At 43.0% G+C, this 115000-nt stretch overlaps 2 protein-coding genes across 8 annotated transcripts; one reads left to right on the top strand and one right to left on the bottom strand.

Annotated features, from left to right (window-relative positions):
- Window positions 1-21335: 21335 nt before the first annotated feature.
- COQ3 (coenzyme Q 3) lies at window positions 21336-73842 on the top strand. 6 transcript variants are annotated; one of them, XR_015269923.1, is made up of 11 exons: window positions 21337-21748; window positions 40364-40453; window positions 40667-40745; window positions 40881-40958; window positions 55042-55090; window positions 55199-55251; window positions 55440-55617; window positions 56262-56322; window positions 56470-56525; window positions 71594-71674; window positions 72854-73842. XR_015269923.1 is itself a non-coding variant. In XM_086824636.1 (10 exons), the coding sequence occupies exons 1-10, from the start codon at window positions 21456-21458 to the stop codon at window positions 56629-56631; spliced, it is 951 nt and encodes a 316-aa protein (XP_086680762.1). In that variant the 5' UTR covers window positions 21336-21455; the 3' UTR covers window positions 56632-56646. The 6 variants fall into 6 exon arrangements, 2 of the variants coding, with proteins under 2 accessions (XP_086680762.1, XP_086680761.1); XR_015269925.1 differs by having other exon boundaries at window positions 21339-21748; window positions 55440-55589; window positions 72854-72912; XM_086824636.1 differs by lacking the exons at window positions 71594-71674; window positions 72854-73842 and adding an exon at window positions 56618-56646 and having other exon boundaries at window positions 21336-21748.
- Window positions 73843-75266: 1424 nt separating this feature from the next.
- Window positions 75267-76818, bottom strand: LOC147620419 (uncharacterized). 2 transcript variants are annotated; one of them, XM_086824634.1, is made up of 6 exons: window positions 76595-76818; window positions 76296-76497; window positions 76152-76214; window positions 76004-76063; window positions 75838-75903; window positions 75267-75706 (listed from the first exon to the last, which is right to left on the bottom strand). In XM_086824634.1, exons 2-6 carry the CDS (start codon window positions 76467-76469, stop codon window positions 75599-75601), a joined length of 471 nt encoding a protein of 156 aa, XP_086680760.1. In that variant the 5' UTR covers window positions 76470-76497; window positions 76595-76818; the 3' UTR covers window positions 75267-75598. The 2 variants fall into 2 exon arrangements, with proteins under 2 accessions (XP_086680760.1, XP_086680759.1); XM_086824633.1 differs by having other exon boundaries at window positions 76296-76491.
- Between the last annotated feature and the right edge of the window lie 38182 nt (window positions 76819-115000).

Genomic DNA, 115000 nt, shown 5'->3' with positions numbered 1-115000 from the left:
CTCTATTGAGGAGTACTAGGAGATGTGCAACTACAAGTTGTGAAAGATATTATCTTTAAATCGATGTTAACTATGGAGTCCACGGGCAAAAATAGACCCATTTCATAGTATTAACCATATTTCTTGCCCATTTCATAGTATTAACCATATTTCTTGCCCATTTCATAGTATTAACTATATTTCTTACCCATTAACAACATATTAACAAAGTATTGTGACAACATAACTCCAAACAATGTAGTAGACAAACAATTGCAACTTGACTATAAGTGTTTGTTAACAAAAGAGAGTAGAACCATTTCCATTGATCACTATGATCGAAACAAGAGTAGATGGTGGGCTAGATGGTATTAGTGGTGCAAATTCCACTCCACATTAACTTTAAGCAATGAGATGATCTTTGGATTTTCCTTGAGGATTGCTTCTTCTTCATCATCTTCCACCCCATCTAGCACATGAAGCCTTCCGCATGCATTGGTTAGATAGAAGGAGTGATCTCCACCTTTAGAGTTGCTTCTAGTTTGATCTTTTCTTCCCTTTTTGGATTGTTGTGGTCTGATCCTTCTTCTAATCATGTTTGCCGGAGTCATGTCTTACCCAACAACATGGGCTATGCCCCTACTACGGTGTCCATCCTTAGTAACACAAAAACAATCATAAAATTGCATCCACCCTTCTCCCCTTACTACGGTGTCCATCCTTAGTAACACAAAAACAATCATAAAATTACACCACCATTCTCCCCTTACTCTCCCTATTAATCTGCCATTCTGATTGCAAAGGTGCAAGCTGCATTTTTGTGATACCTAGCATTTGCCCGATGGCTTATGATAGTACATTAACATACGAGCCTCATCTAATAGAATGTTTGGAATGTCTTGCCCACATATCATCATTGTTACCTCTAACCCTCATGTTTGGGATGGCTTTGCCCACAGATCATCATTGTTACCTCTACGCCTCTTATGTTTGGGATGGCTTGCCCACAAATTATCATTGTTACCTCTATCCCTCTTATGTACACCTACGGTAATACCTCTATTTCTTTTTTTTTTTCACAATCTACTTCATTTTTTGATTTTGATGAATCTTCATCTTCCTTCAACATTTCTAGAGCTACATGCTTCTTTCATAATTGTTATTTGTAATTTGAGACAAGTGAGAGGTTTTGGTCAAGCGTGATATCAAGTTGTGATGTTTTTGAGGTCCTCCCCATAAGTGGTACTCTAGAGAACTATTACTGACTCCTTTACTTTCTTGTCTATTGCTTGCTCTTACATATCCTTTCTGTAGCTTCCACATAAGTTTTTTCTTTTTCTTGCAAACCACTTATGGGCATTTTCTACCCAAAACCCATTTTCATGGAGGTGTTGCCTGTTGCATGATTGGTACATTGGCGCCCTATCTTTCTCGCCCTATCTTTCTGTTGTTCACTTTCTTCCATGATTGTTTCCATGACCATCTTGCCCTGGGATATTTCCTCTTAATTAAATTGTGTTTTTATTTATTTAGGACTTTTTCTACCACAGTTGTGACTAGGAGCTTTCAGGTTTTGTCGCATCTGACCTTGCGCTTCTTACACCATTCTAGTCCTTTAATCCTTGACCTTCTACTAATCCTCCCACTTGATGAGCTTATGCTTTCTCCTCTTAGAGTTTTCTTGATCCTAATTGATAGGTCCCATCGACCTTGTGTAGCCAGTACATCTTGCATTTTTGCTTGCCTTTCTGACAAGTCTGCAATTTGTGTATCATGTTTAATATAGGGTTCATATGTCCATTCATTTGCCTTTTTTGCATTTTCCATAACTTTCTATGCCCAAATTTTCCATTCATCTTACCTTTTATTGTGATTCCTACTCGTGCCTTTGCCATAATTTCATGTGCCCAAATTGTCCATTCATTTGTCCTTGTGATTCTGGCTCATGCCTCTGCCATAACTTCATGTTCCCAAATTGCCTATAGTCATAGGTACCCTCCTTCTAGTGGTCTAGCATTTCCTCTTCCTCGACTATAGGTACCCTCCTAGTGGTCTAGCATTTCCTCTTCCTCCTCCTTGACTATAAGGTCATCGTTGTTGAGGCATTGGGTCTAACTGCAATTTGCTGCATTGGTGCATTATAAATTCTTCAATTACATTTGTAAATTTCCATGGCATGCATGTTGGTTTGGTAAACGAAACAATGTGGAATCATCTTGCACTTCTCCTTTTGAGATGTACATGATTATTACATTTTGTGCACCAACTATCCATTATTTTTACTCTAAGGGTAGACATTTTGCTGCACTTCCATGCCAGTGAACTTGTCACAACCATTCATTGGTGGTTTTCTCTACCTTTCTACCCTTCTTCTTGGACTTGTGTCTTTTCTCTTTCTCTGAGTCAAAATTTGATTCTTGGAATAAGTTAGGCTCTTCTTCTTTCGAGTTTGGACTAAGTTAAACTCTTCTTTTGAGTCTTCTAAGTTAGACTCCTGCTTCCTTTTCTTGAACAGTGCTAGGTTCTTCTCTTTCCTTTTCGTTGCTTCTACCTGCTTTCGTTGCTTCTACCTGCCTATACCTGCCTATATCAAAGCCATGAATTGCCACATCCATTGAAGGTAATAGCCGCCTTGAGTTGTTTTTGCATGCCTCAAACAAACCATTCTCCTAATATAAGTTATATTAACCTATCCTTCGCTAGTTGTTCAAGGTAAGCCTTGAGGGTGCAAAATTTCATGGCATAATCTTTTACAGGTAGGCATTTTTGTTTTAATTTCTATAGCTTATCCAGTAGCTCTACAAAGATGTTTTGTCCATTTAAAACCTAAGAAAGCAAGCATCTTTGTAGATTTCGCCATGCATTAGGGGTGTTGTGGTTGCTACTATTTATATCCCCTTTCATCCCAGAGAGTTCGAAGGTTGTCATGTTTAGCTTTGGATTTAGGGTGAAATTTGACAGGAATTTCTCTCAACAAAGGAGATAAATATACTGAAGTGATCAAAGTGAATGGTATGTGATATGTGGAAGTAAGGCCAGTGGTATGCTAGATTTGGAAAAGAATTGGTTTTGAATTCAATGCTATTTACAATAGCTAGTTGTGCAGCAAGAAAGTGGGCTTGATGATGCAAGATGTAAGATTGCTTGTATGCATCAACTAGCACAAGAATTCTCTATATGCTTGTAAGATTGATTATAATGGTAAATGTGAGAATTGAGTGTTACCCCTCCATTTATTTTGGTCCCAACTGAAGGGAGTTTGAACAGCTCCGAATGATTGCCAACATAAAGGTGTAAAAAATCAATAGCAACATTACTCATTGATTCTATCAATGCTTATATAGTAGCGCCCCATATCTTGTACAATGTAAATTTTCCTTCGTCTTGCTTTCCTCTTGTCACCCTTGTAGGTGTAGTTGCCTCTACCTCCTTTTTTAGGGCCTTTATCATCTTTGTATCCTGTTTTTGCTGTTCCTTAAATTCTTGGACGACGAGTGCCTCTAGCTCTTCAATCTGGACTTTTAGCGTGGCCTCATTGTTTTCTTTTTCTTCCACTTTCTTTGTACCTACCCATGCATGTTCTTTTAGTTCTTCATCGAGGATTAGGTCCATTGATGATCCTTAGCACAATTTCCTTTCCCTTCCCTTGTGACTGCACGGTTGGCTTCTTTTTGTCCCCCTTCAAGAAAATACACCTCCTTTTCCAAACTTCTATTTCTTGCCCCCAACTGTTCATTTTCCATTTGCAACTCTCTTTCCCTACTGCTGGCGTCTCCCTCGCCTGCCGGCCTCCTTGCCCACTTGGCTAGGTGCAGTTGCTTCCAAGGCTGGGTGCAGCTGCTTCCACTGGCACCTCCCCCACCTGCTACTAATGTTGGCCTCCTTGCCCACTTGGCTGGGTGCAGGTGCTTCCAAGGCTTTTGATGGCTGGGTGTAGCTGCTTCCAAGGCTTTTGATGGCTCTAGGCCTACTGAATTATGGGTTGGATTCGGATTTTCAGATCCTTCACATCTAGATTTCCACCATGTGAATGGTGGACAACCATCTTTTTGCAGGAAGGTTTGGGGGCCACATTACAGCTATTATTTTGTCTATATACTCTCCCCACACCTCCTTCAAGTCATCTATTGTGGTCACCTCGTAATTGCATCGTTATCTATTCCTTTCTGGCCATCATCTCCTTCATCTTTTCCATAACCATCTTCATTTCTCCATTGGCCTTCTAGAGTTCCTAGATCTGTCTTTGCATCTCATCCAGCTGGCCCCGCTTCCATCCTCCTCTTGCCTCATCCATAGCTCTTCTTGTAGGGGTTTCTGTTAGCTCCTCACCATCTGGATGGAAACATCCTAGTCATCTTCTTTAAACCATCTGTCATGCAGCGTTGGAGGTAGTTGAGAGCTCCCTACAACTAGTCTGTGTTGATGGAATCTGGAAAATTTGTAGAGCTAGTTGTAGAGAGATCTGATTGTGCTTGTTCAAGCTGCAAATTTGCGGTGGTGGCCAAGTCCTAGCCAAGTCCTCCTTAAGCTTCCAGCTACCCATTGCCTCTATTACCCCAGTGATCCCCTCCTCGGGGCAATCCTCTCCTTTTTGCTGCATGTCTTCTTCTCCTCGAATTCAAGGACTCTTTTCTTCCTTGACGCCACATGGTCTTAACCTTGCCTGGAACTTGCATGTTCCTAGGGTTTTTTTGCTACATCCTCCTTGGGGCCTGTATCCTTCTTGTGGCCTTCATCCTCCTTGTGGCCTGTATCCTTCTTGTGGCCTTCATCCTCCTTGTGGCCTTCCTTCTTGTCTTTTTTGGCTCTTGCTTATGCCTTAAATAGGGGTATTAGATATGTCCTAATTTTTTGTTTCTGTGTTTAGGCGAGTGAGTTTTCCTATCTGCTCCTTCAGGTTGTGATACAAGGCTTCTACCCACACCACCTTCGTTCTAGCCTCAGTAGCCTTCACCATCCCAAAGGCCTTTCTTGACATGTAATATGGTTTGTGGGTGAGATTGATCATTTCTACCACAAAACACATTTGCTTTTGTCGGTCCTTGTTCACTATGCCTATGATTTTGAATTCATTTACCTTGTTGTCTAATGGACTAAAATCCCTGATCAAGTCTTTATCATCCCCGCTGGCTTTGATCTCGGCCTCCCCCTCAGTAGAGGCAATTTGAACACTTCAGTAACGTACAGGGGGTCAAATACCTTCTTCTCACCTGATGGCAACATGATGACATTGGACTTTTGTAGTTACTCCTAGTGCTCCGCAGCTTTGAAGTTATGTTGGAGCTCTTCCCAAGGCAGCTTCGAATTGTTTCAATCCCATCCTGTCTAGCCAATCAGCATGCTTATCTACCTCCTACAGGGTGGATGAGAGGTATTAAAATTCCACCATCCTTTCAGCTTCAAGAAGGTTAGGGTTGAGGGACAGAAGGTAGGGGTGAAAGAAGAGTTTAGCAAAGAAAGGTTTGAGAGCGCAGCGCTTTGCACAATAGTGACATGCGAATTAGGCACGTTTACCTTTCCATCCATGCACCCTTTTTCGAAGCGACAACCTCGATTTTCTCACCACCTCCACGCTACTACTAACTAGCTCCTCCTCCTCTATGCACACTCCAATCATATTTACATATGTAGTGCCTAATTTTGGATTTTGTTCTTTTCTCTTTTCATCCTCTCCAGAATCCTGTCCGACTTCCTACTCCCAATCTCGACTGGACTTGAATTCTGCTTTTTTTTTAACATTCTCCGGATCCAGACACACTTTTCCCTGCTATTCTGGCATCCGTCCACCATCATCAGACTTCAACCTATACCCATTCACTAGTTTCCTTAGCCTTTCACCATGCAAGCTTGCCAGCTTGAAGGTTCCTATTCCCATTTATCTGATAATTCTGAATGGGCCCATCCATCTCATTTTGAGTTTTCTTGGGTGGGGTCCCATTCTTAACGAGAAAAGTAGGACTGCATCTCCTTCTTCAAAGATCTTAAACTTTATGTTTCTGTCTACTTGCAGCTTTCTCCTCATCTCTACAATTTCGGCTATCCATGCACTATGCAATCTCCTTTCATTCAACTTAAGGATTTGCTCAATCTTGTGCACTAGTGATTCTTTCGGAGAGAGCCTTTATGCCATTGCTATCCTGAGGCTCTGTGTGAGGAACACTACTGCTTCTAGTCCACACACCATGTAAAAGGCATAAGTTGTGTTGCATTCTTGTAAGCTATTTGGAATGCCCATAATGCTGAGTGTAGATTTGTGTTGCAGTCGGTCTTGTTTTCGTTCATTGTCTTGACCAGAATTCCCTTCAGGATTTTATTGGTGGATTGTGCTTGACCATTTGCCTGTGGGTGTAGTAAATATTTGACTTCTTATGTATGATCATATGTTACTCTATAGCTTCTTGATCACTTCATTGAGGAAGTGGCTCCCTTGGTTGCTAAGTATCTCTATTGGGCACCCGAATCTTGTCATGATAGTTTCATACAGAAACTTTGCTAATGGCGATGCCTTATAGTCTCTCAGAGCCTTGGCTTCTACCCATTTTATGTAGTACTCCATAGCCACTAGAATGTATTTACTTCTTGTTTGTTGAGCTGCTGGCTTGAATGGGTTGACAAAGCCCAAACCCCACTTCTGGAATGGCTCTAGTAGTAATATTGGGTTATGAGGCATTTTGACTACATCATTCAGTTGCTCGAGCCTCTGGCACATATCGCATTGCTTTGCAAACTTGTGTGTATCTTTTAATGCAGTCGGCCACCATAATCCTACCTGGAACACTTTCCACCCCGTGACTTCTCCAGAAAAGTGTCATCCACTTATTCCTTAATGCACTTCAACTAGCACAGCCTGTTCTTCATGCTCGGGGACACATCTTCTCAGTATTTGATCAATGGCCATCTTGTAGAGCTGACGTGGTACCACCATGAACGACTTGCTCTAGAGAGTCAGCTTTTTCCTCTAATCTCTGAACATATACTCCGAAAAGGACAAGTGGGACAGGAACTGTAGCATCGCATCATACCAGTTGGGTTTTTCTCCATCTATAAATAAAGAGTTGCGCATCCGAGGAGTCACCTTCCACCCCCTCTGGATCTTCTCCTGACTCTAGTCTTGATAGGAAATTTGCCTACTGCATGATAGTGAACTCAAACTCTTGTAATAGAAGCATCCATCTGGCTAATTTTCCTACCAGGTCTGGTTTGTTCACCAAGTATAAGAGTGCTTGTGATTCACATGAAATTAAAACACATTTTCTAACAAATAGTGCTTAAACTTTTTAATCGAGTAGATCATCCCCAATGACTCCTTTTTTGTGTAGATCATCCCCAATGACTCCTTTTTTGTGTTGGAGTAGTTCTAGCTTGGACAACCTTCTATGCATGCATAGTAAATTGGTATGAACTAACCCTCTTGTTGCGATTCTTGCATCAAAGCACTACCAATGGGAAAATCAGACATCAACAAAAATACGTGGAATACCAAAGTTTGGCTATTGGAGAATGGGTACTGATGATAGTATCCGCTTGAGATTTTGGAATGCCTCCTAATAGGATCCTAACTTAACATATTCTGCATCTTTCACCAAAAGGCTGTATAGGGGTATTGCCACATTCGCCAGGAACCTCATGAATTTTCTATGCCATTTGATTAGTCCTAGGAATCTAGAAAGTTTTTTGGCATTCTTGGGCGACTACAACTTTACATAAATCTCAACCTTAGCTGGATCTACTACTAGCCCTTCTATAGATACTATGTGCCCTAACAGGGATCCACTTAGCAAAGGTGCACTTGGCTGGCACAGTCTAGATTTTTTGCACTTCTCCAGGCACATAGTATCTATGAAGACACTGAAATCATCCATGAAGACCCTCATGAAGGTGGTTAAATATTCGTAGAATATTTCCTGAACCATCCTTTGGAATGTGGCTGGAGCATTCTTCAGCCCAAAAGTCATTACATTGAAGGCAAAAGCCCCCCATTCTATCACACGAAGACTATTTTTTCTTTATTCTTCGGAGCCATCCATACCTGGTTGTACCCACTGAACCCATTAATGAAGGAGTATGTCTCATGCCCCAGTTGCCCGCATCCAAGGAATCTATGAATGGTAGTTGAAATGGATCCGATATGGTGGAAACATTCAATTTGCGATAATCTATGCAGACCCTTAGCTTTTCATTATTCTTCGAGACAATCACTCTATCAGTGAAAGCCATTCCGCTCTATCCATTGAATAGATGAACCCTACTCTTAGCAGCTTATCAATATCCTCCTTTACATGTTTGGTGTAGTTGGGGTTCATTCTATACCTACTCTGCCTGATAGAAATGCATCCTCTTTTAGGTTGATCTTGTGTTGGTCGAAGCTAGGATCAATTCCTTTCATGTCAAAGTAGTTCCATCATGCAAACACATTTTTGTAGGATTTTAGCAGTTCCAGGAGTCTTCCTCTAAAATCCTGATTCAAATTAGCACTAACTCTAACTATTTTGGGCTCTTTCTCGTCCCCCAGGTTTACTTCTTCGAGCTCGTCTTCTTGGACTCTCATGTTTCGCTTCCTTAGTTGGGCTTCCTCCTACTTGAGAGCCATCATGGCCTTTTCCTACTCGGCCTGCAGTTTTGTTGCACTGTCCTGAGTGTCTTCCTCATCTTCCTTTACACTTTCTTCATTTCGTAGTACTTCAGGATGATCGACTAGGACTTATGGATTGTATCTCTCTACAATCCTCTCAATATCCACCTCAAATAGTGACAATAGATTTGAATTTTCTTCCAGAATCTATTCTTCTTGTTGCCATATATATATAGGCAGTGATGTGTGTGAACACACTTAGGACCGCCGGGGCACTTTTTCCCTCTTTAGGAGGTTTTTTCCCCCGGCTTGTATATACGCCCATCCTTCTAGGGCTAACTTATCTTTTGTACATTGACACAATCTAATACACTTTGTGTTGTGTGCATTCTTGCTTCTTCTTCTCCAAGCTTTGTGTGCTTTCCTGCAACCCTAATTCCAACAATTGGTATTAGAGCAGGCATCGGCTCCCAGGGCTACGCCGCCAGCACCCTCCGACTCACGTTCTCCGATTAAGGTGAGTTTTCACGAGCGCTTGCAGGTCCTTATACTCTGCAAATAAGCCCGTAGGGCCGCGCGTTCTCAGAATTTGCATCTGAGGTTGTTTCGGGCTTCGTTTTTGCATTTCAAGTTCTGCACAGGTGTTTTCGTCATTTTCTGCAGAAATTTTGACAGTGCAGTTTTCTGCAAAACAGGGATACGTGTTCTATTGTGGACCGTGCTACATAGCACAAGTTGTCTTCTGTTCAGTCTTTGCTTCATTACAGGTACCTTTTGCATCAGTTTCACTCAGTGGCCATGGCTGATAACAGCAATGATGTATTTTGCATGTTGTCTGCTGAAGACAAACTGGATGGAGACAGCAACTACCCACTTTGGGCATACATGATGCAGCATGTTTTGGTTGCAAAGGGAGTGTGGAACATTGTGCAGGGTACGGATGTACGTCCAGGTTCTGTGGATGTAGGATCTGTTGAGGATGTTGCAAGTTCTAGCAGCTCTACTGTTGCTGCTGTTTTACCCACTGCTGAACAAGCTCGTTGGGATAGTAAAGATGCGCAGGCTCATGCCTTGATTGCACTTTCTGTCAAACGAAACATCACCCCACATATTCGTTCAGCTAAAACAGCAAAACAGGCTTGGGATATTCTAGCTGGTTTGTATGCAGGTCGTAACGAGGCAAAAATCGCTTACCTACGTAAAGAGCTAGAATTAAAGATTATGCAAGAAGATGATGACATGAATGTTTTTCTTGCTGAGATTAAAGATCTCAAAGAACAGTTGATTTCTGCAGGTGAGATTATTCCTGATCATTCTCTTGTGCAGACTGTTCTTGATACTTTACTTGAGACATATCAGACTTTTGCTTCCACATGGAGACTTCTTAATGAGGATAAACCTGATGCTGTCAAGTATGATACTTTAGTCAACAAACTCTTGCAAGAAGCGCAGTCCAGGCAAAACAGGGCCAGGCAGCGTGCAGTCGATCAAGCATTTATTGCTGCCCAGCAGCAGAGAAGAAGTGGTAAGGCAGCCCCTTCCACTGTTTCTTCTCCTATTAGTAGGTCTGCAACTTCTTCTCCTTCCACAGGTAGCAACAATAAGTCTGAGAAGGCTCTTGATAAAGGCAAGAAAAAGACCAGGTGCAACTATTGTAAGGCAAATGATCATGTCATTAAGAATTGCCCTAAGCTAAAGGCTAAAGAGGCAAAGAAGAAAGAGTCAAATGCAGCCACAATAGCGGATGCTTCTACAAATGCAGATTCTGCAAATGTTGTGCAGGATATAGAATGGGCATTTAGCGTGTATTGCTAGTATGACCAATCTGTACATGATGCATGTTTGGCAGTTTCTGTTGACTCTCATGTTTGGTATTTTGACAGTGGTGCTACAAAGCACATTACCTCGCATCGTGATATGTTCACTTCTCTTGAGGCTGTCCCTAATGGGAATACTGTCACATGTGCCAATAATGCTTCTTACCCAGTGAAGGGCATTGGTAAAATTATGCTTACTGCTGCAAATGGCAGCGCTTTCACACTTTCAGATGCTTTGTATGTGCTAGGGATAAAGAAGAATCTATTGTCTATCTCTGCGCTTGCTAGACTTGGACTTGTAGTCAAATTTGTGGATGACAGATGTACTGTTCATGATTTGACTTGTGATACGATTATTGTATCTGGCACCTTGTTTCGTGGGCTGTATAGGCTCAATTCTTATGACAAGTGTGTGGAAGATTCAGCAAATGCAGTTTCTGATGAAAAGGCAGTTTCAGATGCAAAACTATGGCATGCTCGTTTTGGTCATCTGAACTTTGCTAGTTTGCTGTGTTTGCAGAAATTTGATATGGTTGCTTCATTGCCCCCTCTTGAGGCACCATTAAAACATATTTGTGAAGGCTGTATTTTGGGCAAAATGCAGTGTTTTGCGTTTCCAAAGGATGGTTCTGTGCGGGCCAATCGCAAATTGCAACTTGTACATAGTGATGTATGTGGGCCTATGCAAACTCCATCATTTGGTAAACACTTGTACTTCGTGACTTTCATTGATGATTACTCGAGGCATGCATGGGTATATCCACTGAAGGCAAAGTCTGAAGTGTTTTTGTGCTTCAAACAGTTTTTGCTTATGGTTGAAAATGTATCCAATTGTAATGTGGGCACCCCCCGTTCTGATCGAGGGAGGGAGTACATGTCTAAAGAGTTTGATGCATTTCTGGCTAGTCGTGGGATAAAACACCAATGTACAGTGCCGTATACCCCTTAGCAAAATGGTGTTGCTGAGAGAAAAAACAGGTCACTTATGGAGATGGCACGATGTATAGTCAAGAGCCAAGCTTTGCCACATGCGTTTTGGCTTGAGGCTGTCATGTGTGCTGCATATGTACTCAACAGGTGTCCCACTAAGGCCTTGCAGTCTATTACTCCATACGAAGCTTGGCATGGCAGGAAGCCTTCTATTGGTCACTTGCGTGTCTTTGGTTGCTTGGCCTATGCTTTAGTGCCTGTGCAACAATGCAGAAAATTGGATGATAAGGTTGTCAAATGCATTTTTGTTGGCTACAGTGCTGAGAGCAAGGGTTACAGATTGTATCATCCGCAGTCTAAGAGTATCTTGATTAGTCGAGATGTTGTTTTTGTGGAAGATGCTGTGCAGCCTTTGTTATCATGTACCAAAGAGACAGGTGTGAGCTCACGGGATGTATTTGATACATTGTTGCCTCTGTTTACAGGTGGGAATTCAAATGTAAGTCCTAATGAGGCAAATATTCAGCCTATGCAGATTTCAAACGACATCATAGATCAGCCTATTTCTGATGCAGATTTACAGGATGTAATTTCTGAAGATAGGGCTGAAAATGAGCAGGCTAGAAATATGCCTAAATGACTGGTGCAAACCTTGCGTGATAGTAAAATTAATGCACCTATATCTAGTCGTACTCGTTCAGGTTTTCAGCATGCCTCTTATGCATCAGATTGTTATGCTTTGGCTGTGTCTAGTATGTGTGAAGAGGAAGAACCTCTTTCATTTGATGAGGCACAAAAATCAGAAAATTGGTTGGCTGCAATGCAAAGTGAATATGATGCTATAATGAAGAATGGTACATGGTCTTTGTGTGATTTGCCTATTGGTAAAAAGGCGATTGGATGTAAGTGGGTTTTTAAGTTGAAACGAAAGCCAGATGGCAGTGTTGATCACTATAAGGCTAGGCTTGTTGCAAAGGGTTATGCTCAAGAAAAGGGCATTGATTTTGATGAGACCTTTGCTCCCACTTGTCGTATGACTACCATTCGTAGCATTTGTGCATTGGCAGCTCATAATGGTTGGAATGTACATCAGCTGGATATAAAGACTGCGTTCTTGAATGGAGATTTGCATGAGGAGGTGTATGTATCGCAGCCTCATGGTTTTGTTCAAAGAGGGCAGGAAAACAAAGTGTGCAGGTTGAAAAAAGCTTTATATGGTTTAAAGCAAGCTCCACGAGCTTGGTATGAAAAGATACATGCATATTTGACTGCACATGGGTTTCAGAATAGTCCAACAGAAAGCATGTATCTTTTCATACCAAGCTCCACGAGCTTGGTATGAAAAGATACATGCATATTTGACTGCACATGGGTTTCAGAATAGTCCAACAGAAAGCACTTTGTATGTTAAACGTGTGGATGGTGTACATCTAATCATTGCTCTCTATGTCGATGATGCTGCTCACAGGACCAAATGAGAGTCATATTGCTGATTTTAAGGCTGATTTGAATGCCTCTTTTGAGATGTCAGATTTGTTGAAATTTGAGCATAATGATGAGCTATGGTGGATCAAACACTAGAATCAACATCATTAATAAAGTGATTAGCAAATGATTAAGACGTAATTAGTGAATAATTAGCAAATAGATTAATATAGGCATGGATACTCAAAAACCAGCAAATTCTCATTAGGGCTATGCCTCAATTTATAGAGTTTACATCAAGCATCTAATCCCATTGATTTCTCCATGATTCACTCCCAGAATATCTCCACCTTTTGCCTGATTCTCTCCACCTCTTCTCTTTTCCCTGAATATCTCCCAGAATATCTCCACACTCCTAAATTCCCTCATGCTACCCATTATTCTCTCCCAGTAGATTCTTCTAACCTTTTCACAGGTTCTTTCACAATTACATCTCCTCTTTTACAGCCTCTATCCAAGAGCTTGTTCCCACACACACCCTATTCACTTGTATATTTCAACACCTCCCCTCAAGTGAATACTCCTAGTACACCTAGACCCTATACCAAGTTTGCCTCCCCTTACTTGGCAGTCCGCGACCAGTGTCTACACCTCCCCTCAAGTTATCTCAGCACACCTGGACCCTATATCAAGTTTCTCTCTTACTTGATAGCCTGCGACCAGTGCCTCAGATCCCTAAACTCATAGTCCTTGACACACTCTCTCTCTATGTGTCCAAGGCTTACTATAGTTGCCCACGACCTTGACTAAAGTGCTCACACATACATCTCTCTACCACGTGGCCTACATCATTTGGTGGCTCAGAGGTGGTTTTACTTTGTTGGGGCAGGTTACATTGGGTTGTGGGGTCTCTCTCTCTCTCTCTCTCTCAGAGATTTTCACATGGCTCCTCACTCCTTGGAGCCTCACATCTTCTCTTGTCTTCAGTCTTCTTGTCGTGGCAGCTTCTCTCCACGCGTCCGTCTCTTCTTCCAGTCTTCTCGGGGCAGCTTCTCTTCTTGTGGCAGCTTCTCTTCTCGTGTCCATGTCTTCCTTCAGATCTTCTTGGTGTGGATCCTCTTCTTGGGAAGAGATATTCTTCTTCTTTCATGGCTGGGGCCATGAGCTCGTCCGTCAGGTCATTTTGCTCCATGTGAGCAACATGTTTCAATGTTTTGCTGACAGTTCCTTTGGGCTTTTTATGTTTATCTTTTGTCATTATGCAATAATGCAAACCCAAATTTATGCGGGTGGTCTTACCACTTGCCTTATTCTCGACAAGGGCAGTGTCTATTCCCATTTTTACACTGATAAAATGTGCCCAATACATAATGCGTATAGCATTCATTCTCATGCACATTTCAAATGCAACTCTGGCTGTGAATAATCTTGAATAGTGAGATTTACAGGCATTAACCAAGGGTTAAATGCAAAATGATGATTTTCACAATTTTATCAGCACAATTTTTCCAGAAATTACATTAAATCAAGGGTAACCAATTTGTATGGGATGGTTGGAGTATCAAACCAACTCCGATTTGCAATTTGAAGTTATAGGGATCTGTATCAGATACCTAATGGTTAATTTGAACCCTCAATTGCACCAAAGTATAGTGATTAGCACTGATTAATCATTGATTAGCAAATTAATGCTCTGTTTTGTGTGCAAAAAACAGAGTATGCGGGGAGTCCAGATCTGATGCCTTCTACTTCAAATGAGCTCAAATGCTTTCAAAGGCATCAATAGCAATGAGTCTAGTAGAGGATTAAGCCAAGAAACACAAGATTTGACCAAATAATGAAAGCTTAATCTCTGTTTTACCAAAGTCACCTGCAGATTTGATGAAGAGCTTGGATCGCATTGTAGACTTGATGAAACTGAATTCTGTCTTCACCAGCTTGTAGAGCATGCTTGAAAACCCCCGGGGCTAAGAGGAATTAGAGCAATTTGATTTGATGAAGTGGGAATTAGTGATTTGTTGCAGAAAAACGTAGCCTGCTAAAATAGCGATTTCTCCCAGCTCCGTTGACGGTTTGTGCTTCTTTTTTGATGAGCTTGAAGAGCACTAAGATATCTATCATGTGCTAGAAGGGTTTGGTCTAATTTTATGTGTGCAAGATGCTAGAGATCCTCCACTGGCTGGGGGTAAAGGGGAGAAGTGAAAACTCACTAAAAAATTGTTTTTTTGCTAATCTTCTACTAATCCTAATTAATTAACTAATGGGCTCATAAATCTGATTGATTCTAGGCATGGCTCTGATACCATGTTGAAATTTGAGCATAATGATGAGCTATGGTGGATCAAACACTAGAATCAACATCATTAACAAAGTGATTAGCAAATAATTAAGACGTAATTAGTGAATAATTAGCAAATAGATTAATATAGGCATGGATACTCAAAAACCAGCAAATTCTCATTAGGGCTATGCCTCAATTTATAGAGTTTACATCAAGCATCTAATCCCATTGATTTCTCCATGATTCACTCCCAGAATATCTCCACCTTTTGCCTGATTCTCTCCACCTCTTCTCTTTTCCCTGAATATCTCCCAGAATATCTCCACACTCCTAAATTCCCTCATGCTACCCATTATTCTCTCCCAGTAGATTCTTCTAACCTTTTCACAGGTTCTTTCACAATTACATCTCCTCTTTTACAGCCTCTATCCAAGAGCTTGTTCCCACACACACCCTATTCACTTGTATATTTCAACAAGATTTGGGGCATTTGCATCATTATTTGGGGTAACAATTTAAGCAGTGTGATGGAGGTATTGCTTTGTGTCAGACAAAGTATATTGAGACATTGTTGCGGAGATTTGGCCTTGAAGACTGCAAGCCTATTGCTATTCCAATGGAGACAGGTTTGAAGTTGAGTCTTCATGATGCTGGAGATCACTTTGATGTCACACTCTATCAGACAGCTGTTGGTTGCCTCATTTATGTATGCATTACGAGGCCGGACATTCAGTTTGCAGTCTCACAAGTGAGCAGGTTTATGCATAGCCCAGGGTCTCAGCATTGGAAGGCAGTTAAATGCATCTTTTGCTACTTGAGTGGCACCATACATCTTGGGTTGTTTTATCCCAAGGGAGGATCGTTGTCGCCAGATTTACATGCTTTTTCGGACTCAGATTGGGCTGGTTGCTATGACACAAGAGTGTCCACAAGTGGTTTTTGTTTCATGCTTGGTAGCTCATGCATATCTTGGTTGAGCAAGAAGCAACCTATTGTGGCCACTTCTAGTTGTGAAGCTGAGTACAGGGCAGCTTTCACAGCTACGGTTGAGTGTGTGTGGCTCAGACGGCTTATGGCTGACTTGGGTGTTGGACAGGAGTCTGCCACCTCTATCTTCACTGACAGTCAGAGTGCATTGGCAGTTGCGAGAAACCCAGTTTTTCATGCTCGCACAAAGCACATTGAGGTGCATTATCACTATGTCAGGGAGAGACTCTCAGCAGGAGAGATCAGCTTGCCCTATGTGCCAACACAGAACAACCTCGCCGATCTTTTTACAAAGGCGCTTCCTCGTGAGAAGTCCGAAGCTTTTCGCAAAGCTTTGGGCTTGCTCCCCTTTGTGGACTGATCTACTTCGGGCATGGCACTCCCCTATACATGAGTGCCAGCTCTCGTTCACACCATCACTCCCAGGGGGGATTTGTTGCCATATATATATAGGCAGTGATGTGTGTGAACACACTTAGGACCGCCGGGGCACTTTTTCCCTCTTTAGGAGGTTTTTTCCCCCGGCTTGTATATACGCCCATCCTTCTAGGGCTAACTTATCTTTTGTACATTGACACAATCTAATACACTTTGTGTTGTGTGCATTCTTGCTTCTTCTTCTCCAAGCTTTGTGTGCTTTCCTGCAACCCTAATTCCAACAACACACTTAGGACCGCCGGGGCACTTTTTTCCTCTTTAGGAGGTTTTTTCCCCCGGCTTGTATATACGCCCATCCTTCTAGGGCTAACTTATCTTTTGTACATTGACACAATCTAATACACTTTGTGTTGTGTGCATTCTTGCTTCTTCTTCTCCAAGCTTTGTGTGCTTTCCTGCAACCCTAATTCCAACACTTCTTCGTTGTCTTCTACCCCTTCTAGTTAATTTAGTCCTTCTGCATGTAGGTCAGCTGGCCAGATTCAGCTTATCTTTTCCTGCAATGACCGAGATATAGACCTTCTTTTTCCCCCTCCAAATTGTGATCCTGTCCGTATCCCAATTGTGCTTGATCCTTCCACTTCTGAGCCACGGTCTTCCCAATAGCATGGGATATGCACCCACTATCTCAGTCATTTTGAGGATAGTGAAAGTGCATTCTACCACTTCGATTTGTTCTCCCCTGATTATTCCAACTAGTTAGACTCTTCTCTAATCACCCATGCAGATCTGGAATGGAGCCGGTTGCATGTCCATGATTCCTAGCTTTTTGGCCAGGCTGTCTGGATATTATGTTCACTCCTAATTCTCCATCTAGGATGACCCTTGCCACTATCTCCCCTTTGATCTTTATGGCCACCTCTGAAATAGATGTGTCACAATCTTGGACTGTTTCCACATTCTTGCATTCTGTTGCTAGATTTTCTATTTCTTGCACAGGCATTTATGCCGATTTCTCATTTGGTATTATGACATGAAGCAGCTTTTGCTGTAGTAGTTGGGAACTAGATTCAGCATTTGGTCCAGTGTGATGTTCAATTTCATCTTGTTGAGATCCTCCCACAGGTCATATTCCTTCATGGAGTAACTGCTTTTCTCCTTGTCAGTGGTGGGCATACCTTGGCCTCTGTACATTATTTCTTCTTCCCCCTTTGCTTCCCTTTCTTTTCCCTGACATACCCTTGTTAGCTTTCCTATCTAGACTTCTTTTGGATTCCTTATCACTTCCTTTCTCAAGAAACTTTCGCTACTCTTGGCTGTAATTAGCTCCAGTTGGCACCTCAACATCCTTTCTGCTCAGGGATATAATTGGCTATAGTTGGCACCTTAGCATCCTTTCTACTTTGGGCTATAATTGGCTCCAGTTGGCACCTCAACATCCTTTCTACGGTTGCACATCATTGCACACCAGTATTGCAGTTTCTTCCCTTTTCTCGACCAAGCTTGTCCTGTCCCCAGATCCTTATCAACATGCTCTCCCAGGAGTGGGCTTTCTTGCATTGTCCACACCATCTATTGTGCACTCTGTACCAACTTAGTGATTTACTCACGGACTCTCTACTGTCCTACCGACTATTTTGGCTTATGCTTTTGTTTTGCCTCGAGATTCCTACCTCTCGACGTCTTAACTAGCCCTTGCAATCTTGTCACAGCCATCACCTCTAGTGGCTTTTCTTGTTCTTTTCTTGCCCCCTGGTCCACTTTAACCATGTTTACAGTTGCATCAGCTCCTACTAGGTTCACCTCCCTCTGTGGCCTTGCCTCTTGTAGTTCTTGCTGATGGCACTGGAATATGGGGAAATCATTTTGTCTATGCCTTAGACCATTGCAGTAGAAGCAAGCTCCCCTCTACCCAAATCTTCCACCTCCTCTTCCATATGGTATGTTGATTTGAGGCCTTGTGGGCGACTTGGTTGATGGCTCAGACTTACTCCTGTTGTTGCTACCTTTCCATCACTCTCAGATTCCTGTTTCGAGTGTTGCAAAAACACGTATCTGTGGTGTGGTTATATCTTCCACACATAGTGCAGAGCTACTATGTGCTTTTCAATTGGCACTCCTCCTTTGTATGACCTTAATTTTTACACCTTATGCACCAGATGTCTGGTCTGAGTCCAGATCATGTGTGTCCTCTCGCAATCTTGGCTAGGGCGGCCCTTAGTTCTTCTTGAACATCTATTTCTTGCTTCTTGCCTTTCTTTTTTCAGGGCTTTCGCTTTTTGGCATCTGACTCTCGATTGGACTCTGATTTTGAGCTGTCTTCTTCAGAAGTTTCCTCCTCCTTCTTCTTCCTTTTATCCTTCTTTTTCTTCTTGGGGTCTTTGCTTGTTTGCTTCAGGATCCCCTCAGCTCCCGCCACCAATTGTTTGAAGGCTAGGGTATCCAAATCATACAAGGCCACTGCTACCTGGAGCTTTTCCCTTAGACCTCTCATAAATTACTGACTCTGCGTGGCTGGAGCAGGTATGTTGGGCTAATCCAGACACATTAGCAGTGCTCGAAATTCAGCTGCATAATCATCTGTTGGGTGGATCCAGATGCATTAGCAGTGCTTGAAATTCAGTTGCATAATCCTTTGTTGGCCTCTTCTTATGAGCTAGCCTTTGTTGGCCTCTTCTTATGAGCTAGCCTTTGCAGCTTTTCCAGTACTTCTGTTATGGTCTTGTCTTTCCTAAATCTTTTCAGGAAGGCTTTCTTCAATTGTTCAAATGTGTGGAAGTGCTCTAGACCATATTGTGCATACCAGTTGTGGTGGCCTTGCCACCCAAAGTTGTCGTAAAATACTCTGTCTTTTGCGACAATGGAACTTGGGTGGCCAAGAATGTGATTTTGAAAGCAAAGATGTGGGCATCTAGATCCTCCTCGCTCTTGTCCTTGAACTTCGGGTACTTGAGAGACATTCTTCCCATAGCTGTAGGTTCTTCTTAAGCTTCATGCCTCCTGTTTTGAAGCTCCTGGTGGTCTTCTTCTTGATTTCTCAATGGTTTTTTAATTTGCCGTTCTTTCTGGCATGGAATCCCTTCACTTGGATGATACAGTTGGCCTTCCTTTTTTGCAACTTTGGTCTGTTTGTGGCAGTGGGTAGCAGTGCCGCATTGCTCTATTTGAGCTCCCTTCATTCTCCATATATTCTCCATTGTACTCCTATGACTTTCTCTCGTGAACATTCTCGACACCAGTGTATGTGCACTTCCTTTCTAGATTTATTCCAACTAGCTTTTCTCTACTGACTTACTATGCAGGACCAACCTTAAAACTAGCCTCTATCTTCCTACTCTCTTACCTGGCGTACCAGTTCCCCAGCAGGTTCACAAAAAGTATTGGTGTTCGGTCAAGACCTGGCACTTACGTGGTTTTGGACCACCTAGTTGGCTCTAGAAGATCGACGAGACTAATGCAATTGTTCCCAATGTAATAAGTCAATGTTAGGATGTTGAGCTACTTGTCTTACTAAGCTCGGGGAGTTGATCACACGACTACAAGCAGGTTAGCTTTAGGATCTATCCTAAATTCGGACAGAAGTCCACTTCCAGACAAGACTACACTTAACACAAGAGTGACTGCAAAATAGAGAAAGATATGCAGAATGGAATAGAAATAAGACAAAGACTATCCCATGTGTCATTCTTGAGTAATAGTTTAACTCATACAGTACAATGCCTTAGCAAGAGCTCTGCTCATGAATTGCTCACTCAACTCTCTTATCTTCCTATTCAGTGCTGTTCCTCTCCTTTGGGCCCAAGTAGACCCACATGATTCAGTGTTGTTCCTCTCCTTTGGGCCCAAGTAGACCCACATGATTCTTGAACTATCGAGGTGAAACATACTCTGCTCTATCTCTACTCTAAATATTGTCGTGAGGACTTCATCCATTAATTGAGCCCACATGCTCAAAGAATTCTGCTGGAAGGGGCGAAGCCAGGAAAGTGCGAAGCAATTCCCCCAATCTCGGGGGTCTGGGATAGATTCCTGGGGAATCTATTGGACCTCCTGTTGACGGAGGTCCGAGGAGAAAACGCTTTACGTCAGATGCGTTTTACCCCCATGATGACTTTGTTGCCTATTGAAGGAGAGTTGGAGCCTGCTTTTTTCCCACCATTGTTGTTGTCCCATCGCTGCGTTGGACCCCATGTTGGACTATGGGTCCTCATCCGTCCTCTCACCACCTTGCACACTCTTGCATAAAGGAAGAGGATTGGTAAGAGATTTAATTAAGAGCAAGTTTCAATTGCACAATGGAAGTGTATCTTTACATTATGAGAAAAGTTAACTTATATATAAGGCCTTATGTGTTCACACACTTAAAGTATGGGTGCTGACTAAGTGCCCATGGCCTATTGCTTATACAATGCTTAATCTCATAATACATCCATGGAGTACATCATTAGAGAATTCATCCAAGCTTGCTACCACACACTCTTAGAGTGGGAATCAACTTAAGTATTCCGTCGGACCATTACGAGTGTATGTCTAAGTAGTTGAAATGGACACTACCGCTTCACATCTCGATTCCTTATTGTGTTTATGTGTCTGTCCTTGCTCCATCTTTGCTTGTTTGCATTGGAGTCTTTGCTTAGGTTGATAGGGAGGGGGGTTCCACCACAACCATGGTCCACAAGTGGTGGCAGGTTAGTCTTACTTCTTTGTGATAGAAGGTAAGGGTTACCATCGCATGTGCCACATTATTCATTTTAACTAGTAAGAAAAGAACTCCACAAATATATATATATATATATATATAGATAGATATATATATATATATATATATATATATATAGAGAGAGAGAGAGAGAGAGAGAGAGAGAGAGAGAGAGAGTCATCCAATACAACCACACTTAGAAATACCAATTCCACTGGAGCTAGACACACAATCACTTGATCTGCACAAGGTCCCATCATACTTGGGTTAAAATTAGAGCTTGGGGGGAGCAACCATAAGCAACCCAATAGACCATACTAGGCAACAAGTTTAAGCTCATTAAATGTTTTAAATTCTGCGTCGAGGCTTCTTCTGTCGAATGCAGGAATGATGCGCGCACTCATCAGGGGTGGATTGCTCCGACATCTATTTCGATGCGAGGCACGTGCGGCTATGTGCACCAGCACGAGCAATACTACCACAAGTCTCGAAGTGAAGCCAAACCACCAGCACGATGCTTGTAGTGGAGAACACCATGGTGCTGCACACAACGTTTCGCAGGAGGCCCCTCATGATCGCGAGAAGAAGAATTCCGAAAAGCGATCTGTCTTCAAGGAGTCCACAAATCAATCTATCAGCTTCAGCGAAATAGCCAAGTTTGCCGCCATGGCAGAGACCTGGTAAATTGCCATCACTGGTTTATCTTAAAATCTAGCCAGTTATCATAATTCTAGTAGCCTAGAAATCTAATAGTATATATATATATATATATATATATATATATATATATATATATATATATAGAGAGAGAGAGAGAGAGAGAGAGAGAGAGAGAGAGAGAGAGATCAACGTCTGCAAGGGCGATGAGATCAAACACACAACATGAGGACCATGGAGGGCCTTAAACCAAATGTATAGTCTGGCAAAGAAAAAGAAAACATTCAAAAGAAAGATCCTACTAGTGGAGTTGCAGTGCCAGGCATCAGATACATCATACATTCACCTCAACTAAAAGTGGACTGGTTTTGGTTTGCGGAAATCTTCAACGAGGGTTCTACCCTCACAAATGATTGCCCACTTTCCTTCTTTGCGAGTTGCCCGAAACTTGGCCAATCCTGCATTCTTCTACTGTAGTTTTATTTGGGTCAATTTCTTGGCGATCCATATCTTTGTGCCCTTCTTTGCGAGTTGCCTGAAATATGGCCAATTCTGCATTCTTTTGCTGTAGTTGCATTGGGTCAATATCTCAGCGACTCATATCTTTGTGCCCTTCAATTTTTTCAACTTCTCGAGAACCCCAATCTTTTCGGATTTGTAGTATGATCACCTGTTACATGCACTGAGGTTGATCGTGGTAACACACAACAGGGCCTTCTTTATACCTTTATGTGGTGAGAATCTTTAGCATCCAAATTCACAGAGTAGAGAGAGAAGAGAATGAGAGAATGAAGTAGACGACATCTTATTGGGTCCCAAATACCCATTGACGACATCTTATTGGGTCCCAAATACCCATTGACGCCCCCCCCCCCCCCCCCCTGCCCGCAAGCTGGAGTATTTGCTTATATTATTCTTTGGAGAATGCTGGACAATGCTTGAGTAAACAAGTGATATGAATGCCCAACGCAAGGACGAGGAAGACCGTAAGTTGGCTGAGTATCCACCAATCCAAGGCTCTGCTGAAGACTCTTCGGACCATTGATGCAAGTCCAGTTAGCTATAGGACTGCACAAATGTTGGCTGAATGCTGAAGAGGTTCTCCCTTGTTAGCCCGGAGAGAATAGGGTGCTGAACTACTGAAGACTTTGCTGAATTACTGAATGATTGAATGAGAAGGGATGCGCTAGGTTTTATATGCCAAAAGTTGCTGGTCGGTTCATGCAAGGATTGTCGACCAGTTCTGGTGGACAAAAAAATGCACAAAATAGCATTATGTCATGTGCATCACAGATGCCATGGACATTTCTAGGGCTAGATCCAGAAGAGGCAAGCAGATAAAGACTATGAACCAGTAGAAGATGGACATGGAGCAGGACTTGGAGCAAAGCATGGGTCAGAGGGGCTGTCAGCTGCAGGACAGAGGGTGCTGGCTGCCAGAAGAGAGCTTACGGCTGACGTCAGCAAGGTGTAGGCAGCATGCGCATCAAGATCCAAGAGGAACCCTCAGTCGGCTGAATTAATAGAGCATTTAATGAATTAATACTGGCCGACCAGCAGTCGGCCAGCTCCCAACTTGTCCAAGACCCTATAAAAGCCACCAAGTGCTCCTTGTTTTGGTCATTCCACCCACTAGGGGTGTGAGTCAGTAGGAGGGTCCCATAGGGGGCCAGAATTAGGGTTTATCACCTTTTCAAGAGGGCAGCCAAGTGCTGCAAAGATCTGTACCTTTTTTGTACATAGTATATACTGAAATTCCAGCACTTCTCACTCTCTCTCTCTACTCTCTCTCTACCTGCGTTTTTGCATCATGGTGCGTTTTTGCATCAGGAGGTCTTCAAGAGTGTTTAGGGCTGAAAGAAGACTACCCAGAGCTTCCGCGCGTTACATTGGTATCAGAGCATCAGGCTCAGCAAAGCTAAACACTGATTCAGTCCCAGATGATGGTGTACAGGTCCAAGGTACAGGAAAGTACACGGATTCGAAGCCCAAGGCAAGAACACAGATCGGGAAGAACTCCCAGGAGGTTTGTTGGTGGTGTTCCACAGTGCCAGATGGGGATGGCAGTTCCGTGAGCCAGATGGGTTCTAAGGGAACGGTCCCAAGGGAGGTTGATCCTCCAAGGGTGATGTGAGAGTGCCAGACTCAGTTCCAGGAACGAAGACCAAGACGGTGTTCAGAGTCAGGGCAGGAATGGATTGTGGACTAGAGGAAGACCAGATGCATAGATCTTCATCAGAGACAGAGTGGTTTGGAGAACAGATCGGATTTTCAGAGAAAAAGGTTTGCCAGGGCTGGATGATGACAGAGGGACTTCGGAACAGGATTGGGATGATGACAGTCATCCAAGAGCAGGTTGGATTCCCGTCATCAAGTTTAGCAGAGGGGGATGTCATGTGCATCACAGATGCCATGGACATTTCTAGGGCTAGATCCAGAAGAGGCAAGCAGATAAAGACTATGAACCAGTAGAAGATGGACATGGAGCAGGACTTGGAGCAAAGCATGGGTCAGAGGGGCTGTCGGCTGCAGGACAGAGGGTGCTGGCTGCCAGAAGAGAGCTTACGGCTGACGTCAGCAAGGTGTAGGCAGCATGCGCATCAAGATCCAAGAGGAACCCTCAGTCGGCTGAATTAATAGAGCATTTAATGAATTAATACTGGCCGACCAGCAGTCGGCCAGCTCCCAACTTGTCCAAGACCCTATAAAAGCCACCAAGTGCTCCTTGTTTTGGTCATTCCACCCACTAGGGGTGTGAGTCAGTAGGAGGGTCCCATAGGGGGCCAGAATTAGGGTTTATCACCTTTTCAAGAGGGCAGCCAAGTGCTGCAAAGATCTGTACCTTTTTTGTACATAGTATATACTGAAATTCCAGCACTTCTCACTCTCTCTCTCTACTCTCTCTCTACCTGCGTTTTTGCATCATGGTGCGTTTTTGCATCAGGAGGTCTTCAAGAGTGTTTAGGGCTGAAAGAAGACTACCCAGAGCTTCCGCGCGTTACACATTAAATGCTACATAATATGCTACACAATGTTTTATTAGTCTTGGCCGACACCTATCTTCTGCCCGACTATTGCTTCCTCTTCCAAGGCTGGCCGACTAGAGCTCTAAGGCTCCAATCACTGGCCGACTGCTGCTCTAGGGTCTCCAAGGCTGGCCGACTGCGTACGACAAATATTCCTATAAAAAGGTACTAGTTCTGTACAAATATTGTAGTGATGATCATGTCAGTGTGTCACTGTGTACCCGAGTGCAGGGTGCACGTGACATCACCTCTTCTTGACACTATGGCTTTTCCATTTGATCATTGGTGTGGCTTTTGCTAATTTGACCTTTAGAGAGCGCCTTGCACCATTCTTTCAAAAGCATGAAGCATTCCCAAAGCTTGTAAATACTCCTTGGGGAATATGACATAAATTTGGGAGGGGAAGGGGCGGGGGGTGGCGGGGGAGAAGAAAGACTATTATTAGATTGACTTCCACTTCTACAGATTTCCGAACATGAGAAATCCTCTGAAAGGTTTTCTAGAACACTGGGGTGGCCCTCTCCGGTCCCAGTGTGGTGTCTAGTACTTGAGTGTGCTTGTGCCTTTAAGTGGATCAAGTGTGCCTTTTTAAAAAAAGTGTTTAATCACATTAATAGTCGGGCGCGAACCCCCAGATCAGTTACAAGATGTGCATGCAATGATTCAAGGTTTTTTGGTTTTTTTTGTTTTTATTTTTATTTTTTGCAATTGTAGCCAATTTAGGGCTGGTTTGTTTGCATTTGCAGCCAAACCAGGGTTCGCTTTTTTGCATCTACAATCAGTTTTTGCATGTGCGTTAGGGTTTGTTGGACATGTCATCTCCAACATTTAATCTCCATTTTATCCCATTTTATTTAGATATTTATATGATGTAATTAGGGATTTTCCCCATATTTTTAAGGCTATTTTAGGCATTTTTATCAGTTGTGGACGTTTGTCCTCCAATCCTATAGGCCGATTGGCTCAACAGATATGTATATAAGCATGGCCATTGTGCATTCATAATTCAATCAATACATTTCAGATCTTGGATGTCTACTTTCTCTTGTTTGATCTCTATTGCTTCCGCTTCATATTCACATATTCTCACATGGTATAAGAGCTCTTATGCTTCCACAGATCAGCAAGAAGAGTTTTCAGCTTGTTTTTTTTTCTCCTCTGCTCCCTTGGTGGCTGCATTTTGGAGATCTACTTTGTGCACGAATCAGCCTTTTTCTGGCAGTGATTGGGGGCTGTTTTTTGCCTCCTGGACAGCACTTCTTTGCTGCGTAACGCGTTTTCGTCTATATCAGCCTTTTTTTTTGCATTTTTTTCCCACCCCTCTCCTTGTAGCTTAACGCAATCTGTGTTTTGTATTCTGTCCCTAACCCGGACTAGTGGTAGCACCATGCACTTGCTCCATTAGGCTCTCCCTCCCTTACTTCATCGTGCTTCAGGTGGGCTCCCGTCTTCACCCGTGTGCCTTGATCTCCGGTAGGAGTATAGTTCTACATCTTTCTTTCACCTCATCTAGCGTCTAGGGAGGAGTGGGCAACCCCCGGGTACCTACTTGCAACCTTTCCGTTGTAAATTTAAGAGAAGGATTCCATGGCTTCTATTTGTCATATGTTCATCCATTCCTCAACTTCCCAAGAAATCCATCTTAGATGGAACCAATTATCTTGATTGGGCACGACAGATGAAGACTCTCCTTCGGTATCATCGGCCATGGGGTATTGTGTACTAATGCCTCTCCTGATGCTACTTCTCTTCAAGTTGAGATTGATGCTTGGGTTGACAAAGATTCAAGGGCTCATGCCTTTATCTTCTTCAACATAAAATCCTCTATTACTCGTCAATTTGATGACAATGGTGAGGAACCTGCAAAAGAATTGTGGGATACCATCTAGAGGAGGTATCACCGTGAGAACTCTACTCAGAAGGTAGCCTTCGAGAATTAGCTCTCCAACCTGAAGATTGTTGATATTGCTAACATCATGGATTCTGTTACGGAGTTCATAACCATTCAGAAGTAGTTGGTCTCTTTGGGGAGCAAAGCTACCGATGACTTTGTCAATCGACTCCTTGCCAAATTGCGCGAGACTTTCTATGCTTTTTGTGATTCTATATCACTTCCTTCCTTCTACTCCTGATTGTCGGCACGCTTCATGATAGAGCCATGAGAAAGAAGACCAACCAGGGTACTTCTGAGATCCTTCTTTAGGCTAAGGGAAAAAGCAAATGGTAGTCCAAGGTTTCCACGAGCAACAAAGGTGACCACAAAGCTACCAACAATCTTGGTCATAAGGAGCGTACTTGTCATTATTGTGGTCTCAAAGGTCACATTCAGCCTGATTGTCGCAAGAAGAAGAGAGAAGGTGGTTCTGCTAAGAAACCCACCAATCAAACCTCTTCATCCACTAACGAAAGACTGTCTTCATTGGTATTGAGGAGCTTTCCTTTGACTCTCTTGTTCCTTCCACCTCACATCTTACGGATTGGGTGACCACAAATGGTAGTCCAAGGTTTCCACGAGCAACAAAGGTGACCACAAAGCTGCCAACAATCCTGCTCATAAGGAGCATACTTGTCATTATTGTGGTCTCAAAGGTCACATTCAGCCTGATTGTCGCAAGAAGAAGAGAGAAGGTGATTCTGCTAAGAAACCTGCCAATCAAACCTCTTCATCCCCTAACGAAACTCAAAATCCTCTTCCACCAAGAAGACTGTCTTCATTGATATCGAGGAGCTTTCCTTTGACTCTCTTGTTCCTTCCACCTCACATCTTACGGATTGGGTGGTTGATAGTGGGCGTACTGCTCCCATGATTCTTGACAGGACCATTCTTCATGACATTCGTCCGAGCTCTTCGGTGGTGTCCATTGGTGATGCTTTCAACTTGGAGACCTCTTCAGTTGGTAATGTGCGACTTAACTCTTCCTTGGGCTAGCCTTCTACCATTTGGGATGTGCTTCATGTTCCCAAGCTCTCCAGCAATCTCCTTTTGTTTTTTTGGATCGCAAAGAAAGGATATGGTGTCTACTTTGACAGTTCCGTCCTTGAGATCATCGACACTAGCACCTTGTAGATTGTTGCCACATGTATCCAGGAAGGTGGTCTTTATTGGTTGAAGGACTTTGGTGACTCTTTGACTGAGTCCCAATCTCATCTGCTGCAACTTCTTCATAGCTATCATGCCTTGGTAGCTCATATGGATATGAATTTGTGGCATGCTCGCTTCGGGCATTTGAATTATACTTCTTTGCAGATGCTATCTTCTCAGTAGTTGGTCGAGGGCCTTCCACCATTGAAACCCTCCCACTCCACTTGTGTGGCTTGTCTTCATGGCAAGCAACACCAATATGCCTTTCCTCATGAGGCTACTCATCGGGCTTCTCATATTCTGGAGCTCATTCGCGCGGCCTCATGCGGACTACTGTCCAAGGAGGAGCTAGGTACTTTATGCTTATTATTGATGATTACTCATGCAAAGTTTGGGTTTATCTCTCGTTCTGCGCAGGCGAAGCGTGTGATATTTATGCGGGAATGGGACCATGGCATCTTCTTTTCCTCTAGTACCACAGGTCTTACATGGCATCATGATGCTCCTCAGTGGTTGAAATCACCTTACATATTGGGGTGATTCTATTCTCTTCTGGCTTATAGCTGTGATTGTTGTATGTTTTTCTCATACTTAATAGAAGTCTCTTTCTGAAAAAAAAAAAAAGAGTTTGGGTTTATCTCGTGGCAGAAAAATCTCAAGCTTTCTCTTGCTTCCAAGAGTGGGTGACTTTGGTCGAGATTGCGACCACACAGAAGGTTCGACAAGTTTGCTCCGACAATGGAGGAGAATTCATCTCCAAAGTCTTTCATAATTTTTGCTCACAAAAAGGTATAAGCCGTCAATTTTCCACACCTCACACTCAACAAAATGGTGTGGTTGAATGCAAGAATAGGACTACTTAGGAGATGGCCTGTACCATGCTTTCTTCTTCTGATCTTTCTCCCTCTTTCTGGGGAGAAGCTATGAGCACTGTTGTTCACATCATCAACCGTTCTCTTACAAAGGCTGTTGGGTGTTGGACTCACACACTCACACACACAAACCTGCACATTAGGGTTAGGTGCAGGGTAGAGAAGCTCACACACAGAAATGAGAGAGAGAGAGAGAGAGCCAAAAGTGTGGTATCCACAAAATGCAAGTCAACCCTTGCATGTGTGCCACATCCATATAATATAGAAGTACAAAATATTATATGTGTCCTTTCACACTTGATGTCTAAGGGGAAAAACCACATGGGAAAAAGTGCCCTTGGTTAAGCCCTGTTCACACATAGCACTACCATAAGTGAGCATATGCCTACAAATCCCCCGTGTAGTGGAAGTGTGAACTTGTACAAGGTAGCAGATCACTCTCTGTATGAGAGGAAGCCCAAAGCTTTGCGGAAAGCTTCAAACTTTTCTCGAGGTAAAGCCTTTGTGAATAGATCTGCAACATTATCCTGTGTAGGGCAATAAGATAAACTGATCTCCCCTGCATGTAGCCTCTCTCTAACATAGTGATAATGAATCTCTATGTGCTTGGTACGTGCATGAAATATTGGATTTCGTGCCACGACCATAGCACTCTGGCTATCAGTGAGAATGGTGGTGGGTGTGTGCTGACACTCACAAAGATCAGCCAATAGTCGTTTGGTACGAGGCGGGTATGGTACGCGCCTCGAAAGACTCGTTATATATATATATGTATATATATACATATGTATATATATATATATGTATATATATATATATATGTATATATATATATATGTATATATGTATATATATATATAGTGATAGATAGATATAATATATATAGTGAAAGTTGAGAGAGAGAGAGAGAGACTAGAGTGTGTATGTATGAGCCTTGAGGGAAGGAGAGAGAGGGTGTGTATGAGAGGGAGAGAGAGTGTGTGTGTGAAAGAAAGGACGCTGTATTAAACGTCTGCAAAAGGCCAAAATGACCTATGAGACCAAAATAGTCCATCATCATCATCTGGATACATCATCAAGATTCAAGGGTACAAAGTAAACTGAAATGAACCGGTAGAGTATAGAGAGAGCTCCAAAAGTGGGTATAAAAAACATCATCATCCTAGTGTGTTTGAAGTTTGAACTTTGAACTTTGGGTCTTGAAAAAGGCTCAAGGGAGGGAGGGAGAGAATGAGGGAGAGAGAGAGTGTGTGTGAGAGGGGCTGCCTTGGGCCCTTAAGGCCCCCGTCTAAAGACTCAAACTAGCAAAAAAAATAATAATAATAAAAAAATTAAAATTAAAATTATATATATATATATATATATATATATATATATTTTGATGGATGCCTCGATCAGGCAGTCGTACGCCTTGAACGCCTCTAACCGTTAGAGGTGCACCTTGTAACAAGTATGGTCTCTTGTATAATTAAGCTTGGGTTGTCACCATTTTGGGCATTTCTAGAATTCATGTGTGTGGAAGGGCTTTGGATGCCCAAAAGATCAAGAATGTAAATGGTGACAACCCAAGCTTGTATAATTAAGCTTGGGTTGTCACCATTTTGGGCATTTCTAGAATTCATGTGTGTGGAAGGGCTTTGGATGCCCAAGAATGTACAAGCTTTGGGAATGGGGGATTATCCAATACAGAGGACCAAGTGTTTGTAGCATGCTTCAGGCACTCGAGACGGTTTCTTGGACACAGAAATGGGTTTTGGAGCTCAAGTGTCAAGTGGAAAGTATGTATGGCGAACTCTTGAGGATTTGGGGGAGATCGAGCAATGAAACAAGTTTCTACATGTATTTCTTATGCGGTGGAACACAAAGAGATCATATCCTGAATTTTAGGGGAAGTTGCTATTTTTGGCAATCTTCGATGGAATTTTCGTTCGCGTCATTACCTCCGGAATTTGACAGAGATCGAGTATTGCCAAAGCGCCGTTGTGAAACTAGCTATCATCTGGGATATTTTTAGAGCTAAAGATTGTGAAATTTTTGGCCTTTGGATTTGGGACATGTGGTAGATAAGAAGATAAAAGTGAGACAAGTGTCCTTACACTTGTCAATTCAGCTCTGCACATGGCATTGTAGCAATTTCTTGCTTATTTGAAAATGAGAGAGTTATCTCTTGGCCGAGTTTGAGCTTCAAGCAAGTTTTTGGAGGCTGAAAACTCTGATTTTTCAGCATTGCTCTTTATATCTAAGCCCACCATAGCCATATCCAGCTTGGGGAAGATGATTTTCACTACTCTACATCATCTTGCACACCCTGGATGGCTGTTTTTCAACAAAACAGTCCTAAAGCTTGCTGAAATTTCTGGTTTTATGCGATATGCAGGATATTATAGTGATTTATGCACTCTTGGATGAGCCACATGGGCTGGTTTACAGGTTTTGGCGCTCATGGATGCGACATATAGACTGTTATACAGTTTTATGAGCTCATGAATGAGCCACATGGGCTGGTTTACAGGTTTATGATTTCATGGATGAGCCACATGGGCTGGTTTATAGGTTTATGTGCTCATGGAAGAGCCATATGGGTTGTCATACAAGTTTATGCGCGTATGAAAGAGCCATGTGGGCTGTTATCCATGTTTGTGCACCTATGGAAGGACATGTTGGATAGCCATATTGGATGAAGGATAGGTTTATGATTGTATATGGATAATCCGGCATCTCCCATGGGGAGAGTAAGGCCCTCAAAGCTTGTACATAATATTATTCTCCTTGGATAATAAAATACTCAAGGGGGGTGTCGGCCCATTCCGGCCTCTATGCTGTGTCACATGTGCAAGCTCCATTTTCAGCATTTGTGGATGTTTTGTCCAGCTTTTATGTTTTATGCAAAGTGAAGATGGATATGTCCATGGTTTTAAGTGTTGTAATATGCATTGATGGTATCAACAAGTGTGTCAAAGGCCCTAGTCCCCTGGGCACTGCGAGTTACATGGTTTCTCAGGATCTACACTAGAACCAGTGTAGATACTTTCGCTCTTCCTTTCTCTTTTGTTTCACACTCTCACAGCACTGCACCAGTAGGCCTACATACAATATACTTGGTTGAAAGAAAAAGTCATCCAGAGTTATTCGTGTTTCTTTCTTCTTCATCTATATGTTATGAGCTTTGTGCATCCAAGTAGTTAAAGAGTCAGGCTTTTGTTAGTGCAACTTGACACAAAATAAGGGCATTTGCACTAGTGTGAGAAAAAGAGACACCACAACCGAAGACATGCACAAAAGCAAGAATCCCTGTTTATGATTCGTTGCTGAAATAACTGATATGAATAACTCTCACAACAAAACTCATGGGCCATGCCTATATGGCCAAGGATAGAAAATCGATTTCATCAAGTTGGTATAGCGATTGCAAACTTCGGAGATTGACGTTGATAGGGATTTGTGGTAGAGCACACACTGCTACTCTATAGCTCCTCTATCACATCATCATCATCACATAAAACACCAGCAAACAGTCACTCTAGATCACAACTCCAAGACCCACCAGCACCTTCATTTACCCAAGCTGAAACAACTACCCACCATGTACACAAAAGGAGCACCACCCTTGTAAGGCAATGGACCTTAGCATAGCATCAGTGTCTTCTCAGCTTGTCATAGAACAAGGTACAACATGGTATTTTCAATCTCTTGGCTCAGGCATACATTCAATGTGATTGTCTCAATAACTCATACAAGACATACTCATCATCGACTTTGATGATACAAGGTTTATGGCAAGAAAACTCATCATAATCACATATATCATCATCAAAGCTTCATCATCATGCAAGATCTTCACACAACATCCTCATGCATATGCTATATAAACTTAGAAAATGATAGGATGATGCAATACTCTCAAAGGGACAGTACTCATCAGACTTGCACAAAGGGAAAAAAGAAACAAGAGATATATGTCGTCAATACATGCTGGCAGCCCATCATAGCTTTGGTATAACCTTGACATCACCAACACAAGGAAAGCATATACCTTCTATCATATCACCACCTTCCAGAACTGCAGCCATCTACGTACCTCAGGCCCCCTTGCATGTAGTTAGCGCCCTCAACTCCTAGCCTTCGACTCTGTTGACGGCTTGTATAAAGGTTCCCTAGTCCTCATCTTCTGACTCTCAGCATAACAGCAGCAGCATGGCAACACTCCAAAAAACCCTATCCTCTTCTGTCCTGCTGTCACCTCTCCTTAGATAGCATACATCTCACAAAATTGATGCAGGCGACTTCTTGCTTCCAACCTCTCCACCTTCCTTCTATTTTCAGCTTCCATTCGTGGCAACTCTCCATGCTGAAGCACGTAGCCTTCCATACTATTTGTGACTCATACAAATTGCCAACTTACGTTTCACATCATATCCCATGTGATAGAATCTGCAGCGGAAGAAGGGAAAGTGGAAACACAGGAGAGAGAGAGAGAGAGAGAAAGAAAGAAAGAAAGAAAGAAAGAAAGATTTATCCTCTTGGGAGATCCGTGCTGCTCTGCCAGTCTCGATCTCCAATCGATGTGATGAAACTCTAAGCTGACCAATAGCCACTTGGGAGCCGTGTGGTAGAAAGCCCTCCATGTATCTAGGCCTCTCTATAAATCCATCATCAGTGATACTCATGAAGTGATCTCTGTAGTATAGCATCTTTGGTGGAAGAGGCTGTGTAGGCGAATCCATGTCTCTCGTGTATAGAATAGGAAGCCAGCAGGTAGGGGATGATGTCTAACACCCCCTCTCAGCACCGGATGCTGAGAAAACGCCAAGAAGCCAGAGACTCCGTCCTCGATCAAAGATGAAAGACTGCAGAAACAGGTACCAAGAAAGCTCCACAAGCAATCTCCTTAGCAACTCAGCTACAAAAGCAACAGAATAAGCTGCTAGGTACACCGCTCCTCTGGAAGAAAACAACCATATAGGCTGTGATGTGCTGCTCCAAATAATGGTTCCAAACCTAAGTGTAAGAACACTCCCCGAAGTTGAATGTCGTGTTTGACCTGCAAATGGCTTATTTGTGGGTGCTTTCATGTGCAAGTTCTCCGCAATCATGGTTGAGTGTATAAGTTCTTGTATGGTCTTATTTGGGTACACTCCCAAGCTTTGTTGGATGATGTGATGGAGCCCCGATTCAAACTTTCTCTTCTTCTCGTCCTCTCCAATCTTTATGAAGGGAGTAACCTTGAGAAGGACTTTCCAAAACTTTGCTATGGATGAAGCAACGGACTCTTCCTCATCTTGGGACAGCCAATCCCACTCCTTGCGTACATCCTTTGCAAAGTTTGGTGGTAAGAATTGATCCTAAAACTGAATTTTGAAAGAAGACCAAGTTGGGGCAGCACTTCCATCAAGTATTTTTGCAAGCCACCAATCACTTGCCGTATCCTTGAGATGCATTCCCACATGCCTGAGCATAGACTTTTCCGAAAAGTCTTCATTGCAAAAAGCTATCTCAAACTGTCTAATGAAAGCAAGTGCTTTGGTAGAGTCCATCCGTCCCTGAAAGTTTTCAAACTTTACATCCTTGTTACCGGACTTGAACTCTCGAGGCTTCTTCCTTCTATGTGCATCCCTATGTACATCCTGCTCATCTCCATGGTGATGATGCCGCGATGAAGATTCACGATCCCTCTTCGTTCTTTCTTGAGCCACACTCTCCGAATGAGTGGAAAGCTCAACACGAGAACGGATATGTCTTCTTGGAGCAAAGCGGGAATGAGTAGAGGATCCCTCATCCTTACTCTTCTCTTGACCTGCATCAAGCCTAGCACCAGGGACTCTTGTCCTTTCAGCATTTGGCACTTGCTGTGCTCTTCCTGCTTGTTGTGCATCATGTGCACCATCACGGGCAGCCATGAGGGGTGGCTTCTTGAAAGCCAATCTACCATCTGCTTCGGTGTATACATCACCCTTAACCATTAGGTATGCAAGTGCAAGCTCTCGGGCTTTCTCAACATCCATTTCCTTTGCAATTGCTTCAAAAGTGACTTCATGGACCGAAGCCTTTGCCTTCGCAGCCAACACCCTTTGTACATCCGGGTCATTTTTCAATGACCTGAGCTCTTCGGTTTCAGCCCTATAGCGTCGCACTTGACGCCTCAAAGATTCCAAATCAGAATGCATAGTGTCATGAGTACCTACATCTCCATAGACATCATTGCCTGCAGCATCTCTTGCATCCCTTGTACCATGAAATTCACGGTCCTGTGTGTTCTCCACACTGTCAGAAATGTGGCTGTCCATGACACTCAAATCAGGTCACCAGTTATGATTCCAAGCCTCAGACCGTTTTCCAATGAGGGGAAAAACTGAGCTCTGATACCAATGTAACGGGAGGCGGACACGTGTATTGGAATCGTATAAATGTGAACAAGATTCTGAGCACTTAACACTTGAGCATTACAACTGTCAACCACAAAGCTGAAAATGACAGTACACCACATAAAGGGGCCGATGAGAGGTTGAACCCCCCCCCCCTTTAGGTTATATTACCAAAAGAGTCTGCAAAGTACAAGATTACGGGTGCCTGGGGATTCACCACCAGCCTGCACCAAATTCTTCCAAATACATTATGAATGAATACATTTCAAACAAGAGAATCTGTAGGTACATCCGCCCTACACACAGGTACATCCGCCCTGCACAAGCCTCTTCACAGGTACATCCGCCCTGCACAAGAGTATCACAATCCTCACAGGTACTCCGCCCTGCATAAGATGTAAATGGATCTTTAGGCCCTGTTTCCACGCGAGAAACTGATCCAGAAACCTGTGTTCTCCGCGAGCAAGTGTCCCCAATGCTTGCCCTAAGCACCTGCTATACCAGGAATCCTTGAGACACATCCATGCTCACATATTCCATTGCTGTCCGGCCTGTTTTGTGCAATAACCAGTCCAAAACAGCAACTTTCTGTCACGAGAAATCCACCTGTAAAGGGTCCTACAGCCCTGTGGAGGTCCCTAGAGCTGTCCTGTACTGTCCAAGTTGACTTTGGACACCTGTAACCAGCCCAAAACTCGCAATAACCAGAAATTGCAGGTCTGAAATTTACCAACCAGCCCTTTAGAAGAGTGTGGGGATCGTTGTCCAAGCTTGTGTGAGTCCGGGAAGCAAGCAACCAGCCCTGTAGCAACTCCCAAAGCTCCAACCAGCTCTCCAATATGTTGAATAATGAGTAAAACAGCCCAAAAGGGCCTCTTGAGGGAGGCGCCTTTTTCAGGTGCCACCTGAGGGGCCTGGTGGGTACACATGCTGGCTGACATGTGTCCCCATAAGGTGTCCAGGTAGGTGTCCAGCCCATAGTGCTCCATTTGTCCTATTTCTATAAGTTTAGGTCCAACCAAATGGGAAATGGCCATAAGCTGTCCGGACTTCATTAATTTTGGTCCAACCAAATGCGAACGCATTATAAGTTGTCCGGCCACTTATTAATGAGTGTGGACCTGCAAACCAATAAACCTTAGTAGTAAATGAAGTAAGCTGTAAATTGAGTGTGGACGCACTTACCACCTGCAAAACCCATAAGCCCACAGTTTTAGGCCCAAACAGGAGTGCACACACGTGTCCACAAGGTGCCCGGGCGTCCCCGGTCCCTCGGACTTCACAAGCCAAAATAACAAGCATTGTCCAGGCAGCAAGACAATGTCACACAAAGTAAAATAAAGTTATGGCATGCATCATTTATGCATTGTGCACATGTAAACTTGGAGAACCACCTATCATCATTCTTGTACTTGAAAATATTCCGCCTGCCATCATAACACACCATGTGTGCATGGCCGGAATCCACACGGGCACCGCTCGAAAGTCCACAAATGTCCTGCCATGTCCTTGGACTCATATGCATCCACTCATATGATCCATACACATGCCCAGGTATAATACATATATGCATCCGCATGTTTCTAGGCCTGACACGCATCCGCATGTCCCTAGAATATAGGGGTTTGTGACAACATCCCCCTTTGAAAAAAAATATCGTCGGGCTGATATAAGTCCAACCTGATTCTGATCCAAATCCAAAAAACTTTGGAAGTACCATTGTGCTCGAGGCACGGTTAGCAACCACAGATCCAAAGCATCCCACCGGGTCCAAAAAACCATCCTCCAAAACAACAAGCTTGCAGAACTGGCAGGGGGAGGGGCATAAAAAGCATCATAAAGAGATGTAGAGATAGACTCCTCACAATGAGGAAGGGAAGCAGGAATATAAACTGTAGTGGTAACAAAGTCCTCAAAAGCTTCACAGATAGCAGAAGACTGTTCCAGAAGTAGAACCAGATTCCAAGAATTAGCAACAGATAAAAGATCCATGTGAAAGGATCACACCGCAAAAGGGAAAAACACCCTCCTTGTTTTGCAAATACTGCAAAGAACACAAGCTCGGACAAAATAAACTCTGCTCAGGATCTCTGAAAAGATCACTGCTCTCCTCCAAATAATTGTAAACTCCTGTCAAAGAAGAAAGTCTCCATAGATACAACACAGCTCCCGAAACTGATCCTCAAGTGAAGTAGTTGGAGAAAGGCCCCCTCTGAGTGTAGAAAACTCCTGTGGGAAGCAAAACGCAGCCAAAACACTACTATCCAGCAAAAATAGCACTCCACCGCCAACAGAAGACAAGGAACATGTAGAAACCGAGAAACCGTGTAGGCCAGGAACAAAACACAGGTATAGATGCTCCAAAATCAGCAAAACGCTGACTGAAATCTGAAATTCAGAATCCTCCTCAAGTACCAAACTGCCTCCAAAGCCACAATCCAATCAAGAAACCCCCTCTGCAAGTGATCTGTGTCCACTGGAGAAGAAAACGCAGCCAAACAAGGGCTACAAACCTGAAAATTCAGGCCAACCAGTGTCCACACCTCCTATGAGGAAAAACGCTGAAGAGAAGGTACCTTCGGGTCCAACAGACGAAGCCCAAGTGAAGGTAGAGCTACCAGCAAGATCGGTTCAGAAAAACGTAGCAACCATGGCTGCAAATCTGAAAACGCAGAGGTATAAGGGGCTGAATATGGAAATGCTGAAGCCTCAGTTCAAGAATTGTTGCAGAGAACAATCAGGGATGGCACAAGATAACCATAAAGGATAGGCAAAAGGGAGCCCAGAGAGCTCCAAGATCAGGGCTAGGAAAGCAAGCCCAAACAGGCCAAAAAACGCAGCATGTTTGGGACAGCATGTTGCTGTCCAGTCCTGAAAAAAAAACGCTTGAGAACCCCTAGAAGGTGCCACCAAGAAGGACAGGTATGCTGTCCAGAAAAAATACGCAGGCTGCCAAGAAGCTGCAAACTGACGCCCTGAAGAGAGGAAACTACAGCCCACTGAATGGGTATCAATCAGCCCTTGAAGAAACACAAGCTTCAACGCATGAACACAAAAATGTAGATCTGTCCATGGGCGGAAAAACGCAGATATGAAGAGGTAGAGGAGGGAGCATCCAACGCTGAAAATCACCGGCGCTCTGATACCATGATAGAATGTGCAGCGGAAGAAGGGAAAGTGGAAACACAGGAGAGAGAGAGAGAGAGAGGGAGATGGAGAGGAAACGCAGGTGAGAACTTGCTCTCAATAACATCACCAAAAGGAATACATGTCCTTGAGCAAGAGGGGAGAACCTCGTAAGTGAGGGACTGCAGCTAGACAAGCTAGGCAAGCAATGAATATGTGAGGGAGGCATGCCGGCTATATATACTACTACATGTAGGCAGCCGACTGGAGCAAAAGACCTCCATGACTGGGAAAAATACCCTGGACAATAAATGGGGAATAAATATGGGTAAAATATGAGTGAGGGGTGACCAACCCCTCTGACTAACATGGTCAGCCCTAGAGGCTAAAATAGGACACCAAATAGGAAGCCAGCAGGTAGGGAATGTTGTCTAACACCATGCAGCCGACTTCAACTCTATCAAGGCTATACATGCTGCCATTATCATCATTACCTCAAACAACCTTATGCATGCTAGTAAACCAAATACTATAGATCTTACAAGACGCAATGCATATGCACACCTCTCCCTTCACAAGCTTAGCAAACACAAAACCCAGAGCACACCCCCTATGACAAACCAGGAAACACCTACACCTCTGCTATTCTTGACACAAAAGAAGGTCACCAGAAAACTCCCAACAACGTGCACAACGATGTTGAGCCTCAAGTGTATAAAGGGACAGTGACCACGATTGACCGCGAGGATCAGGAATGCACATAGTAAAAGCAGGCGCACCTATGTGAAGATTTTCTAGTGTTGGAGGCAATGTACCTCTGAACACGATGGATTGCAAACCAAAGGAGTCAATATGGAGTGTCATGTGCATGCACATGTACATGCTAATCTCAGGCCTAATCCTAGAGTGCAGCCAGATAAAGAAGGATTAAGAACCAGATAGAACCAGGATTTTGGAGCATGGATGTGCAAGTTATGGCAAGGGATGGATTGGAGTGGACATGAGGACTTGTCGGCTGAGTGGAATGCATGAAGTAGCTGTGTCGGCTGCAGTAAACAGGTTGGGTGCTTCATTAAAGAAATTGGTGTCCAGGCGGCTGGCCGACCAGCAGTCGGCCAGGTCTCTAGTTTTTCCAAGGCCTATAAAAGGAACTTTGGCCTCATCGTGTCGACCATTCACTCCCTCTTGGGTGTGGGTCTAGATATAGGACTAGAGTTAGGGTTTTCTACCTTTTCCAGAAGGCCCATGGCTGTAAGGATTCATCTACCTTTTTGTACCATATGATATACTGAATTTTCCAGCTCCCTCTCTCTCTCTACTTTCTATTCTGTTTGCGTTTTTGCATCAACATATTCTAGATGGTGTTTAGGGCTGGAAGAAGACTCTGAGAGCTTCCACATGTAACATGGAGTTAGAGAAATTAGCAGCAGTTTAGGTGATGAAATGGGTGCAAATGGGCCGGGCATAAGTAGGGCTCATGTGGGGAAACCGAACTTGATAGTAGTTCTGAAGGGTCCGATTGATCTCACGACCAGACCTCCCGAGGGGAGCCATACTGTTGGGAAAGTGCCTCCACCCAATCAAAGAATAAGATTGCTGCTGGAAGTGGCCAATCAGGAATGCGATGGTTTTATACAATACCAAAGCATGTATCAGACAAGGAGTTCTCTTCAAATCTGCATGAAGGCTCCTTTTTCCCAAATTTTCACCTTTAAAAATACCCCCTTAGACTAAATTTCAAGGCCCTATCTCTTGGCCCTCTATAAAAGGACCTCAAATGTATGTTTTTCCAATAATTTATAGAGTTCTCCTTTGTGGCAGACAAGCAGCCCCTAAGGTTTCATATTCATAAAGCAAATACTCTGCAAGGAGGGGGCCTGACTGGTTTTTGGAACCAATTTTAGTTCTTGTGTGGATCAATCTTTAAGGGGCATAATCATTGCCTTAAAGTTCAGAGTAACAGATCCTTATCAAAGAGATGTGTCACTTCTTAAAAAAATAATCATGGCTTGTAATAGTGAAGTGCATGAGAAATGCCATCTTGCTGTATCACTCTCTTTGTTGGTTTGGTAACTCGAAAAGGCGCTTATGTAACTCAGTCTTCATGCTTGTGCATATTCCAAATCTTGTTGAGTATAGTTTTGAACATCTAAACCATTTTGTTTGATAGGTGGGATACCAAAGGGCCGTTTAAACCACTCCACATGATGAATCCCAAACGGATTTCTTTTATTCGCTCAGCACTATGCTGCCATTTCAGGTGTGAAAGCATTCATAGCTGTGCTTTTCAGGCAAAGGATTTAACTAGGCCCTGGACGTTTCATTTTTGCACATACTCTAGCCTTGCTAAAATTTGCAGAAATGTAAAATTCAGGCAACATGGAAGGTGGAGAGTTTATTATCTTATCTAGGTGCATACTTAGTAATTGCATTTTATGACATGTTTTTTTACAACCACTTTGTCTGTTTTCAGAAGGATTTCAAGCTGTGCAAAGCCCTTGGAAGGGCTGGCTATCCTAGACGTTGGTTGTGGGGGAGGCCTTCTATGTGAGGTATATTGGCGTTGAAGTGTGAACTGCCATGCATCTTATTCCTTTTGCTGCTTTGAAGTCTTTATGGAGTGTTATCATGTCATGGTGGTCAAATTGAACTAACGGGATGTTTCTCTTTATGTGATGCTTTTTTAGCCTTTAGCGAGAATGGGTGCCCAAGTGGTTGGGATTGACGCCGTTGAGAAAAACATCAAAGTTGCGGCAGCTCATTCTGTATGTTATTGATTTATCCCAAGTGTGAATGTCTACATGAGGTTAATCATTGTCGCATAGAGGTTTTGCCTTCAATGATGAATGCTCTAGTTTGCCACCCCCCATCCCCCCCCCCCCCCCCCCCCCTTCCGAGCCTTGCTCCGCTTGTCCGATCGCGTGAGGTGTATGCTGGCAGCATGAATAAGTAGTATGATTTTTGTAGTGATGTGTTCTTATCATGTGCTTGAGCCCCCCCAAAACCCCTTCCCCCCCCCCTTTTTCCTTTACTTTCCTACGCAACCCTTTTTTCCTTGCTCACACTCCTCTCTCCTTTTCCCTCCCCCTCCTTCGCTTTCCCCTTTTCCCTGGCCACATGTTCTGCCCACTATCTTGTTTTCTTTGCCACCTATGCTCCCTGTCACCTGCTATCTCACCCCTTACTTTTTTTTTCGTCCCCTTGGAACAAGTATGTCATAAGCATCATAGGCATCGTCACCCGTGCCTATGGGTTCTTCATCATGGACATGGTCTTTTCTTCTTCGGCTATCTACTCTGGCTGTTCATACTGCTCTGGCACTTGAGGTGGGGGAGCCTACTGCTCCATGGATATATCTTGCTGTGGAGCTTGTGGAGGGGGAAGCGGCTGGGAGCTGGCTGCCTGCCCTTGGGGTGCCTTGGACGGGGTCCTTGAAGAGCCAGCTCCATGTATCTTTTGCCGCTTGCTAGGGAAGCTGAATTTTTCTCTGTCAAACAGGTTATGCTTTTGCATGAGTTCACTATCGGGCTGAGGCACTGGAGGTGGCAGCTGCTTCTCGGTTAAGTGCCACAAGTGGCATAGCACTCTGGTTGGCATATGGGAGCAGTCCGCTCATGCATAGGATTCTAGATGGAAGGTGGTTGTGAAGTTTTGGTGTTGGCATTGTAGATACCTTGGCTTGTGAGGGTGCTCTTGGGCATCCACTCCTCTTACTTGGGGACTTCCCTTGGCGGTTGTGGAGTTTGACACTTGAGAGGCGCCCTTCGTCTGTGTCGGTGAGGTTTTGAATCATTAATTTGGGTTGAGGGGATTGTCGACGGGGCTTACTTGATTTGATGAAATGTATTTTGAAGGCGAGGCTTGGGACTTTGAGTGGTCTCGGCATTGCGGATCTCTTTTGCCAGCTGATTTGGCTGCAATTCATCCCCTTCTGAGGATGATGCTCTCTTTCATTGTGCTTGGTGGGGTCACATAAAACTTGCAATAGACTTGCTGAGTTCCAATATAAAATTCAATGTGGATCAACGTCGGTATGTGGGGGCCCTTCTGCTACGCGGCTGAATGATCACTCACCATGCCACCTTGGCCCTGGCTTGCCTCCCATCACTTCCGGCCCATAAGAAGTTCCGGACCAATCGCTGTACCTGGCCAATGCATGCCTGAGAAAAGTTCCAGCCCAAGGACTACCAGAGCCGCTCCTCTGAGGCAACTAGAACTATGTGTCTGAGGGCTGGCCTAGGCCCGAAGTAAACTGGCTACAAATCTGTCCTCAAAAGCTGGGCTAAAAACACGGGTTCACATCTCTGTGAAGATCCATCGGGTACTCTATAGCCAGTGGCAGCCACGGGCCCCCAAGGCTCGGAATGCGGGCTGAAATCTGGGCCAATAAGAAATCCTTCCAAGGCTTACCATCGGGAAGGAGTCCTCTGACAATCAACTTGCCCAGCAGGGCATGGCTCTGAATAGTAGGATCAATGAGACCGAGCCCCCCTCTGTTACATAGCTGAATGATCACTCACCATGCCACCTTGGCCTTGGCTGGCTTCCCATCACTTCTGGCCTATAAGAAGTTCCGGATCAATTGCTGTACCTGGCCAATGCATGCCCGAGAAAAGGCCCAGCACGAAGTGATGTACCACATGGTGGCTCAAAGTACCTAGTTCGCCACCACCACCACTCTGCCTGCTAGGGAGAGTCTCGCCGAGCTCCAATATAAAAGCTTCTTCCGAATACTTAGAAGAAGCGGAGCGAGCTGCTGCTTGGGAGATATCAATGCCAACCTGGCAGTGCCCCTCAGGATCCATTGGAAAGCCTCAACTGGTCACCAAGTCGGGGCGGGTGCTGAACCTACCCAAAAACCACACGACTTGTGCGCAGTTGATCTGCGCTCCTAATGCGCATCAAAAAATCTCAATCGTCTCCACGAATCTCTGGAGATTCCCAACATCTCTTGCAAGGAAAGCTGCTGTGTCATGTGCGAACTCTGAATCAAGCAACTCCTCCTGCGTACGGAGGAGAAGATGCAATCCTTGGAGCGCGGTCTCCTGGGCAGAGAGAAAACTGCTCATGGCCTCGGCAACGAAAAGGAAGAGGTAAGGTGCCAATGGACATCCCTGCCGAACCGAGCGGGAAAGGGGAAATCTGTCACCTCGGCCTCCCACCGATTGTGAATTATGAGATGGTTCTACTGATTTTATGCCTGGGTATTTATACCCCTTCAAACAGCTGGTCAGCTGCCCCAAACAGGGGTCGGCCTGTTGATAAACCTCACGACCAGGTCCTTTAAGCAATTTAATGGCCTTTTTGCCATCGTTTCACACTGTTTACTCGGCTGGCCACCATGCACATTGGCTGGACTGCTGGGGCAGTCCTTCGCAGCCTGTGTGGGCTGCCCCCACACTTGGCCAACTGGCTGGGCAGGGCCGAGGGGCCTGTCGGCTGCCTGGCCAGGCCCCCTAGGGCTGGCCGACTGCCTGCCCAACCCACTCTAGGGCTGGTGGGCAAGGCCTGGGGCCCTCCTGGCCCCTTGGGGTGGCTCTAAGCCTACCCCATGCCCATGCAAGAGCCTTAGGCTCTCTTTTGGGGTAGCCCTATGGGCTGTCCCCCTTTTCTACATGCAAATCCTACATGCTTCTCCAGATGTCTGGCATCCGGTTGCAATTTAGGTACACAGATCATTTGACATCATTCTAGAGGGAGACTCACAGCATGGACTGGCACTACTTCATGTGCAGGATAATGCACACCTGACCTCGGATGCGTAGAGTAGACTCGTCTCGGAGTGGGCTCACATGGGACAAGTTTCCAATCCAGGTCCTGCACCTTCTTGTTCAGATATGTCTACGTGACATCCAAGTGCGGGATGCATGTGACATCACTCCATTCCGGTATGTGATTGATGTGGAACAAAGGAGCATCGGGAAGATCATCCTTCACTCCTAGAGGGGTTTCTCCATTTAGAATTTTGGTTAAGGCAATCGGCATGAACATGTAATGATGCTTTTCTCACTGTGATGGAAAGTCAAATTCTAAAAGAATAAGCAACCATTGGGTGACATGTCCTATTGCACCAATCACAACAATGCTATGGTTGACAAAGAAAACGAATTTGGTAGCCTGGAGATAATTTGATTAGAAGACCATTGGTAGGAAGTGGGCGATGTCCTCACGTGTAACATGCGGAAGCTTCGTGGAAGAATCAGTAACTTAAATGCTCAGAATTCAGCAATCATTCACGACAAATATAACGCACAATACTGGAGAAGATGTGCAGAAAATAGAGAGGGAAAGAAAGATATATTAACGTCTACAAGAGGCCAAAGTGGCCTATGAGACTACATGCAAAACTCAAGGAAACTAAATGTCCCGAGTAGAAAATGAAAAGCATAAACTGAAAAACAACTAGCTATAACACGTGGCCAAAGAGGAACTAGTGGCCTGATACAACTGCTAGAAAAAGGCATATCTGATAAAAGTGTGGAACTGGAAAAATGGTAGGTTATGGGAAGTAGTTGAGATAGACTCATCCCATAATGTCTCGCATAGGCCGAGCCGCCGATCCAGCATAAACAAGCTGAAGCACTGAGGTCGTGCCAATATCGCCTGTATCCTCTGATAATGTCTTGGTTGGGGCCGTAACCCAGCGGGTCGTGCATGCCGTGCTCTACATAGCTCTCTAGCTTTGTCTAGGGTGACTCCTCGAGGTGGCTGTGTAGGCCCATTCGACTCGTGGTCAACGGTGCGTGGGGTCATTGCTGCTTTGAAGAAGTCGGTAAGGGTGCGCTGGCCTGTGTCTCGGACATGTCCCCCTTGTGTGGAGCGTAGGATGTGGTCTCGGTGTCTGCACAGCTCGAGGAGAAAAAGCCTAAGGCAACATTGGTTTGAGTAGTCCATCACTCTACAATGGCCCAAATCCATCTCGGAAGAGACAATGAAAGCGCCCTTAGATCTCGTACACATGCATACCCTTTCTTTCACATATATATCTGCATTCACATCCAATCACATCCCATACTCGTCTTATTGCATCCGTTCTCATCCTATCACATCCCATACACATCTTATCGCATCCCATTTATATATTATTACATCCCATACACATCTTATCACATCCATTCACATGCTATTCCCATTTAATAGCTTTTTCTAGATTGATACCGATAATAGGACTTTTTTTAAATTTCTGCCAATTGCTTGGCCTAATTAAAGATTCTTTTTCTGACAACTATTTTCATATTCCTTCTCAATTCCTCAATTGAATTATATTCAATATTCTTCTTTTGAATAAAAGAATTCATGGGATTTGTAGAAATCAATTCTACCCATATTTTCACTTTTTGTAAATAATCATAACTCGAATTATACTAAAAATTCCTCTTCTTCCCATTTAATTTCTTGGATCCCAATTACCATGGGAATTCCTCTTTTTGCATTTAATTATTTACATTCCAATGTCATGGGAATTCCTCTTTTCCCATCAATTATTTCTCATAAAATAAATTTATCTAAATTAAAATATCCATTATTTCGATATGCTAGAAATTTCTCTTTGCTCGTCTAAATGATGGAATTCCAAATGTCATAAGAATTCTTCTTTTGACATTTAAATATTTCTCATAGATAAATAAATTTATCTAAAAATTCATCTTTGAATTTAAATAAATTATCCCATAATTCCAATATACTAGGAATTTCTCTTTTCCCATCCAAATGATGGAATTCCAAATGTAATAGGAATTCCTCTTTTAACATTTAATTATTTCTCATAGATAAATAAAATTATCTAAAAATTCATCTTTAAATTTAAATGAATTATCCAATAATTCTAATGTGATAGGAATTTCTCTTTTCCCATTCAATTGATGGAATTCCAAATGTAGTGGGAATTCCTCTTTTATCATTTAAACTTATCTATGTAAAAAGATAAATTTAACTAAATTTTTTCTTAAAAATTAAATAAAAATCTTCATTAATTTCTTTACACTAGGAATTATACTTTCTTTATTTAATTATTTGAATTTCAATATGGTGGGAATTTCTCTTTCATCATATAAATTTATCTATGTAAAAAGATAAATTTAACTAAAATCTTTCTTTAATTTTTACATAAATATACATTATATTAGTATTCCAATTTTTTCTCTTAATTTTTTGGAATACATGGATTTCCATTATCGTGGGGATTACTCTTTTAACATAAAAATAATTTACTAGAATTTCTCTTTTTTCTAATTTATTAATTAAGCATAAACATAAAAATCAATTTCTCCATGATTTCAATGAGAATCATTCAATTAATCTAGGATGATAATTCCTAGAATATGGTAGAAAGTCCTTTTTTCATATTATGAATGAAAATATTTTATGTGTTTATTTTACAAAAATTTTGCCAGAGCTCCGCTGCTATTACTGATAAGTCTCAATTTAATTTGTTCTTCCTCCCGCTTTTGGAGCTTTGCCATAGTATCTACCTCCTCTTTGGAACTTACCTGAATACTTTCACGTGCATGCTTTTTGGAGAAAGATGGTTTTGCGGAGGCTCTTGTTTGGACTCTGGTGATCAGATCCTCTAATTCAAATGGATCCGTTGAATCCCAAGGAGGAAAGCATGAGACGCTAGCCAGATGGATTGGAGGCAAGGTCAAGGTTGTGCTGCCGCATCGCAAAGAAGACGCAATGCGATGGGGCTCGGCTGCATGACTCTGTCCAATGTTGTTGGCAAATCAAACTCAACTTGGTAGTATCCACGCCAAAAGATGGATATCAAAGATCTTTCGAGGCTCGTTGGTAAGGCTGCTTGTTGCAAAAGATCCCTAAGCTGTGCACGTGACGGGCGGCTACCCCACAATCTTGTAGACCAAGGTGGAGGCCTCTAGGGAGGCGACTGTAGAAGCGAGGAGTTGGAGGTCCGCTTTTGAGAAGGAAATGCAAGGGATGGCGACCTCGGTCGGGGATGACGGAGCAGCTACCATGGAGTCCTCATGGAGGTGCAAAGCCAACACTCACCGAAGAGAAAAAACAACTCGACAGCTGAAACACCTGATGAGGGAGAGAATATTGCTAGGGTGACGAAAAGGCTCAGGCGCGGGGCTGGGGGGGTGTGTGCGACGTAAGGGGCAAGAAGGTGAGGAAAGCAAGGCGGAAGAGGGGTTGGCGGAAAGGAAGGGGGGGCCAAACGGAAGAGGCATCGGCAGATTGGAAGGAGAGGGAAGGCGGGAGCTCAACAGATCAGAAAAGGAGGCAAGCAAGAGTTGGGCGAAGGCAGAGGCAGGCTGAAGCGCAGATCAGGAAGGGCTAAGGTGGAGGGCTTAACATGCGGAAGACGAGGAAGGCGGAGGACAAGAGCTGGGGGTGAAACCAAGGGGGGTGGGCGATGGCGAAGGTGGAGAAAGAACGAAAGAAAGAAAGAAAGATATATTAAGCGTCTACTGAAAGACCCAATGGGCCTATGAGACCAAAGTGATACAATAATGTCCATGGCATATCTTGTTGCCAATAAGCCCAACTTGTAGTCCCTAGCCTTTTCAATTATTTTGCATAGGATATCTTTTAGTCTAAGATCAAAAATGTAATCCACCACCAAATGCCATAAGTAGTGATGTCATCCCAAAAATGTATCTAGTCACGTTGAGTGTATCTCTCATGGCTATATAAGCACTATGTACAAGCTCATTTGTAACAATGCAATCATATCCTTTTTATCATGAATGCCTCACTTGTATTCCCACCTTAAATTCGAACATGGTATCAAGAGCATAGGTCTTTTTTAAAAAAAACCTTTAGCATTCAATTTTTGGACCCTTCTACTCTGGATTCTTCTAGAAAACGTGTGGACCCATTTGTGCCTGCTGCACTTTTCCTTGGTTAATTTCTTTTCCTAGGAATCAATTACATTGGATCTCCTCCAATTAGTAGAACCTTCACTGACTGTAGGCTGATACTGGAGAGATGGCGGGGCTTTGTCTTCTACCTGGGCTCTGCAGATTTCCGCATTGTGACCATCTTGCTGCTGCTAGAAGCTAGGCACCCAGCTTCCATCGATTCCATATGTGGCTGCAGTATCTCCATTCCGCTGCGCCACTCTGAGCTCATTAATACTTAACGAAGCTCGCCATTTCGACCATCATCTATATCAGCTCGCCGTTTGCCCCTACCTTTACCTGTATGTTCTGCACGTGTTCACAGCCCCGCTTGCAGTAAGCTGACTCTACTAGCTCAATACCTTGCACATAGTAATGCTCTATGCAACATAGCACCTGCCTTAGCCCACCTCATAGTCTGTACTACTGTGCATACAGCCATCTGCTCAACTGTGCAACAAGGTGCACCCCTTTGCTATTATCCACACTGTGCTTGGTCATGGTTGGTTCTCAGTGCTACTACCCAATACATGACAGCAGGTGCTAAGCAGATCCAACTACCATTGTTGCTGCAGCTGCAGCCGCCTATTGAGGGCTGAAAATTGGTTGCCTAGAGCACACCCATCGTCATACTCTGCCTTCAGCACAGCACCACCACTGCTACACTTCGCCTCATGCTTGCTGTATAGCTGAGCCACCACAACAGCTCGCTGATCGCTACCATCTGTGGCATACACGTGCTGGCTGATACCGTGTCGATGCCACGCTCCTCCTCATAACTCCCTCCAACGATTCCTTGGCCTTCCCTGACGTGGAAGCCAACTTCGCATGCAGAATCTCTGGTGTTGGTATCGTAGGATCACTGTCTGCAGCAAACCCATCCATTGCTTGTGTACCTCTTCAAGCGGCTGATGACAAACAAACCAATCTTCCTGCTTTAGAACGTGGTGATTGCACATTTGTGACAAAGGTGCAGCATGCCCATGCTGCAGGCTATGCAGCTGCAATCGTCTATAACAACGAGGATGGCCATGACTTGGTCATAATGTTTGGGACTGGATTTGGCATTGAGATACCTGCTGTTTTCATAACAAAAGAGGCTGGTTTCGTCATGTCACAGTTTGTAGATGATAAGGATGCTAGACTTTTTATGCTTCCTGCACTCGAAACTAGTGCTTGGTCAGTTTGGCCATGACTTGGTCATAATGTTTGGGACTGGATTTGGCATTGAGATACCTGCTGTTTTCATAACAAAAGAGGCTGGTTTCGTCATGTCACAGTTTGTAGATGATAAGGATGCTAGACTTTTTATGCTTCCTGCACTCGAAACTAGTGCTTGGTCAGTTTGGCCATCTCATCGATCTCATTGCTCACTCATCCTATTAGCGTTGTCTCAAACAAATTAGTGGTGGTTGTATGCATGGAATCCTTCTATGCACCTTATGTTGCAATATGTTTGGATATCGCTACCAATGCCTTGAAGGTGTTTGCAAAGAGGATTCCTGAAGATGTCAACAAAATGGTGATGATGATGGTGAGAAGATATCAGCAAGTGGAGTTCTCCGAAGCTTATGAAGATTCTCTACATGGTTCATGCCACCTATATGTATTGATTGTGCTCATGTTTGGTCATGTTTGGTTATCTGTTTGTGTTGTTTGGTACTCCAGATCAAGTAATTTCTATGATTGTAACCACCTCTGGTCACCTATGATGTAGACTATGTAGAATGTATGGTCTGTTTGGTCCTTCTTCCTTGTTGTTGTCCTACCTAAGTGGCACCTCTGACTGGCCTGAGAAACTGGACCATGAGTCCAAGATTTATCCTTGACACAACAGGAGAGAGAGTCCTTGAGGGGGGTTTGTTGGAAGCAAGGCTATATCTTTGGTTGTATGTTTGTACCTAATCTAGCAGGTGTTACCTCAAGGAAAAGCAACAGAAGAAAAAGGAGAAGGCTCACATTGTCGAGGCAGAGGAAAGCCACTTTGTGGGGCAATAGGTGGCATTGAAGACTTTGATGATTCTTATGCATTTTAACTCTTTTGTACACTCCCTTTTTGGTTTATAAGCCTTTGTTTTTATCCATTCCCTTGATTATTGTAAGAGTATACACATCCTATTGTTATAAAAAGGGGGACTCTATCTCATTGGTTCAAGGAGGATAGTTGTAGGCTAAATCCATGTATTGAGTGTCTTTCACAAGTTTGGCTTAAGGGGGGTTTTGCTGGCAGTATGCCTAACTTGTAGTTCCTATCCTTTTTAATTATTTTGCATATGATATCTTTTAGTCTAAGATCAAAAATGTAATCCACCACCACCAAATGCCATCAGCAGTGATGTCATCCCAGAAATGTATCCAGTCACATTGAGTGTACCTCTCATGGCTATATAAGCACTATGTACAAGCTCATTTGTAACAATGCAATCACATTCTTTTTACCATGAATGTCTCACTTGTATTCCCATCTTAAATTCCAACATATCTCATCATGGAATGGAAAATAAAATAGAAACAAAAACATAGCTATCTCACTGGGTTGATACAAAACTGTCCATGGAAACTCATCATGGAATACCAAGAACATAGAAACATGAGAGGAGCATCAATCTCCAGTAGATGGTATACCACTCTTTAAAATATCAAGCATGGGGCTAATGAGTATGGCCGAGAGGTCTCCCTAAGCTACGTCACGTGGAAAGATAGCTCGATTGCAGTGGAGCATGTCTTGGATCTATCTGAGCATAAGGAAATACAAAGAGCAAAGCCTTCATGCACAATTTGGGGATGTACCAAATACAGGAAGCACATGTGTGTTGCATCTTTCTTTCAAAAGTTTCATAGCGTGGGAACTAGATCATTTTTAAATGATGGGTGAAAGAGGAATATAATAAATCTATGACACCAGTGGCGGTAGCATGATAAGCTAGCTACTTCGGGGTGGTTTAGACACAAAAGTGGGACATTTTCAAGCTTTGTGAATCTGTGTCTGGTATATCTCTAGTGAGTTAAAGTGTACCAATCACACATTGCCACACTACCACGACCACATATCTGGCTCAAGATATGTCGCGGCCATGTAGGTCGGATAAGAATTACCACGCCATATCTCGGAGCTGATGAGGGGATCGTGGCTGGTGTTTGGGGATGTCAGGTACGTTGGAATGCGGAGGTCCAGTCCGAGGTAATTCCTCTCGGGCGAGGTAGGTCCAGAGCAGCTCGAGGTGGGTCCACAAGCTCCACTCTATACGTGTTCTCCACCTCCTAGGTTCGGAAGAAACTAGTGATGGTTGTCTAGCGAGGGAGGAGTCGGGGTGGCTGGGGCCGAAGCTCTCTCAAGAAAGTGTCCCTGTGTTTGCGGAGCTCAACCAAGAGCCCTAGGAAACTCTGGTTCGAGAAGTCAATGATCCTCGAGAGTGGACCAAATCCCTCACAAAATTGGCAGTGAAACCTCCCGCAGATCTCATAGTATACTGGGCAGCGGCATATGTAATACTCCTCTGTCTCAACCTCTATGTGGCATAATTGGTAGATCCTCTCCTCTTTGGGTCTCTGTAAGAGCTTCCCGGCTTTGAAGACGCGCTAAGCTCTACCTGTCTCCACTCTGAGGCGGTGGGATGAAACCTGTATCTGGCCAATCGCAATCTGCATGGCATGGGACATGTGGATACTCAGGTAGCCAAGCTACTGGATGAATCCATCCTCAGTGTGCGTGAGGAAGCGATCTCTATAGAAGTGCATCTTCCTTGGGAGCTCCGAAGGTGTGATCCATGTGCAATGGGTGTAGAGGTTGAGAAGATCTAACCGGATAACTGGGTTGGTATCCTCACGAGAGAGCCGGAGAAAAGGGGAGTCCAAATTGTACTGAAGGGGTGGTAGGCGGTCCATGTGGAGCCCATATACTGAGAACCAAGTGGAAACTAAAGCATACCATACTCTAGAGTGACCCTCAAGCACTAGTTGTCTCGAGGACTCGAGGGCAAGCCTTGGGTACCTGTGGGGATCCATGTGATTGATGCGATGGAGGTATGTGACTGTCTGGAAGAGTGATCCACCACCATCGGGGCTGCAGCAAACTCTGCTTGGATAATCTGGTATGGGACTGATTTGCTACGGATCATATGGGAGAACATCATGACATGGGGCCCCTCAACTCGTTGCCAATCCTCATTGGATAAATTTGGCCCCTAGAGGGCTGCTCCATACATCAAGGCTGGTGTGACGAAGGTGTCAAAAAGCCAACCCTTCGTCCTGGGCTCCTAGAAATGTGCATGGAAGCACTGCCGCTCAAGTAAGCTCAGGGCTGCATATCCGTTTGTCACTCTGGCATGTGCTGCGGGAAGCATGGTGAAGTGTGGCCACTGAAAGTGACACCTAAGGTAGACATAGGATGAGACAATCTCCACAGGATCCCCTCTGGATGTTAAGCTCAATCTGGATGTGAGGGGGGAAGTATTGAAGATCATTACCTTGGTTTTACCAAGGTTAACTGAGAGGTCTCACTGAGTGCAGAAGTCCTATAAGGCATCCAACTGTCTCTGAAGCCCTTTGGCTGAATCAGAGAGGAGGACGATGCCATCTGCATAAAGTAGTATGGGAATGAGTATGCCTGCCAGTGTGGGACCAGCCTTGCCTAATCCGTCAATGAAGCGCGAGATCGCATCAATGTAGAGGCCAAAAAGAGTGGGTGATAGAGGGTAGCCCTGTTTCACCCCAATAGTGCTGGAAATCTCCTATGATGTACCTCCTGGGGCTCTCACTCGTCCGGCGACGGACTCATAGAGGGCGATGATGCTCCAAACCATGTTAGATGGGACTCCTATCTCCTGTAGACGGTGTAGGAGGCGGGTTCGAGGTACAGTATAAAAAGCTTTGCGGAAATCCACAAAGTAGCAATAAATCCTCTCATGTTCTGCTCTACCCTTCTTGATGATGGCACGGAGGGTGAAGATGTGGTCAAGGATAGAGTAGCTCCTCTGAAAGCTTGCCTGTCTTGAAAGTTGAGGCTCTGCATCCCTGTCTCTCTGCAAATGAACTGAGCTCCGCCTCTAGCACCGATCCATAGAGTTTGGCCAATGTGTGCCAATCATGATCGTCCTATAATTATTAGGATCAAGTGGATCTCCGGCTTTGAGGATGGGGGTGATGGTGTTGGTGGACCAAGAGGGTGGAAATCCTTCACAAAGGGCTCTATTGAACATGTAGGCTAGTAGGGGTGCTAGGGTATCATCGACATGCGAGATGTACTCGGCAGTGAGTCCCTCATGATCCTGAGCTCGCCCATTATGTAGTCTATGAATGGCCTTGAGGACCATGCCCTTTGTGAAGAAGGTGGAGGTGGTGGGGCGGGGATCTAGTGGTGGGGGTAGGGGTGGCTAATGGGGGATATGATAGAGGGAGCGTGCATAGGAGTGCCATGTGTCCGGGCAGGTGATAGGTGTGGGGGGGGCGATGCTCTCGGAGTTTCCTCCAGGCCTCTTTTCAGTTTGGCCCTAAGAAAAATCGGTGTAACTCATCCTCTTTCCGACCGTAGAACTCTTATTTGCGTTGGGTGAGCCGTTGAAAAATCCGTTGCGCTTGGCGCTTCATGATTTGCCCAATCTGTATCTCATGCTTAAGACGGGAGCGTGTGGCTCGGCATTCATCACTACACCAATAGTTCTAGAGCATGGAACCGCAAGGTGGCCTGGCAGTAGATCTCCATGTGTAGATGAAAGAAGTGGTGGCGGATGTGTGGAGTATGGTGGTGAGCTGTGATGTGAGGGTGGGTAGGGGAACATTAGGTTCCACATCTTGGAGTTGGTGGTAGATGTGGTTGGAGTAAACAATGTCAAGCTCGTGATGAAAATGGACTTGGGTGTAATGTGAGATGGAGGGTGGTGGCGGAGGGACGGGTGGTGTGCAGGTAAGGGTGAAAGAGAGGTAGGCATGGTCAGCTTCAAAGGGGGATGGTGGGATGGAGAAGTTGGGAAGGTGTGCCAAAGCCGGAGATCCCATAAGGTAGTCCAAGGTACTAGTAACTCCTGAGTGGGGGAAGGAGGTGAGGGCGTCGGAGGAGGGCCATTGGGACATCCTGTTATAGATAAGGAGACCATGTGCAGCTCCCAGGGCTAAGAAATATCTCCCATACACCTTGATCTCCTCACGGTCCTGTGATGATCTCTGCAGCCCCGTGTCAGTGATGTCCAGCTTCTGTAGTCTGATAGGGTCATCCAGATAGAGTAGTGGGACCTGCTGACTCCTGTCCTTGTGTTGAAGTCCCCAAGCTGGAGGACTTACCCCAGCTGTGAGAACTCCATAGGCCATGCTGAGCGAAGGTGAAGGCAACAGGGGCGCTAACAGGGGAAGAAGCTCCAGCGCTCACTCCTGAATAGCATCCCACTTGTCTATGTATGATAACCCCTGATTTTTATTTTTTCTCTCCTTTGAAAAGGGCTTTAATCTATTATTATGCAATTCTTCTTCTTTTTACTAAGAGAAGGATTGCGTTTCGTGGGAAAGAAAAATTGGCTTTATGTAAAATGGTTCAAGCGTGCTTTTATTAGTTGCTTGTATTACTGACTCCAAGCCTATTTAGGTGAGTTTTTATGCTTATAATTGGTTCTCTCTAGTTGGGAGATCAGGACCTAGAGTAGGAGAACAAGCTAGACACTTGGATAATGGGCTCCATTGGGGTCTGGACAATGTGCATTGTTGGTGTAGGCCTAGCCTCAGGCTTGGGGGTGCTTCAGACAAAGCTATGGTTGGGTGGTGAGCTTGCAAACAACCTCCCTTTGATTAGTTTTTATGTGTATGGTTTGTGCAAATGCTGCTTGAGGGCGTCATAAACTAAAACAAGCCCTACGGATGTAGGTGCCTGTATCATGTTGTGCCTTCTGGAGTTGTAAGATAATAGAGGAAACCAGAGTTAGTCTTACCTCATTAAAGGCTTGAATGAGATTTTCTGTTTTTTTTTTGGGTTTGCATGAGAAGAATCTACTATTGTGTGCAGATGAAGGATCCTCTTACTGCTTCCATAGAGTATGTCTGCACAACTGCTGGTGCGAATCTATCCACTTGAGAACACTACTTTTTCCTGTTTATTTTTTGTATCATGTTTATTTTTTCCTGGCATGTTATTACTGAGTATGGATTACTGCCTTTAACAGAGCAACTAGCACAGGAACACCGGCAGCCGTTTGATGTAGTGATTTCACTTGAGGTATTGTGATGCTATGCAACCTGAAAGAATCCACTTTTTTGCATGAATGGTTCCAAGACAATGTCTCCTAATGGTTGGTAAAAGGCACACGATGCTTCAAAATTGTATGAGAGTGGCTCAGCTCATACTAAGCTCTGATTCCACAGGTTGAGACTGACAAATATTAGGTCTTTCTATGCTATATGTAGGTGATAGAGCATGTGACAGATCCGAAGATGTTTCTGCACTCATTATCTGCACTGGCAAAAGCAGATGGAGCTGTTATTGTATCTACCATCAATAGATCAATAAGTGGCTACCTTTTGGCGATTGTTGCAGCTGAGCATCTTCTACGATGGGTAGACATTATTTTCTCTGATCAACCTGGTATAGAATTGTGATTAGTTTGTGTTTTGCTGCTGCTTCTCTCTCTCTCCCCCTCTCACTCTCCAGGTCTCTCTTATTCTATCCAGGTTTCAAACACATCAGAGAGAAATTCCACCTTGTTGTGGAGGGATTTCTTACTCTGCATGATATGCTAGATAAACAATCACTTTTGACTGCCATGGGCACCTTTTTCACCCATGTCTTAGCCTGTCGAGATCAGCTTCCCAACCAGCACTAGCATAGTACAGTTACATTTGATATTCTTCTGCATACCGTGTATGCTCCACACTTTGTATGCTTGTCTCAGGTCCCATAGAGCATATATTGGTTGTCCGAGGACAAACAAGAACTATCTATCTTGCATGCGCACGTGCTTACATGCACACGTGTGCTCACATGCACACATGTGCAGGAAGGCAGGCATGCATGTACTTCCTCCCCTCCCTCCCCCAGTATTTGTAATAATATGTCTGTAATCATGTGATACCATGTCCTAGGAACACTGAATTCATACAGTTTGCCTCATTTTTTTCTGACTACTCTCTAATATAATAGTTTTCAGTTTTAGTTTTTTTCCTGCTACATGCCAGCATGCCCAATGGATGTATACTGATAGATGGCATTTTCTTTTTTTGTTATGACAGCTCTACGGGATGCTATACATCCTCCAATTTTTACAGATTGCATACATTATGTGCCACCTTGGTCTCTACTCTTATAGGCCATTCTAGCCTTATGCATGCCTGATAAATCTTTCTTCCTTTCTTTCTTTGCTCACGTTGTCTAGGATGCAAGATATGCTATATGGAAACACTGTCAAGGGGTGCTTACAGCACAAGCTATGTGACACAGGCGAGGACAGAGGAGCACTATGCTTTTAAATGCACTGGCTAGTATGATCCCCGCCGGTAAGATATCATTTCTTTTTTTTTTCAGAATCTCACCCTTATTTCAAAACCCTAATCAGAGATGGTTGAGCATCTTCTTCAAGGTGAAGCAGCTTGGAGAGATTGATTTCGTAGATAGTACTCATCGCCATAGGCACTCATCAAGATGCTAGACAAGACATCTTGTTTGGACAAAAGACATGATTCAAGACTGCTCAAGATGCCTTCCAGGTGGTACGGGAAGTTACAGTGTACATGGCCGAGCATCGGCTATGAACTCAATGGTATGGTTCTCTTGGTCAAGAGGGCAGCAAGTGAGGTGGAAACCAATCATCAAAGAAGATGGCTGAAAATCTGTCCAAAAGAGCTGCCAGTGCTGAATCTAAATTTGGAGTCTGGCTTGTGTTTGGGAGCCTCTGACTTATTGGGAGCATACTTCAGTACCGTGCTGTGCCAACCACCTAAGCCGGATTGCTGACACCATTGGTACATTCGAGATCCCATGATTATTTGTGATCACCACTAGCTCCTATATGTCGCCCCGGAAGGTTTGAATGTACTAGTGGATCAAGGGATTGTACTGATGAAGAAATTGGGTAGTGCCCACACTAATGGTGCTTTATTTACCCCTGCAAATTCAACTCCATGTCGTGGACCTTAGCAGAAGTCTGCAGGGTTCCTTTGAGAAACGCCATTTCATGTGCACCAATTAATTGTGTGCCACCTGGGGATTAGTTGGCTAATTATATGCAAATTTGGACCAGTTTTAGGCAGCCTAAGCAAGGGGCCAAGGTTTGTGTACCTTTTTAGCGGAGCACTAAATGGCTTTTATGACATTATTTTTGGGCTTACAATCGGTTGGCCAAGTGGAGCAGTTATGAGGCTATCAGTCTGACTGAGGATGAGTCTTTTGTGTTGCATAGCTGGTGATGTCAAGTTGTGCACAAAGGAGTAGTGTTTAGACACCTGGGCTGTCCAGTGGGAGTTGGAACCACCTCCAAATAGATTTTTGTTGGATAATAAACAAATCTACTATATATATTATCTAAATGGATGAACATTTACAACGATCTGGACTCATGAATGCTACGGTTTAAGAACTATTGATGCATGTGACAAGATTATACTTGTTGAAACAAGCTGCACACAGTTGAAACCTGTTGTGCCAGGGTTGCCAATTGCTGATCCAAGCTTTACTCTGCTCCATCCACAAGGACTTGGCACTGTAGATCTGGATCTAAACCTAGCACTACTATTTATAATCCTGGATTTGGCATGTTGCACTTAGAGTTCTATGTGCTGTATTTTTTGCTCCTACAGGCTGATTTGGCTGTGTTTTTACATCAATGCTGATTTGGACTGCATGTAGAGCTCTTCCTGGCTTGCATTTAGGGTTCAGGGCTGCCTCGGACAGTGGCATCACCTTGTTGTGTGCAAGAATGATGAGATGAGGCATAAAGGGCTGAGAACACCGTTGTATAGGGGTTGATGTGCTGGCCGACTGGTGGTAGAACAGGCCGACCAGCCTGTAGCGTTGGTCATGGACAAGAAAAAGGTGTTCTTTGCTTTTTCTCCAGGTCCCCTTCACATCTGGTCCTTGATCTCGACTGTGGGCACCCTTTCCTTCATAGCCCCCATTTGTTGGTGGCCAATGGGCTGTTCTAGAACCAAAATGGGTGACATCAAGAGGGTTACAATGAGTGCAGGACGTGCATGACCCGTGTGCTTGTCATGCACGACTCTGACTATGCCTTGGAGGTACACTAGTAACTCGTCCCTTGACAAGGGCTCACAAGATGCTTGGTGTCTGCCTTGGGGCCTTGCATTTGTGTTGGTATAGTATGTCCATGGCATCCACCAATTGCTGATGCATGTGACATCCCCTCTTGCTTAGCTTAACGATGGGGTTGGTGATGTCATTGGAATCTTGCGTCAGTTTCTTGAGGCTCTTGTCGGAATATGCTTTTGGAATGTCGGGAGGTACTGTTGAGATATCAAGCTCCACTAGTGCTGCGGACATTGATGACTCGCTTGGGTGATAGCTTCCGCAATTATGCCACTGGGCATGGTTGGTGAGATTATGGTTGATATGCCGCTAGTGAATGACAGGCTGTGTGACATCCACTTTGGAGTACTAGAGTTATGGCATAGTTATAGGGTTCGTGTTTACACTATGGACCAACCATAGTATGTTATTGTAGGAGAGTATTTTTCCTTATAGTATGTACCCTTATCTTTTTAGATATATGGTTGTAGATAAGAGAAGAAGATAGAAGAAAATTCAGCCATCCACTTGCTCTCTCTTGTGTGTGTGTGTGTGTGTTTACTTGCAAGAAATTCAAGCTCTTCCTTTTATCCGCATTTTTCTTATGGTATCAAAGCTCCGGTTCGTGTGAGAGCTAAGGAGGCAAGCAAGAGGCAAGAATAAAGCAAGCAAGGAAGTGGTACACGGGTCAGAGCATCATGATCTCTTCCCCTCCTTGTTTAGGTACAACATCTCCTAGGTAGCTCCGAGAGCTACCCATCTCCGATTGAGGAGTTGTCTTTGCAGGCTTGGAGGTGCTTGTAAGGTGCGCAATACTTTGTACTAAAGTTTTGCGGCCAGAATCGCGTTTCGAGCGTGTTTTGGTCATTGCAAGGTGTTTTTGGCAACTTCGGGAAGTCCTGGTTGAGAATTGTCTCTGCTCGAAATCTGGTTATTGCAGTGCAGTAATACATTTTGGGAGTGTAGATAGTGTTTGCATTATGTATTGTTGACCTTGGGTGTATGTACATGTACTCTGGTCACACGTGGTGACATACATGTGCTGCTGAAGTTGTGCATCACTCTCATAACCTGGTGGATGCGTCGTGTATACATCTTGCAAATCACCATGCAAGATGACATTCTTTACATCCATCTGATATAAAGACCAACCCTTTACTGCAGCCATAGCAATGACAACTCATATCACCAAGTAGCTCATGTTGTTACAATAAATAACAACTGCCCAATCCACGGGCTCACCCATATTACCTACATCTGTCCTCAACCTACCTGACAATGGACTAACATTGGATCCACTACTAGAGAACTCTCCATGTCCACTACGCACCTGTGATTGCTATTCTACATGTGGTGTAGCATCAGTACTTCTTACATCCACATCTTCAGTTGCCTTCACTGTTGGTGCATACCAGCTACTCATCTCATCAAAGACAACATCTCTGCTTACTCGCATCTCACGAATGATAGGGTTATAATATCTATAACCTTTCTGCTCCAAAGCATAACCAATGAAGATGTATTTCGCTGCCTTTGGATCCAACTTTGTTCTCACTTCGTCGGGAACATGTACATACAATACACCCAAACACTTTCAAGTGAGACATATCCGGTTTTATGCCTGTAAACTTCTGTTCAGGCGTCATACCATGAACAGCTGCAGTGGGGATCCTGTTCATAATGTACACAACAGTTGCTACTGCTTCTGCCCAAAAATAATGTGGCATATTCTTTTTAGACATCAAGGCACGTGCCACTTCTGCAATGTGCCTATTTTTTCTTTTTGCAATACCTTTCTGTTAACGGAGTGTACCTCCATGTAAACTCTCTCTTGATTCCTTGCTTTCTCAAGAAATCACTGAACTCATTGGAGAAATACTCTTCCCCGCCATCTGATCTCATGCATTTTATTTGTATGCCTTTTTCCTTCTCGACCAAGACTTTAAATCTCTGAAAGTGAGCAAACACCTCACTTTTCTTCTTTATGAAATAAATCCACACTTTCCTAGTGCGATCATTAATGAATGTAACATAATATCTGTAACCTGCAATTGTTGCATTCTTGGTCGGTCCCCATACATCTAAATGTATAGCATCTAATGGCCTTACATTGACATGCTTTTCATGTGGGAAAGCATGTTTGGCCTACTTACCAAGCTGGCATGTTTCACATACCTTATGCATACCATCAACCTTAAACTTTTCTTCTTTATGAAATAAATCCACACTTTCCTAGTGCGATCATTAATGAATGTAACATAATATCTGTAACCTGCAATTGTTGCATTCTTGGTCGGTCCCCATACATCTAAATGTATAGCATCTAATGGCCTTACATTGACATGCTTTTCTTGTGGGAAAGCATGTTTGGCCTACTTACCAAGCTGGCATGTTTCACATACTTTATGCATACCATCAACCTTAAACTTTGACAAACCTACAACAATATTTTGGGCTTGCATAGACTTCAGTCGTTGTATATTCACATGACCAATGCATTTGTGCCATATGTCAATATCTGTAATAACACCTGTTCCATACACAAACATGGTTGCCTTTACTTCAGGCATAGTGGAAAGCCACCTCTGATGTGTTCTTGCTTTGTGAAGAAGAGTCCTTACCCAGAGACTTTTCTTTTATGATCAACATAGACCCAAGTCCTGAAAATTAAGAACATTCTCTCTGACTACAATGAAGGTCTTAAATAATGGCTTGTACTCTTTGCCAAGCCCATTCAGACAGATGCTCACTAAATCATCATCTTCCACCAATGCATTAATAGACCCAAGAGATTCAACAATGAAGCATTCTCATTGACACCCAAATTTGTGTACAAGTTACGTAAAGCCCTGTATGGCTTGAAGTAGGCACCCAGAGCATGGTTAAACAAGATCGGAGAGTATCTTGTTACCACTGGATTTCAAATATCCAATGTAAATTTTTCACTTTATGTAAAAAAGATAGATAGAGGGATCATGCTATTAGTCATTTATGATGATTATCACTGGTGATAGTGATCCTGATATGATGTCAGGAGGCTTTTGAAGCAGAAGTTTGAGATGAAGGATTTGGGTGAGCTGCGATATTTCTTGGGCATAGAGGTGGTGAGATCACCTCATGGCTTTTTGTTATTACAGAAACAGTATGGCTTGAACATGTTATCCAAGTATGGTATGATAGACTGTAAGTCTATTTCAGTGCCATGGAGCAGAACAAAGCTTTCCACAGATACAAGTGAGCTTTTGGAGGACCCCACTATGTACAGGCGCATAGTGGGTAGCTTGATCTGCATGACCATTACTAGGTCAGACTTGAGCTATGTTGTTGGACTTGTGAGTCAGTTTATGCAGGTCCTTGGGAAGTACACTTGGATGCGGCTAGATGGATTCTCAAGTATATAAATTTCACAATTGATTATGGACTTTTCTATGAGGCTGGTACAGAGATACAACTACATGGGTACATAGATGTTGATTGGATTAGTGTGTTGCAGATAGGAGGTCTACCGATGGCTTTATGTTTTTGTTTGGGAGTGCTGCTGTGAGTTGGAGCAGTAAGAAACAGTCAATAGTTGCTTTATCGAGTACAGAGGCTGGCAGCTTGTGAGGTAGCTTGCTTTTAAGAAGCTACTTGGTGATATGGGTGAGCCTGTAGATAGGGCAGTTGTTATTTATTGTGACAACATGAGTAGCATACAGCTGGCCAGTAATCCGGTATACCATGCTAGAACGAAGCACATTGAGGTGCATTATTATTGAAGGTTCTAGCAGGTGATGTAGATCTGATATCTGTAAGCACAAAGGATCAGGTGGCTGACATCTTCACAAAGGCATCGGGCACAGAGAAGCTTCACAGGTTTAGAAGCCTGCTTGCAGTGCAGTGTGTGGAGTTAAGCTCGAGGGAGCGTGTTGAGATATCGATCTCAACTAGTGCTGTGGACATTGATGACCCGTCTGGGTGATAGCTTCCGCACTTATGCCACTGGCATGGTTAGTGAGATTATGGTTGATATGCCGCCAGTGGATGACAGGCTGTGTGACAGCTACTTTGGAGTACTAGAGTTATGGCATAGTTATAGCGCTAGCTCATATAGTCGTGTTTACACTATGGACCGACCATTATATGTTATTATAGGAGGTACTTTCCCTTATAGTATGTACTTTTATCATTTTAGATATATGGTTGTAGAGAAGAGAAGAAGATAGAAGAAAATTCAGCCATCTCTCTCTCTTGTGTCTTGCTCTCTCTTGTGTGTGTGTATTTGCTTGCAAGGAACTCAAGCTTTCCCTCTCTCCTACATTCTCTTTAGGTACCATGGTCCTGGGCATGGTATCTATCGAAATGTGGCTTTTGGCTGATGAGCTGGGTGACAAAATTGTGGGGTCCAGTGGATAGTGGGAGGTCCCAAAAGCTTTTCGATTGGTTGGTCTTGTGTCTTCTAGCTTTGCATCGCTTGCGTGGTATAGCCTATGCATGATCGTGAGAAAAGTTAGTCATCTGGATAGTCCCAGCCACAGCAACCATAATCTGAAGAATCACATTGTTAGATTATTGGATTGTACACTAGAGATCATAGACTGCAAAGCCCTGTCAAGATTTCGTTGGATGATGACTGTTTTCAGTACTGTTTTTGTAATCCACAAAAAGTTATCATCCCATGATTTGCATTGTCTAAACGAATTTACACCCAAAATCATGTCTGCACCAATCAAATGGTGTGACTAAGAAATCTCATGTAAACTCCACTTGAGGGAATACCAATGTTGCATTCTGTGCAATGCACTTAACCCCTGAAGACTCATTCCATCACTATATCTGGTGATTGTTTTGTCTATCAATGTCAAATTGAAGCGGGCTTGTTGAGCAAGTTGCTCAGAAATAATGTCCTCAGTGTTGCTGCAATCAAATAAGACTACGACAGGGTGTCCTGCTAAAGTGCCGTAGCACCTAAGGAGTTGTTCGCCCTTTATTGGAGCCCCTTCCTGCTGAGTTTCAAGCTCAGGGGTAGTCCCCGACGGCTTAACTTCTACTGTTCTGCAAATGACAGTACTAACTGGATTGCGCTGGGAAGGCTCTATTGGGTCGGTCTCGACAACAAGCACCCAGGTTGAGGCTGGGGTGGAAGCAGTGAGTTTCTTGGAGCATTGCTTGACGGGATGCCCCATTGTGTGGCCGTAGGTCGTGTTTGCGGATGTTTTTTCTTTAATGACTAATGAAAGATCTTTTCTTGGAAAATAAATAGGGAGGGAAGCTGCAAGCAATCTCTTGAAGTAAGATGTTGAAAGCTTTATCGGCAACCATTTATGGTTTGACCAATTCCCTTGAAATATTTTCATTTCATTCCATTGTACTCCGCCACTTGGTGAATGTGGATTATCCACAAGCTTGTACTATGGATTACATGCTATTGCGGAAGCGTGCTGATTATGTACTGCGACTAACGCTAATTTAATGCACGAATTGAGCTTGCACAAAGAGAAAGCAACAAATTCATCTAGTGCTGTATTGTATAATTAACTAAATGAATGAATTATTTACAATGATTGCTCTGATCTGGAGTAAATTTGGACTCCTGAATGCTTCTACTGCATGCAACTTGATTGCACTTGCTTCTCCAAGCTATACGTGGCTAAATCCTGCTGTGACGGGGCTGCCAACTGCTGATTCAGGCTTTTCTCTACTAAGCAGGGACTGGCACTGCAGATTTGTGACTGAATGCTGAGATCTAACCCTAGCCCTATAAATTTAACGCGTTGTAATGACCCGGATATTTATTAGGGCATTGGTCGGGTGCCCATCGTCAAGTCTAGGTCAAATGTGTTGCCGGTGTGTGCAAATCCTTATAGAAGGTACTAGCAACACCATAGTCCAAGAGGCAATTGGTAATGTCACTCATTTTGGGTCTAGAACAGCCCATTGGCCACCCACGCATGGGGACCATGAGGGAAAGGGCATCTACTCTGAAGATCAAGGACCACATGTGAAGGGCGCCTAGAGAAAAAGCAAGTAACACCTTTTTCTTGTCCACGATCGACCCTACAGGCTGTTCGGCCTGTTCTGCCCCCAGTCAGCCAGCAAATCAGCTCCTATATAAGGGTGTTCTCAGTCCTTTTTCTATTTCTATAATTTTTGTTAGGTAAAGGTTAGTGTTCTTCTAATACCTTTTTTGTTTTTCGTTCCTTAAGCTTCCGCATGTAACATTGGTATCCAAGCTTTGAGCTTGATCACCTTCTATAAAGCAAGATTTTTTTTGTGTGTGGATGGTTTATTTTTGCCCCAAGGGCATAGTAGATAGTTTCTTTGCATTCTGAAAAAACCCTAAATGCTCCCACTGTGGAAAAGCAAGAGGAGACTAGAAAGAAAGAGACTAGTGAATCTCAAGAAGTGCTCTCTACATCGACTAACACTACTACTACAACTCCAATGGTGGCTACTTCTACACTGCCGCAACTTGTGATGACACATGCAGAGTTGGATATCTACATAGGGGAGGCAATGCCCCGTTCCTTGGCTTTCCAATTGGCCAAACAAGTGGTTTCAAAACCACCACCACCGCCACCTCCACCTTCTTATTCTCACAACCACTATCTTCTTCACAACCACCACCTAGTTCACAACCCCAACCTTCTATTCCATCTCCTGAGCATGTTCTCGCTATGGAGGCGGCACGATTGCAACATGAACATGAGCTTCAAATGAAGCGAATTTAGCTTCATTTGGAGAGCACCCTCAAGACTAAGCCAACTTGAAGAGGAGACATGTCACAAAAAGAAAAGGAACGACGAAGACGTGAAGAGCACGAGGACTTCCTCATTGCTCTCCAGAGGGCCAACCAGGATATGGGGAATGCAACACCATATGGTAGACACTTCTTGGAGATGGGGGCTGTGCATGAGCTGGTTATATATAATGGGCTGTCCAGATGGCCGCAGGCCTTACATCTTTTCCGCATGGGGGAGGCACTAGTACGGCGGATTACCTCATGGGGTCTCCCGCTCTTATACCACACATCCCAGACTTCACCATCCCTCCTCTCCCCATACTAGCTGACCACGCATTACTTTCTTTCACAATCTCATGCCCCACCTTACCGCCCACACCCACACCCCTTGCCACCACCTTCACCTGGATTCATTTCCATTATGATCTTGACCACATCTGTGAGGACCACCTCTCTCACCACATTTCAGCTCTCGACTTATCCCTCCCTATCTCCACCATTACATCCCAGCTTTCCTCCATCATCCATGACTCCGCCCACGCGAGCTTCCCCTACACCACTTGCTCCACAACAAGTTTGCTAGTGGGATCACAAACCCAGAATGGATGGTATGATGAAGAGTGCAAAACCACTAGGCTTGGCCTCTTACGCGGGAGGGAACATGGGCTGATTTCAGCACATAAGATGCAACACATCTTCCGTACATTCACCTGCCGAAAGAAACGGGTATTTCTCGCAAACGAGAACAAGAGTTATACCAGCTCTTTTTGAGCGAGGACAACTTAGAAGCTTGGTGCATTCTTGAAGAAAAAAGAGCACCTACACCTATCACAGATCCTAGTCTTTGGGAAGCCTATGCATGACAGTTGTATGATGTGCCAAACCAACCTATACCACAAATGCCACACATCCCTTGGACTACATCATCTCTCTCTTTGATTCCCCCAATGTCACTAGGGCTCTTAAAAAGCTACATAATGGGAGAGCAAAAGATCATGAGGATCTACGCACGGAACATTTTGCCCACGGGCACCACGTATTGGCTCCTATTCTTGCCGGTCTTTTTAACAGAGCACTCTGTGAAGGCTTCCCACCCTCCTGGACTGCCAACACCATTGTCCCCATCCACAAAGCAGGAGACCCCACGGACCCAGGTAACTACAGGCCTATCATGATTGGTCACACAATGGCCAAAATCTATGGAGCAGTACTAGAGGACATGATGACCTCTATGGCAGAGAGGATGGGAAATAGAGCATCAGGCCAAGAAGGCTTTAGGAGAAACTTCTCCACGCTGGACCATATCTTTACTTTATGGGCTATCATAGAGGAAGCGAGGTCCTCAAAGAGACATGTGTATTGCTGCTTTGTGGATTTCCGCAAAGCCTTTGACTCCATCCCTCGATCCCGTCTCATAGGATGCTTGCAGGAGCTCCAGTTCTCACATGAGATGATATGGGGTGTGATGGCACTATATGAGGCAGTACTCGACCGAGTACGTGCACTTGGTGGGACCTCAGGAGATATATGTAGCACTATTGGGGTTAAGCAGGGCTGTCCACTCTCACCTACACTCTTTGGCCTATACATTGATGAGATCGCAGTATTTGTGGATAGTTTTAGAGGTAGAGGTTCACCATTGGCTCAGAAAATAGTGCCCATGTTGCTATATGTTGATGTCTTGATCTCAGATTCTGCCGAGGGTTTATAGAAACACTTCAATGCATTGGACAGGTTTCGCTGGGAGAGAGACCTCACGGTCAATTTGGGCAAAACCAAGGTTATTGTCTTCAACACATCTTATGCAGTTGCCTCACGGTTTTCTTTCATATGCAGAGATGCCCCTGTGGAGATTGTGCAGAAGTATGTGTATCTAGGAGTCACTTCTCCAGGCCCTTTGTTTTGCATGACCACAGCTGCCACACTGACGAACTTGTGAGGGAGCATGCCTCCCTAGCCCGTATGGAGAGAGAGTGTTTCCAGGCACATTTCCAAGAATCTCGCACTAAGTGCTGGCTCTTTGATACTCTAGTACAACTAGCGGCCATGTATGGTGCAGCCTTTTGGGGGCCAAGCCTAGGGAAGGATCACTGGAGGAGCATAGAGAGGCTACAGGTGATGATGTTGTCACGCATGATTAGGAGTAAGCCATCTGTACCACATGACATTCTACATCCAGAGTTTGGGGTGGCCCCACTGTTTACAGATGCCCTTTTTCAGACTCACTTATATTCAGCATGTATACACGCTTGACAGAGATTGCCTCCCACGACCAGCACTGGAGTCCTCTATGTAATTATACTGTGAGAGGGAGAGGGAGCGATTGAGACAAGCTGGATTGCCCTCCTCCTCAGCGACACAGCCACCACCATTACCGACACATGCATGGTACTCTGAGATAGTCGAGTGGTTTCATGCACATGGCATACAGATGGACCGTCTCCCCCCGTTTCAATATAGCCTGGATTCTCCCTACCTTGATCTCTCATGACAGGAGATCAACCGGATCATCCGATTAGATCTACTCGGGCTACACATACACCAGACATGGGTGTCTCTGTCAGAGATTGGTAAGAAGTGTGAGTTCTACATAGATCACTTCTTGAGACTCTCTGAGGATGGATTCTTTGAGATCCTGGGATACATACAGATACACATGTCACATGCTCACGATCGGCCAGCACACGGTATCCTCCCACCGCCTCAAAGTAGAGACTGGCAGAGCTGAAGATCGCTCCAGCTCCACGCCCCAAAGGAGTTCTTAGCGGGAGATCTCGATCCATTCTGCTAGCTAGACGTCCCTGATCTAGAGCATCAAGACCCTCCACCACACAAAGACAGATTCGTGAGGTTCTCCGCCGACATGACACGCTCCCATGACAGAGGCCTGACATTCACTCCACCATCAGATTTGTTCTAGCCGAGGTGGGTATCGTCATTAGCTGATCACAGCATATCTCACTCTACAGAGGATCATCTGTTGATCACATGTACTGTCAGATGTTTTCATTTTACTTTTTCTTTCAGTTTTCCATGGCTCAGTATATCCATGGTACCATTGTATTACTTTTGTTCTCATAGCCCCTTGGGGTTTTCGGTAGACATTAATATAACTTTCTTTCTTTCTCAACCAAAGGACTGCTCTGAGCTCGATGAAAACCTTTTTTGGAAATGTCACCTTCTGTAAGTATGATGGTAAACTCAATCCCTCCAGTTTACATTCATGGATTCATCAGTTTGAAGCTTACTTTGTTGTAGTACATAGGTTGTAGAGATCCGCAGGAGGTTTCACTGTCTACTTCGTGAGGGATTCGGTCCACTCTCTAGGATCATTGACTTCTAGGACCAGCGTTGCCTGGGCCTCTTCCTGCTTGAGCTCCGCAGACACAGGGACACCTTCTTGAGAGAGCCTCAGCCTCAGCCCCAACCACCCCGCCCCCTCCCTCGCCAGCCAACCATCACCAGTTTCTTTCGGACCAAGGAGGTGGAGGACACCGACATAGTGGATCTTGTGGACCCTCCACGAGCTGCTCTGGACCTACCCCTATCTGGCTAAGCTAGAGGAGGAGATCTACCAACTCTTCCTGGGAAGGACAGCAAGAGGGCATGGAAGATGTTTTAGGAGAGACAGCCTGGTACTTTGATTACTGTAACTGAGGCATGGCATACTTATGCTAGAGAGCTATATGACGCACTAGGACAGCCCCCCACCCCCCCTCCACTGGGAGCTAGACCGGCTGGCAGCACCTTTTTTACTATGCGGATGGTGCTAGATGCGATAGACAGGTTACAGAATGGAAAGGCACAGGATCATGATGGGCTAGTTGGAGAGCACTTCTCATATGCGCGAGACACTTTGGCTCCACTCATCGTACATGTGTTTAATCGTGCCATTTGTGAGGGTTTCCCGAAAAGCTGGACAGAGCATATCATTGTACCACTCTTTAAGAGTAGGGACCCCATGGTACCAAGCAACTACAGGACGATCATGATTGGTCATTACTTGGCCAAATTATATGGCTCTATATTGGAGTCGGAGCTGAGCCGATTTGTAGAGGCATGGTCATCGAGCACATGGACAGGCTGGCTTCAGGAGAGGACTTCGGGCACTTATTGAAGAGGGCAGGGCACAGAAGAGAAGGATATAGTGTTGCTTTGTGGACTTCCGCAAAGCCTTCGATACCGTACCACGTGCCAAGCTTATGCATAGATTGCATGACATTGAGGTACCCGAGGATATGCAGTGGGGATTATATGCTTTGTATGAGTCTGTGACAGGCAGAGTCCGAGCTCCAGGCGGACTGTCTGATAGGGTGACCAGCACGATGGGGGTGAAGCAGGGATGCCCGCTATCGCCCACCCTCTTTGGATTGTACATTGATGCGGTCTCTGATTATGTAGACAGATTGGGAGGCCCAGGGGCATGCCTGGCAGGGGTGTTGATACCCATCTTGCTATATGCTGATGATATTATTCTAATCTCAGACTTTCCGAAGGGATTACAGAGGCACCTGGATGCATTACAGGCTTTCTGTGCGGATAGAGATCTGACAGTGAACCTTGGGAAAACCAAGGTTATGGTGTTTAACACCACACAGGCATGGGTGACGAGATCAGAGCCTCAGTTCACTTTTCGAGGGGAGCCGATAGAGTACGTCAGGTCATCTGTCTACCTGGGAGTTACTTTCACAGGACCGCGTTTCTCCCTGAAGGAGGCAGCAGCAACTAAATTAGCTCGAGGGCATGCAGCCTTGGGGGCACTTGAGAGGCAGTGTGCACACATACAGTTCTAGGAGCCACGCACCAAATTGTGGCTATTTGATACGCTTGTCACACCGACCCTCGTGTACGGAGCTCCAATTTGGGGACCCAGTATACATCACATATCTCAGAGAGGGACAGATGAGGGATGGAGGCAAACGGAGAGACCACTGATTATGATGATTGCCCGCATGATTCGAAGCAAATCATCAGTACCACATGAGATTGTTTGGGTTGAGCTGGGTGCCCCACCAGTAGTAACCGAGGCCCTATTCCAGGCAGTTACCTTTTTACAGTGGCTATGGGAGCTCCCTCAGGAGCAGAGGTACTCCTGATTGGCATTGACCTCATCCATACAGTTGGCAAAGGATGGAGATACTCATTGTTGGTACGCTCAGATGAGATCATGGTTTGACCTACATGGTTTGCGGATAGAGGCACTACCACCCTTTCAGTACAGTCTGGATTGTCCATTTTTGGATCTCACCCGCTCAGAGCAAAACCGCGTGATTAGGATGGATATCATCAGAGTGGACACAGAGAGGACATGGACTAGCCCCCTTGAGCCCTTGGGCACGAAAATGGCTCATTACAAGAGCCATTTTCTACACCTCTCACCGGATGATTTTATCACCTGCCCGGCGTACATGGATGTACACCTATCACATGGGATACGTTGTGCCATTGGATAGATCTGGACCTCATCACACCAGCTGCGGATTGAGATAGGGCGATATGTGCATCAGATCGTGGATGACCGCATTTGTCAGCTATGCTACCACAAGGTAGAGACAGAGGAACACTACATTTGCCGATGTACAGTCTATTATGAGATCCGAGGGAGATATCATTGCCTCTTCCGAGAGGGTTTTGGGCCGTTACGCAGGGTCATGGAGTTTGAGGATCAGAGATGCCTGGGATTGTTTCTACTTGAGCTCAGGAGGCACAGAGAGACCCTCTTGGCAGACAGGAGGCCGAGCCATGATGTACTTAGACAAAGGACCCTGACAGATTTCTTCGGCACCAGCACCAGCAACCCAGCCCACACACCTCCTGATACCTCCTCCATTGGGCCATCAGGGCACCGACCACGCTCCCAGGGAGTCACCACTGATAGAGCAGTTATCTTATGTCGTGCTGGTCGGCCACGCCCACCAGGATCCCGACCACGGCATCCTCACCATTGCCAAGTTAGAGCCATTATTGCTCGGCACATCGGAGGCGCCTACCTCGCTTCTACGACCTCTCCATTCTAGACAGCCCCATGGCGGAGATTCTTGATCTAAGGAGAGGGCAACACTTCAACTGATCAGCATACATGGATCTACTTGATATACATTTTTCAGTATTTTCCAGTATTTTCTACTCAGTATCATCTCGGAGTCTTACAGTTCTGTTCTTATAACTGTAGGACAATCAGTTTATTGTACTTTTTAGTCTCATTTAGTTGTTCTCTTTGATGAGACACCAACTTCAGATGTACTCTCAGTTTTGGTCTCATAGGCCACTATGGCCTCTTAGAGACGTTAATACATCATTTCATTTCTCTCTCTCTCTCTCTCTCTCTCTCTCTCTCTCTCTCTCTCTCTCGTGTTGCAGAGGAATATTATAAGATCTATTTAAAAGGGTGGTTGCTGTACAAATTCAGAGGATGGCAGAATCCTGAAGTGTCATTTGGACTCTGTTTACCTCCAAAACCTTATCATGATGTGATGGCAAAGTGTCACATTTCCATTTTAATAATCGTCTTTTTTGCTTGTTCTATGGGTATTCAATTGACTTGGTATGAAAAGTCTTTGGCTTGGTATTGGAAGTCTTTTGAGATATGGTTACCTTTTGCAGGTACCAAAGGGGACCCACGAATGGTCTAAATTTGTCACGCCAGATGAGCTTGCACTACTAATGATTCAAACGGGTCTCACGGTTAGTTCTTTTATTTTCAAGATCTTTATTTTTCAACCTAATAGTAGACACCTTACTGTGCCTAATGTATGTTCCAGGTTGCAACGGTTGAGGTTGAGATTGCACTCATAAAAATCTTTGCTTGGATATGCAATAACATGACTGATTAAACCCACTTGCATAGCTAATGTGACATGCGTTGCGGAAGTGTGTTTATTATTAATGCTAAGCAAAAGATATTAACGCTAATCCTATGTTTAGCAAACACATAGAAGACAAGGTAGATCTAATCTACTGTATATTCCAAACATGAATTCGTACAATGATCTTGGATCTTATCCTAGATCCAATTTGTGCATGTTAATCTACGAGCATACAAAAGCTTGTTGATTCCACAGCTTGGTCGTGTTCTCCAGATGCTTGCGTTCTTGCCTAGAGTTGACCAACCTTGGCTCAAAACACTCCCAACCTAGAAGACCTAATTAGAGGTCAAAGGTCATTTTACAATTCATTGCTCATACTGCGTAGTTTTGAACCCATCAGCTTTTGTGGATGTTTGTCTGCATTGGCCCTACTGTTTTTTAGGCAAAGTGCGCACGATGGAACATAACAATCGTAGAGGAACAGCAGCCAAGGCAAAGGATGGCAAGTGCAGTTTCATTTGGGGGGGGGGGTGTTGTCCTTGATTCTCAGGAAGCAGGTTTAAGCCTAACAGTAGATCATGTAGGTAAATACCGACCAATGCAAAAGCAGTCCAAGAAGGAAAGTTACCATGGGAACAAGAGTAGTCTACCACAAGGATCCTAGAAGGCTGTAGCTCCATCTCTTTCGGGTAAGCCTCTGCTGCTTAAGCAGCAACAAATGATGAGGCATTCACGCCTCGTTAGTTGGGCAAAATGGTGGAAAATCACTATGAGGATCAGGCTGACCAGCTCCTGAGCTGGTCATGGGCCCCAGCAGATGCTCACCACGGTTATCTATCCCTCATGAAATCACGCGAAACATTAGTTTTTAGTTTAAAATCTTCATGGTCTTATCTAGTTTAAAACTTTCTATGTTATTTCACGGGCATAACTGCTCTCTGACAGCTCATTGATGGGGTTTTTTTAATTGTTCTGGTGGTTTTCAGAGTACCTTGTTTTGATTTTGTAGCACAATTTCAAGCATGTAACTTTTTTTTGTGTTTGAGGTGAAATGCAGCTACAAGAGATGGCAGGAATGGTTTTCAACCCTTTGACCAGGAAATGGGCCTTGTCTGAAGACACGAGTGTCAATTATATTGCCTTTGGAACAAAGACATCACAACCTTTTGCATAAATTGATACCGTGACCCTGTGTTCTCACTTCCAATAGCTTTGGCAAGGGCACTTGAAGCCGTTTAAGTCAATGCTGCTTTTAACACATGGAAGACAGTGGGAGAGAATGTCATTGTGATCATGGTTTTGGTTCTGAATCTACTTTCCAAGGGTCAGCAGATGATTATAAAGTTTCTGAATCTTTCGATTGAGGGGGCGGTATGCCGTTGTGATATTGGTGCCTGCCAGATAAGGTAGTGCCAATGGCCATATGCATATCAACTCCCACGTATGGAAGCATCAAAACTTTGATCTATATGGAATGTAAAAGCTAAGTCATTAACAAGCATATGGAGAATCGGAGCACCTTTATTAGAATCATGTTGAATCTCTTGGTTTGAACTCTTGAGATGTATTGACATTTGGCTGCAGAGTGCAAGACTTCAGAATTCATAGCTGTCATGCTCGAGTTGTCGTCATTGTGGAAAGCGCGTGTTCGGTATGTTACTCAAGAAGGGCACTTCTTTCATGCACATGTGGTTGTGTTATCAAATGGTTGCTTCTTATTGTACTATGTGAAGAAAAGCTGATCGATGTGGTTGAAGAAGTGCTCATACAAGTCCTTGATAGGCTTTATGTTACCTAGCCTTTCTTTTAGTGAGAGTAGAACATGTCTCGGGCTAATTTGATACATCAATAGAGAATGGTATTTGGCAAGAAACATATAGGCAGAATTCGAAGCTTCAAGTTGAAGAGACTCCCATCGGTGTCTATTGTAGTTGTCTATGCAGTAGACGAAAGAGCACGCTACTTTGATTGCGAGACAGTTTTTCATCTTTGAATTCCCAGTGTATGGTGCATTGATTTTATAATGGTTTTGGATAAGAATCTAAAGTTTGTTGGTACGTGATCAATGGTGGGGATGTAGAATCTAGTGACTAGGATTTTTCCATGGTTATAAATTATAGCTAGCACTGTTCTCTCTCTCTCTCTCTCTCTTGAATGACATTCAAGGCTATTTAAAGTTAATTTTGTAATGGATTGATTGAAATAAATTTCAGACACGCTAGACTGACAAAATGAAGAGGCAAAAGTGAGACAAAGAGACAGCTTGTGTTTCGATTTCCTCCCAAATTTATCACACTTCGGAAGTTGGCTAGCTGGCAGGCTTCATGTCGGTTTGTTTTGGGGTCCTCTGGTTGGCCGCAACCATCTTGCAACATGATTTATGTGAGTTCAATTAGTAGTATAGCCTTTCTACCTTTCTTATGTGTGGATCTTCTAATGGCTCTTCCTCTTAAAAAACAAATCATATCTTTGGATCCGGTAAGGCAAGCTATCAACAATCTGCCTTCATAGGTGTTTTTTTCTAGATGCTGCAAGAAATCCTATGGAGGCAGATTCTCAATGCTTTGTGCAGATTAAAAGATGTGAAAAAAGGCACTCAACCGAATGCACCTTGATCCTCAAGGCTTGTTTTTGTTGTAACACGAACACGAGAGAGGGATATTGTCGATCAAACGTGAGAGGGATGTAATTATTGCAATCATCTCCTTGTTTTCAAATTACTCTTTCAATGCACTCCCTATGTGGTAAGCGTACTATCCAGGGGCTTTGCTTCATCCTCCTATGAGGGTAGGACGAGAGAGAGAGATGGAGGTTTACCAGGAAGCCCTCACACACATAAGCAACACGAGTGAGAGACTATCTATAGAGAGAGAGAGCGAGAGAGAGAGAGAGAAGCATCTTTGCACATAATCTGCAAACACTAGAGGAGCAATTACCTAGCAGGATGTCGTCAACAAACGTCAACCGGTGTCTTATCACGCCTTGATACCTTCAGGTTTAGATGCTTTAGCTCTTGATAACCGTAGCTCCAATGATTTAAGCTTGTTAAAGATGCAAGATTGATATTCCTCCAGCTAATGAATGAACTTTATTTCACTCATTGTAGGCCCCTATTGAATGATCTTTCTTGCAAGGTGAGTGCAGCCTTTCTTGCTAGGTCATATGACCTTTCCCACAAGGTCAAGCTAGACAACCTCTTTCATGCTAGGCCATTATAATATTATTGCATGGTCAACCCTCCTTTCTTGCTATGTTTTTGCAAGCTTTTTGGATGGTGTGTAAACATTATGTTTTCACATTACTTTGGGGAGTCTAGTACTACAGCAGCAAATGGAGCTATTCTTCCCTCGTGAGGTTCCCACCGAGGAGTTTCGGACTAAAGTTTATTGCAAAGGACTCGAGAGAGATTTAGGATTTAAAAAATCACACATACATTATCTTGAATATGCACATATTTTCAAAAAACCACCTGGAGAAAAGTTTCTTTTGCATTATCAAAAAAGAGAACAAACATCTTGATTACAAAAACAGGTAACTGGCGTTACTACTCATTCAAATACCACAAATTCAACTATGACCAAATTCCACACACCTGCACAATTGCGAGAACTCCATAGGAAGTAGCTATCCACCCAACAGTGGAAATCAGAGATTCAAGGAGCACTCACTCTTGTGTAATTATAAACACTAGGCATTCATAAGAAGGTAACATCTGATATTAAGGCACGTGGGAAGGCCATGCTTTGGATGGCCTTAGACATGATACAAGGGGAAGGTATGCATATGTATGCCACACAAAAATTCACAAAGCTTTGGCGAGAGTGGAGAGGGGCACTAGGCAAAGGCCCCTTTTTTGCAAGGGCGCACCATCCATGCCACGGCTATACGTTGCCGTTGAGTTATCAAACATCTAGGCAGGCACACATTGTACAAAACAAAATTAGACGACATAAAAATCCACAAATAGCTACATAAAAATCTGTAGTGTATTATATTACCAACTTTATTTCTACTATTCTTTTAAGAGAGGAGATTAGCAACCTCGATTTGTCTCTCCAGCTCTTTCACATACTCGATAGCTACTGTTAAAACCTCGTCCTCCTCTAGCTGCACACAAACACGCAACTGCGATTAATTCTGAAGTTTTGATTAGTTATAACCATGCTTTAATCTGATAATTAACGCAAATTAAAAACTAGGCTACTACCTCGAGGCCGTGCGGTAGGAGATGCTGGAGAACATTCAGGCGCTCGTTAACAGAATTCACCTGTAATTAACGTCGGTTGTATCGATTGAAGCATTAGCATAATCACACTCGCCTGATGATAAATAGCAACCATACCGCCGCTGATTACCTTTGAAAGAGCTCCTAGCCGTTCATCTGATTCGCTTGCTTCATCATCTGATTCATTTTCAACCTGGCAGCCAAGGAAATCGATAAATGATGGATGGTTATAAGGGGGTTCAATTAGCTGTAATCACAATGTTGGCTAATCCACCTGTGCACTGCGAGCTGCCAGAGGTTGGGATTCATCCAGTTTTCTTCTCTTCACGCTTTGGCAGCTTGTTTCCTGCGAGCATTTGAGCAGTGCGCGGCTGCCTCCTTTGCCTTTGTGTGGCGAGCAGCAACTGATGATGTCCTCTTCAATGGTAACATGCGATGCGGATGCCATGTCTTTTTAAGGTAATGCAATACTGCAGCTAAAAACGAGCACCCTCAAATCTCAAGAAGCAGTTAAGATTACAGACTATGGCAGCAACAGTAAAGGATAAAGTCGTTAAAACTTTCCTAATTTACCTGCAATTAATCAACCCTGGAGGTTATGGTTGAACAATAATGAATGTTTAGCCTGCAATTAGCTCGGGATTGTGTGTTTTTGCAGCTGCAAGAGTCAAGGCAAGCTACCCGAGAGAGAGAGAGAGAGAGAGAGAGAGAGAGAGAGGGGGGAGAGCAGCAAGGCCTTAGACCGTAAGAAAGAAATGAGGTGAGACATGTGCGAGTGACAGAGTGATGCCTTGTGTAGAATAAAAGAGAGAGAGAGAGACAGAGTGGGGAGATTGGCAAGGTGAGTGGCAAGCCAAAGTGCAGGTGATGATAGGTATAGGAAGTGGTAGTGGCCTCATCCTTTTCAATTAACGTGTCATAGATGGAAGTGGTGGTGGTGGTGGTGGTGGTGGTGGTAATGGGGTGTGTGTGGGTGTGGGGGGTTGTGTATGTGTGGGTGTGGGTGTGTTAGTGGAGACCTGACTTGGACAGTGGCCTGCCTGTGTTTGTGTGAAACTCGACTTTCAAGCCTTGAAAGTAATGAGTTAGTAAATCAATGATTTGCTCTGGTGAAGACAAAGGCCCAAAGCCTCTTGGAGTGGATATGGATTGATACGTACGTGTGTGTACACCGTACACGTGTGTGTGTGTGTGTGTGTGGAGAGGGGGGGGGGAGTGCATGCGGGTCAGTGTCTTGACTCTTTCTTGCTTCTGCTGCGCCTTGGCCTGTCACGCCCTGGTAGTGCTGCAAAGGAAAGCAAAGATCCTACTCTCCCTACTATTGGTGGAAAGCTCGTGATGCGGGAGAGGCAATCCTGCACAGGAATGGACACCCACTTTTAAGCCTTTAGAGAGAGGGAGAAAATTAAGGCTGAAATTCCAATAACATGAATAAACACACACACTCTCTACACACTTTCTCTTTCTCTCTCTCTTTCTCTTTCTCAGTTTTCCACTGAAAAAAAACACACACACTCTCTCTCTCTCTCTCTCTCTCATTCTCAGTTTTCCAAACAGATACACTTGACTCCTGCAGCTGTTGTCCACTGGCTAGTACTATCCTCCACATCCATGACCACCCTAGAGAGAGAGAAAAACGCCAGTAAAATGAAAAAACACACGCTCTCTCTCTCTCTCTCTCTTCCAATTCTCTTTCCCTCTCCTCTCTCAAACTCTCTCTCTCTTCCAATTCTCTTCCTCTCTCCTCTCTCAAGCGCTCTCTTTAAAGTTGGGCGTTAGAAAGCGGGCTTAGTACCCATGGGACCCTCAAGCGCTCTCTTACACACATGCACCATTCTCTCTCTAGCCTTTGTTCTCTCCCCCCTCTCTCTCTCTCTCTAGACTCTCTCTCCTATGCCCACATTCTTCAACACTTCCCTTAGTGCTCACACCACTCACCCACTTCTTCTTGTTTTACTCCTCACAACAACTACCCCACCTCCCCCATTATATATACATACACAGTCCCATGCATATGAATACGTAATAGCTTGACAAAAGAAAGTGAAAGCCTTGCCACATTAGAAAAAACTAAAAGTTGAAAGAGAAGGCGCATTAATGGAACCTTCTTTTCACATGTGGTCCTTGTGAGGACCCCAAGCTTTTCCACTAGTGACTAGTGTTGATCATTCAAACTTATCCTTGCTAAGGGTGGGTTCATACCCTTGCACACACACAAGGGGTGGATGTAGCATGACATGGACATCCGAACAACACAAGTTCAATTGCACGTTTTCAAGTGTAAATTGTTACCATTTTATCATTGAAGGATGCTAGGCCAACTCTCAAGGGTTCATTGACATCTTACGGGCATCCTTGCTTGTCAAAAAATTAAGTTCTTTTACGAAAATGCACCAAAATTAGCCATTTTAGTAGTAAGTCTTTTGACATTTTTTTGCTTCTACTTTTGATGTTCTAGTTGACAAATGCGACGATAAAAAATTGTTCATAATAAGAGGTTGGCCTTCTTTTAAAACCCAATTTCCAAACATGGGTTTGTTTTGAAGGTTAAAATGGGCTTTGTAGCCCACAATTTCCATCGCAAAAGTTCCATAACAAGTGGCATAGATGTACAAAGCCTCATGTGCACTAGCTCATTTGTAACATGTGACATTTCCTTTGGTTATTTAATAAGTCATTTACTCCGATGTATGCTTCCATTTTAATTAAAAATTTAAAAATCCCACTAGATCATGAGGAGAAGATACATTGTGACAGAAAAGGGTTTATACTTTTGAGAAGTGTCTGACCCAAGGGATAGCTAAGCAATTGTAACCTCTACTTTCCTACATACAAGAATCCCATTTAATGTACTTTTGACGAAGCTACACTCTAGGGAAAAGTACACAAATCATTTTCTTTCCCAAAGAAAAGAGAGTGCAAATCTCTTGTTTGGAAAAATTATACAAAATCTTAGCGATAATTAAAAAAAGTGGTGCTTTTGTGAGTTTCTATTATTGTTTCTTTTTGCCCATCTTCGCTTCTTTGAGTTTCTCTTACTTTATCTCTTTTTTAATGACTTTTTATTCTTTCTTATCTTTCAAAAGAAAGGCCTATGCTTCACTTATTTAATTAGAGATTAATATCTCTGTAAGGTTGTTTGTTACATTACCATCACGCAATTGGAGATGCTTAATTTCACCCACCAAGTCATTGATTCGCTAATATGTTTTTTCTTAAAGCCCCATGCTTCCACAACATTTGTGCATTATGAGAGCATCATTACTTTTTATAGACATCAAGATACTACTTAGTTCATGATAAAAGCAATGTTGGTGAATTTATCTTTAAAAAAAATCACATATGGTACGATTCTTCTTTTCATAGAAATTAAGGCTTTTAAAAATTGATATTGACTCCATGTGTGTGCAATACCTTTGATAGACAGAAAGATGCTACTTAGTCCAGAATGAAAGCAATATTTACCAAATTCTTCACAAAATCTCTTATGGTACGAAACATTGCAAAAGTAGTTGAATAGGGATTCTTCTTTTCACTACATATAGAAATTAAGGTTCTTTTTTATTGACATTAACTTCATGTGCACAATACGGATGGGCCCCCTTCATCATTTATGCCTTTCTACTATACTAGATTTTTGGAGCCATCTTATTAAATGATATTTTTAAATTGCTATGAAGCCACTTTATGTAAGCAAAGTGGATTTTTATTTATCTCGTATGCACAAAGTATAATGCAAATTTTTAGAAAATTTTGAAAGGGTATTGGAAATTATCACAAAAACATATTCATACCTTCCACACTTTTGAATTGCATGTTTAAGACCTTGCACACTCTTGATTACATGTTTGAGACCTTGCACACTGTTGATTAGGTTTGAGACCTTCATTATTATCTTTTAAACATTTGTATAATAAACACTAGTTCTCTAATAAGACATGAAAGTGTCATAGGACACTTTTATATCATGTTAAGTGGCTATCTTTGAGGAATCTTTACAAGTAACCTAAGTTAAAATTTTACCTCCAATATTTTGCATCTTGTTTCTTGTGAATTGAAATTAATCACAAAAATAAAACAAAGAGAATTATGAAAACTCTACAATTGCTAACAAAAAAAGGCCTAAAAAGGAGAGGCAGTTTTGGAGTGTAGTGCCTCAAGTGATCTGTGTAATAATAAGAACCTGAATTTGTTACATGAATAAAGCAAATTACAAGTGTGAATTTAGGTCAAAATTAATATTTTTTTTTGGGAATTTTGAATGGAGTGTGAGCATGAAGCGGGTTTCTCCAAGCAAGCTTGGGAGTCGGTTTTTTTTCACAACTAATCTCTCTCTACACCCTTGGCTCCTCTATCTTCTCCCCTCCTTCCTACTCTAGCCTCAGCCTCTCAGCCCACCTCCTCCCCCCTCCTCCCATTGTAACCAAATAGATCTCCCTCTCACTCTTTCCCTCTCTGTCTCTATCCCTCTCTCTCTTTCCCTCTCTGTCTCTATCCCTCTCTCTCACATTGCCACCATACGCTCTCTCTCTCTCTCTCTCTCGCTCGCTCGCTTGCTCGCTCCATGCCCTCCCTCCCTTTTTCCCTCTCTCTCTTTCTCCCTTCCTCCACCTATCTTATGCTCATTTCTCACTTTCTCACCACCTCCTCCCCCTATCTCCCCATTTACAACCCACTGCAACCAACTCCCTCTCTCTCTCTCTCTCTCTCTCTCTCTCTCTCTCTCTCTCTCTCTCTCTCTCTCTCACTCACTCGCAGACCCAGGCATGTTCTTCAGGGAGATGTGGACACCCCCTTCATTGATGTATACCATTCTATACCCCCAGTATGGTACATGATGGAGCTAGCTAGGTTGCATATCATGATTGTATACTCCATGCATAATAGCTTTGCATTCTCTTTTTTTTGGGATTAACAAATATGCTCCTTCATTTGAGAACATTAATAAGTGTTATGTAAAGGCACTATAAAAGTTGTGCATTATGAGATATTGGCCACCCAAGGTCTTAGTTAGTAAGTTTTGGGCACCCAAGTGTGAATAAGGGCCAGTTGTATATAAGTCATTTTCACATTTGGCCCTTATTCACACTTGGGCTTCTAAGATATTTTTGGGCACCCATTGTTGCCGAGTGATGAAGGCCCATGGTTGACGAGGCTTCTTGGTTGTTTGTCGGCGAGCCATTGAGCTATGAGTAGGCTATCAACGTGGAGGAGAGGCTTTTAATTGTGGCTTTGGGAGCCACAAGTGTGTGTTGCCTTCATGGAAGCCTTGAGCATTGACGACGTTGGTAGGCACCCATCGTTATTAGCTTCACTATGCTTGGGGTTACCTAACCTTAAGCCATGGGGCCTTTTGTCGAAGCTTCTTAGGAAGTTATTGTGGATGAGCATAGGCAGTGTTCTTGGTTAGCCAAAGACGAGTGTTCTTGGGTAGCCAAAGATGAGTGTTGGGTAGCCAAAGATGAGTGTTGCCTTCATAGTAACCTTGTGTTTGTTGGGGACTAGCCAACATTGAAGCTTTGGCTTGGGGTTGGTTTTTGTTGGCTTAATTTTCTTCTTGCGCTTGGGTTTCAGCGATGGCCATTTTAGGATCCAGGTGTTCTGTGTAGCCATCGTAGAATCCTTGAGCTGCAAGAAGATTCTTGGGCACCCACCATTGATTGTCATGATAAAGATAAGAGGTCGGGGTGCTTGCGGTGTGGGTGGTCAAGGATGTAGAGGTGAGGGGGATTTTCAACGAGGACAAGGCTTGATTGTCATTGTTGGAGGGTGTCGACAGTGCCATTTTGACTGGCTTGGGTGAGGGATGGGGTGTGGGAACAGGGGAGACTACCGGTGATGAGGATGGGGCTTGAGGGAGAAGGGTAGTCGAGGGTGAAGGTGTGTGTATGGTTTCCTCTTGGTGGCGATGAGGATGGGGCTTGAGGGAGAAGGGTAGTCGAGGGTGAAGGTGTGTGTATGGTTTCCTCTTGTTGGGGACACAAGAGGACGGTGGCGTTTACCGTTGATTTCCATGGTGGCCATTTCTTCTCTCGCCAATTGAAGTGGCAGTGAGTGGCATCAATCCACTCTTTTCCAATTATAATCCGGCCTTGGAGTTCTCCTGCATCAATGACATGAAATTTCCATTTCTTCTCTCGCCAATTGAAGTGGCAGTGAGTGGCATCAATCCACTCTTTTTCAATTATAATCCGACCTTGGAGTGCTCCTGCATCTATGACATGAAATTTTCACTTCAACTGGTTATTTTCGATAGAAATTTTAGAAATGAAATACCCCACTCATTAGACACATTTCACGTGAGATTTGAATGTAAGTGTTTTCGTTTCATTAGGAAAATACGGACTCTACATTTTTCCCCTTAAGGAGTGAATAAAAAAAGATTGGCCTGACCAATGACAGAGCTAGGATTCTAGATCCATGTAACATGGATCTGTTTGTCATATCTTTGCCCAAATCTCTTAAGACAATAAAATAATAGAGCCCATATCTTAAAAAAATAGAGAAATGTCAGATTCCATATCTTTCATGATGTCAGATGTACCTTGTAGTCAGCACATGGAAGTTTAAAAACCGAATTTTATTTTTTTCCTTTTTTTATGTTTAACTTTTTACTTTCCCTCCTTTTGCATTTCACTACCTTTTCATTTTTTCCCTTTTTTTTTAGCGGAACTCAATTTTGCCATATCTTTTGCAACTTTAGTTCTTTCTTCACGAAATTTTACAGGTATGCTGTTCTCCACCATAGCTCCCTCCTCATAAAATTTCATCTCATTTGGACAAAACCTCTATAAGTTATGTACATTTTCTCATATGAACTTTCTCTTCTTTGCGCCACAAATAGCTATCTTGATCTGAAGTGGCATCAAATTCTTATGAGTAATGATCATATGTTTAGGGTTTGTCTATGTTTTGTCTTTATGTAAGATAGGTTTGTTTATGTTTTGTCTTGATGTGTTGTTGTTTATTTTCATAGGAGCAAGGTTGTGAGCGACAAGATTGTGCAAATTAAAGTAGTAAGTTGTTGTTTATTTCGTGTTAGTTTAATCTTTATTTGTTGCTTATAATCTTCTCTACACCATAGATAACTATCTTGATTTTAAGTGGCATAAAATACTTGTGAGTAATGATCATAGGTTTAGGGTTTGTTTATGTTTTGTCTTGATGTGTTTATGTTCATTTTCATAGGTTGTAAGCAACAAGGTTGTGTGAATCAAAGCAATAGGTTGCTGTTTATTTCTTGTTGTTATAATGTTTATTTGTTGCTTAAAATCTTAACATAGATATTTATTAATCATTTAGTCTAACTTTGTTAATTTGGTGCTTTGTTTTTTATTGTAGATGTCTTTAAGGAGGAGGAATATCAGTAATATTCACACAGTGGAGGTGTTTAATAGGAGAGATGATGAAGGTAATTGGATCCCTGATCAATACAGTAAGTTAAATTGGATTTTAATGAGACCAAGTACTCGTGGGAGTTTCAAGGTCAAGCTCAAAGATGTAATAGATCCCAACAAACAATGGAAAGATGGAATCATAAAGTTTAGGAGATGCACCAATGGTACAGTAACAGAGGCTTTTATTCAGCATGTTTATATGCACAAAGAGATTCGAGTGCATCATGACAACTTCAGTGTGAGACATAAGCCTAATAATAAGTTTATATCTCTTTGCTTTGTGTTCTTGTGCTTTGAGTCCATGGTTATTAGATAGAGTTTTAATACAACCATGTTTGTTGCTTGTAGCTTTATATCCATCAACTCTGCATGAATGGAAAAATGTAGAGTGCTTAAGTGGAAAGCTAAATGTTTTACATGCAGAGATAGGTGCCTTGATCTATGACAACAAAAGTGCAAGCGAATTGGCATCTCAGAATGTTTACTTTTATGATTCTACATATGTTGTGAAGAGACATAGTTTGAAGCACATTCCACTACCATTGTTGTCTAGCCAGGAATGGTATAATCCTAGCTTAGACATGTCAGAAGCATGTAGGGTGATGTTCATGCTGCCATGAAACCCTCCACAGGCTCTAGAGATGTGCATCTAAGTTGGTTTGTACCATTTGGTTTGTTTGCACATTTGTTTGGATCCTGTGAAGTAGTAAAGAAAACTAAGATTATGTATCAATGCAAGTGCCCATCTGAGGATTGGATGACTCAGTTACTAGGTGAGTCATGGCATCTCAAGAGAACTCACCACCATGATGATATCATTGAATGTAGAATCACTGTGTGTTAGATGTTTTAGGTAAGATTACACTGTTGTTGATTGTTTATAGTTTTTATTCATAAGTACTTCATTGCAAGACACCGATCGTTGATTGTTGATGTTGTTTTTATGTTTTTATGTTTGTTGTTGATTGTTGATTTTTATTTTTATGTTTTTATGTTTTTATGTTGGTTGTTTGTTTTTTATAACCGGTACTTCAAACTTTGTGCATTCGCTTCAAGTATAGGAGGTGGCGACTTCTACGTGGGGAGTGGCTCAGCTTGGACCAAGACATGCCAGATGGCACGCATTCAGCACTCATTGATGTGAATATTCTTTGGGAGGGTCATGAACCTTTTAGCGTTAATGTAGAAAGTCATTGGTCCCTTAGTTTTCTGAGGCAGGAAATCCAACTCATGTCCAATGATCCCCCTTGTAATTTTTATTTCAAGTTGGATGGTAGGAAGGTTGGGAGTCGATGTGAACATTGCAAAACATGCAAGCAGTGTGTTGCTCCACACATCCTTGAAATTGTAGAGTCCATGTAATTCTTATTCTTCCAAGTGAATATTAAAAGCTGTTTCGCTAAAAGTGTTGTAAATTTTATTTTATTTCATTTTCATAAATTGCAGTGGTTTTTTTAAGTCTACTGTGTTTCGAACCCATTAATATGTAAGGAAATAAAGATAAGTATAATTAAGTATAATTATAAATATAAGTATAAATATATATTTAAGTGTAAACAATAATATTATTAATTATCCTAGAAATATAAATATGATTTATGATTTCTTATATTTTAATGAAGTGTCGTTAATTTTAAGTCTATGGATATAAGTATAAAAATAAATATAGCTTTAAGTATATATTTAAGTGCAAATAATAATATAAGTAACTTTGTAAATAATATAATATAATCATAATAATAATAATATGTAACAAGAAATAGAAGTATGATTTATTATTTATCATATTTTGTTGAAGTGTCCTTTATTAACTAAAGTATAAACATAAAGTATTAAAATAAATATAAGTTTATAGATATTTTAAGTATAATAATAAACATAAGTATAAATTGCATCCATCCAGCCTCACGAAACCCAAAGTCATGACCCACCACTAGCTTCATTGAGTGCCATCACCATTGAAGGGGTGGAGTACCTCCTCATGCAGGTTGTGTTGGAGCTCTTGGAGTTTTAATGAAATAAATATTACTCCATTAAAATTTTAATAAAATATATATTACTTTATGAAAGTTTTAATGAAATATATATTACTTTATGAAAGTTTTAATGAAATAATATATAAATTTATATTTATAAGTATAAGTAGGGGTTATTTTCATTCACTTCTATTGCATTCTCTATCTCTCACTTTCTATCCACCTTGCTTGTTGCTCTCTTTACGCCTTCACCATGGCTTCTCATCATGATGCATTCGCACACAGTGGATGAGTGAAATCCATTAACGGTCAATGTGGGACTAGATTTACCCTAGATTTTGTTATAGTGTTGAGCTAGAGAATATATTTAGGACTCTAGAGCCCGATAGCTCACTGCTTGCATATTTTTTGTGCGGGATGTGATGATATTACATTTTTAATCCCTCACTCCACTGCTTGGTGGATACCCTAGAGTTCCTCTTCTCCATGAAGAGTGGTGACAACCATAGAAAGGTTGTGCAAAGAGCACTTGCACATGTCCCCCCCCCCCCCTTTTCCGATCTACCTTTGTGCCCCTCACTTTTGAGTCAGCAGATCCAATTGATCTCATTGAGCGGGATATTGCCTTTGCTATTTGTATATTATGCTCTGATTTTGAAGAGGATAATGATGTCCTAGGAGCCAGTGGTGCCTCTTCTCACCTATAAAGAGAAGGAGACAAAGGAGATAGTCCTGGACAAGCAAGAGGAGGAGGCACGTAGCTTGTCTTTAGACTTGTCGACTATCACCAGTGTGCAAAACTTGCATCATTGAGTGCCATCACTATGGATGGTGTTGAGTACTTGCTCATGCAGGATGTCCTTGAGGTCTTGGATTTGAGGGAGGAAGAGCTGTGCTGCCACCTTGTCTGGGATGTTGATGAAAAGGAATTACAACAAAATTTCCTTCGAGCTCGAGTTGGATAGCATGAAGATCAATCTTCCCGGTAGCAAGGCCTAGGCCAACAAGTGAATGAATCTTCCCTCCACATTGAGCTTCGAACAAGTATAGGAGCTTGGAGCGCTTCATAAGCACCACCTTCTCTAAGCTTGATGTCACAGGCATGGACTTGAATGTAGCACCCTTTGTTAAAGCCTTGATCTTCATGAGAGAGACTTGTCCATTAGGGGAGCATACTTTGTGAAAGACAATGATATCTTGGAAGATCTTGCCAATATACTCCTTCAAAGCTGCATCTTGGAGTCTTCCTCTGCCACCCCTTGTTCCACCAGCTCCTCTTGATGCAAACTCATCGACATTTTCGTGAAAGAAAATATTTGCATGCAAAAATAAAATATCAAAAATTATTCCAAAATACAATTGCATGAAAAAACATATTTTCAAATGAGTTGAAATTATCTGTGCGGGGCCTCAAGGCCATCCTTGCCAGCCTTTGGCTAACATGCTTGGAGGGTCCCGATGCATGCCAGATTACATGTGTGGGGTCCCCAGGCCCCTGAGGCCCGCACAGAAATTTTCAGGAAGATTTTAAAAAAAATTACGTACCCTCTCAGCCTCATCATTCTGTTTCCCCGACCAGTGCATCTAGGTCTGCCCTAGTGATCACTGTATCACCATTGTAGAGGGTTCGAGAGGTCAATGCGTGGTCGAGGTCCAAAGAGCTCCTCTTGCAACCTCTCAAATTCTGCATCTGAGATATCATAGTTAGGAGCAGCTTCTGCAGCACTTCTTTGGATGTGGATGATTGCAGAGACATCATCCATGCTCGTGCCATCCTATCGGCCAATCTCAGTTACTTGTGGAGGGACATCCACAGTGTCAAAGTCAATGAGGTGCTCCTACTGACTTTGCTGAGCCTAGTAAGAGGCGCGCAGAGTTTAAGGTTTTTGTACTTGCTTCTATGTCATGATGTAACAATTTCTATATTAATAAAAATATATATTTAAAGTTTTGTTGTATTCGTGCGACCAACAAATAATATTTAATCATTAATTTAAAATTGAAATCACAATATAATTATGATTGCCAGATATAATCAAGTAGACACTTGGCAAGGATCAAAAAAATATATTTTCATTAAGTAAAGCATTTACATCATGATCACATGAGATTACATTGTGGCATATACATGAGATTACAAGATCTCCCTAAATCTACGGCTCATCACCATAATCTTCCCTCCACTTTCGCATGCATAGAACTAGCCGCATATCTTTGTTAATGATGGTGACTCTCTTGTCATGGACTGCTGCGTACATTGTGTCACCAAACATGTCCACCAAAAAAGCTTAAGCAGCCTCTTGTGAAGAGCTTCCAAATCTACTGCTGTCCATCGTGTGGGAGCTTCACTATTGCTGACCCGACGATGCTATCGAGATAACCGGCTCACGTTCAAATCATCCATGATCTCCCTAATAATGAGGAGATGAAAAGGTCTCCTCGGGGATTAGAAGGTCTGTCATCTTCTGATACTTTCTTATTTCTCGAAGAGCGACGGTGCCAGGTCTCCATCGACGTTTGCGATGTGTGGGCGGTGCTGGGGGCCTGACCTTCACGAGATCAATCCTCCTGGCAGTTTGCTTGGTGTGAGCCATGTTCTTGAAGAAGATAAAACAAGAATAGAATGAAAATGAAAGACTCTAAACTTATATTTATAACTTCAAAAACTGAAAATATAACTTATATTTATATTTTTATAGAATGAAAATAAATAACTCTTAAATTTTTAGGATTTTTTATTATATTTAGTAATTTCCTTATTTATAAGAGCCCCTCTGATGCAACATCTCACTAATTCCCTAGGGTTTTTAGAACTTTGTTCCATGTTTAAAGTAATCTAATTTTTAGAGTAATTTTTATTATTATTTTTTTAGTAAAGAAAATTTTTAAATTTCTAAATTCATTGAAATTTTATACACTTATAGTCGTTCATGCATACATGTTGTGTGAAAAATCCTAAATCCATATAAGGCCTGTGAACAAAAAAATAGTGCTTTCGATAAACTTGAAAAACTATACGAGAGAAAAAGATAAGAAAGAAACATCAAATTATACTTGTATTAAAAACACTTCTCATAGATTACAAGTGCATTGAAACACAGGTTTACAACACATCATATGATTTACTCAAATCATATTATCCATCTATGCTTCTTGTACTTTCTTGATACTTCCTTATTTCTTGAAGAGCAGCAGTGCCGGTCTCCATCTACGCTTCTTGTGACGTGGTGGATGTGGATGCGTTGTACCTATAGTAGTGCCTCCTGGATTGTCAGATTGAGTGCGCTCACTAGCAATCTCCATTGGTATATTGACGTGGGGTTGTGTTGGGCAAGTCTTAGTAGGGTTCCTCTTAGCAGTTTGCTTAGTGCGTGCCATGTCTTGAAAGCCAGAAGACTATAAAATGTAAATGTCTCACCACTTATAAGCACTTATAAGTAATAGTTTAATCAACTTTAAAAATAACACAACTGTTCACACACAAGTATGCATATACTCTCACATATAAAATCATTTAATATTATGGTTATAGTTAGTGAGATTATGGGTGATATATCACATTGGTTTACAAGCTCTATGTGAAAGCCATTTTAGTTTAGTAGAGTAATACTTGCATCAACAAAAAATAACAGTTTCAACTTGCATTTGCTCATTTGAAACACTTGACTCTCGGGTTTTCCACTTTCTTCCCTCTCTTTCTTGAGTTCTCAACCATTCACCATGTTTCTCTCTACATGATGAATTCTCAAATCGTGCCTTTCTAACCTCACATATGACTATGTGTATTGCGTGTGATACATTGGACATAGGTTTCTTCTCCTCTAACCTTATTGCTATCTTTCTATACCACCATAGAAGTAATTGTTTCTTCATTGGATTGACATCATAGATTCCACCTCCATGAGCAGTTATCTTTTGGAAAGCACATCATGCTTGCCAATGAGATCACTCCGTGCCCTGTGTAGACCATATCACTAAACTTCCTTCATTTGCAAAGTAAGGACCATGAGCATGCAATATATGCTACATCAATAAACAATGAAATTCAAAGTGACTTTTAAACATGTGAAAGTAGAAAATAGTTCACGATGTGAACCATTTATGGATTCATGACGTGAACCATTCCTTGCTATCTCATGGTGTAAACTGCTATCTACAATCTTACGACCTAAAAATTCAGATCGAAAGAACCCTATGAAAATTCATTTGGGGTAGTTATTTAGCCTATCAAATAATATTCTCATGCACTTGAGGTCCGGTAAACTCATTGGAGACGACCTTACTCTCGATGATAGTGCATCAAACCACCCAGGGTCTTTCTATCAAAAGAGTGTTGGTTCAGGCCACTCTGCGAGCACTCAATTGAGTGTTTCGGCTCAAATAAATCTAACCACCATTGATACAAGTAGTGAAGAGTCCATGGAAGAGGGGCTATGATTCTCTGGGATTGGAGAGGAAGAAAAACCATCTTCCCCTATAAGATCCAGTGGTATCTTTGACATAGCCAGGGGAGTTTTTAGTCTCCAAACCAACAACAATAATGAAGCACAATCTGTGGGTATAGGACCATCAACCAGTGTCGGACAAGATCCAAGACCAGAAGTACCAACCCAACCTTTGAGTTCTAGGCTATCTAACACTATGAGGATCAGTGGAACTCCCAAGGCGAGGAGAGACAAGGAAAGTGTGGCTAGGACCGGTCAAGTCTTCTTCCCAACCTTAGAAGAAGTAGAATTAGACTCAAAGAGGGCTGAAGTAGAGCGACGACTATGAGTATTGAGCTTAAGGAAACAAGAGCTTGATACTCGAAGAACAAGGGCTGAACAAAAGGAAATGGAAAATGTATATCCATTTCAATCATGTGGCAAGGAGCCAAAAAATGTTTAGGAATGCCACTAAGTGTAAGGAAATGGGTATGACTAAGGGAGAAATCCCAAATCTAGAACCCATTAATAAAGAGCCAAGAGCAGAGGAAGGATTTGATACCCAATGTGAAGGGGATAATTTACCCAGGGAAACTGTTGAAGTTGAGAACCTCCTGTACACAACAAAAGAAGACATAGAGCAAATGATCAATCATCCCACGTTCTTGCAAGACATAGAGCTCTTAATTCAACAAAGATGGACGGAGGCTGCTAATAATGAGCCAGGCCATGATGAGTTGGCAGGACCTACCCATAGACCTAAAATGCCTAGAAGAGGCAATTTAGGAAGAGGCAATTCAGGAAGAGGACAAGGTCTAGGTAGGGTGGAGTAGCTCCTCGAAGACCAAAGGCAGATCCGAATGTAGATCTTAATGCAGCCACAAGGGCATATTTGCTTAATATGGCTATGGAGAGGGGCCAAGGAATGGTTAGGGAACTAGGCATTGCTCTAGAATCTAGACCATCCCAAATATCATTCCAAGCTTATACAAAAGTTCTCAGGGGGATGGGGACCCAATCCAACATGTTGAGATCTTTGAATCTACATGCGAAACCTATGGGCCAGTGAGTGACGTGACCATGATTCATGCCTTTTCACTGACCTTAGAAGGAAAGGCTCATCAATGGTTTCGAACCCTAAAGCTAGAAGATAAGATCAACTTCACTCATCTCAATAATGTGTTTGTGCCAAGCTTTGCCTGAAGTGGTGACAGATGGAGTCCTATGGCACATCTCCATAATATCAAACAAAAATAAAATGAGTCTATGTGAGACCTTGCATCCCGGCTTAAGCACTTGAATTTAAGATGTAAGATACGGGAGAGGCTAACTGATGATTAGTTATTTCCCTACTTTCGGAGAGGAGTCCAAGATAATAAAATGTATGATTATCTAGTATTAGCCTGACCAGCTACTCTGGATGCATGCTGTAAGCTGGCAATCGAATATGAAGACGATATGCTTGAATTGCCACAACCTGAAGATGTCAAGGCATCTTTTGCAACAACAACATCACGAGTCTCGAGACACCAAGACACAGAAACCCGGAGCAAACAAGTTAGGAACATGACTATGGATGAACTCAGTAATGTTATACCAGACAAAATAAAATTCAAGGATGGAAGAGAAGCATCAGGGCATGGGCATGCACATCTCTACCCTCGGAGAGATCTAGTATGGTGTTCTATGTGCAGAATGAATCCCAAATGCCCTCAATTAAGAGTAAGGCCTCCACTCTATTGTGCTCACTATGTGAAATTAGGGAACCATGACACTTCCATGTGTAGGTATTTGAGATTCCATGTGTAGGTATCTGAGATTCCAAATTGTAGCACAACTGCCAGCACCCAAAATGCCACTGGCCTTACCAGCACCACCCCAGTGCAAATCACTGCGGCTATAGGCCAGCCAAACCCATCCTATTTACCAAGAGGAATGTTCCAGATACAAGACACGTTGCCTCTATCACCATATATTTGTTGGAATTAGGGTTGCAGGAAAGCACACAAAGCTTGGAGAAGAAGAAGCGAGAATGCACACAACACACAATGTATTAGATTGTGTCAATGTACAAAAGATAAGTTAGCCCTAGAATGATGGGCGTATATACAAGCCGGGGGAAAAAACCTCCTAAAGAGGAAAAAAGTGCCCCGACGGTCCTAAGTGTGTTCACACACATCACTGCCTATATATATGGCAACAAATCCCCCCTGGGAGTGATGGTGTAAACGAGAGCTGGCACTCATGTATAGGGGAGTGCCATGCCCGAATTAGATCAATCCACAAAGGGGAGCAAGCCTAAAGCTTTGCGGAAAGCTTCGAACTTCTCACGAGGAAGCGCCTTTGTGAAAAGATCGGCGAGGTTGTCATGTGTTGGCACATAGGCCAAGCTGATCTCTCCTGCTGAGAGTCTCTCCCTGAAATAGTGATAATGCACCTCAATGTGCTTTGTGCGAGCATGAAAAATTGGGTTTCTCGCAATTGCCAATGCGCTCTGACTGTCAGTGTAGATAGAGGTGGCAGACTCCTGTCCAACACCCAAGTCAGCCACCATAAGCCGTCTGAGCCACACACACTCAACCGTAGCTGTGAAAGCTGCCCTGTACTCAGCTTCACAACTGGAAGTGGCCACAGTAGGTTGCTTCTTGCTCAACCAAGATGATATGCATGAGCTACCGAGCATGAAACAAAAACCACTTGTGGACACTCTTGTGTCATAGCAACCAGCCCAATCTAAGTCCGAAAAAGCATGTAAATCTGGCGGGGCAACGATCCCCCCTTGGGATAAAACAACCCAAGACGTATGGTGCCACTCAAGTAGCGAAAGATGCATTTAACTACCTTCCAATGCTGAGACCCTGGGCTATGCATAAACCTGCTCGCCTGTGAGACTGCAAACTGAATGTCTGGCCTCGTAATGCATACATAAATGAGGCAACCAACAACTGTCTAATAGAGTGTGACATCAAAGTGATCTCCAGCATCATGAAGACTCAACTTCAAACCTATCTCCTTTGGAGTAGCAATAGGCTTGCAGTCTTCAAGGCCAAATCTTCGCAACAATGTCTCAATATACTTTGTCTGACACAAAGCAATACCTCCATCACACTGCTTAAATTGTATCCCCAAATAATGATGCAAATACCCCAAATCTGACATCTCAAAAGAGGCATTCAAATCAGCCTTAAAATCAGCAATATGACTCTCATTTGGTCATGTGAGCAGCATGTCATCGACATAGAGAGCAATAATTAGATATACATCATCCACACGTTTAACATACAAGGTGCTTTCTGTTGGACTATTCTGAAAACCATGTGCAGTCAAATATGCATGTATCTTTTCATACCAAGCTCGTGGAGCTTGCTTTAGACCATATAAAGCCTTTTTCAACCTGCACACTTTGTTTTCCTGCCCTCTTTGAAACCACGAGGCTGCGATACATACACCTCCTCATGCAAATCTCCATTCAAGAACGCAGTCTTTATATCCAACTGATGTACATTCCAACCATTATGAGCTGCCAATGCACAAATGCTACGAATGGTAGTCATACGACAAGTGGGAGCAAAGGTCTCATCAAAATCAATGCCCTTTTCTTGAGCATAACCCTTTGCAACAAGTCTAGCCTTATAGTGATCAACACTGCCATCTGGCTTTCGTTTCAACTTAAAAACCCACTTACATCCAATGGCCTTTTTACCAATAGGCAAATCACACAAAGACCATGTATCATTCTTCATTATAGCATCATATTCACTTTGCATTGCAGCCAACCAATTTTCTGATTTTTGTGCCTCATCAAATGAAAGAGGTTCTTCCTCTTCACACATACTAGACACAGCCAAAGCATAACAATCTGATGCATAAGAGGCATGCTGAAAACCTGAACGAGTACGACTAGTCATAGGTGCATCAATTTTACTATCACGCAAGGTTTGCACCAGCCATTTAGGCATACCTCTAGCCTGCTCATTTTCAGCCCTATCCTCATGAATTACATCCTGTAAATCTGCATCAGAAATAGGTTGATCTATGATGTCGTTTGAAATCTGCATAGGCTGAATATTTACCTCATTAGGACTTACATTTGAATTTACACTTGTAAATAGAGGCACAACGTATCAAATACATCCCGTGAGCTCACACCTATCTGTTTGGTACATGATAACAAGGGCTACACATCATCTTCCACAAAAACAACATCTCGACTAATCAAGATACGCTTTGACTACGGATGATACAATCTGTAACCCTTGCTCTCAGCACTGTAACTAACAAAAATGCATTTGACAGTCTTATCATCCAATTTTCTACGTTGTTGCACAGGCACTAAAGCATAGGCCAAGCAACCAAAGACACGCAAGTGACCAATAGAAGGCTTCCTGCCATGCCAAGCTTCATATGGAGTAATAGACTGCAAGGCCTTAGTGGGACACCTATTGAGTACATATGCAGCACACATGACAGCCTCAAGCCAAAACGCATGTGGCAAAGCTTGGCTCTTGACCATACATCGTGCCATCTCCATAAGTGACCTGTTTTTCCTCTCAGCAACACCATTTTGCTGAGGGGTATACGGCACTGTACATTGGTGTTTTATCCCACGACTAGCCAGAAATGCATCAAACTCTTTAGACATGTACTCCCCCCTTGATCAGAACGGGAGGGTGCCCATAGTACAATTGGATACATTTTCAACCATAAACAAAAACTGTTTGAAGCACAAAAACACTTCGGACTTTGCCTGCAGAGTGGATATATCTATGCATCCCTTGAGTAATCATCAATGAAAGTCACGAAGTACAAGTGTTTACCAAATGACGGAGTTTGCATAGGCCCACATACATCACTATGTACAAGTTGCAATTTGCGAGTGGCCCGCACAGAACCATCCTTTGGAAATGCAGAACGCTACAGCCTTCACAAACATGTTTCAATGGTGCCTCAAGAGGGGGCAATGAAGCAACCATATCAAATTTCTGCAAACGCAGCAAACTAGCAAAGTTCAGATGACCAAAACGAGCATGCCATAGTTTTGCATCTGAAACTGCCTTTTCATCAGAAACTGCATTTGCTGAATGTTCCACACACTTGTCATAAGAATTGAGCCTATACAGGCCACGAAACAAGGTGCCAGATGCAATAATCGTATCACCAGAAGTCAAATCATGAACAGTATATCTGTCATCCACAAATTTGACTACAAATCCAAGTCTAGCAAGCGCAGAGACAGACAATAGATTCTTCTTTATCCCTGGCACATACAAAGCATCTGAAAGTGTGAAAGCGCTGCCATTTGTAGCAGTAAGCATAATTTTACCAACGCCCTTCACTGGGTAAGAAGCATAATTTTACCAACGCCCTTCACTGGGTAAGAAGCATTATTGGCACATGTGACAGTATTCCCATTAGAGACAGCCTCAAGACAAGTGAACATATCACGATGTGAGGTAATGTGCTTTGTAGCACCACTGTCAAAATACCATACATTAGAGTCAACAAAAACTGCCAAACATGCATCATGTATAGATGGGTCATACTGGCAATACACGCTAAACGCCCATTCTGTATCGTGCACAACATTTGCAGAATTTGCATTTGTAGAAGCATCCGCTATTGTGGCTGCATTTGACTCTTTCTTCTTTGCCTCTTTAGCCTTTAGCTTAGGGCAATTCTTAATGACATGATCAGTTGCCTTACAATAGTTGCACCTCATTTTTTTCTTGCCTTTATCAAGAGCCTTCTCAGACCTATCGTTGCTACCTGTGGAAGGAGAAGAAGTTGCAGACCTACTAATAGGAGAAGAAACAGTGGAAGGGGCTGCCTTACCACTTCTTCTTTGCTGGGTAGCAACAAATGCTTGATCAACTGCACGTTGCCTAGCCCTGTTTTGCTTGGACTGCGCTTCTTGCAAGAGCTTGTTGACCAAATTATCATACTTGACAACATCAGGTCTGTCCTCAGTAACAAGTCTCCACGTGGAAGCAAAAGCCTGATATGACTCAAGTAAAGCATCAAGAACAGTCTGCACTAGAGAATGATCAGGAATAATCTCACCTGCAGAAATCAACTGTTCCTTGAGATCTTTAATCTCAGCAAGAAAAACATTCATGTCATCGTCTTCCTGCATAATCTTCAATTCTAGCTCTTTACGCAGGTAAGAGATTTTTGCCTCGTTATGACCTGCATACAAACCAGCTAGAATATCCCAAGCCTGTTTTGCTGTTTTAGCTGAATGAATATGTGGGGTGATGTTATGTTTGATAGAAAGTGCAATCAAGGCATGAGCCTGTGTATCTTTACCATCCCAACAAGCTTGTTCAGCAGTGGGTAAAACAACAGCAACAGTAGAGCTGCTAGAACCTACAACATCCTCAATAGATCCTACATCCACAGAACCTGGACGTACATCCATACCCTGCACAATGTTCTACACTCTTTTTGCAACCAAAACATGCTGCATCATGTATGCCCAAAGTGGGTAGTTGCTGTCTCCATCCAGTTTGTCATCATCAGCAGACAACATGCGAAATACATCATTGTTGTTATCAGCCATGGCCACTGACTGAAACTAATGCAAAAGCTACCTGTAATGAAGCAAAGACTGAATAGAAAACAGCTCGTGCTATGTAGCATGGTCCATAATAGAATACGTATGCCTGTTTTGCAGAAAACTACACTGTCGAAATTTCTGCACAAAATGACGAAAACACCTGTGCAGAACTTGAAATGCAAAAACGGAGCCCGAAACGACCTCAGATGCAATTTCTGAGAACGCAAAGCCCTATGGGTTAATTTGTAGAGTATAGGGACCTGCAAGCGCTCGTGAAAACTCACCTCAATCAGAGAATGTGAGTCGGAGGGTGCCGACGGCGTAGCCTTGGGAACCGATGCCTGCGCTGATACCAATTGTTGGAATTAGGGTTGCAGGAAAGCACACAAAGCTTGGAGAAGAAGAAGCAAGAATGCACACAACACACAATGTATTAGATTGTGTCAATGTACAAAAGATAAGTTAGCCCTAGAATGATGGGCGTATATACAAGCCGGGGGAAAAAAACCTCCTAAATAAATAGGAAAAAAGTGCCCCGACGGTCCTAAGTGTGTTCACACACATCACTGCCTATATATATGGCAACAATATTCTACCGCCACCACAACCACCACAAGCTAAAATCAACCAAGTGTTGATTGAGGAGCCATTGTCGGATGAGGGTGAGATGGTGCGTGAGGTAGAAATCAATAGTGAGTACTATGAGGAGGTCGCAGAGATTGCGCGAGAATTTTATGTCTTACAAAACAACACGCCAGTACCAATGTTCGAAACCACGATATAGTGGAAAGGTAAAGACATAAACTCAAATATGAGAAGGGGGCCACTACAATGTTTTGGTTACGGTGGACCTCATCGAATAGCAGATTATCCTAACAAGAATGTGGTTCATGCGCATCAAACTCAACCAATGGCAGCACCGCCTAATGACATGCCAGTACTTACTTGTACTAAATGTGGGGTTAATCATTTGATCAAAGACTGTCCATATCGCATGCCAGTGGTTCTCCCTCCACTTCTAACCAGGCCACTATCATGACCATAATTGTGCAACCTGGAAACATCACGCCACTAAATTTCCTAACACGAGCCCAAGCGACCTAGTAGGTACCACAACCTCTAGAACTGGAAGAAGGAGGAGAGCGCAAAAAGTGGGTAAAGGTGACACCATGGTCGCAATCTAGGATGGGTCTGAAGAAGATACCATTGACACCAGATCCACCCAATCAAAGGAAGAGAGTGATCAAGTGCCAAAATCAGATGAGCTTACCCAAGAGGCATAAAGAGAGAGACCAGCAACCCCTAAGGGGATTGGTGAATATCCAAATGTTGAAGAAGAGATAAGAAAGCTTGAAGAAGCTAGGGCCCTAGTGGAAGAGTTCCAACGACTTCATGAATCCAAATTAAGGGCTAATCGGGCCAGGGTTACAATGTATCCCCAAGAAATGAGCCAATAAGGGAAAGGAAATTAGAGGTGCCTACTCCAGTTCCAGAAGAGTCCGAGAGAATGACTCATAGCAAATTTATGGCAAGAATGTTTGAGGAGGCAGAGAAAGAAGTATCCATCTAGGGATTCATTCATTCCCTAGGAATGAGTATGAGACTAATGCATGATGGAAGGAGCCCTCACTTGCCAGGGAACCAAGGGACATAGGCAGTCTCGCAGCCGTACTGTCCACTTCCATCTAAATTCCATAAGGACAATTGTTACGTGGCAGATATAAAAGAATGGGTAGAGGGAGGATTTAACCCAATGACCACTGAAGAGGAGACCCAGTCACCTCTAGCAGAAAGAAACTTAAAACATGCAAGATCCGTCAAGATACCGGTCAATCAATTAGGTCGATATGATGAGAGTGACAACACTAATGCTACAATTCCAATTCATCATAATGGGTATCAACAAGCATTGGCTATCCTAGATGGAGGAGTGGGATCAACATCATTACCAAATGATGTTGGAAGACTGAGGGAAAACCAAATCTGGAAAGAGCAGATCTAATTGTCAAAATGGCAGACAGAACATCTCTTTAAGGCCCATGGGGCTATTGAAAAATGTACGACTTAAACTCTTTACGTTTCGCTACCATCATAAATTCATTGTATGGACTTTCTGGCCAACCAGACTCATACGACATCATCTTGGGAAGACCCTTCATGAGGGAATCCAAATGGCACATGATTGGGCATTAGATCATGTGTATGTTCAAAGGGACTCACAAATCCTAAAGATAGATCTGCGGATGTGGAAAGCACATCCAATGGAAGGGAAATTGTTTAGCAATGATTCGGTCACCACTGAGCGGAGCACATCTTTACAAGTCTGCCAACCAATGGTAGAATTTTCAAAGGAGGAGGAAGAAGCTAAAATGTATGTGTCGCTCCCCCCTCTAGACTTCAACAAAAACTGGATGTATGTGCTAGCCCACGATAGATGTTATACAGCCCAAAGGAACCCAATATGTCGAATCTAGGAACGTTCCCACAACCTCAGTAGTGTGTATGGTCAATGTGCAACCTCAAGAAGAGGATTCGTAGGATGAAGCTTCCAGCACAGACGAGACTTGATCACAAGGCCATACCAGTGCCTAGTGCCTTAAAAGATAGCAAAAACAGAAGAGGTATATTGCTCAACAAATTTCCCTCTTACGAAGTTAACCCATGGACGCCTAGCGGTGGCTAAGATGCCTCGAAGCCACTAAGGTGCACGAGGAGTTTTCTAAGAATTGGGGTGAAGAGTTGAGTAAGATATCCTTGGAAAGGAAAACATAAGGAGGAGGTCACCCTCCCGCGAATGCCAAAGCTCACAAAAGTAGGGCACCAAAAATGAAACAAGTCTCTGGCTAAAGCCAAGCTTAAAGCCAAGAAAGTAATGGCTCTGGCTGAAGCCAAAGCTTAAAGCCAAGAAAGTAATGGCTCAAACAACAAGAGAGGATGAAGATAAAGTAGACCTACTCTCAATACTACCGGACTATTTAAAGATATACACGATTGACGAACGAAAAGTGGTGCAATTGATGGCCAAAAGAGTAAAGGAAGATGGTATGCCCACATCATACAATGGTCCCAGCTGAGGTCAAAGAAATTGATATTGCAGAGCCAGCGCAGGATACCAAACCTCTCTATATCACTACGGACTTAACTTCAACTGAGAAAAAGGAACTCATCTCTCTCCTCAAAGAAATTGAGGATTTCTTTTCTTGGAAATACACGGAGATGAAGGGTTACCACCTGAAGTGGTACAACATATGGTCCCAATCATGGAAGGATTAAGACCAACCAGGCAAAAACCTTACCAGATGAATCCAAAATATGCAGCAATTATAAAGGAGAAAATTGAAAAACTCATTGTTGCGGATTTCATCTATGAGATTGAGCACATGGATTGGCTATCACCAATCATGATAGTGCCAAAGAAGAATGGGAAACTAAGGGTTTGTGTGGACCTCAAAAAGGTCAATGTAGCCACTAGAAAGGACCATTACTCACTTCCCTATACTGAACACGAATTGGAACGGGTAGCAGGCTACAATCAGGTGTCTATATAGCACCCGAAGACCAACACAAAACCGCCTTTAATACAATGTGGGGAACATATACTTACAAGGTTATGCCTTTTGGCCTCACCAATGTCCTTACAACCTTTTGGCCTCACCAATGTCCTCACCAATGTCCTTACAACCTTCCACAATGATTGATGTGCACAACCTTCAAAGACTACTTGCAAAAGTGGTTGGAGGTATTCATTGATGATCTGTGTTCACACTCACGATGGCCGGCGGACCATCTGGCTTGTTTGAGAAAGGTGTTTGAATGATGTCGATTGTATCATATATCCTTGAAAGCAAGATCAAACTGATCTTGGAATTATCCCCACCCACCAATTACAAAGGTGTACAGAGGTTTATGGGCCATGTTGATCTTGGAATTATCCCCACCCACCAATTACTATGGTGTACAGAGGTTTATGGGCCACGTTGGGAACTATCCCCATTTCATAATATTCTATGTTGAAATTGCCAGACCATTGTATAGACTACTCATTGTATAGACTACTCATTGTCTTTGAATGAATTGAGGAATGCTAAGAAGCATACGATAAGTTGAAGAAAGCACTGGCCAATGCACCAATTCTGAGACCGCCCAACTAGGATCTTATGTTCCATGTGCACATTAATGCATCAAACTTTGCAATAGGATGTGTATTGGCATAGCCTTGGTGAGTTCAAATTGGATTACCCAGTTTGCTTTGCTAGTCATCAATCAAACGCAGAGATAAATTACACCACCACAGAGCGGGAAGGGTTGGCCATGGTTTATGTTGTAAAAAAGTATTGACATTACCTATTGGCCAACAAATTTGTATTTTTTGCGGACCATCAGACCTTATTGTATTTGGTGAATAAGCCTTGCACCAGAGGAAGAATCACCCACTGGTTGCTCTTACTCTTGGAATTCGACTTCATGGTCATAGTAAGAAAAGAGACAACATGTGTTGGCCGATCACATGTCTAGAATTCTGAATGGGGAACCTGCAACTAGTGTTGATGAGATGATCTCCCATATGCTTATTTATTCAAATTGGACATGGTGCCTGAATGGAGTGAGGAGATATCAGATGATCTAGCTTATGGTTTTTCGCAAGAACGACCTTTGAACAAGGATAAAATGTGTCGGCTTATTAAGCTGGATGCACCTTCTCAATTAATTGATGGAGAATTGTACAAGCTAGGTAAGGACAATATCTTAAGAAGATGTGTGCAGGAAATAAATTTGTCACAATACTAGATGAAACACACTCGGGAATAGCTAGAGGACATTTTGCTAGGGAAATTACAGCTTGCAAGGTGCTTCAAGCAGGACTATGGTGGCCCAACTTATTCGAGGATGCCATGGAGTTTGTAATAAGATGCGAAGAGTGTCAAAGATTTGCTATTCCACAACAAAGAGACAGGATGCCACTCACCCCTATGATTGTGAGACAACCTTTTGAGAAGTGGGGTATTGATTTTGTTGGACCCATTAGTCTAGCTGTGCATCCGTCCCCCACAAGCCCGATATGTGATAGTGGCCACATACTATTTCACAAAATAGTCAAAGGCAAGAGCCTCTAAGCGAGCTGATGCAAGAATAATGGCTAAGTTCTTATATGAACGAATCATTTCTAGATTCGGCTACCCATTAGAATTAGTCAGTGATCGGGGTTCACATTTCATTAATGAGGTGATTGATCACTTATTTGTTGGATTCCTTGTAGTCCACTGAAAGTCATCACCTTATTATCCATAGGCAAATGATCAAGCGGAGAGTACAAATAATGTTTTATGTACTATCTTGACAAAAACATAAGAAGCTAGCTGCACAGATTAGGAACATAAGCTGACTGCATCTTTATGGTCATATCGAACATTGTATAAGGTAGCGACAGGATATACTCTATTTCGTCTAGCTTATGGCGTTAAGGTAGTGATGCCTAATGGAGTACTTAGTTCTAAGCTTGCAAATTGCAAGGCAAGAAAGGTTAACTAAAAATGCATTAACCGAAAGATTAATTGATTTAGAGAAACTTCATGAAACCCAGCTAATTGAATCACATGGGCTTATGGTCGAGAAATTTCGAAGAAAGCGTTGGTTTGACCATAACACCTGAAAGAAAAGGAACTGGAAATGGGGGACTTAGTCCTCATGTATGGTGTTGGAAGCACCAAGAAAAAGAAACTCAAGTACAAAGGGTTAGGACCATTTAGAGTGTCCGAAATCACCCCTCAAGGGTTGGTCCGGATTGAAACTATCGAGGGTGTGCAAATAGAAGGGTACATCAATGGAAGTGAAATTAAGAAATATTACGGACCACTGACCCAAGAGCTACTCATGCAAGAGCATCTATTGAAACAAAAGAAAGAGCCGACCAAGGAAAAAATCAAGCAAGCTCAAGATGAAGCCAAGGTATGGGAAGCCAAGGCCAAACAAAGACTCCAGGAGAGAATATTGCATGTGAACATGGCTTCACTAACCCTCCTTGATGAGGATGACCTAGACATTGAGCTGGCAGCACGGTTGAGTGTAAAAGTCTTTACAACCAAAAGTCATGCAATGAGCATTACATTAATTGATACAGGATTTCATAACTTGATCTCTTATGAAACATGGAAAGCACTAGACAAACCTTACCTTGAGGCCACCAATGCACAAGTCTGAATTGTGCATTTGTCAACTACCAAAGTTGTGGGATTTTTAAATGTTGATATTTCCATCAAAAATAATCTCTTGGTTGGAAAGGTATTTGTCATGCCTACAGGATCTATGGAAGAAGAGATGATCCTTGGACGATCCTAGATTTGCACAAGTAATTGCAATATCCAATGGGAGAAGAGGGTAGCACAACTCAATGAGGGCAAGGAGACCATTACCGTGCCACTATGGAGTCCCTTAAATAAAGGGAAACAAGAAATGATGGATGACACAAAACCGCCAATGCCACAACAACCAACGATATCGTACCAAAAGAGGCATCAATGTCATAGCTCCCACACAAAAAATAGTTAAAGTATCCAGTAATTCAGCAATGGGTTCCTAAGGACCAACTTCGAGCCCAGGGATACTATGATGCAAAAGAAGTAGCCAGGGAATCCAGGCAAAAAGTTCAAGCTACGAACAAAGGAAGGAGAAGGCCATCCAAAGATAGCAAGCAATATTCTAAGCAGAGACACCACCCACAAAATGCTCAAAAGCAATGGGTTAGGAAGGATTTGCTAGCTACACAGGGGTATTACTAGGGAAATACATCAATATTGGTGCCCAAATCCTATCCGAGTTCCATTACTATTGGAAATTGGTTTGGAAAAAGAAGCCCATTCAACCCACCGAGCAGAAAGGAGCAACATTGCCAACAACTGCACCTACCAAGGTGAACAAATTAAGAAAGGTTAAGGAGAAGGGAAAAGAAGGTATGCACCCATAGGCACAACAAGTTCAACATGAATCAGTGTGGATGCACTCTTCAATTGGATGGATAGCAAAATTAATCTCTCGCCGATAGCGTTGGACTCCGTACTGCCGCCAGCGATAGCACCTGGACTCGTCACTCCGTACAGCCGCCAGCGCACACCTTTCGGTACACTCTCTCTCTCTCTCTCTCTCTCTCTCTCTCTCTCTCTCTCTCTTTCTCTCTCCAGGCCTTCCCTTTGCTTCGCCATCTTCTGTGTTCTTCTGCTCTCGTCCCCCTTTGTTGCCACGGCCCTCCCTTTGCTCAGCCATCTTCTGTGTTCTTGTGGTGTGGCAGCGCACACCTTCCGGTACAGTCTCTCTCTCTCGGTACAGTCTCTCTCTATTTTACTCTTGCAGCCGAGATGATATATTGGCTATTGTGGATTTTCGATGGGGGTATATGAGTCGCCCCATTCATGGGATGGCTGCATTCCTCCATCCTTTCTACAAGACGCCACTTCTCTTTCATGATAGGGAGCTGCTCACCTTACGAGATAGGTACATTAATAGTATGTATGATGTGGAGCAGCAATTGGAGATTGATGTTACGTAGTACCTGCAAAACCACCCATAGACATAGTCTTTGCAGGACCCCATACATCTGAATGCACAACATCTAGTACATTCTTGCTCACATTTCTGTCATGTGGAATACATGTTTTGTTTGCTTTTCAAATTGACATGCTTCACAAACTTTTTGCATACCTTCAACTTTAAACTTAGGCAGTCCTATCACAATTTATTTAGTCGTCATCGACTTCATTCTTTGCACATTTACATGCCCTGTAAGATCCCTGTTTCCACCGAGCAACAGATTCGGGATACTAGCAGCGGAAGTAGCATTTCTCGCGCGAGACAGGGGTCCCACATTCGGGGCCTCACCCACGGATATCCGGATAAGAGACTAATCCGTCGGTTGTTCCAAAACCGAACCCGGAAAAACTTCCTTTACCGAAAAGCACGGGCGATTCCACCAAGATAACTTTTTACTCTAACGTAGTCAAGATCATTTCTGATCAAGCTGATCCAATTGCATCTTCAAGATACTTGATCAGATCAAGGAAGAAACTTGCACTTGGATCATTGGGATCAACGCTTTTTTTCCCATTTAAGAGGCACAGCCGTTGATTCCTATCCATAGAACAATTTCTGTCCGGGATTTACTTTATCTATCGTAATAACAAAAGTTGAGTCTCGATTTACGGATCCATCAGTCCAGCCTAACCCCATCCCGATCCCATGTGTTAGCCAATCGCCCAACCACTGTAGTGATGGGATCCAATTAAGAATTTGGTTAGGTTTTGTCCCGGGTACCAAGGAAAAGAGTTCCAAGGCCCCCTAGCCAGATGTTCATGCAAAAATAAAACTAGTCACCTTAAGCCATACAAGGCTTTCTTCATCCTGCAAACATGTTCGAGGTGACCCTCATCCTCATAACCAGGTGGCTGTAACATATACACCTCTTCTTGCAAATCCCCATGCAAGAATGCATTCTTTACATCCATCTGATGTAAAGACCATTGCTTTGATGCAGTCTGAAAAATACAGAGGGATCATGCTATTAGTAATCTATGTATGGCTATGAACATGGCACTTCTTCTCAATCTTCTTCATGCTCTCTACAACCCTTTGAAGGCTTCTATTAAGATTTTACGTGAAACTATTTCTAGAAGGATAGCTTCATGTCATTAACATGTACGAAAGCGTCAGTTCCAAGGATAATTCTGTCCCCCTCAAAGTTAATTGTTGTGAGAATTCTACCTCATTCTGTTGAGACTGTGGTGATCGATCTTGCCAACCACGGCCACTTGCACGTCCTCTTGGGTTGAATCTCCCATTTTATCACAATAGTGACACTCAATGCTACTAGCATTCCGTTGCGGTGTTTCAAGATACAGATCTTCCTCTAACATGAAGGTGAAAACCACGACCACCTTTAGCAGTGAATGATGGTTAGAACAATTCGCGTCGTGAAACGCTAAGTGCTTCATGCTGTTCACGTCGTGAACGCTTAGTGCTTCATGTTGGGAAATAATCAGAACAGTTCACATCATGAACCGCCTTAGTGCTTCACGGTGTGAAAAAATAGCAGTCTTCTATTTCACGGCATCCACTCCAATCCTTAGGATGGACCTACACACTCCTGCATCTTTGTCCAAATATCTAAATCATGCCCTTGCTTACCCATAATATCATTTTTTTAAAATCAAAAAATCATCAGGGTAACCAACCCAGCTAACTCATGGGTTAAAACCTGCTATCTCGCGGGTTATAACCCTGCACTTTCACGGCTTAGCCATCTCACGTGCTAAGCCATTACATGGGTTAACCATCTCACGGCTTAACCATCTCATGGGTTAAGTATCTCATGTGCTAAGTCATCTCATGGGTTAAAACCCTGCAACCCCATAGGTTAAGATCCTGCACTCATGGCTTAAGCCTTCTAGCCTGAATCCTCACGTATTCTACACCTTGTTATTTCTCACCCCACTAACACCCTTCTCATCAATATAACACACACACACACACACACACACACACACACACACACACACACACACACACACTATCACCAAAAAGAAAAAGAAAAGAAAAAGAAAAAGGGGACAAGACCACATGCTCTCTCCAGTCATTATGATTGACTCTCTTATCACTGTTTACAGATGTCGTCCTCTACAACCCCAGAACCAGAAGTTAAGAAGACTTTGGCCGTCACACAAGCAAGTACCACAGGTTCACCTATGGAAAGAAGGAAAAGAGCATCGAGAGGTCCAAAGCTCAGTTCTGGGACAGTATGCATAGATGTACAAGGGCTCCATAATGAGCAAGGATGTGCAGACAGTACATGATAAGAGAGCCCTATAGTATCATAGCTTGGAATGCCTGCATATTCTGGAGGATGCGGAAGTCAAAGATAAGTTGGAGAAGGTAGGGCTGGGAAGAATGGTTGAATGCCTCCCCTGAACAATCAACACAAAATTGTGTGCGGAGTATTTGAAATCCTATGACATGGCAACTAAGAGGAGACAGGTAACAAAGGGAGATGGCACCACTGAACAAGTCCTCCTCTTCGAAGAATTGATCCGTAAGGCTTTGCAACTGTTGCCACCAATCAAGATACATTCTCACAACTTTGAAAAGATGCCCTTGGATGCCATGGTTAAAAGGAATTCATACAATTCAAATGAGGCAAAATACGATAATATACGGGATGAAGTGACAAAAAAAGCATGCAGAGAAATGTCTTTAATTATGCAGGTCAAGCCAATCAACAGGTACAACAAAGTGCCTCTAAACAGAATAGCCAAAGTACATGAGGAGAAAGAAGATGACTGGGCTTGGTACATTCACAAAAGAAATGAAAAACTACTTGAAGGCGCACCAATCCAAAGTATGCAATCCATACTTGCTTACCAAGGTACTGAGTCTTGCAGAGCAGATCTTCCAATTCCAGAAAGCATACTCGGGAGGAATAGGTACCACAAGCTGCAGCGCCATAAAAATCACCATCACTTACTCTGAAGAGTTCCAGGAAGGGCAAGCACTTCTAAAGGAAACAAAGGAAATTATGAAGGAACTAAAGAAGAGCAGAAGAAAGAAGATAGACAAAAAGATGAGAGGTATCATTCCTGGAGTCGCTGAGGAGTCCGAATGCCTGGAAGCGGAACTGACCCAAGACATTGCCTCTTATCAGGAAGTGGTGGAGCACCAAAAAGCAAGGGGTATTAGCTTTTCAGAAATACCAGTAAGCATAGCTGCTGAAGTGCCTCAACAAACACCTCTCCTCCTAGCCTACCTCAAATGGTCTTCAGAAACCTATCACCACTTCGTGATTCTATTATTTCATATCAGAATGCATCAACAAAAATTGGTGCAGATAAAGCTCTTGAGAGAGATATACTACAAGAGGATATAAGCCACAAGAATGAAGAGGCAATCTCTACACATTAGGTGGCCCCAGATGAAAGCCAGGAAAGTGGAAAAAAGAAAGAGACACAAAGAAGCGATAAGCCCTAGTAAACAAGCAACAATGGCTGGATGATGAAGAACAAATCTCGGTGGATTCCTTCTTACATAATCTGGATACTGATTCCTAATAGGGACTATGGAGGGCTTGGACGGCTTGCTGCAATTACCACTATGCGATTTAGACAGCACAACTTCAACTAGTTCTTCCATCTGGGAACAAGAACCGTTAAAGCTTTTCTAAGCTTCGCTGCACACCATGGACACCTTTCAGTTAATGGCTGCATGCCCCAAGTATCTCCATTCCATTGGGTAGCACGCCGGCCATTGTACATTCACATGTGGCTACCATGCCACATGTTTGGCCCGTGAGGGCAAAATGATTTATAAAGAGCCCTCATCTAGTGGTGCACCTCCATACATACACCCCAACATGAATAGATGTCTCGAGCACATACAAGTGTGTCCTCCTATAACCATGGATCTATTCCCACCCCCACCCACATATCACCTCCCCTTGTTACCCAAATTGACATTTCGAGCTAGCACAAGCTAAGAAGGGGAGTGGCACAACAATTGCACCCACATACATTATATACACACCCATGTGGCTGAAAATTTTCAAACTTATGTCGCAATTCCACGGTGTTAGAAACCCCATATTCCACCTAGAGGTCTTTAACCAAATCTATCAGGCATTTGAAATTTTTGATGATGCAACAAAGGTCCATCTCTTTGGACTCAGCCTTGAAGGCAAGGCGGTGCCATGGTTCCAATCCCTAGACCCTCTGCATAAAGGAACTTTCAAATTAGTAAGAGAGGCCTTCATTCTTGGATTTGCACCCTACATGCCCAAATGGAGGCCCGTAATCCACTTGTTCCAATTGGAACAAAAACCACAAGAAACCTTACGGGACTACATCGCACACATTAAGTACCTCGATTTGCGTTGCGAAGAAAGGGAAAAATTATGTGACAAGCACTTAATGGACCGTTTCCTCTTGGGCTTGCACAATCCAAGAACACACGACCACATGTTGGTCAAGGATCCCTCCACCATCAAGCCTACAAATGGGCAATCTTTCTCGATAACCTCCACCATCAAGCCTACAAATGGGCAATCTTTCTCGATAACAACATGCGCGAAAGCCATTCCACGCAATTGGCCACCGAGCCAATGACAACCCAAAGCTCATTTGTAACATTACCCCCCTCTCCTCCCGAGTATCATGCATTACCGGTGGCACCACTCCCAACTAACTACTCCCACATAGCACCACCACAACCTTCTACAGTGCCCATCTTTCCACTCCAACCATTGCCTCTCAAGGAAAACCCCATGGCAAGATTAAAACCGGGTCCATTGCTAAACCCCTGGAGCCCCTGCGCTCTGCCATCCCTGAGGCACCCATAACACCTCATCTCCATTTGCTTGTGCCTCACATGGACCCTAAACCAATTGTGTACACTATTGATGCGCTTGCAGGGAAACCACCTCTTCAGTGTTTCCTCTGCTAGGGACATGATAGAGTGGTTGAATGACCTCAAAAGAAAATCATGTGAGTGACACCACAGTGTCATGGCTATGGAATTGACCCCATTACTTCAAGGATTTCCCTTTGAAATTAGTTTCTCACTCCATGGTCGAAGGCATGCCATCCCTCAATGTGTTGAGCGTTCAACATGGGAAGATATCCATTGTCCCATTGAATGTTGTCACATGGTTGGCAGGCTAAACTCAAGAAGGCCAATAAACCCAAGTATTCTAGCACCTTCGCTTCTGAATGTGCCCCATCCAAAAAGAAACAATGCTCTAAGCACATTGGCCAAGGTGAAGATCATGTTAGCATCTGCACTGGCTCCACCAAGACCACATCCTCCTCCTTTGAGAGTGATAATCATGTTGAACTGCCACTCCCCCATGCAGCCCCCAAAAAATAACCAACAAATAAAAATAGCTGGCTGCATATCCCAATCCCATCCTCATGAAGCAATGTCTTCAGGAGGCCCAATCACTAGTCGAGCACTACCAGGCTCAACTTGAACCACCACCTGTTTTTGTAACCTTTGACCCAGTACCCAAGTGCGCGTAGTCCCCCATACTTACTCGATGTCCAGGACAAGAACCTAAGGCAAGAGCCATAGATTGTGCTAAAGACCAAGGAATATCCGTGTTCGCCAACATGACGTTGACAAACGAAGATCTTTCCCCACATGTGACTCCTAATCGTCCATTGCCTATTCCATAGGCGGCCAAGCCCAAATCCCACTTTCACATCAAACAACTCGATGTGAATGGTAACACAGATTTTGACAAAGACTCATGAAGTGTTCATACAATTTACTGAGGTATTTTACCCTCCTACGGCACCAAAGTCTCTACCTCAACCCTCGTCCAAATAAAGACCACATTGAACTTCCATATACCATTGCTGGTCCACCCTATAGGCCCTGCACATGAGGAAGCTCCTCATCAATGTGACCTTGCCGGCCTCTTAGCCTTCCTTTCTTCCCAAATCCAAATGCCCATTTGAACATTGTTAAAAGGAAATCCAAATTTATGGAATGACCTTAGGGATTGGATGGAACAAAAACTACAAGCTTCCATAGAGGAGAGAGATAACTTAGATTCCTTGAATGAATCTGAGCCCCATCATCCTGAACTACTCCATGAGCACAACCCACACCCCAAAGGCGCACCAAGAATTTGAGTCAATGCGTTGGGCCAATACTTTGCAAGTGATGACTTCAGCGTAACCCTGCCCATTTCCTACAATGGACATGAGGTCCCACACATCCTAGATGGGGATACTGGCATAAGCATCCTCACAAGAACATGCTGGGAAAACTAGGCACAACCACCCCTAGCTCCCACCCAATTGAAGATAGTGCTTGCGGACTGGACATCTGCACACCCCACTGGCATAGCAAAGGACCTTAAGGTTCGAGTCAGTAACATGACCTTCAAACTCACGTTTGTAGTCATGAACTTTCATCACAGTGGCTATGAGAGCATCCTGGCCTAGACCCTTCATGAGACAGACATGACTGGCTGGGACACAAATCATGTCTACCTCCGCAAAAGGACCCAAACGCTCAAAGTGAATTTACATACCTGGCACACACATCCCATGATCAGAGGTCCCTTCGCCCCCACGAAGATTCTGTGACCATATCCCCCGACGATCTCTTAGTTCTTGCGACGCTTGCCATCAAACCCTTGATGGTGTGCAGGAGCCAATAGGGTCTAAAAGCACAAAAGCCATGGAATAAACTCAATAAAGATTATTCGTTTGAAGATGGAGATGTATATCAATGGAATTTGAATTTGATTAATGCAATAGGGATTTGGCAAGCATTTGGTACATCATCGACAACGAAGATCTTCGAGAGGAGCTTGGGAAGTTAGTGAGAGAAGGACACCTAGTTTAGTAATGGTGTAAGCAAAAACATGTAGTGTTTTTCATTAATTAAATAAAGGAGAATAATCAAGGCTACTAGAATATCTATATATGTGGATTTGCTCTTTTTGGTTAGTTAGAGAACTCTCATTTATATGGACTTTTTCTTATGAATGGAATGTATTTTCCTTGGCAAACTTCATTGTGTCGTTTATTTTTTTTCCTTCAATTTGAGTCCTCTCCTCAAAGTTATAAATTTTCTCTTTCTGGTTAGAGAACTCTCGTTTGTATGGAGTTTTTCTTTACTAAGGAAAAAATCATTGTGTACATGAATTTTTTTGCACAAGTATGGTATCGTTCATTTTTTTGCACAAGTATGGTATCATTCATTTTTTTCCTTCAATATCTCTCCTCTCCTTAAAGTTGTGAATTTGAATATGCATATAGAGAGGGAAATAGATAAATAGAGGAGCTTGGGAAGGTAGTGACATCATAGAAGGACATCTAGTTTAGTAGTGCTGAAGTAGACCATGTAGTGTTGCCCGTTGATTGAATAAAGGAGAATAATCATGGCAAATAGAATATGTAAATGTGTGGATTTTATCTTTTTGGTTAGTTAGAGAGATCTCATTTGTATGGAGTTTTTCTTATCTAAGGAATGTATTTTCCTTGAAAAACATTATTAATTGTGTACATGAATTTATTTGAACAGTATGGTATCATTTGTCTTTTTCCTTCACTATCTCTCCTATCCTTAAAGTGATGAATTAGGGAATTTGCATATAGAGAGGTCAAAAGAGATAGAATAAGATGTAGAGAGAAAGCAAGAGATAGAGAGACTAACCATAAGGGAGAAGGAGAGAGGGAGACTAAGCATAAGGAAGAGGGAGAGAGTGAAAGAGAGGGGGGGGATAAGAAAGCGGGGGAGAGTGGGGCTAGTTACAACAAGAAAGCGGGAGAGATTGGCAGGATTGATCCTTTTTCCTTCTCGCTCCCTCTCTCTCCCTCTTCCCTCTTCCCTCTTTCGCTCTCTCTATGTACATAAATATATATAGAGAGAGAGGGAGGGAGATATGGAGGTTATAGAGAGAGAGGGAGAGGGAATGAGAGAGAGAGAGAGAGAGAGAGAGAGAGAGAGAGAGAGGGAGGGAGAGAGAGAGGGAGAGGGATAGATAGATGTGGAGAGAGCATGAGGGTGTGTGTTGAAGGACAAAGAGAAATAGAGAGAGAGTGTGTCGAGGGAGAGGGAGAGAGAGTGTAGAAGGAGGGAATGGAGAGAGAGAGAGGGAGAGGGCTAAATAGGAGGAGAGAGCATATAGTGGCAATGATAGAGAGAGGGTGAGGGATAGGTAGAGATGGAGAGAGCATGAGGGTGCGTGTTGAAGGAGGAAGAGAAAGAGAGGGAAAGAGATAGAGTGTGTATAGGGAGAGTGTGTTGGTTGCAGTGGGTTGTTGGAGGGGGAGAGAGAGCATGAGAGTGAGAGCATGAGGGTGTACATAGACAACCAAGGTGATATTTGCCATGGGCCACATAGCCAAGCTAATCCATCGATAAAGATTTTGTTTGCACCATGGCTATCTATCAAAATAAATCATTGGTGCGATCTGCTCCATCATAGGGTTTTACGGCACAACAAGTCTTTCATCATCATATTCATCTTGTGCAAAGGAGCTCTGAAAACAGTCAGAGATACATTTCTTACTTTGCATGACGTTTTAAATGTTGCAAGCAAGTTGGATACTCTTACACTTCAAACAGATCCAGATGATTCAAAGAGTGTCCACAATTGGGCAATATCTAATAGCACCCAAGTCTTTTGTTACCAGCCATTTCATGAGGCATAGGAGCATGCATTTATTTTGGGCATTCAAACAACATCGCAACTAGAGATGATGACCACTTATGGCAACAATAGCTTATTAGCCATGGATGCAACTTTTGGTACCAACAAGTACAAGGTAATTGACAATCAATATATGCTTTGTAGTGTATCATGTTTGTAGAGTTTTGTACTAATCTTGATTTATTGTTATGGGTTTAGTTCCATCTTTATACTATATTGGTATTCGATTCTTTTCAAAATGCTATACCAACAGCATGGATCATCACTCCATCATGTTCTAGTGATGATACAAAGCTATGGCTAACAGCCGCTTTGGAATCGCTTGCTAGACCACAAGAAATCTTGGGAGCCTAATGCTTTCATGGTCGACGATGCTCAAGTTAAGATAAATGCACTCTAGTATGTACTTGAAGCCAATTTACATTATCACTTTGTTTTGCCAAAAAACAATCACTGACAATTGTTTTATGTTGTGCAGTGAAGTGTTTGGATTGCCAATTTTATTTGCATGTCTGGCATGTTCAACGTTGTTGGCTCAAACATCTAATTAGAAAATTTGTGGATCCAAATGTGAGAGCACAAATGTTCAAGGATCTTGGGCACATTATGAATATACGTGAGTTGGCAAGCCGGAGCTCAAAGGACAGGGAGGCATCTAATCTAGTAGATTCATTTTTGGAGACTTACCACACACAACGTCAATTCATAACATACTTCAAAGAGCATTGGCTGCAAAAAATCAGTACGTACCTTATTTTCACAACTTACCAAGGCATGAAGCTTGAATTTTGAGAAGTGCATGCATGTTCATATAAATTTGTTTGTGCCACACAAATGTTGCCCCATGCAAACCAAGAGATACCAATGGTTCTATTGAGTCATACCATGGGATTTTGAAAAGCCATTTTCTAAGCAGGCGTCACACCATTCCTGGTCGACGCATTGATTAGCTCATCCACAACCTAGTTGGAGCATGTCATTCATTCTTTTGGTATCAGGATATGTTGAAGGATGCAGGTTTCAAGCGAAACTTCAATATTTTGGATGTGGTCATGAACTCAATAGAGCGTGCAAAATCCAGTGCAGATGAGGATGTTCTTTTTCTAAATGATATGCACACACATGAAAAAGCAAGGAGCCTATCTAGAACAAACCACTGGTACAAAGTCCAAAATGCAGACTGTGAGTGGGCTTGGCAATTGCGAATGGGCAATGAAAGGTAACATGCGTAAGAATCAAATCAAGGTGTTGATAGTCAATGGATTACATGTACATAGCATTGTTTCAAAAACAATGAACATGTACAATAACAACTGTGGACACAGTAAAGGTTAGTGACATTTGGATATAATGAGCATCCTATATTTTCTTTTCACGTACTTCATTCAAGTATTTACAAGCAAAATTTGTGTATGTGTTTTTTTGGATTTTCCTCCCGAAGCACACATTGATGAAGAAGATGTTGAAAGTAGGTGGTGCTTATTAATCATGATGGGTTGTTTATTAATAAATTTTTAATTATTCTCTTTTACTTTATCTTTTTAATGTAGCAGTTTCGACTAGTGGAGGGCCTACACATCAAGGTGAAAATACCATCGACATGAATGCAATGCTCCAACAATTCCATCTCACTATCCAACAAACTCTAGACATATCATGTAAGACACTAACTATATATAATTCAACCATATGTGTCTTCTCTTTTTTTATATTTACACGTCATATGCATGCTAGATGGTCACCCAAGATTACTACAACATATGCAAAAAATGGCAAACCAAATGCTCAATTCAGTTCAACAAATGAAGGCTTCCATCTCCAACCTGGACTACCATCCATGTGCTGAATTGCAACCAATTCAGGATGGGTTTGGGAACTCACTAAAGCATGCAAAGCCATTCATTGAGGGAGGACTAACTAAAATCAAAAGAAAAACTATCAATGAATGCAATTTGAAGTCTTTTCCAAAAGAGACACGCAAACAGAAGGTGACAATGCAAGCTGTGTTGGATGTTCAAGCCACACTTGACCCCACACATGATGGTTCAAATTAGTCAAGTTATGGTTGTGGGCTTCACATCCATGCAACAATGTATTCATGAAGTGTATCCATTACTCGATTGAGTACTTATGTGACTTTTGCACCACTAATACCGTCTAGCCTACCATCTACTCTTGTTTCGATCATAGTGATCAATGGAAATGGTTCTACTCTCTTTTGTTAACAAACACTTATAGTCAAGTTGCAATTGTTTGTCTACTACATTGTTTGGAGTTATGTTGTCATACTTTGTTAATATGTTGTTAATGGGTAAGAAATATAGTTAATACTATGAAATGGGCAAGAAATATGGTTAATACTATGAAATGGGTCTATTTTCGCCTGTGGACTCCATAGTTAACATCGATTTAAAGATAACATCGATTT

This window comes from Cibotium barometz, chromosome 31, assembly GCF_041138505.1.
Source record: "Cibotium barometz isolate CiBa-2024 chromosome 31, ASM4113850v1, whole genome shotgun sequence".
NCBI lineage: Eukaryota > Viridiplantae > Streptophyta > Polypodiopsida > Cyatheales > Cibotiaceae > Cibotium > Cibotium barometz.
Note: the sequence above shows the minus strand (reverse complement) of the source record. Positions and strands in the feature narration are given on the sequence as shown.

Coding starts and splice junctions, on each gene's coding strand:
- COQ3 (XM_086824635.1), top strand. CDS start 21,456: ATGATGCGCGCACTCATCAGGGGTGGATTGCTCCGACATCTATTTCGA. Junction 55,252..55,439: donor ATGTAGTGATTTCACTTGAG/GTATTGTGATGC, acceptor TGCTATATGTAG/GTGATAGAGCATGTGACAGA. Junction 71,675..72,853: donor TGATTCAAACGGGTCTCACG/GTTAGTTCTTTT, acceptor GGTGAAATGCAG/CTACAAGAGATGGCAGGAAT.
- LOC147620419 (XM_086824634.1), bottom strand. CDS start 76,469: ATGGCATCCGCATCGCATGTTACCATTGAAGAGGACATCATCAGTTGC. Junction 76,215..76,295: donor TGGCAGCTCGCAGTGCACAG/GTGGATTAGCCA, acceptor CTTGGCTGCCAG/GTTGAAAATGAATCAGATGA. Junction 75,707..75,837: donor AGCTGGAGAGACAAATCGAG/GTTGCTAATCTC, acceptor GTGCCTGCCTAG/ATGTTTGATAACTCAACGGC.